Source organism: Eulemur rufifrons, chromosome 7 (genome assembly GCF_041146395.1).
Source record: "Eulemur rufifrons isolate Redbay chromosome 7, OSU_ERuf_1, whole genome shotgun sequence".
Lineage (NCBI taxonomy): Eukaryota > Metazoa > Chordata > Mammalia > Primates > Lemuridae > Eulemur > Eulemur rufifrons.
This window is the reverse complement of record NC_090989.1, coordinates 125033565-125136314: the sequence shown is the minus strand read 5'-3', so window position 1 is coordinate 125136314 and position 102750 is coordinate 125033565. Positions and strand designations below refer to the sequence as shown.

General features: G+C 47.2%; 1 protein-coding gene and 1 non-coding gene across 2 annotated transcripts; both read left to right on the top strand.

Annotated features, from left to right (window-relative positions):
- The first annotated feature begins 898 nt into the window (after window positions 1-898).
- Window positions 899-1005, top strand: LOC138388832 (U6 spliceosomal RNA). The gene has a single exon (XR_011234314.1). It is a non-coding gene; the product is annotated as a U6 spliceosomal RNA (small nuclear RNA).
- A 25170-nt stretch (window positions 1006-26175) lies between these two features.
- On the top strand, window positions 26176-100079 carry SH3BP5 (SH3 domain binding protein 5). The gene is made up of 9 exons (XM_069473263.1): window positions 26176-26444; window positions 28165-28227; window positions 55177-55305; window positions 86597-86761; window positions 93285-93415; window positions 96045-96087; window positions 96770-96989; window positions 98688-98948; window positions 99413-100079. Exons 1-9 carry the CDS (start codon window positions 26304-26306, stop codon window positions 99622-99624), a joined length of 1365 nt encoding a protein of 454 aa, XP_069329364.1. The 5' UTR covers window positions 26176-26303; the 3' UTR covers window positions 99625-100079.
- Window positions 100080-102750: the final 2671 nt, after the last annotated feature.

The following is a 102750-nucleotide window of genomic DNA, read 5'->3' as shown; positions in this document are numbered from 1 at the left end:
TCACGACATCCTGGGAAGTGGATATGAATGTTCATTTTTGTTGATGAGGATATTGAGGCTGGAAGAGGTTACACTGTCTGTACCGTATTGTACAGTCAGTTAATAGCAGAGCTAGGACTGAAACCAGCCCTGCTTGACTTAAAAATCCATGCTCTTTCCACTCCACCATAGTTAAAATGTAAAGAGGTAGATCAAACTCAAATAGAAGGAAAGACCTTGGGCACATGCTCAGGCCCACCTCAGGCAAAGAAGAGAAAGGTGTGCCCTGTAAGGACAAGAAGGAAGTCACACATCAGGGATGACAAAGTCTCAGAAACAATGAAAACAGTAACAAACACAAAGGAACATCATGGAAAAACCCTGCAAGCTCACTTCACAGAATGAGTCATCCCAAAAGACTTTGGAGAAAGATTAGAAAATGGATGGGTTCTGGAATAATCACTTATCTGAACTGTTTACTGGGAGGCAGAGTCTTGCCAGAGGCTGTGTTTATCATCCAGCTGCCTGGGGGAGGGAGGAGGGTTCTCCTGGGGCTTCTAGTTAAAGCCAACCAGATGGTGCCCTCGGCTCCAGGGTCAGGGAGAGGAGCCCTCCAGGTCCCTGCAGCTCAACCTGGGTACCTGTACATACGGGATTATTGGCAGGTCAGAGGGTAAAAGAAGCCACAAAAGAAAGAAGAAAGCTTTTTTAGCCATGTTCATTTTACTTAAAAATTATTTGAATAACAAGCATTAAGGTACTCTGGAAGAGACAGCCAGTTATACACAAAATTTTAAGATAAAAACAAGTCTTCAATTTTGGTGGGCCCTGCAGGCTTTGTTGCCAGACTCTTAAAAATCCATGCTGTTTGGCAGGAACTATTGAGATACTCCATGAGGGCCTCTCAAACTTATGTCTAGTGCTTGCTTTGGCAGCACATATACTAAAATTGGAACAATACAGAGAAGATTAGCATGGCCCCTGCACCAGGTTGACAAAAAACAAAACAAAACAAACAAAAAAAACACACAACTTATGTCTAATGAACTACTCACCCTCCATTGTCAAATCAATTTTAACCAACATCTACTGGACTCTAGTCCTGGGCGAGGTATTCTGCCAGGTCCTGTTTAAGATTAATTAGATATTGTTCATGCAGTAGGCCCTAATATGTGTGCATAATGACTATAATAGAATGTGTTAATAGTAGAGGCACATGGGAAAAGTTATGGGTGCTTGGAGGAGGGTGTCTAATTTTACCTGGGAGAGGGGCTATTAGAGAACTGTGCAAGGACGTTTCAGCGGAGAGAGAGGCATTCACTCATTCCAGGCAGACGCAGCATACTGCCTGCCCCACCCCAAACGTGAAGTGCAGGCACATGCAGGAAAGCAGGGCATTTACTATGACTTGCGGGTGGGGAACATGGGAGACGTGGGTCTAATAGCTCTACAGTTTGGGTTTCTGGAGCCAGCCAGGGATGTCTATCCTGAAAGCATCCAGCCATTTGGGTGGCTCAGCCCATTCCTGCCACCGTCTAATGACAGAGACTTGACCATTCCAACGTGAAAACACCCCCATAGGATGGATGTATATACAGTTGACCCTTAAGCCAGCAGTCCCCAACCTTTTTGGCACCGGGGACTGGTTTCATGGAAGACAATTTTTCCACCAAGGGGGTGAGGGGGTTGGGAGGTACAGGGGCGGAGCACAGGCTGTGACGCAAGACGCGGGGAGCCGCTGTAGATACAGATGAAGCTGTGCTCGCTGGCTCACCTCCTGCTGTGCGGGGGCGGAGGGGTGGGGGACCCTTCCTAAGTTTCATGACGGGTTGGGGACGGCGGCCGGGCGGATCTCAGGTGGTGATGCGCACCCGGTTCCTAATATAACAGGGACTGGACCGGTATCGGGCAGCCCGGGGTTTGGGGACCGCAGCCTTAAGCAACATAGGTTTGAGCTGGGCACGTTCATTTATATACGGACTATTTTTTACAACCAAAGCGTTGGGGCATTCCAACCCTGCGTATATGGAGGGCCAATTTTTTGTATAAGCGGGTTCCACAGGGCCTACTGCGGGAGTTTGGTATTTCTGGTGTACCGAGGGAGTCCTGGAACCAATCTCCCCCATATACGGAGGAATGACTATGTCGCACTTCTGGGTAGCATTTTAATAAGTGCATTTCAATATAAATGGTTTCCTCTGTAATCCTAGGTGCTTTCTCTTATGCACTTAAAAATATTATTCTGGGAAAGAATCCACGTATTAGGAAAGCCTTCACTGACCACCAAAGGGGTTCATTGCTCAAAGTCCTTAACCCATCTTCCTTCCATTTCCCGTCGCTCCACGTGGTAACTCCCACATCAAGCAGGCCGCTCTCGCTCTCGAACAGCTGTCTGTGCTCAGGGCTGTGCGGAGAATGCGGAACCGGCTGCCGGGGCTGGGATCCCGACCACCTCCCAGCTGCCTCCTCTGTAAAATGCGGGCAATAACACGTACTCACCTCCGGGACTGTTGTGAGAATGAGATTAGTTAATGTGTGTGAAGCCTTAGCCCGGCCGCCTCCAGAGCACAGGAGTAGGGAGGCGAGATGACCTCGGGTGAGACGACTGGAGAGCAGAGCCGCTGTCCTATGGCTCTCACTAGTGTGGTTTCTTCTCTCTGGGTCTTACTCAGACCCAGAAATGTCTGTTAAAAAGTAATAATAGGCCGGGCGCGGTGGCTCACGCCTGTAATCCTAGCACTCTGGGAGGCCGAGGCGGGTGGATCGCTCGAGGTCAGGAGTTCGAGACCAGCCTGAGCAAGAGCAAGACCTCGTCTCTACTAAAAATAGAAAGAAATTATCTGGCCAAGTAAAAATATATAGAGAAAAAATTAGCCGGGCATGGTGGCGCATGCCTGTAGTCCCAGCTACTCGGGAGGCTGAGGCAGGAGGATCGCTTGAGCCCAGGAGTCTGAGGTTGCTGTGAGCTAGGCTGATGCCACAGCACTCTAGCCCGGGCAACAGAGTGAGACTCTGTCTCAAAAAAAAAAAAAAAAAAAAAAAAGTAATAATAGAATCCTTTTAAAGTCTGTTGCTGTCTAAAATTTTGGTAAATGTCTCAGTTGGGTTCCCACAAACGTAGACCGTGAGGCAAAAAATCGGGGGCAAATGGTATATTTGGGAAGTGATCCCAGGAAGCAGGGCGAGGAGAGGGGAAGTGAGATGGGGAAGAGAATAAAGTAGGCTGATGAGCAGGTTACCTCTGAGGGCAAGAGGGTAACCACACGAAGGGTTGGCGCTCCATGTATGCAGGGTTGGAATGCTCCAATGCTTTGTTTGGTTGTGAAAAATCCTCACGTAAGTGAAGCTGTGGCGTTCAAACCTGTGTTATTTAAGGGTCCATCCTGCTGGGGACCCTCGGAGACCGTGGTGAGGAGGCTGGTGGATTGATTTGCCAGCTCCTATCCTTCATCTGTTGAGGTATGTCCTGGGGTGCTACTTCCCAGCACTTCTGTCCTGTTTGTGGGCTCAGGGCTGCTATGGCAGAAAAGCCCCCAGGCATGGAGACAAACGTGCCTGAAGGAGAAAGCTGGTGTGCACAGGAATTGTGTCCCAAAGCCACAGGTGCTCTGGGAGCGACATTGTCTGCTCCAGTGGGGATGGCTAAGTTAAACATAGCTGTCCTCATAAGCAAAAGAGACACAAAGCATTGGTTTGACTTTCTTTGACTAAAATTGTAACTGAGAGAGGTTTGGCCCCAGCCTGGGTCTTTCAACTTCTCCGTCCTGTCCACCCCACTGTGTCACGGTCTGATTTTTATGGGTGATTCCTTTAGCTACTTATGTGTGGTTTAGTCTTTAAGGGTGTGTTTGGGCTGGGCGAGGTGGCTCACGCCTGTAATCCTAGCACTCTGGGAGGCCAAGGCGGGTGGATGGCTCAAGGTCAGGAGTTCGAGACCAGCCTGAGCAAGAGCGAGACCCTATCTCTACTAAAAATAGAAAGAAATTATATGGACAGCTAAAAATATATATAGAAAAAATTAGCCGGGCATGGTGGTGCATGCCTGTAGTCCCAGCTACTCGGGAGGCTGAGGCAGGAGGATCCCTTGAGCGCAGGAGTTTGAGGTTGCTATGAGCTAGGCTGATGCCATGGCACTCACTCTAGCCTGGGCAACAGAGTGAGACTCTGTCTCAAAAAAAAAAAAAAAAAGGGTGTGTTTGTCAGAAATTCCAACTACCCACTCTTCAAAGCCCACGTATTATTATTATTATTATTATTATTTTTTTTTTTTGTTGAGACAGAGTCTCACTTTGTTGCCCAGGCTAGAGTGAGTGCCGTGGCGTCAGCTTAGCTCACAGCAACCTCAGACTCCTCGGCTTAAGCGATCCTACTGCCTCAGCCTCCCGAGTAGCTGGGACTACAGGCATGCGCCACTATGCCCGGCTAATTTTTTCTATATAGATTTTTAGTTGTCCATATAATGTCTTTCTATTTTTAGTAGAGACGGGGTCTCGCTCAGGCTGGTCTCGAACTCCTGACCTTGAGCAATCCACCTGCCTCGGCCTCCCAGAGTGCTAGGATTACAGGCGTGAGCCACCGCGCCCGGCCAACACGTATTATTATTATAAGTAAACTTTTCAGTGATTTGGGGAGCAGTCAGAAGATGTTCATTATTTTGGTAACTGCTTATTAGCAGGGAAAATTGAGTTTCTGAAATGTTTCTCTTTTGTTGTAGTCTGTTATTTAAACACACCCCATGACTTGTGATGCGAAATATTAGGACTGTGGGATGTTAGATTTCAGTATAAAATAGTGCTATAAGTTCATACTTAGTTAAATAAATGAATGACTGTCATGGTGTTAAATTCCATAAAAAGCAGTTCCATCTGTCAGTTTCCAGGTGAGAGAGTGTGGATGCTGAAGAACAAAGTTATCATCATCATTTTAAAAAGCACTGGATGGTAAAGAAAAAGAAATACAGAACACCGCATTTTTATCTACTATGTGAGCACAATGATATATACATTATGTGGGTTTATAGACAAGAACAGGAAGATAAAATGGGGAAATGAATATCCTTTTGCCAATGCAGTCAATTTTCTTTTAAAAACAAGAGGAAAGAGAGATCAGCTGTAGCCTTAAAACCAAATCCCAGCGCTTTCAATGTGCTTTTCATTAACATTGGCAACATTTCTAGGCTCAGACCAACTCACTGAGGAATTTCCCAAAATTTCCCACCACTCATTTTTGTTTTCTATAAAAGTAGGCCGAAATATCGGGACTGGCAAGAAGAGCACCGTGAACAAGAATGAACCTCAGAAACAGTACACCAAGAGAAGGACGCCAGACACAAAAGACCGTATTGTATGACCTCAGGTATGTGAAATTTCTAGAAAAGGCAAAGCTGTGGATACAGAAAGCAGATCAGTGGTCACCTGGTGGCTACTGGGAACAGGGATTGAGCATAAATGGCACAAGGAAAATCTAGGGGGTAATGGAATTGTCTTAAAACCAGAATGTGGTGTTGGTTGCACAACTGTGAAAATTTAGTAAAACTCATCAAATTGTGGAGTTTATGGTATGGAAATTATACAGTAAAGCTGTTTAAAAGAGATTGAGAGGGAGAGAGAGGAACACTGTGAATCGTGGGCTGCAGCCACCCCATTTCTGAAGTGGGAGGAAACATAAGAAAACTTCCAGTTACTGTGGCGTAGCGAAGTTCAAAGGGACTGGTGATTTCAGGGGGGTTTGGTAAGGTTCCAGCAGCCCCCACAAATAAACCTCCTCACACACTCTAAGAAAAAACTGTACTTGCCTTGTCAAGGCATCTCCAAGACGAGCCTCCTGACGTCCTTTCAACAGATTGCTTCCCTGAGCCCCTGCCAGTAGACAGGCGACAGCAGCACTGCCCAACAGAAATATGGTGGGAGCCACATACACACTTTTAAATTTTCTAGTAGGTGCATTACAAACATAAGAAACAGGTGAAATTAATTTTAAAAATATATTATCTCGGGGCTGGGCATGGTGGCTCACGCCTGTAATCCTAGCACTCTGGAAGGCCGAGGCGGCCAGATTGTTTGAGCTCAGGAGTTTGAGACCAGCCTGAGCAAGAGCAAGACCCCGTCTCTACTAAAAATAGAAAGAAATTATATGGACAGCTAAAAATATATATAGAAAAAATTAGCCGGGCATGGTGGTGCATGGCTGTAGTCCCAGCTACTCGGGAAGCTGAGGCAGGAGGATCGCTTGAGCCCAGGAGTTTGAGGTTGCTGTGAGCTAGGCTGATGCCACGGCACTCTAGCCCGGGCAACAGAGAGAGACTCTGTCTCAGAAAAATATATTATCTCAAACCTAATATGTTCAAAGTATTGTCATTTCAGTGTGTAATCAATATAACAATTATTGAGATGTTTTACATTCTATTTTTTATACTAAATCCCCCAAATCTAATAAGTATCTTCTAGCACATCTCAATTCTTACTACCTATATTTCAAATAGCCACAGGTGGCTGCTGTATTGGACAGTGCAGCCCTAGAGGTATCCTGCATTACTGATGATAATCTAGAGACTTCAAGATTATTTGTAAAGAGAGAATGGTTTTCATGCAGAGATCCAGTGATAATTTGAAAAAAACAAGAAAGGTATATGTTGATTTCTGTTCTATAAATGCACACTCATCTCTGTGATCTTCACTTTTTTTTAACAACTAATTTTCACATGACCCTGAGGAATTTTTTAATGTACTCAAGGAATTTCATTTTTAGGTCTTGGCAGTTAAATTACTATGGTCTGCTCACAGAGAAGGTGTTTGAAATTAACATAGCAAAAAGCAATTTTGAGACTAGCCCTTAAAGAAGAGAGGATTTTAACTAAGATTAAAGGTTATGTCCTTTATCAGGAAACTGCATCCTGTCCTCATAAAGGAACAGCTGTGCTAATCTACTGTAATAGAGCTATCTGATTATTATAATTATTGAACTAAAGCTACTAGCAGTAGCTAGTAGAAATTACAATGTCATAGATAAAGACCTACAGTTTGGGAGAATCTTGGGGTCTTGGGTGGGCTTTTTTGGTTTGGTTTGATTGTGGGTGGGATAGAGGTTGTCCAGTTTGGGATAACACAATCATTTGAAGTATCACCAGGATTCTTACTCTATAGCTTTTTGGTGAGTTCCCATCTGCTATCAATTGCAAGAGAATCTGATTTATCTTATTTATTTATTTATTTTTTGGAGACATGGTCTCTTTCTGCTCCCTAGGCTGGAGTGCAGTGGCATCATCATAGCTCACTGCAACCTCGAACACCTGGGCTCAAGTAATCCTCCTGCCTCAGCCTCCTGAGTAGCTGGGACTACAGGTGCACACCACCATGCCAAGCTAATTTTTCCATTTTTTGTAGAGATAAGGGTCTCACTTTGTTGCCCAGGCTGGTCTCGAACTCCTGGCCTCAAGCAATCCTCCTGCCTTGGCCTCCCAAAGTGCTAGGATTACAGGTGTGAGCCACTGTGCCCGGCCAAGAATCTGATTTATTCCACAAAGTATTTACTTTCCAATTTTTACAATTGTACTTGTAGCTGGCCACTCAGCTTTTTTGTGGAATTAAAATTGCTCTGCTGGAGCACAGAGGATATTTAGAGCAGTGAAACTGTTCTGTATGATACTCACAATGATGGATACATGTCATTAGACATTTGTCAAAACCCACAGAATGTACAAGATTGAACCCTAAGGTAAATTATGGACTTTGGGTAATAGTGATTGTTCAGTGTAGGCTCAGTGATTGTTACAAATGTACCACTCTAGTGCAGGACGTTGATAGTGGAAGAGGCTATGTATGTTTCGGGATGGGGGTATGTCTCTATACTTGAAACTCTCTGTACTTGGCACTCTCTATACTTTGCACTCAATTTGCTGTGAACCTAAAACTGCTCTATAAAATAAAGTTTATTAAGTTAAAAAAATCGCTCTGTGGCTGTAGCACCTGGAAAAATATTTCTTCCCTGGAAACACCATATCTCCTCTGCAGACCCACAAACCTAAGTAAGAAAGAAAGAAAGAAAAAAAAAAAAAACAGCCTCATAAAGTCAGCAGGAAGGAAGGCAGGTGATTGATTTCTCTGTTATTGTTGATTGTTCTTGGAAATCCCCCTTTGGTAATGGTGACCTTTTGTTTTAGTCTTCCTTTCCCTGGGTTAAAATTATGCCCTTGGGATGCAGGTGTCCTTACTGGGCCTGAATGCTTTTCTACCCTGTCTCCTCCTTATTTTCTTTTCCTTTCCTCCTGTACAAATAGATCCACAGTTGGGGGAAGTGTTACTATTAGATCCACTGGACTGTTAGGGGCATTGTTCCATGGCAGGCCCCCCACACAAATGTCCAAAAGGGATAGAAGCCCTTACCCGTGATCCCTAAAATGAGTCCAGACCACCTCCCACTTCACAGGTCTGTCTTGCTCCCTTTGTTCTCTGACTCTAACCTTGGCTCGGGTTTCCCAGGCCTTCATGATCTGCTTTGAACATTTGTCCCTGTCTCAACCCACAGCCTTTTCCATTCCCACATTCTGCCTCCAGCCCCCAGCACTAGGACTGCAGTAAGAAACATCTCCACACTACAATCAGCCAGGATACTCCCCCCCCCAGCCACCAATAGATCCTGGCCTGGATTAACAGTCAACTTGAAAGCTTAACTTGGTTACCAATGGTCAGTCTGAGTTCTCGCTTCTTCAGCTTGAAGAACAGCTCTTCTCAATAGTGGCAGGTTCCTTTTTCATTCTCGTTCAGCAAAGGAGCAACTCTATTTCTGAATGTTAAACTCTCAACATGTGCATTGATGCATATCTTAGTTTAAGTTCTGCCAAAGACAAAACCTCAGATAAAGACTCAGGTCTGGGTGCAGATAACCTTTTTGAGAGGGGAAGCTAGCAAGTAGGAGTGAGGGAGTAGGGAGAGTGAGAGGAGGAAAAGCCCAGGAAGGGCTATATTATTCCTCCGGTTACTGTTGGGGGCAGCCAGGGCTTGCTCTTGCTGGGGACCCTCTGAGGAATCATGTAGAATATACCCCAGAATTGTGCCCCTGAAGAACCAGAGGCGAGGGCCTTTTCCCACTGACTTTCCCCTCCTCTCATGGTTGCGGGTTGCCCTGGGGGTGTTAACACTCCCCTGCTCTTGGGCTGCTCTGTGTATGGGCCAAGTGAACTACTGAAGCTTCAGAAAAAACCCTGAGGTGGAAAAGTTGAAGGGATCTAGAGGTGCTTGAGGTGGGCACTGCCAGCATGCGTGGAGAACGTCCACTCTGGCCACAGCTGAAATCCCACACTGGCTGAGGGGACGTGGCAAAGAGCCCTGATGGCATCTGCTGCTATTCACAAATAGTAATTTAAAGCTGTTTTCCTCACCCACCTCAAAAAACAAAACCAAAACGTTTAACAATGGAAACAGCCCCATGACCTGATATAACTTCTGCTGCTGTTTTTCACATCAGGAAGACGGAACACCCAGAGACAGCAGCGTGCACGCGGTCAGGGCGGGGCCAGTGGAAAGAGCCCTTCCACTGGAGTTCCTCATCCTCATCTTCCAGCTCCTGCGTGTTCCTACGGTCAGTGAGTTTCACTAGCTAAAGTCAGACCAAAAAGACGGTCAGCCCAGCCCTGTTGTCACACTCTTCCTCAGAGTCTTTAAGGAAGTTGACCTAGAGGTGGATGGAGCTTGGAGATAAGAACTTTCCCCTCTTGTCTAACCTGAGGCTTTGAGAACATTCAAAGCCAAGCTGCAAAGTGGTCCAAATGGGATCACAGTTATTTCCACAGTAGGGCAATTCCTATGGTGATGTCTTCAAAGCTAGAGAAGACAAGGGTAGAAGTTCGTCCTCTTAGAAAGAACTCATTGGGAAGAACTCGTAGGGGCAACCAAAGCAAGTCTGGATGACTGCCAAGAGCTTGAGTCTGGACAGGGGAAATGTTGGGGGTCTTAGCAGGAAGCTCTTGGGGTGCCATTTACAGGAGACAGCTCACCATGTCAACAGATGACTTTGTAGGCTGGGCGCAGTGGCTCACGCCTGTAGTCCCAGCTACTCGGGAGGCTGAGGTGGAAGGATCACTTGAGCCCAGGAGTTCAAAGCTGCAATGAGGCAGCACTCACTCCAGCCTGGGTGAAACAGTGAGATCCTGTCTCTAAAATAAATAGATAAATAAATACATTTTTTAAAAAACACAAAAAATTGGCTTTCTAAAGCCTGTAACTCTTAAGGGTATTTGCTTTAAATTACGGTGCCAACTATAGGATTCCTGAAACATCAAGATTATTCTTAAAAACAATAGACAAACAACCCTGACTATGGGATAAGTTAACTTGGGAGATCTAGTACCTTTGTTAGTAGTTGGTGACATAGCTTGATCTTTTCAATGTGGACTGGATATACTCACAGACATTCATTATTCATCATAGCTACCATGTATAGTACTCAGAGTATGAACACAGACCTTGCCTACTTTGGCTAATTTAACACACAGCTGCAAAGTAGATCTATTATCACCAGCTGACAAATGAGGCGACTGTGGCTCACAGAGTTAAATGACTTACTCAGAGTCATGCAGCTTCATTAGTAGCAAAGCTGGGACTTTAAAATAGTTCATGGGCAAAGACAGAAATATGGCTCCTGTTATGATCACGTAGGTATCTTTCAATAGCTCCCAGGAAGGCAGGCAATCTAAGAGATCAGCGTGTGCCTCTATAAAATAGTACAGCTAATGGTTCAGCGCTTAGACTCTGGGGTCAGATAATCTCTTTTGAAGACCATCAGGGAGTGGAATTAGATACAAAATTGTCTTCATGTCTTCTTTACAGTCCATGCTTAAACATTATTTTTAATAGCAATAGATTCTCTGTGTTTGAGTATGAATTTTTTCGGCCTGGAAGTTTGTCATAAGAAACTAAATGTTTTCCAGAAACAAATAATAGAACATTAAAACAAAAATGATATCCTTTTACAAGATACATTTGTGTCCTGATCATGAAAATCTGCTTATGTTTTGGGTCACACATTTATATTGGGCAGCAAATTTTTGATGTTTGCATGAACAAGCTTCCTTCAAAAGTGTGGAAGGAAGAATTTGTGTGCACATGCAGCAGAAACGAAACTGTTGGCTTTAAGGGTTTGAAGGTCTCCTTACAATGTGGAGAAACCCATATGAAAATCTCCACTTGCCTCTCTGTGGCTAAACTAACTCTCTCTCTCTCTCTCTCTCTCTCTCAGCTATAGACAGGGATTTCTGTTACGTTCCGTCCAGTTTCCCACTGAGCCATTAGAAAGAAATTCCTCACTGGGATCCTAGACAAGCAATGGGCTGGTACATAGCAGGTGCTTCACAGAAGTAGTACTCCTCAGGATTGAAAGGGACTTCAAAGGCCACGAGCCTGCAGTGGACATCTGTGGCTTTGACCTTTTCATTTTATACCAAAACTTCTCAAAATAGGTCTCTCTCTATTTGCTGCATCCACTTGCCCACATCCCATGGTCCTCAAGCCCCTCTAATCAGAGTGTGGTCCCCTGCGCTGAAATGGCTCTGGTCAAGGTTTCATTTTTCTTTTTCTTTTAGAGCTAAGCAAATATGAATGAGGGTCAAGGTTTCAGAGACCTTGAGTCACCAAGTTTGGTGGTCGCTTCTCTGTCCACCTGTGCCTCCACCACCCAGCAGCGTCCGATGCAGTGGACCACTCCTTCCAGCTTGAAATATTCTTTTCAGAGCTTTCTCGGAATCACAGTCTCCCGGCTCCCTCCTGCTTCACCGGCCACTCCTTCTGCATCTCTTTTCACTGACTTTCTGCTGCTGGTGGCCTCTAATTCTCACAGGTGCTCTCCTCTCTCCACATCATTTCCCTGGAGATATCCCTTCCAGGCCTCTGGCTTCAAATACTATTATATCTCTTATATTTTCTGATGATTCTCAAACTTAGACCCTGAGGTCCCATCTCAAGTATTTAGCTGCTTACTTGTTTTTTTTCTTTTTTCCTGGATGCCTGACAAACATCTCAAAATTAGTATGTTCAAAACAGAACTCTTGGTGCTTCTTCTCCCAACAAGCTCACATTTCCCCCACCCCCCACAATCTTTGTCTTCTCAGTTAATGGGACCACCCTTCACCCAGTTGCTCAAGCCACACACTTAGGAGTCATCTTTGATTCTTCTTCTTTTCTCATCCCTGTGTCCAACAGCTCAGCAAGTCCTGTGGGCTCCTTCTCCTGACTGCGTATGCCAGATTCTTCCTCTTAGCTGTTTCCCCCTCTGTCCTCCCTCCTCTGGATTATTGTATGGCCTGCTACTGATTTCCCTGCTTTCATGCTTCTCCTCCTATAATCCATTCCCAGAGTGGATCTTTTAAAAATGTAGATCAGATAGTGTGGCTCACTCACTGGTTTAGAACCCCCCGCCCAGTGCCTTCCCATCACACTTAAAATAAAATTCAAATCCATAGACAAGACTTGCAAGTCACCCGATAACTTAGCCCAGGGATCATCAAAGTTTTCAGGAAACGTCCAGATAGTAAATACTTTAGAGTATGCGAGCCATATGGTCCCTGTTGCAAGCACTCAACTCTGCTGCTAAACTCGACCATAGCTAATACGGTAACCATGTGAATGTAGCTGTGTTCCAATAAGACTTTATTTACAAAAATAGGCAGTGGGCTGGGTTTGGCCTATGGGTCATAGATTCTGACCCATGATCCAGCCCCTCCCTGCCTTTCCGGTCCCACTCCACACCACTCTGCCTTCACTAGGCCGCGCCTTATCTGCCCCCGGCTGGGGTGGAGAGCCTCCCAGGATGGCTGCCACCAATGCCTTCCCTCCCTATACACTAATGTCACACCCTGGAATATGCTGGCCCGTGACGGCTTGTGGCAGAATTGGTGTTCTAGGATTTCTGAGCTGAGGCCATTAGAACATTGGCAGCTTTTGCTACCTGCTCTTGGAATCCCGCTATCATGCTGTAAGAAAGCCACGCAGAATGGCCACATGGAGGAGAACCGAGGAGCTCTGGGCCATAGCTCCCCCAGCCAGCAGCATCGACTGCCAGCCGTGTGACTAAGCAACCTTGCGTGTTCCAGCCTAGTCTGGTCTGCAGGTGACTGCAGCCAGCTAGCATCACATGGGACAGAAGAACTTTCTAGCTGAGTCTAGTCATCTCATAGAATTGTGAGAGATAAAATGCTTATTATTTTTAGCCATTAAGTTTTGGTGCTTTGTTTTATAGCAACAGATAACTGAAACACAGCTACCTTCTTTCTGTTCCTCAAATGTACCGAGCTCATTCCTCCATCAGCACCAGCTGCTCTCTCTGCTTGGAACACGTTTCCCCAGGTGTTCATTTGGCTGGTCCATTTCATCATTTGGGTCAACCTGTAGCACCTCAGTTTTCCATTGGAAAGTCACTCTTTCTGCTCATGTGGTTGAACCCCCTCTCTTTCCCCACCCCACCCTCATCTGGACTTCAGGATCAACTTATAATCCAGGGCAAGCCAAGCAGTAATTCTACACCACCCCCTTCCCCCACCGAGCCTCAGTTATTGATTCAAGGATGGGCATATGAGCCAAGTCAGTTCATTAAGAGTTAGTTCCAGGCTGGGTGTGGTGGTTCACGCCTGTAATCCGAGCACTCTGGGAGGCCGAGGTGGGAGGATCGCTTGAGGTCAGGAGTTTGAGACCATCCTCAGCTAGGATACCAGCTAAATGTCTTGCTTACACATAGAAGGGGCTCCTCATCGCTGGGTGCTCTTATCCATTCCTGAAGATAAGTGGAGCACTGTATTATTTAGGATCAGCTAAGCCACAGTAACAAATAGACCCAAAGGTTTCATGGCTCAACATGGTAAAATTTTATTTCTAGGACAGGTAACAAGAAATCAGGGTACTCAAGTTGGTGGGGGTGCTGTCCTCCACGCAGCCACTCTGCGATCTAGGTCCTTTCCATCTCTGGATCTGTTATTTTCCAAGGCTTCATTGTCATCTGTATCCAAAGAAGAGGAAAACATATAAAGGAGCCCATATGGGAAATGTTTGTGGGACAAGCAAAGTGGCATTTCACTGCCTCTTGCTTTGTCACAAAGCCACACCTAGCCAAATGGTAGGTAGGGAAATGCTGTTTAGTTAATTGCCTAAAGAAGAGGGGAATGGACTCGGTGGACAGCTTGTGGTCTCCACTATAGGCAGCTAAAGTCATCATGACACAAAATTAATTGCTAATAAACTGACCACACATCCCTTCCTTTCAAAACCAAGCTTCCACCCCTGCTCATTGTGTCAAGTCTTTGTCCATTATTCTTTCTATGGCTGTCAGGCTACAACAGTATAATGCAATGCAGATCACATAAAAATTAATGGCAAAGTGAAACTGACAGTCTTGCAACATAAGCAAGATTTCAAAAAGATTAGGAAAGCAATTTTGTGGAACTGCCCTAATCATTTGCAAAGCCAATGACGTATGAGGAAATGGCAGCACTAGATGAGAGAAAATTGATGAAGATAAGAACTAAAAAGATACTTCAAATGAGAATAATTTGAATATCAAAGAGGTAAGAGAGACACCTGGGAAAACTAACAAAGGCCTCAAATATTTTTGCCAAAATTATACTGTTTATGATTGTGCTGTGAAAGTCAAATCTGAATGGACAGATGTCATATTATATGATCATACAGCTTGACCAGAAAAAATGTGCAAACAAAAATTCCTTGATGGTTGATTGATTCATTTTTGTGATTACTGTTGGTATTTTAAGAATTAGCTGGCCGGGCGCAGTGGCTCACGCCTGTAATCCTAGCACTCTGGGAGGCCGAGGTGGGCGGATCGTTTGAGCTCAGGAGTTCGAGACCAGCCTGAGCAAGAGCGAGACCCCATCTCTACTAAAAATAGAAAGAAATTATATGGACAGCTAAAAATATATATAGAAAAAATTAGCCGGGCATGGTGGTGCATGCCTGTAGTCCCAGCTACTCAGGAGGCTGAGACAGGAGGATCGCTCGAGCTCAGGAGTTTGAGGTTGCTGTGAGCTAGGCTGATGCCACGGCACTCACTCTAGCCTGGGCAACAGAGTGAGACTCTGTCTCAAAAAAAAAAAAAAAAAAAAAAAGAATTAGCTGCTTGCAGTCCTCTTGCCTGGCTTTTCCTTCAAGGCTCAGTCTCTTAATGTTGGGATGCCCCAGAGCTTCATCCTGGTCCTCTTCCTTTCCACATCTCCCCTCTCCTAAGTGATTGCACTCAGTCCCTTGGCTTTAAATGTCACCTCCATGCAGCTGACTCTTTTTTCTTTTTCTTTTTTTTTTTTTTTTTTCTGAGACAGAGCTAGAGTTCATCAGAGTTCACTGTAACCTCAAACTCCAGGGCTCAAGGGAGCCTCTTGCCTCAGCCTCCCTAGGCGCTACGACGACAGGCATGCGCCCCTACGTCTGGCTGATTTTTCAATAGGTTATTAAATATGAAATTTCCAATTTCCTTAAGTACTAATTTTGACAGTTGATATCTCTGACAGTTCAGTCTAACACTTCTTGTTTTATTTTTATTTTTACATCCTTAGTCTTTCAAAACACACGTTGTGGCTTGTGACTATCTTTCAAATTTTTTTAGAGGAACTTTTGTGACACCGTGGATATGTCAAAAATTCATGTTATTTTCAAATATGAGTTCCATCTTGGAAACAATGCTGTGCAGACAGCTTGAAATATCAGTGAAGAGTTTGGGAAGGATGTGGCTAACGAATGCGCAGTACATGGATGGTTTGAGAAGTTCTGTTCTGGTGATTTGAATCTTGAAAATGAGCCACATGGGCCACCTGGGGCCAAGGTGGATAATGATGAGCTGAAAGCTGTAGTGGAAGTGAATCCATCTCAACCTATGTGTGAATTAGCAGCAAGGTTTGACGTTACTATTCCAACAATATTGGACCATTTGAAACAAATGGGCAAGGTAAAGAAGCTGGATAGATGGGTTCTGCATGAATTAAACAAGCACCAGAAGAGAAATCAACTCAGAGCTTGTCTTTCTTTGCTGTCACGACATAAAGATGAACCATTTCTACACTGTATTGTTACGTGTGATGAAAAATGAATTCTTTTTGACAATCACAAGCACAATGGCTGGAAAAAGTGCCGAAACACAGTCCAAAACTGAATATTCATCAAAAAAAGCTAATGGTGTCTGTTTGGTGGTCCAGCGCTGGTATCATCTGGTACAGCTTCATGAAACCTGGTCGATCTATACAGCGGATGTCTGCTGCAACCAGTTGGATGATATGATGAGGATGCTTGCAATTAAGCAGCTGAGATTGGTCAATAGGGGCAGGCCAATCCTTTTGCAAGACAATGTTCAACCACGTGTCACACAAACAACGCTGCTCAAACTACAGCAGCTGGACTTGGAAACTCGCTGTCATCCACTGTATTCACCAGTCTTCGTACCAACTGACTACCACTTCTTCCAGGCCTTGGACCACTTCTTACAAGGAGAAACATTCAATTCTCAAAAAGCTGTGGAAAATGCCTTTTGCGATTTCATCACCATTCACTCTCCAGGCTTCTTCGCTGCTGGCATAAAGAAGCTACCATTAAGATGGCAAAACAGTGTTGATAGTTTAGGTGCATACTTTGATTAATTATACTGCTTCTTGTTTGAGATAATAAGTTACATTTTTTATTCAAAATTGGACATTTCATATTTAATGACCTAATTTTTTTTTTTTTTTTTTAGAGACTGGTGTCTTGCTCTTGCTCAGGCTGGTCTCCAACTCCTGACCTCAAGCAATCCTCCCACTTTGGCCTCCCAGGTTCTAGGGAGGATTACAGGTGTGAGCCACTGTACCTGGCCAATAGTTTTTAAAATACAAGAAGAATAAACTTATAAGTTTCATTTTGCAGGGTAAAGTCCCAACAAAAATCTTTTTTTTTTTTTTTTTTTTGAGACAGAGTCTTGCTTTGTTGCTCGGGCTACAGTGAGTGCCGTGGTGTCAGCCTAGCTCACAGCAACTTCAAACTCCTGGGCTTAAGCAATCCTACTGCCTCAGCTTCCCAAGTAGCTGGGACTACAGGCATGCACCACCATGCCCAGCTAATTATTTTCTATATATATTTTTTGTTGGCCAGATAATTTCTTTCTATTTTTAGTAGAGATGGGGTTTCGCTCTTGCTCAGGCTGGTCTCAAACTCCTGACCTCGAGCGATCCACCCGCCTCGGCCTCCCAGAGTGCTAGGATTACAGGCGTGAGCCACCACGCCTGGCCCCACCAACAATCTTTTTGCACTATTTAATATGAAATTTTGGTTTCCTTTATAAGTGGATTTAAGTGGTCTTTCTTGGTACCAGTTATCTTTGAACAGTGAAGATCTCCTATCTTGCATATATCCTTCTTAGACTTTCTAGACTATTAAATCATGGAATAAGGAAATGAGAACAGTGCTGGCATGATTTGTTCTTGGTTAACCCAAGCTGGGTCACAATGATCTGTCATTTTTCTTCCAGGGGCACAGAAGTCCCCTCTCTCCTTTAAAATCCATGCTAAGGTGTGGTGTGGCTCATACTTATAATCCCAGAACTTTGGGAGGCAGAGGCAGGAGGATCACCTGAGGCCAGGAGTTTGAGACCAGCCTGGGCAACATAGCAAGACCCCACGTCTACCCAAAAAAATAAGAAAAATTAGCCAGGCATAGTGGTGCATGCCTGTAGTCCCAGCTACTCGGAAAGTTTGAGGTTGCAGTGAGCTATGATTGCACCACTGTACTGTAGCCTGGGCGACAGAGTGAGACTCTGTTACACTCATTGGCTTGCAGAGGATATAACCTTGTTCTTTTTAATGGAACACTTTTTCCATCTTCAGGATTTTAGTGCCATTCTAAATATCTGCTGGTCCTCTAAGACCACAGGTAAACATTGAAAGTCTCTTTCCTGGGTTCTCTAAGTGCTCTGGCGTGTTATTCATATGGGTCAAAAGACTTGAGTTTAATTCAATTTAGGACACATGAAGGTTCTCGTTGGTGGGGAGTGGCCACACAGCAAGACAATTTGGCAACACACTGATGTCACTGACTTGCTGAATTAAACAGATGCCTCTTTAATGTGGAGGCTCTGATGCCTTTCAAAGAACTGGCTTCTACAGCTTCTTAGAACCAGTCATTTGAGGTTGAAAAATATTGAAGCATTTATGGTTCACTTTAAAATTCTCTTCCACCTTGCCTTGTGCCATGATCTTTAGGGGTTTGTGGGAGGAGAAGAGAGTGGGGAGGAAGGCAGAGGGAGCCACTTCCCCTGGCCCCCTTACCACAGGGGTCTTTGGGGCTGAGGAGGGGTCGGGCATTGACCTGTGTGGGGCCTGCCAGGTGTAAGTAGTCTGCCAACAGGGCTCTGAGGTTAACGAGAGAGCACATGCCATTCTACAGGGGTCATCTACCCGTCACATCTCTTCCACACTCTTGCCAAGCAGAGACATCAGAATTTTCATGTTCTATCACCCAAGTTTTCACTGCTGGCTCAAGTTTATGAAGCTCTGTGCCAGCCAGACAGCACATGCCCCCAGGTCTTGATCCAGCCGGTAGCTCCCAGCTTGCAACCTCTGGCACATGGCCCCATGTAAAGATCACAGGTGGGGCAAGAGAGGATGCTGGCTATTTCTCCAGTCACTGATACCAGAGTGTTGGGTGAATGCAGACTCCTTCTTTCTTAGTCCAGAGTAGTTCCATTTTCAGGGGTTAACAAGCAGGTGCAAAGCATTTAAAAAAAAAAAAATTGGTGTTGCAGGGAATCTTCTTTGAAATGGCATTGAAGCTTGACAGAAAGAGCCTTAATTTCACAATGAGGAGCTCATGCGGCTGCCGCCTTGGGGCACAATATTCGTGGGGCCTATCTCCTCAAGTAGGAAGAGACTATGCGTTTGCCCTCTACATGTTTGGGACGCTCCCACTGGTCCCAGAAACAGTGCACGCAGCCTGGTCCGCAGGTGGTGAGTTATCTCACTTGATTGTTCAGTCAATTACAGATTGAACTCCTTGTTCTACTACTTACCCCCGTCACTACTGCACTTGACTAGTCAAAAACAAACAACAAAGAATGCATGCATTTAGTAGGTGCTCAAAAATGTATTGAATTAATGTTGCTGACGACTTTCAGCTTGCAAACTTCACTTTAAAAACATTAAAAAAATTCCTCTGTGTAAAATATCCGATTCCCTTTGGTTTAAGCCTTAGGGCAGAGGAGGAGAACAAAGACAAGGGAAACACCATGAATTAAAGTTTTATTACGTGCCAGTAATTCTATAAATATAATTTGATTTCACCTTCATAATGTCTCTGAGAGGGAGCTACTGGTCTTATGATCCTTATTTTACAGGTGAGGTTACTGAAGTTCAGCGAGAATAAACAGCTTGTCCAAAGTCAGCTCACGGGTGCTACAGCTGGAATTGGAACCCAGCTGTGTATATAATCCTTGCAACTGTGACTCTGAGCCACACTAAAAGAAGAGACTTTCACTGTGCCTCTGTTTCCGGGAGGCTCCCAAATGTCAGCAATAAAACCTGCATTGTCCTCAAGGATCGGATGACCTGTAATGCACTTGTTTAAGGCAGGCAAGTGTATTGAGGCAACAAGAAAGACCTTCCAAAGGGTTTGTTCAATATTTGGATAACCTGGATCCTTGTTTTCAAATACAACAGACAGTTGAGCTTTCAGAATTTTCCCTTTAAAATCAGTGTGTCCTAAAACAAATTTATTACGTTCCCAAGAAAGGAGAGGGGAAAAAGAAGCCATCAGAAGAGGCACCGTCAGCCTAACTGGTCTCCTTGTGTCTCCTCTGCACCCCCAGCTCCTCACGAGCCAGAGCCGTTCCGTGATCACTCAGTCAGAATCAAATCCCAATTCCTCCCCATGACTAAAGCGCCGACATGGTCTACCCACCTGCCGGTCTCTGATTGCACTGCCCTCGCCCTGTCCCTGGCTGTCTGCTCCACTCACCACACTGATCGTGTTCAGTCCAACGCCCCAGGCACAGTTCCGCCTCCAGACCTTTCACTTGCTGCTTCAGTGGCTGGGGTGCTCTTCCTCCAGAGGTACCTGCGTTTGCTGTCTCATTCCACTCCGGTCTTGGCACAAAAGCACTTGGCACTTGCCTTGTCAGAGAGGCCTTTGCTGTGACCACATTAGCGCCTCCACACCTTGTCACTCACTGTTCATTCCCCGCTTCAATTTTTTTTTCAACCTGTTGCCTGGGGCAACCCTGCTTCATTTTCGCCCTTTGCACCGATCGATCACCCCAGACGTATACATTTATCTGTTTATTATCCATTCCCCCTACTAGAATGTAAGTATCATGACTGTAGGGAGTTTAGTTTTCTTGTTCACAATGGTATCCCTGGCACCTGGTACAGTGTCTAAAACATGTTAAGTGCCTGGGAAATATCTGTCGGATGAATCAATGAACAAACATAAATGGCATCTCATTTTCTACAATCTACATGCCAGAGTTTTTAGCCTGCCATTCAAGGCCCTTGGGGACCTGCCCCAAATTATCCTTCAGGCTCTGCCCCCTGCTCCACCCACTCTCCACCTCCCTTCCCGGGGCCCAAGTCGAGATAATCCCCTCTGTGCTGTTTTGGCCAGTCCATCCCACCCACGATGCCTTTTGTTATTTTCCCTATGTGGGAAGCCCTTTCTTTCTTTGGTAAAATCTTATTCTCTTGTTTAAGGAAATGCTGTTTATTATTCAAGGCCCAGTGTGTCAGCCTGTCTATAAAATCATCCTGGCCCTTCCAGGCAGAACAGTGAGCAACATGGCCCTTTGCTGCTGCCAGGAGGGAAAATGCTGCTCCCTTAACCCATGTTACTGGCCAGCACTGGCCTCTGCCTCTCCATCTTTCTGCCCCAACCTCAGCATAAGTGCTCTGAAGTCACTGAGAAATCTCCCCATTTGTCCACTAAGAAATATTTCTTTCTTCATAAAAAAGGCCAAGGAACATTTTTAGACAATTGAAGACTCCCTCTGTTCACCCGAAGACAGGAGAGTGACATCCCATGAACATGGTAGGATTTTCTATGAGTGCTTATTAAATAAATCTAAATGTTCTCTCCACACCTACAGAAATAGAAACATCCCCAAGCATTCGCCAGTGCAACGGTGGACCAAGTAAGGAAAGAGTAGTCTCTGTTTGCTGGAGACCTGCTTGCTTTGACGCTCTGATAGGCCAGGCCTGGGCTGTAAATGCATGACATCAGTGAGGAGGTGGGTTACAGAAGGAGAGGTGGATTTTAATCCGATGAAAGAAATCAGGTAAGAACGCATTCTGGAGGAATATGTCAGCACAGACACAGCCTGCTAGATACTTTGCCTTCCTTTTTTTCCAAATTTCAGCCCATTGTTTTAAAAGGCAACTGGGACAGTACATAGGTTATGACTTCCTCCAAGGAAATTTACAACTTGTGATTTCCAAGGAAGATTTACAACTGAGGAAGTGGTGGGGCAGGGAACAAACACACATAGTGTCAACAGAAAAGAAACTGAACTCTGTAAAATAATTTTTTTTTTTACATTTTTTTTCTTTCTTTCTTTCTTTTTTTTTTTTTTTTTTGGAGACAGAGTCTCACTCTGTTGCCCGGGCTAGAGTGCCGTGGTGTCAGCCTAGCTCACAGCAACCTCAAACTCCTGGGCTCAAGCGATCCTTCTGCCTCAGCCTCCCGAGTAGCTGGGACTACAGGCGTGTACCACCACACTTGGCTAATTTTTCATTTTTCCTTCCCTTCCCTTTCCTTTTTCCTTTCCCTTCCCCTCCCCTCCCCTCCCCTCCCCTTCCCTTCCCTTTCCTTCTTTCGTAGAGACAGGGTCTTGATATTTTTCTTACCTTATTATTTTAAATTTACCTTGAAGTTCCATACATATGCTTTATCAGCGTTGGGACTAACAAAAATAATTCCATAAATAATTGTAAATACATCCTCCTTGTGAGAAATGGAAACGTTACTGAGAAACTGTTTCCTTTGACATCCCTCCCCCATCTCAGCCAATCCTGGGCCCCTCCCTGCCCCCTCTTCCCAGGATGTTTAGGAAAAACTCAAGCCATGCTTTTCCTCTGCTCTCACACCAACACAACAATCACCAGACAGAAGACTTCTGTGACCAAATGTGGTGGGGGGTGTCTCCTCACCAGCAAGCAAGCCATCAATTCTGCGGCAGATAGGAGCTGAGTGTCCTCCAATTCAATTCTGACGCTCTCTACTGAGAGAGAGTGTCAGCTCCCACAGGGTAAGGGCTCAGTCCCACAAGACTGCCACTCCCCTCAGGGACCAGTCTTGAGTCCAGGCCTCCAAAAGCTCTGACCGATTAGCTTCAAGTTGGGGTTCCCACGACTCCCTCTTTGGGTCTCATTAATTTGCTAAAGCGGCTCACAGAACTCAGGGACATACATCTACTGGTTTATTATAAAGAGTATTACAAAGGCTACAGATGAAGAGATACATAGGGTGAGGTATGGGGGAGGGGGTGTGGAGCTTCCGTGCCCTCCCCAGGTGTGCCACCTCAGGAACCTATACGTATTCAGTTATCCGGAAGCTCTTTGAACCCTGTCCTTTTGGGCTTTTATGGAGGTTTCATTACGTAGGCATGATTGATAAACCATTGGCCATTGGTGATCAACTTGACTTTCAGCCCTTTTCCTCTCCCCCAAAGTTGCAAGGTGGGGCTGAAAGTTCCAACCCTCTAATAATGCCTTTGTCTGTCTGGTGACCTGTCTCATCCTGTTACTGAAAGCTCTGTCGAATCAGAAGAACAAGGACAAGTGGTTTGAGGAGGAAGAAAAGAGATATTTTATTACTTTGCCAGCAAAAGGAGGAGGATGGAGACTCCTGTCTGAAATGCCATCGTCCTTATAACAAGCAGAAATACAGACCTTTTAAAGGAGGGGTTCTCATCTTTAGGCAATTGCTGTTCAATTATAGTTGATGATTCTGATCATCCCATCTCAGCTGAAGACCATCTCGTGACCTCCACCCAGTACCTCCCTTTACCAGGTCTGGTCTGTGTAACCATCTCTAGTTGCACAAATAACAAAAGACTTACCCTGTCCCCCCAACCAGGGGCCTGAGGCCAGGATGCAGGCTTTAGTTCCCAAAAGGAGTGCTAGATGTGTTAAAGAGACAGAAAAATATTTTTGCCTTTTTTTCCCCCCCAGACCATTCCCTCTGTTACAATCCCGAGGCTATCAGTTAATCATTAGGGTTCAAAAAGACACCATTTGGAAATTCCAAGGATTTTAGGAGTTGTATGCCTGAAACAGGGTGAAGACCAAGCCACTCTTTATTGGGTATGAATCCTTCCAGGCCTTTTGCTATGCATTTGTGTGCATATATATGTACCAATAAAAAACACATACAGTTGTCCATGGGTATCCCTGGAGGATTGGTTCCAGGACCCCATAATACCAATCCAAGATGCTCAAGTCCCTTATGCAAAACGGAGTAGTATTTGCATATAACCTACACACAACCTCTCTTATACTTTAAATCATCTTTAGATTACTTATAATACCTAATACAATGTAAATGATATGCAAATAATTGTTATACTATGTTGTTTATTTGCATTATTTGTTATTGTTGTATTTTTTTTCTTTTCCAAATTTTATTTTCAATCTGTGGTTGGTTGAATCCATAGATACAGAAGGCGACTGTATATAGTACTGATTGAAGTTTATTTATTTTTCTTATTTTGACTTTAGAAACTGTTGGGGCCAAGTGTCAAGGTTCACTGAAAAATCAACTCACAAAAGGCAGATTATTGGAATAAAGGAATACAAATTTATTAATATTTAAGGTGTATACATGGGAAGAATTGTAGAGTGATTGTCCACCCCCCAGTGGGGTTCATAAGCTTGTATGCCATCCTGGCAGAACAGGATGTGGGAAGAAGAAGAATTCTGTTCAAGGACAATAAAAGATTACTAGGGGCCAGACCCAGTGGTTCATGTCTGTAAATCCTAGCACTTTGGGAGGATGCGGCAGGAAGATCACTTGAAGCCAGAAGTTTGAGACCAGCCTGAACAAGAGTGAGACCCTGTCTCTTACAAAAGATAAAAAAATTAGCCAAGCATGGTGGCACGCACCTGTAGTCCCAGCTACTCGGTGGGCTAACGCAGGAGGATTACTTGAGCACAGGAATTTGAGGTTGAGGTGAGTTATGATGACACCACTGCACTCTAGCCTGGGAGACAGAGCAAGATCTTGCCTCAAAAAAGGAAAAACAAAAACAGAACAAAACAAAGCACTAGGGAGAATGAATGGATCCAGGAATAGACATGAACTTGTAAATAGTTCTCTTTAACAGTGAAAGGTACAGGCTTTAATAATGAGGATCTAAAAAACAAAATAAAAATAGTGAAAGGATCTGTCCAGGTGTGGTTACATTATTTGTCTCTTCAACTTCTTTAGGAAAGGCACTGGGTAGGGTAAGGCCAGAAAGATCTTGAGGCTTCTTCAGTTCACTATGTCAAAGCATCGTATTTTGGGGTATCAGTTTCTAAGCCCCAACAAAACACTATTGGGATTAATACTATAGCTGGCCCAGATCTTCTAAAAATGAGACAACAAAGTCTGAACTGATGTTCTAGAGCAGTTTGCTTATGTCCTATGGAGACATTTTGAATCACTCTATCACTTTTAGATCTAAGCTTAAACAGAAATGGATTTGGGGGTGTTTCATTTAGAATTGTGAGGATGGGGTTCTGCCAGCTGAAAAGCATTTACAGTCATGGTCACATTTCTCATTTTCAACCTCTGTCTCTGTTAATTCAGAGCTAGGATGAACCTGCCCAGTTATAGGCTCAATTCAAAGCCACAGGGAACATCGATGGCTCTTATGTCCCAAAGTGACCCTTATGGCCATCTTGTTCCTGCCTTCATCTATCACTGGAAAACCAAAAGCAACTATGTCTTTAGCAAGGAGCTTCAATATGCCTCTCACAGTTGCTGATTCACCCTTAATTTAAAGAACAATGAACAGGTGTGACCGTTTCAGAACCACACGTATAGTAGTTATCTGCACTACCTCTAGGAGAGAGGACAGATCTCCATTGACAATGGATCTCCGTGCCAGCAGGTATAGGACAGTACCTTGCCCAAGGAGTAACCCCCTACCTTAGCTACTGATAAGCAGGTTTTTCAAGGTGGCTTTGAGGATCGGTTCACAGAAAGAAGCTCCTTTCTCAAACAAGTTTATCTTCCAAACTCACAGAGCCCATGGGTCACACGTCTCTGCACAGAACATGTACACGTTGTACATTTTCTGCAGTACAGGAGACATTAGCAGTGCTCAGTAGCAATGTCCCCACCTGCTTTGCTAAGGTCATCTGACATCACAGTGGCCCTGATATCTCATAACAGCACAGACATGCCCCTTCGGTTTGGCCTTTTGCCATGTGTTTGCTAGGCAGACTCTGGCTTCCTACTTGTTTGTGAGCAGGAAACTCACTCGTTCCTAAATCCTCGGCCAGAGTGTGCCCATCAACAGGGTTACACTTGCCACCTACTTGAAAAGGCAGTGAACCCACTCGAATCCCCACTCAGTGGACTCTCCACGCTTCCTGGCTGTTCAGGTAGGAGCATCCCACCCCTCTGTGTTGGGTAGGAGCTCTGCCTGGCCGGGCCACAGCCTTTGGACAAGAAATCCATGCACGGCGCTCTCCTCTTCGTACTCGTGTCTATATGCGCATGCATTTTAGTTTCCTTTCTGGGGAAATCAACAAGTAGACGCAATTCCTAAGGTTTACCCAAGGCGAGACATGTGCTTTGGGTACAGAGGTTTCAGCGGGTCTTGGAACTGGTCCAGGGTCACTGAGTACAGGCTTCTAAAGGTGACCAGAGTGGAAATACCCCAAACTTTCCTTTCCTACACTCAATTTGCCTCAGCAGAGGAGGGAGGAAGAGAGAATGCTACCTCCAAAGTAGGGGGCCCGCGCTGGGTAGTTGTGATCCACTGGGGCTGCCAAGTTACAAAGGGGTGGGGACTCTCCTATTTCACCACCCTAGAGATTTTCAGGGAGCTGGGGTTTTGTGACGGAGACCTGGGTAATTGGGACTGGCCGAGGAATGGGCGGCCCAGGCGGCACGAGGGCGGAGCGGGCGCCGCTGCGCTGACGGCCGCGGCAGAAAGGGGGCGGCCGCGCCCATTTCCTCCGCTGGGTCGGAGGGATCCGCACCGGCGAGCGGCGCCTCCCGCGGTCTGCTGCGGCGGCTCTCCCAGCGTGCGGGCTGTGGCCGGGCGGCTCCGGCCGCGACCCCGCAGGGCCCACTGCGCGCTGTGCGTACAGGCTGCGGAGGGTTCCGGCTGTCCGCATGGACGCGGCGCCGAAGCGGAGCCCTTCCGAGGAGCCGGCCGAGCTCCTGCCGTCTGCCCGGGACTTGGAGGAGGAGGAGGAAGAAGAGGGGATGGAGCAGGGGCTGGAGGAAGAAGAAGAGGTGGACCCCCGGATCCAGGTAGGGCGCCCGGGGAGCGTCCTGTATCCCAGCTCCGCGAGGGCTGACGGGGAGGTCGGCATCTACACTCACACCTCGCAGCCCCCCGGTGCCTGTGGTCCGGAGGCTGGTGGCGAGGCGAGAGGGGCTGAATACCCCGTTTTACCGCTGCAGTGCCCGCGTGGATGCGGCCTGCCTATAATGCGGCGAACCCCGCGCAGACCCCAGGCAGGATGGGGGTTGCCGTAGGGTGCCCAGCGGTGCGGGCGGATGTGCAACAAAGAGAAAAAGGGGGCGGGGGCGCCATGCTGGCATCGGGGGTACCCCCGGCCGAACTCGCGGGGCCGCGGGCATCGCACAGCTTCCTGCTCTGGGAGGAGGGGCTGCCCGGCTCGCGTGGGCGCCGGGCACCGTGGGCGGGCGAGCCCGGCAGGGTGGGCGTTGCCCCTGCAGCGTGGGCTGGCACCGGTGCCCTGGGCTCGGAGCCCTCACCTGGCTTGAGTGCCCGGCCTGAGCGTCTTTCTCCTTCGATTCATTGTTAGCAAAATGAGCGGTTTATTGTCACCTGGCTCAACATTCCGCTTGACCTGAATTGGTTTAAAACCAGTTGGTTTTCCTTGTGAGGTCGGGTATGAACAGAAATCAGGGACAATTGATGTGCAAAGCTGACGTTTGGAGGCGGCGAGGGGATTGGCCTGGCTTTCTGTGCCTCCATTTCCGAGAGAGATGATTCAAAAACAATTTCCAAACCGAGATCTAGGAGTGACAGCTTAACCTCTTCACCCCGAAGCAAAAAGCACAGCAAATCCTTCTCCAAGACCCATTTTTCTACCCTTTCCATAAATCATTTTTTAAAAAATTGCTTTTAAGCATGCTCTGTAATTTCTGGAGCCCTAATTGGTTTTTCAGTGCGCAGATCAATTAAAACCTCACTTAACTCAGTGGTTGGGGTTTAAATGAATTGTTTTGGCAGATTAGCAAGATAAAGATCAGGTGGAAAAATCTTTGCATCAGGAATTCTGTTAATTAAAACCATCCGGTTGGACTACTATTAAATCTTGTGTTCTTGGTATGGAATTCTGTTAGCAAGATCCTTTGTTTGCAGAGTAAATATGAGTTAACTTCATGTTGAATACTTTTTACAAAATATCAGTTTGTAAATGGCTATCTAAAGGGTCAGGATTAAAGCTAGTTTTAAAAACCCAGCTAGGTACGTTGAATAATTGGCAGTTTGCAAAGAAAAGATTTTTTTCATCCCTTTATATAAAAAAATATTCAACCACCGATGAGTTAATACCAGAATTCTGCCTGTGACTTAGTGATTTCACTGGGTTTCCGCTTTCGGCTTGCCCTTGCTTATGTTCTTTTATTGTTTTCTCTGCAAAGTTCTTGCTTGAGGCAGGTGGTACTATTTTTATTGGGCCATTAAACCATTTTTAACAGGTGATTTTACCTAAAGGCACATACTTGGAATAAATATTTGCCCTTCTAAGAAAAGACAAATTCCAAATGTCCCTTAAGACATTGTTAAAAGGGACATCGTCAAGAAAAAGGTTTCAGAAGTTCTGACCTTTATTTGCTCTTATAGCCAAGCCTCAACTGTTTTCCTTGGGACTCAATCATGATTCTTCCGGTTTCCTACAAATTGGGCTTGAGGTAATTTTTCAGGTTATAGACTGAGGTATACTGGAAACAAAAGACAGATCTCTTACATCTTTTTTCTCCCTCTTTTCTTCCCTAGGGAGAACTGGAGAAGTTAAATCAATCCACAGATGATATCAACAGACGGGAGACTGAACTTGAGGTACTGAGAGTAGAGTCTCTGTTCTTGGTGACGTGGTGTCAGTCATACTGTCACTGAGCTGGTTCATTTTGTTTTAATAGCTAGAGGGTTGTTGCTGGAGTCCCCTCCTTGGGAGTTGAGCAACAGCACGCTGTCTGACAGAATAAAATACACCACTGAGCCCAACCTGTGGGCGGAACGCATGTGGATCCAATTTCACATGTTGTTTTTCATTATGGAAGCTCCATGGGGCCAAAACCAAGGACTGTGCAGAGCATTATGCAATTGATGCTCAAGCCCCATATCTTAACGTGTCTGTAAAAAAGCTGAAAAGACTGAGAGGAAAATTAGCTGAACTCTTTAATGGAGAATAGTGAATGAGCTCACAAAATCGCTTACATATTTTAGGGCAGTTCCTACCTTTTGTACTTGGAACTGTTGTGTTTCCTCAGATTTATACCATTTTTTTTTTTACTTTCCTGTTCTAATAACTCACCCTCTCTTCCGCTTCCCCTTCCCTGCTCATTTCCTTATTGTCTGCTGGTGTGTAGAATATAATTATCTTAATGGTAACGAAAAGATGTTTAGACTGGGAAGGGCTTTCCTGCTGGGAAAAATTTTGGGAGACTAGAACTTGACTTGAATTTCATGAGCATTTGCCAACCTAAGTGTAAACAAGTTAGCATTCTTTACAGCTATGAGTTAGTCCCCACCCCTTTTCAGGGGTGGTTGGTTTTACCGCCCACCAGCAAATTTGAACAATCCTTGTATATATCTTGGAGATAAGTGACTTGTCAGCTGAAGGAACTGCAGGGAGCTGTTGGGAAAATCTTGTTCTGTAGCAGGAGAAGTAACAAAATAGTAAAAGTCAATGGGAGGGACAAGAGACCTCTGGTCCCTAAGAGTGAGAAGGTGGGAGATAGCCTACCAGGATTCACCCGAAGCCTCGATTTCTGACTGCATGTGTAGGCCCTGGAGCTACCAAAGCTGGATGTAGCAATGTGGATGAAAAAGCTTTTTGTGCTGAGCTGTGTGAAGGCTAAGCCCCCCATTCCAGCTTTAGGTGTCCATGAACACTGGCTGCCCTTCTCCCCAAGTAAAATAAAATCTGTGTTTACTTCATTTTCTTTCACTTATGATAAATTGAGTCTCTTTGTGATGTGGGGCAATTGGAACCTCTCAGAATCTGATTTCTAATGCATTACACAACAAAACTTCTATCATCCCTACAGGGCTTTAGGATTTACAAAGTATTTTTTGCATGCTTTATCTCATTCCATCCTGTCACAGCAGCCTGGAGCTGTGCTGGCCCATATGGTAGCCGTGTGCAACATGTGGTTTTTGAATATTTATGGTTTTGGTGTTTTGTTTTTTTTTTTTGAGACAGAGTCTCACTCTGTTGCCCGGGCTAGAGTGAGTGCCGTGGCTTCAGCCTAGCTCACAGCAACCTCAAACTCCTGGGCTCAAGCGATCCTCCTGCCTCAGCCTCCCGAGTAGCTGGGACTACAGGCATGCACCACCATGCCCGGCTAATTTTTTGTATATATATATATTTTAGTTGTCCATATAATTTCTTTCTATTTTTAGTAGAGATGGGGTCTCACTCTTGCTCAGGCTGGTCTCGAACTCCTGACCTCGAGCGATCCACCCGCCTCGGCCTCCCAGAGTGCTAGGATTACAGGCGTGAGCCACCACGCCCGGCCTTTTTTTTTTTTTTTGACAAAGTCTCACTCTGTTGCCCGGGCTAGAGTGCCATGGTGTCAGCCTCGCTCACAGCAACCTCAGACTCCTGGGCTAACATGTGGTTTTTGAATTAAAAATTAAATAAGATTAAAAATTCAATTCCTCAGTCACAACAGCCACGTTTCAAGAGCTCAGTAGCCACTCTATTGGAGAGAGCAGAGAACACTTCCATTATGTTTCACACTTGGAGAGGGAGTGAAGGTGGGGACCACCTGCTCTCCAGGTGAGAACTCAGGCTCAGCAATTCATGGTTCCATGGCATGGCAGAGCCAGGGCTCCCATCCTAGACCCTGGCATTTTCCATATTACCTCCAGCTTGTATGTCTACCATCCCAAATATGAGTAGACAAGTAGACAAGTTGGAATTAGTCTTTTCCTTTGGAGGAAAAAAAAAACCCAAAAAGGATTGAGGCTGGGTGCAGTGGCTCACACATGTAATCCCAGCATTTTGGGAGGCTGAGGTAGGAGGATCGCTTGAGCCCAGGAATTCGAGGTTACAGTGAGCTATGATCACACCACTGCACTCCAGCCTGGGCAGCGGAGTGAGACCTCCATCTCTTAAAAAAATTTTTTTTTTTTTGAGACAGAGTCTCACTCTGTTGCCCAGGCTAGAGTGAGTGCCGTGGCGTCAGCCTAGCTCACAGCAACCTCAAACTCCTGAGCTCAAGCGATCCTCCTGTCTCAGCCTCCCGAGTAGCTGGGACTACAGGCATGTGCCACCATGCCCGGCTAATTTTTTCTATATATATTTTTAGCTGTCCATATAATTTCTTTCTATTTTTAGTAGAGATGGGGTCTCGCTCTTGCTCAGGCTGGTCTCGAACTCCTGAGCTCAAACGATCCGCCCACCTCGGCCTCCCAGAGTGCTAGGATTACAGGCGTGAGCCACCGTGCCCGGCCAAAAATTTTTTTTTTTAATTTATTTTATTTGTTTACCTACTATGTGCAGCCACTGTTCTGGGTCATGAACAAGGCATCCCCATGTCTTAGTCCTCATGACACTTACCTTCTGTGGGGGAAATTGGCTCATCTATTCAACTCTTTTTAGCCCTGATTTCTGAATCCCATTTCTGAATGCACTTAGGTATTTGTGTGTCACAGGAAGCCACCCGACAGGTGTTTCCTGTCTTGGTCTGGAGAGCATTTGGAGCTGTGTGTGAGGAGAGCTGGAGGGCGTGAAGGGGGTGGCCAGGGCTGGGCTAGGCTGGGCTGTTGGCTGGCCTTTTCATGGTATTATTATAACCAAGACTGACTCAGAGAAATATAATATGAGCTACATAAGTAATTAAAAACTCCCTACTAGACACATTGAAAACTAAGAAGAAATAACTGAAATTCATTTTAATATATTTGGTTTTAACCCAGAATATTCAAGAGAGTATAATTTCAACATAGATTCAATGTTTAAAAAATCATTAATGAGGTATTTTACATATATTTTTGTGCTAAGTCTTCAAGACACATTTCAGTTGGGAACGGGCGTGTTTTGAGTGCTCAGCTGCCACATGTGACACTGGGCAGCACAGGTTTAGGAGGCGTTTCCTGTCAAACTCACGGAGGAGCCCTGTGGGATTTCACCCTTGGTGCGGGCTCTCTGGACGCTTGTCCTGCTGCCGGAGTCTGGAGAGAGGGGACCACGTGTGTGCCTGTCCGTGGGCTGCATAGCTTTAGTCAAGCACTGGGCACCAGCTTCGTGTCAGGCACCCAGTCGGCCACTGCTGCATATATGCGGATGAACAAGACAAAGGCCTTGCCCTTGAGTTTACGTTTTAGTTGGGGTGAGAAGTGGGCAGTGATTACTGATTGTAATAACGACAGTAAGAGAGTGGTGTGACAGACACCGGGAGGGGCGTTGCTCGAGGACACCTGAGCAGGTGCCTGCAGAGGACAGATCTGTGGGCAAAGAGGAGCAGGGAGCCAGCAGGCGGAGGTGGCCCAGGGGGAGTGCTGAAGGATGTGGTCAGTGCTCCGCATTCGCCATAGTTGCATTCTGTAAAGCCGTAAACTCTGAATTAGCCAATGCTGAACCATTGCTCCTAGGGGAAAGACAGGGTTAGGTTCCTGCAAGCCTTTGGTCGCAACCCTTTTATCAACTCATCAATACATGACCTTGTTTATGTGTATTTCTATTTAAAGACACCTTGTTTAATATATTACTGATTCATTAACATTGAACGCATGGCCACTTACCTAAGACATTTTCTCCATATTCCACATTATGGCCTTTTTGCGCTCAGGAACACTAGACAGCACTTCAACACTACTCTTATGGACCATTTTTAACAGCAAAATCACCAAAAACCTCCACGAAAGTGTGAAAACTGTGGCACTAACTAGGCAATGAAAAGGATACTTGTTTATAGGATAAGCACTGAGACCGGGAGGCAGGGTGGTGGTTTGACCTCAGCTGGGAATGTGCACGTCAGGCGGCTGCAGCGTTCCGCTGCTCTGCGCGTGTCCGTGAATGGACCTGGGCGGGCCTCGAGTGTTGATTTTGGGGGTTACATGTAAATTTTAGCGGGCAAATTCACAAGTATGAAACTGACAAATGGGCTGGGCGCAGTGGCTCCCGCCTGTAATCCTAGCACTCTGGGAGGCCGAGGCAGGTGGATCGCTCGAGGTCAGGAGTTCGAGACCAGCCTGAGCAAGAGTGAGACCCCCGTCTCTACTAAAAATAGAAAGAAATGATCTGGCCAAATAAAAATATATATAGAAAAAATGAGCCGGGCATGGTGGCACATGCCTGTAGTCCCAGCTACTTGGGAGGCTGAGGCAGTAGGATTGCTTGAGCTCAGGAGTTTGAGGTTGCTGTGAGCTAGGCTGACGCCACGGCACTCACTCTAGCCTGGGCAACAGAGCGAGACTCTGTCTAAAAAAAAGAAAGAAACTGACAAATGATGAGGCCTGCCTTTCAGGGCCCCCAGGAGAGGGTATTTTGCTGTCCTCGTTTTCTTTCCCTTTGCGTTTTCATTGTGATCCGGGGTGTTCAGTGCCTCCCCTCATTTCGTCTGACTCCGGTTACACCGCATCGGTGACCAGGCCTGTGACAGCTGCTAATGTGCTCACAGAGCGTGGCGCAGTCGTCTGTGGGCAGCCGGGGCTGAGGCGCTGCTCCTGGGGTTCACTGTTAGTGTCCCAGTCTTTGTCTTGGCTGTTTAGATCTGAGGTCACAAGAAGACCTCGCTGCCAACGTCTGCCACGCGGTCGGTTGGATCACTGTCTTCCTGCAGCCCGGCTTTGCCTCTGACCTTATTGGAGCAGCACCGGGCGCCCTTTGCACTCCAGTTTGTGTCGGAGAGAGCCAGCCTTTTCACACTGTTGCAGGAACCTTTTAACCAGAGAGGCCTTGGATGTAAGCCTGTTGTTTCAAATTAAGAAAATAAATGTATTTTCCCACAGACACATTGATTATTCAGCTTTAATTATTAATTCTCTCAGTATTTACTGAGTACCTGTTATGTGCTGTGGACAGTTTTAGGTGATGGGGACAGAGCAGTGAAGGGAATGGACAGAAGTCCCTGCCCTCTTGATGCTTCCATTGTAGAGGGGGAAGAAGGGCGATAAACAGATAAGGTGCACGGTGGGTTACCTGGTGCCCTGTGCTAAGAAGGAAAACAAAGCTGGAAGCCGGGACTGGCTTGTGGGTGTTTGCAGGCGAGGGGAGGGAGGGGGAGGCAGCGTTAAATATCCTGGGTAGGGAAGCTGTGTCCGGCCGATTGGGGGAAGAACATTCCAGCCAGAAGGGACTGCAAGTGCTGAGGGGGGAGTGGGTCTGTCCTGGCTGAGCACCAGCAAGGGGTGTGTGTGTTGGGAGTGGGTGAGTAATGGGTAGAGGAGAAGGAGACACTTCAAAGACAAATGGATCATTCAGGTGTGAGACAACCCTGCCAGGTGAGGTAATAAAAGTCAATATGCTGATGTCATTAAAAATGCATACTGCATAGAGCTAACTTTATTCACATGTTAAACAGATGCCGGAAGGAGAATTTCTCAATCTAATCAGAGTCAAGATTTGTAGTCTTCCGTGCCTCCCTCTCTTTCTAACTGTGATATGTCATGTTTTCATCATTTCCCTTGCTTGCTTTGAAGGTCAGCTGTTCCAGAGCAGTGGGCCAAGGGAGGAGGAGGAAGGACACAGGGAGGCTTGGTTACGCCATACAGCTCCTCTGGCTCCCAGTCATCAAAAGCTGACTTTCAGCCTGCCCTTCTCCAGGGAGGCCAAAGCAGTTACTGTGTTTATGTTTCCCCTTACTGCTCGGGTGGGATGGGGCATGAAAAATCATTTGATTTGTGTTCCCCAAACTTGCATAAGACCTATGCCCAGAATCTGCCTTTTCCAGAAACCAGCAAACGTCTTCTCTTTAAAAGCGAAACAAAACAAAAACAATAAAACAGTTCTATTTTGAGCTTAGAAACCTGGAGGTGGGAGGGGGAAGGAAGGGGTGAACTAGAAGCAGCCTGGACTCTCTCTAATGAATTACTAGTGCATATTAGGAGAAGAGAAAACTTCCTTATTAAAGGACAGTGTTGCCGTGTCCTAACACTTTCTCTTTCAAGACCTGTGTGGGTGGGGTGCATAGCGATAAGGTCCTATAAGACTTAGTTGTGCTTTTGAAGGACAGGTGGACCAGGGGAAGTGAGGAATAACTGTTTCTTGAAGCTGGCACCAAATTCCAGGCCTGGTGGCAGGCTGCCTGGTCTTGGCTGGGATTGCCGCTGACCTCCTTGTACACAGGTGAGATCTGGTTAAAGTATTAGTGAACTGGAGGCCTTCATGCAGCAAATGCTTAGCACCTGCAGTGGGCTAAGTCCTGTGTGGGGCGGGACCACCAGACACACTTCCCTGCTCTGATGGGGCTTGCTGTCCCCTGGATTCAAGGGTGCGGTTGTAATGGAGTGAGAGAGATGCTGGGAGAGTCACGCAGGGCCTTGGAGAGCCCAGCCAAAGCTTTATTGGAATGCGGGTCATCAGAATTGAGACCTGGACACTCCAAATCATCTGAAGATAACATCCAGAGCAGCCTAAAAGTGGAGACGAAAGAGAGCTGGTATTAGACATCCACTGCAGCTTGATGAGCGTCATGGGGGCAGGCAGAGCATTATTGGTAGGACCTTTGGCGGTTGGCTAGTTGTTAAGATAAACACACTTGAGGCCTTTTCTGAGGACCTTCAGGGTGGCCCGAGCCAGGACTGCAGGGCAGCCACTGCCCCCACAGCTCTGACCTGGAGTTTGGCCGTCAGAATGGGGAGCTTAGGGCCTTATGCTTCAGTGGACCCCCACACTGTGCACCCACCGCTGGGGAAGTCGCTGAGTGAGGAATCCTCTGAAGCCTGCGGAGTGACTTAGCTATGGGGCAGCTGGCAGAGCCGGGCCTCTGGAGGCCTGGCTTTGAATCTCAGCTCACCACTTAATAATAGAGGGGACCTTCAGCAAGTTATTTAATCTCTGTCCCTCAATTTCCTCACAAAATGGAGTTGTGTCTCAGTGTTGGCTGTGAAATAACCAGAACCCAAAGCCCTGGGGAAGAGACAGGTGGAGAGAAGACAGTGGTCTTGGTATCTGGTGATGTGGGTTAAAATCGGAGGTCTGATGACGTTTAGGGTTACTTGGCACTTTGGAACCCTGTCTCATCTGTGAATTTGGGGGCCATGCTTCTTGTCCACATCCCTGGGTACTTGGAGGAGAGGAGGGGATGCTGTGAACAGAGCACTTTGAGAGCCGCACAGGCTGAGTGGACGAGAGGGCCCCCTGTGTGCTTGGCTGGCGCTGGGGACAGAAGGCTCCAGTGAGATATGTGCTGGGGCCAGGCCTGTCACGGGTCTGGGATGGCTCCTCCCCAGGTCCTGCCATGACCTTTTTTTCTTGTCAGAGGAACTGGCACTGGGCAAGGGGCCAGAGAGGGCCTGTACAGGCCAGGATTACAGCAGGATGGACTTTTCAGGCACTGGATCTGCAGGGCATTGCATTGGCCTGTTTGCAGGGATGTAGAAATTGGTTTGTTTCTTCCGGTGAGCCCTGCTTGGTTGGGGTGTGTCTTCTCCTGGGATTTGCCTGGCACCAAATAAGTGCTCAAGAGATGTTTGAGTAGATGAACAACAGCAGATTGCCCTGTAATAGCTGTGTGACCTTGGATGAACTACTTAATGTCCCTGGGCCTCAGTTTCCTCATCCTGATAATGGTGCATAGTAGGCCATCAGTAACTATTACTGCTGCTGTTATTGGAGTAGGGCAAGGTGAGGGCTGCATTGTGGCAGGTACTTGCAGGAAGGTTTTGTGTCCATCCTGGAATGTTCTTCCTACCAGATTTTGTCTCTTAACTGCCCTTTAGTCACAATGACAGCTAATAATAATGGTTACTATATGCCAGGCCCTGTCCTAAGCACTTTGTATATGTAAACTCATTGAATCTTCAGAACAATTTCGAGATATTATCACCTCCATTTTGCAGATAATAAAACTGAGGCATAAAGTGTACAAGTATCTTACTCTAGAACAGAGAGAACCTAGAAATTGCATTTGTCCCCAGGCTGTTCTTAGGCAGGGCTGACCTTGGTGACAGTTGTGAGACAGGTGAAACACAGCCTTGTGTTCTCTTTTTCCTACACAAAACCTGTTCACTTATGAAGGTGTTGGCTTGTGAATGCGTAAGATTCTGTCCTGCTTAGGGATGTTAGCATTTTAAGAGTGACCGTCCACATTAAAAAAGGATGATGCGTGGATATGGACAAAGGGCTCTGATCAATTTAGTGGAAAAAATTAGTTAATAAAACTATATAAAGCCATACATACAGTAAAAGAATATGTGCTTATGAGAGAGAAAAGGTCTTGAATAGAGTTATTCTTAGTGTGGTCTGAAGAATGTGAACTGCTTGTTACTAGTTAAGGTGATGTAAATACAGACATCAAGAGGAAGACTTAGATTTTTTTTTTTTTTTTTTTTTTTAGCAATTTGATGTTGCTGTGACATCCAAGTGACATTTCATTTTCCTAGTTTATTATTCTAAAGAAGTATTGATTCACAATGGGTTGGGGCGGGGGGTGGGGGGGAGATCACCATATAGTTTGAGAAACATGGCTCTAGAAAAATGCACACTCAGTTGTTACCAGTGGTTATGCTGCTAGTTGCTGAGAATGCTGGTGATTTTTATTTTTCATTTCTTGGTGTTTTTTCCTGCATTATTTACAATGACCATATTTTATAATTTTCACAGGCAAGGGATGGGGGTGGAGAATGAAGCCTATTATAAAAAGATGCCTTTATGTGCCAAAGAAATGAATTTGTTTGGAAGGAATTTTAGGAACTATGAAGGCTGGTGGGAAAAACTTTGGATTGGTAGTTCCTGCCTTAATTGAGATAAACCCTGATGTTAGTGGGTTTGCTTGGTGAATTACTATATTGTTAAGCATTATTTTTTGGTAATTCATGGAAGAATGAAAAGTATTTTAAAGGCATTTTGGGATTGTCTACAGCCAAGAAACCCTCATTTATATGCTCATTTATAAAATACAAAAAAATCACCAAGATAGAACAGTGGAAAATATTCCAAATATCAAGAATATTTAGATATTCAAACTTCGTTACTGTATGTGTTTGACTGTTAGCATCATTCCAAATGGATAAAGACTTGTGGGCACATGTAAGTTCTCTTGCACAACCTCACTCACTGTGGCCACATTAGCAAAGCGATATTGGTATGGGCTATTGGCCAGGACATAGAAATAGCTATTTAACGTTGAAATGGATGCTATTGCCTTAAAAAAAATTGGATGTGTCTTTCTTTGAAGCTATAAGGACCAATGAGAGAATACACAAATTTCCCTGGCTTTTCAGCTGGAACCTAGCATAGGATTACAGGCACTTGCTGTTGTAGTACAAGCTGACTTTTCTATAATCATGTGCCTGTATCCCCGGGTTTATTCAGGGTGCCTACCCTCTGACTCTGAGCTGTCCACAGGTGTCCTCACCTTAAAAGAAGACAGGCTATGAGGGTTGATGGATTTGTTGCTATCCTCATGGTTGATTAGAATCTTCACATCCGCAGGTTGACAGAGCTCTGGTCCCTGTGGACTGTAGCCTTTTAATATTGAGCTGTTCTTTTTCCTTCTCGGCATTTATTGTAGGGACTGTTAACGTAGTGGTGTGTGTGTTGGCTGCATGAATTAAACATCTCTTGAACCTCATCCCTTGGCAGGAAGCCCAGTCATCTTTGCCCAGCCCTCTTTGCGAGTTACTTAATCTGCCTTTTGCCACATAGATGTTTCCAACAGTAAAGACTATATTGCTTTTTTGCAGTGCATAATAATTTGCAAAGCAGCTCTTAGAGAGCGTGGCGAATCAGCCCCTTTCATTTCCTTAAAGGAAGATGGAAAAAATTTTGTTCTATTCTTGCCTGTTTTTTTTCCCTTTGCTGTGTTTTGCTGGATTATCTAAGAGATATTAATGTTTTCTCTGACAGAAAGAAACCGTTATTGAGGAGACAATGGGAGGAATATCCGCTGTTTATTATAACCACAGCCAAGCCCTCCTAATATAAACTCTTTTATTGTTTGGCATTAAACCCTCACCCAAAGCATGATGAATGGGGTTTGGTTGTCTTTGTCCAGCAAACCCTTTTGTTTCAAGCATGCAAAAGGATTCAGCTTTGTTTTGATAGATTTGAAGCCCACAGATTTAATGTTCTCTTACTTGGATTTTTGCTTTATTGGAAGAAAAGATGAAATGATGATAGTGTTTTTTTTTTTTTTTTTTTTTTTTTTGAGACATGGTTTCGCTTTGTCACCCTGGCTAGAGTGCAATGGCGTCATCATAGCTCTCTCTCTGCAACCTCAAACTCCTGGGCTGAAGCGATCCTCCTGCCTCAGCTTCCTGGGTAGCTGGGATTTCAGGCACGCGCCACCATGCCCGGCTAATTTTTCTATTTTTTGTAGAGATGCGGGTCTTGCTTTCACTCAGGCTGTTCTCAAACTCCTGGCCTCAAGCAATCCTCCTGCCTTGGCCTCCCGAAGCGCTAGGATTATGGACATGTGAACCCCAGTGCCTGGCCTTTATTGTTCTTGGTAACTGTTTCTACCTAACAAGTTACCCTATACCTTAATAGGGTAAAACAACTGTTTTTGTTTTGCCGATGATTTGTGAGTCAGGAATTTGGAGAGGAGTTGGAGAGGGCTTAGCTGTGCAGTCCTTGCTTGAGGGGTTTTGTGCGGTCAGATGTCAGCTGGGGCTGTGGTCATTTGAGGGCTCAACTTGACATCCAAGATGACCCACTCATGCGCCTGACAGTGGGTGTTGGCTGTTGGCTGGGAGCTCCGGTGGGGTTGTCAGAGCGCCTGCATGTGACCTTTCCCGTATGGTGGTCTCGGGTACTGACTTCCTTATGGTATCTGGCTTCCCCCAGAGTGAGCATCCCAAGATGACGAGGTAGAAGCTTTGTGGCTTTTTTGGATTGAGCCTTGGAACCTCCAAAGCAGCACTTCTGTCATATTTTATTGGTCTAGGCAGTCACAAGCCCACCCACAGTCAAATTACTCTTGACGGGATCATTGCCAGAGAATTTCGGGCCATGTTTGAAAACTCAGCCAGGCACAGTGGCTCGTGCCTATAGTCCCAGTGGCTCGTGCCTATAGTCCCAGCTACTCAGGAAGCTGAGGCAGGAGGATGGCTTGAGCCCAGGGCTTTGAGGTTGCCGTGAGCTATGATGACGCCACTGCACTGTAGCCTGGGCGACGGAGAGCAGTGTCTCAAAAACCAAACGAAACCCCCCTGCCATACTCGTGGTAATGTAAAGACAGTGACTTGTTTTGAGCCCTGTTGAAAACCTGCTTTTTTCCTCCCTTTCTTTACTGAAGGAGACTTCATAAACAACCAGATTTCAGTGTCTCCTCCAGGTGCTTTAATGGTTAACCAGCCACAAAGCAAGGACTCTGGTTCCTACTCCTGATGACCCCAAATCCAGCAACAATAACAGCATGCGGGAGCAGTTTTTAGCAGTGCTATGGGTCTTGTCATAAGGAATTCTTTGCCACTTTGCCCATTTCTTAAAAATTTTGTCTGAGAAAAAATTATGCCATGGCTTTAATGCCTGTTAGGAAAAAAACAGTGGAGCTTAGAGCCAGAGGTACAATAGTTCGGGAGATGCTTTATAAATTCATGGGGCAGGGATCTAAAGCCCCTTGGGCAACTCTAGTTAGACATGCTGCTTTCTTTCCCTGCCGCTGCTTTTGCTGGGTCTCCCCTGGGGAAGCACATGTAGAATCCTGCTATTGCATTCATTTGGTAGAAATTGGATCTACCCTTTCAGTTGGAACTTGTTAAAGAAAAACACACTTTTTTTCCCCCCTAAGAGACAGGGTCTGCTGTGACACCCAGGCTAGAGTGCAGTGGCGCGATCACAGCTCACTGCAACCTCAAACCCCTGGGCTCGAGTGATGCACCCCGCTCAGCCTCGCGAGGAGCTAGGACTACAGACGCGTGCATATGTCCACCTGATCTTTAAAACTTTTTTTGTGGTGACAGGTGCTTGTTAGGTTACCCAGCCTGTTGCCCAGGCTGGTCTCAAACTCCTGTCCTCAACCAATCCTCTCGCCTCTGCCCTTCCAAAGTGCTGGAATTATAGGAATAAACCACCCGCACCTGGCCTAGAAAACCATACTTTAATGTTCTGAAACTTGGGGTCAAAAAGCATAGGAAAACTTCCTTTGGAACTGATGGAAAGTTAGCTACACAGAGTGTGATGGTGGGAAGTGTGGGCTGTGGAGCTCAGGAGAGCAGGGTTTGAATTCTTCCTCTGCCTCTTAATAAGCTGTACAATCTTGGAGGGTTTGTAGTTTTTGTTTTTTTAGCTTTTCTGGGTTTTAATTTCCTTCTCTCTAAACTGTGAAGGACAATACCTATCTATCTAGGGCTGTTAAGGATTAAATAAAATGATATTTATAAAGTGCCTGGATTGGGACCTGACATACAATGTCCAACAAACGCCGGTCTTTTCCTCCCCACCCCTTGTCATTTATTGAATAACAGCACCTGCATAAAAACACTATTTAGTCAAAGCTTATTATATGCTAAGTAGTTCATACAGTTTATCCAGTTCATTCTCACTACAGCCCTTGAGGACCTTGATGAGGAAGGGAGGCATTGAACAATGAGATCACTCCTCCCAGGTCATATGGCCAGTGGAGGGTGGAGCCAGGATTTCAATCCAGGAATCTGAGGCTGGAGCCCGTGTACTTAAATAGTTTTGGGGTGTGAAGGATGCCTGTTCTGAGATCCCCACTGAGGCTGGTGAGATGAAAGAACACTGGTCTAGGACTTAGGGGACCAAGGTTTCAATCTTTGCCCCGATACTAATCAGGGATACATCTTTGGGAGAGGAACTTGACCTCCTGAGAGTTCAGTCACCTCATCTGTAAAATGGGAGCATCTGAGCTAAATGATGGGCAAAGTCTTTTCCAGCCCTGGTATTTTAAGACTCTGGTATTTCAATTTGAATGTAGTCACATGCTGAATAAATTATGATTCACCCTCAGTCTTGACTATAGGGGAAATACAAAAGCTCTGTAGTCAATCTGTGCTGTCATGGTCTTAACATTTTATTTGTGTTGCAACAATACTTGCCCATAGTTTTTGTTTTTTTTTAAGCTCCTGATAAGTTATAATGAAAAATGAAAGTCCTTTGCTTCACTCCTCTCCACCCCTAGTTCTACTCTGAGAAGCAACTACTTTTGACGTTTTTAGCTGTTTTTCTGGTTGTTTCTTCCGTGACCCTAAGGTTACAGCAGTGGACTTTGATTTTGGCTCTTTTGCACCCTGTGCCCTTTCTTCCCATTCCTGTGAGCTGCAGGCAGGAGGGAGGTTATCCAAAAGCCAGCAGAAGTCAGACAGCCAGCTCGCCCGGAATGTGTGCGTGGATGCATTTTGCCCACGGAGGCTGCGCTCACTGATCTCTAGAGCTTTCCAAGGCTGGGCCGTGAGCTCACCATTTTGCCCTGATTCTAAAACTTGTGCTAATTATAAAGTAGACCTTGTATTTAATATTTCATAATGCTGGGATGGTGGTTGAAACACCATCCCCAATAAATATGCACATCAATTGTATGATCTGTCCGAAATCTAATGATTGTGAATTTTTGAAAAAGTGTGTTTTGAAGTTGAGAACATATGTTAACCCTCTTGATGTGAACTTGGAAATAATCCTCTTGTGGTTGAATTCAGTAAAATGCTGCTGCTTTAGCAGTTCTGCCGCCTCTTACACAAAGAATCCTGTGGGTTTAAAAACATGTGTTTGGCCATGAATGAAAAAGCACGGGGTCCCTCCCCGTCAGTCTTTCTAGCTGTGCGTGCAGGGTGGTTGTTATGTGACTTCCGTCCCTCCTCCAGGGTCTCGTAGGGCTGACCCCTGTGCTGAAGGTTTAAAGTCTTTTCCTTTGTTTGTGGTGCTTTGTACCTTGGGCTGTTTTAAACATTGTTTTGTAATTTGTTCATTTTCATTCTGGCGGCTCTTGCCTGTGTAACATTGACAAAAAGATGAATTGAAAGCAAGTCTTTTCCAAATTGGATGACATTATTATATAAGATAACTGGCTCATATTATTAAAAAAAGAATCAGGGCCATGAAAGACAAAGATTGAAGAGCTATTCCAGATGAAAGGACATTAGAGAGAGAAGACAACTAAATGCAATGTGCAAATCATGGATCGAATCGTGGACTGGGAAAAAATTTTTTTCCTTTATTGTAAAAGAGATTAGTGGGACAGTTGATGCAATTTGAATAGAGTTGTGGATCAGATTAATAGCATTGTATCAGGTGGGTGGAGGTGAGGAATAAAAACTTAACCTGTGGGGACAGTGAACACTGTCCTGGTGACGGACACACTGAAAGCCCTGACTTCAGCATTATACAGTGTAGCCATGCAACAAATACATTTGTACCCCCTTAATATTTTGAAATTAAAAAAAACACATACAAAATAGTATTGTGTCAACGCTAATTTTCTGATTTTGATTATTGCACTCTGGTTATGTAAGTGGATGACCTTGTGTTCAGGAAATATGCACTGAATTATTTCAGGGTAAAGGGGCGTGATGTCTGCATCTTACCTTCATTTATTCCAAGTCAAATTATTTTACATTAAAAAGTTAAAGAGCCATTTCCCTATTCTCAGACCTGCCTACTGCCTTAACTTAGCCTCTAAATGGCACCCCTCCCTTTGGTCATGGAATCTTGTTGTGGGCCAGAGAGTCCAAGAAAGGCTGCGATGCCTGGAGATGGGACAGGAGATGCTCCCCTATTTGTTTGGAAGCACTTGGTAGTCAGATCAGAGTTCTAAACCAGGTGCCTCTGTCCAGGAGGGAAGAGGTTCTACTTAGGCTTAAAAAGGGTCCAAGACCCTTGTTAACATCAGAGGAGGGAAACTTGCAGGAGGAAACCACAATGAACCCATCTTTTCTTCCTTTCCTCCTCTGCTCTCAGTGGAGGGAACCTCTTGGTGGTTCAGAACCAGGACAGGCAGTGCGATGCCTCGGGAAGGGTTGGGGTTAGGAGGCAGCTTCTGGCCTTGTCACCGAAGCTGTCGAGTTGCATGAGGGCTGCCTGGGGTCTGGAGCTGGGCGATGCCCAAGCTGGGATTAGACCTTTCTGCACTTTTTCCCACAACCCCACTCAAAGAGCTTAAAAAGAGGATTTTCTGAAAGATTATAGGAGTCTTTCATGGAACTCGATGGGGGAAGTGTCACTGGGCCTTATACTTAGGGAGACCACACATGCCAGGTGGCCCCGACCGTCTGGGTGTGTACCTGTTGTCCCATCACAAGTATGAATAGTGCCCCACCCCTCTCTCACATGTGTCCTGTTTGGTTGATAGATCATATGACCGTGTTATTGTGGAACTAGAATCAGGAGCCCAGATCACCCCCCCACCCCCGCCGGGTTCTCTGCTTTCCCTTCTCTCTCTCTCTCTCTCTCTGTGTCTGTCTCCTCTGGCTTCCTCTGCTCTGATCCCTCGCAGAGGGTCTTGTGTTGGAAACATGACGGAAGGTCCCACTTGTTGTGTGGGGGACGTCCTCACAGAAGAAAGTAGCGCGTTTGGCGGACACTCCAGGAGGCCTCTACTACTGAAGTCAGGGCTTGAGGTGGGAAAAGAATAGGAGTCGGGGAGGGGAGTTAGGCCTGGTCCCCGATAGTGATCCCGAGATTTCCCCAATGTGAAGATCCTGTTTTTTTTTTTTTTTTTTTTTTTTTTTTTTTTTGACAGAGTCTCGCTCTGTTGCCTGGGCTAGAGTGCCGTGGCGTCAGCCTAGCTCACAGCAACCTCAAACTCCTGGGCTCAAGCAATCCTCCTGCCTCAGCCTCCCAAGTAGCTGGGATTACAGGCATGCGCCACCATGCCCGGCTAATTTTTTGTATATATTTTTAGTTGTCCAGCTAATTTCTTTCTATTTTTAGTAGATTCAGGGTCTCGCTCTTGCTCAGGCTGGTCTTGAACTCCTGAGCTCAAATGATCCTCCTGCCTCGGCCTCCCAGAGTGCTAGGATTACAGGCGTGAGCCACTGCGCCCAGCCTAGATCCTAGTATTTTCTTTCTTCCCTTTCCATTCGTGTTTCTGTCACTTCGGGGCTGTTTTAGCCAGGTCCTTCTAGTTGGGTGATACCCACTGATGTGGAATTGGGCCTTCACAGTGACCAGGAGGGCTGTGGCTGGCAGCAGCTGTGTGGTGGTCTTCACCCTCACCCCCTTCTCTCCACCTCTGCTCTCCCAGCTCCTGCACCCTCGTGCCTCGTCCTCTCTGGTTTTGGCTCCCTTGGCACCCTGCTCTACCCTGGCAGAGTCTTTGAGCTTCTGCCTCTGCCGTAGAATTATTTCTTTTTCCTTTTTTTTCCTGAAATAGGGTCTTGCTCTGTTGCCCAGGCTAGCATGCAGTGGCACGATCATAGCTCACTGTAGCCTCAGACACCTGGGCTCAGGTAATCCTCCTGGCCCAGCCTCCCCAGTGGCTGGGACTACACGCCGGTGCCACCACATCTGGCCATACTGCAGAATTCTTAAAGTAGAAGCAGATTGTTACGGTCCCCTTTTCACAGGGCTGTCAAAGCCCTTCCCTGTGGGAGCTGGGGCTGAGAAGAACTGGCTAGAGGCAGGGAAGGCCCAAGGAGCCTGGCAGCATCTGTCAAAGTGGAGAAAGGTCTGGGCCTTTCCAGTACGGTAGCCACTAGCTGCACGCAGCCATTTAAATTGTAATTATTAAACTGACTAAAATACAAAACTCAGTTGCACTAGCCACCTTTTGAGTGTTTATTTGGCTGCAGGGGGCTCTGACTTCTGTATTGGACAGATACAGAACATGTCCATCATTGCTGGAGAGCACTTGCTCCCTTTTCACCCAAGCACTTTGTAAAGTGGTTTCTTTGTGTGTTCTAGTAGCTTCCACAAGTGCTCTTAGAGAATAGATTGGATGGGTGAAAAGAAATCATGATTTGTAGTAAATTTAAGAACATTTCAGGTACCTGACTGCTGATTGGTAAGTCAGGATATGCCCAGTGGTGCCTTTTATCATCGAATGTGGAATGTTCCTGCTAACAAACCTTCCCATTATTCTAGGGCAGTGTTTCCCTAAGTCCAGTTATCCTCCTGCTGCTGTCGTCATTTTTTGCCATGCCCAGTACTGCATATACTGTTTGTTTCATATTGTCTTTTAAATCGATTCATGTTTTTGCTTCAGTTTGTTTGAAAAGGAAATGTCATGACTATAAATGGAAAACCGTCAAAGGAAAATACCTTTTTTAAAGCAAGCTTTTTTTTTTTTTTTTTTTTTGAGACAGAGTCTCACTCTGTTGCCCAGGCTAGAGTGAGTGCCGTGGCGTCAGCCTAGCTCACAGCAACCTCAAACTCCTGAGCTCAAGGGATCCTCCTGTCTCAGCCTCCCGAGTAGCTGGGACTACAGGCATGCACCACCATGCCCGGCTAATTTTTTCTATATATATTTTTAGCTGTCCATATAATTTCTTTCTATTTTTAGTAGAGATGGGGTCTCGCTCTTGCTCAGGCTGGTCTCGAACTCCTGAGCTCAAACGATCCGCCCACCTCGGCCTCCCAGAGTGCTAGGATTACAGGCGTGAGCCACCGCGCCCGGCCTAAAGCAAGCTTTTTATTAAAGAATATGCACATAGGAAGGGCCCACCTCATAAGAGTACAGTTTGTGACTTTCAGAGTAATGTTATATTGTTTCCAATGGATTTGTTTTCCTTATCAAATTCTCGCAGATTCCCTTTTCTGTAGAACTGTGGTCCCCAACCCCTGAGGCCTGTTAGGAATAGGAACTGTGGTCCCCAACCCCTGGGGCCTGTTAGGAATAGGAACTGTGGTCCCCAACCCCTGGGGCCTGTTAGGAATAGGAACTGTGGTCCCCAACCCCTGGGGCCTGTTAGGAATAGGAACCAGGTGCCTCCCTGCCCCCACAGCTCTCCCTCCCCCCAGCTCCACCTCTCTCCCCCCCACCCCCGCCTGTGGGAAAATTCTCTTCCATGAAACTTAGGGACTGGGCCACACAGTAGGTACGTAGAGCTCTGCCTCCCCCCCACAGCTCCACCTCCTTCCCCCCATGGAAAAATTGTCTTCCATGAAACTGGTCCCTGGTGCCAAAAAGGTTGGGGACCTCTGCTGTAGAAGGCTCCAAACTGGGTCGGCTCCTCCTTTCTTAAAAAGGAGATTATCAAATGCAAAGAGGTGCTGAAGACAGTGTGGTACCAAATGGAGACTTTGTCTGACAACGTCAGAAGGACTAAAAAGAGATACGAGGAGGAATAACTACTTCACTTTTATTGAAAATACACTGTTGTCTCTGGTTGGGGAGGGGTCTTTCCAGACAGGTCTGAAGGCGGCTGCCAAGCGGCAGACCTGGAACTTTCTGGCCGCAGGTCCCGTTTAGATTCTTAGTAATCACTGAGTGCCCCAGGGAGCTTTGTTTTTGTGGGTAACATCAACATTTGCCATGTAGAAGTTAAAACTGAGATGTTTTAAAGATCTGTATTAATTTATTAAAAATGACAAGCCTATTACATGTTAATATTGATAAAAAGTTTTATGAAAAAACAATTTTCCCAAAAAAATGTTTTAAGGAAAAAAGTAATTGTTTTTGCAAGTGTCTTCAATGTCTGGCTTAATAGAATAGCAGGATCCTCTCGCCTGCTTCTGCATTCCATCTCTTGCGATGTCACATGTGATGTCACATGTCACGTAGTCTCTGGGGAAACTCCACGGAACACTCGTGAGAGGATGAAGGTGAAAAAGGCAAATAAGTCTTTATGGAAATTATGAAAGTGGTTTCTACCTTGGAGGCTCCCTGAAAATGTCACAGCGATCAGCCGTTCCCTGCCAGGGGGTCCCCTAGACCATATTTTGAGAACCGCTGGTGAAGTGACAGGCACACTGGACTAAAAGACTACAGATGTGTGCTTCTGTCTGACACCTGACATTTACTTGCGATCAGGTCACCACTGGGCTGCAGGGTTCTTATCTGTAGATGGGACGGTAATCCCTGCAGAGCCTGCCGGACAGGGTTGTTGTGAGCCTCAGGTAACACCCGTGGAATCTCTCTCTGCAAACTGAAAGCCATTTATTTATAAATGGCATTAGGAAGGATCCTTTGAAGTATGATGTCATCTCTAATATGTAGGACAGTTATTTTTAAAAAACCACCGTCCCGTCTTTATCTCACTTGGTTCTGGGGACGCCTCTGTGAAGGGGAGAGGGAAAGGCTGTCATTCTCAGCTTGCGAGCAAGGTGATTGGGGTGTAGGTGAGCAGACTGGCCAGGAAACAGGGACTTGTCCCCAGTGTGGTGACACCGGCATGCTGTTTCTGAGGCACACTGGCTGGTTTGGTTTAGCTGAAGTTCTGATCTGATACAGGCTGCATTTTTGACACACTGACACATTCAAACAGGGAGACTGTGTCACCCTCAGCAGTTCTTTGCTTGAATAAATTACCCTCAGTCAGTCACCTAATGGATGAGACACAGTTCTCAGATCTGAAGATCTGAGGCCTGACTCAAACAGAAGCAACTGCTTTAGAATTCCTTTGAGTGCTGATCTGAAACATCAGTCGGCAAACAGCCCTGGATGGCTGGTTTTTCATGACTGGGAAAAGGTCTGCTCATTCTCCCAGGTGAGTTTGCACTTCTGAACTGTTCCCCTCCGTGGATCACCCTCTGTAGGGAACACCGTCAGCTTTCTCTCCTCCCTGGTCGTTTCCTGAAGCAACCCCCACCCATCTTGGAAGACTTTTTTTGCCTGTAATCGTAGGAGACAAAGAACCAGGATCAGGTCTTTTCTTGAACCAAGAAATAAGGCAAAAAGCACAAAGTTTGACTGTGGCAAGCGGGCTTTAAGACATATTTAAAGAAATGCTTTATAAAGGTTAGGTTGAATTAAATTCCAGACTGTGCTCCTTGTAAACAGGACTGTCTTGTCAGGGACAGAAGCCCTCCAGCAGTTAACTGTATTTAATTACAGTGCTTTGCCAAGGTCTGGAATGTGGATTGGCCCTCCCTTCCTATCTACGTTAATATGACTGTGCTAAGGTGTATCTTTCAATCTTCTGTTTTTTTTTCCCCTCAATTTATTTATTTTCTTTTTAAAATTTCAGAATATTATGGGGGTACAAACATTTTGGTTATATATATTGCCTTTGCATCGCCCAAGCCAGAGCTACAAGCATGCCCATCCCCTAGACAGTGCACTCCACAACTATTAGTTGTAAGTTTACCCATCCCCTCCACCCCCTTCCCACCTGCCCAGCACCAATGAATATTACTTCCGTGTGAGCACCTAAGTGTTGATCAGTTCATACCAATTTGATGGTGAGTACACGTGGTTCTTGTTTTTCCATTCTTGTGCTACTTCTCTTCGAAGAATGGGCTCTAGCTCCACCCAGGATAATATAAAAGGTGCTAGTTCACCATTGTTCTTTTATGGTTGAGTAGTATTCCATGGCATGTATATACCACATTTTATTAATCCACTCACATATTGATGGGCACTTGGGTCGTCTCCTGTGTTTTTTTCTTTTTTTCTTTTCTTTTTTTTTTTTTTGAGACAGAGTCTCACTCTGTTGCCCAGGCTAGAGTGCTGTGGTGTCAGCCTAGCTCACAGCAACCTCAAACTCCTGGGCTCAAACAATCCTTCTGCCTCAGCCTCCCGAGTAGCTGGGACTACAAGGCATGTGCCACTATGCCCAGCTAATTTTTTCTGTATATATATATATATATATATATATATATTTTTTTTTTTTTTTAGTTGTCCAGATAATTTCTTTCTATTTTTAGTAGAGACGGGGGTCTCACTCTTGCTCAGGTTGGTCTCGAACTCCTGACCTCGAACATCCTCCCGCCTCGGCCTCCCAGAGTGCTAGGATTACAGGCGTGAGCCACCGTGCCCGGCCTTCTTCTTTTTTTTTTTTTTTTATGGCTAATTCAATTGTAAGTGACAGCAATCTAATTCCAACCAGCTTGAAGAAAACAAAAAGCAGTGGTGATGGTGGGGCCTGTCTTAGCTCCCAGGAGGGGAGTACATGCACGACTGGGCTGTATGTAGGGTATTGCTGGATCCAGAGGCTTGGAGTGTCGTTGGGACCTCCTCCCTCCTTCCTGCTCTGACAGGCTCTCCTCTCAGTATGCCACGATGTTGGCTCTCTGCTCTAGGCTTTCAATCATTCTTTTAGCCATCTCAGTAGAAAAAAGTTCCTCTAACAGTTTCAGAAAAGTCCCAGAATGAAGTCTCATTGGTTATGATGGGTCATGGCCACTCAGCCCACCGGAACAATCACTGTGCTAGGAGTGTGCAGGTCTGATTGGCCAGGCCTGGGTCACACGACCGCTGGGGACCAGAGTTGCTCCACTAGGGACTGAGAGGTGGGGGCAAGGCCCGGGGAAAGCCAGGCTGTTAGCTTGGGCAGGCAGGAAAGGTTTTGGCTTGTGAGTGCCCCAGTACTTCTAGGGAATTGTTACTCAGGTAGCTATGATCCTCAGTGGCATGGTAAAAACTGGGTGGGCTTTTTCCTATGGGGAAAGACGGACTTTCTGTTTAGCCTTTAACACATCTTGGATGAACAGCTTGTTGCCAGTCACACATCATCCCTGGCAGCACAACCTCATTTCTAGAGGGAAATGCTCATGTTGAATCAAGTCTCTTGGGTTCAGTACCCTTTGGTGGTCACACATTTAATACTGTGCTGAACCTGCCCATCAGAATCACCGGAGGAGTCTTTAAAATTACTCTGCAGCTAGTAAGTAACAATTTTGTAAAAACCCAAATCTGATGAAGTCACTCCCCTGCTTATAAAAGTCCACCATGGTATTTTTACCACAATTAAAAACAAAAGCAGGGTACAGTATTGTGTATCTGTAGTTCTAGCTACTTGGGAGGCTGAAGTAGGAGGATCGTCTGAATCCAGGAGTTTGGGGTTCCAGCCTGGGTGACAGAGGGCAAGACCCTGTCTCTTTAAATTAAAAAAAAAAAAAAAAAAAAATATATATATATATATATATATATATATATGTATATACAGTATGTGTTGTATGGCTACTTCTTATTTTCCAGTTTGAGTTATCTGTTGACATCCTGTTATGGAAGATGAGATTTTTGTTTATTTCTTCCCTCTGTCCTTACCACTTACCTACTTTTTCCATCCCCTGCTTGCCCTCCCAACAATTATATTGTGGTCAGTATTTGGTGATTATGTTACTGCAGCTACACAAGTACTGTTGACAGTGGAACCATCTAGTAAACTATGATTACTTTTCCTTTTTGTGGTAGAATGCAATCTTCAATCATTTCTGACAAAGGGTGTGTGGGAATTAAAACCCACCATGTAAACCCAGGTTAAAAGGTTTGCTCATGAGATGTGATTTACGGCCAAAGGAAGAGAAATAGCAAAGAGAATAACAGAAGAATGGGAACAGAATCTCAGTGATGAAGCAGCACCAGCAAATCTGCAAAGAAAGAAATGAAACAAGAAATAATCCCCCCACCAGTCCCACCTTGGCTCCCCACAGCCCATGGGACGGATTTTAGTTCCTTTGTACAGCACACGAGGCTTCCTCACGCCAGCCCTCCTGCCTGTGCTGCCAGGCCCTGCTAGGGGCCCGGAATGCCCCTTCTTCCCTCTTTGGTGGAATCACCTTTCTTCAAGCCTGGGTTGGACAGTCCTTTCTTTGGTGGCCTTCCCAGCTGTGGGTCTGATGTGCAGTGTGTGTAGGTCTTAGTACTCATCACACGACATCCTACTTATTTACTGCTTGAGTTTAAATGGTGGCTCTGCCATTTCCCAGCTCAGGAGATAACCTGGCGCAAGTTATCTCCCTTCTCTATACCTCAGTTTCTTTCTTTGTAAAATGTGAATAGCAACAATAGCACTGACCTGTTAAGGCTGTTAGTAGATTGTGCAAATTGACGGTCTTAAAGCACTTACAGTAGTGCCTGCCACATGGTAAACGGTCACTCTGTGCTCTGCATCCCTCTTTCCCACAAAGGCAGAGGTGGGGCGTTGTTTTCACCAGTGCCCTGAAGAGCTCTTGGCAAGTCAGATGTCTCCAAGGGCTGGGCAGGGCACCTGAGTCAGTGAAGCAGGCAGGGTGGGATTTAGATACAGGGAGGGGACTGGAGGGGGCAATCCTGTCTAAGGGGGACCTTCTACTCCACTCCTACCTAATGGTTGCCAGCTAGGAGGAAAGCCCAGTGTTGTCATCATCTGACTTAAAAACAAAAAATTTTGAGAATTCCCCTCCCGTTTTTTTTTTTTTTTTTAATGTGAATTTTCTTCAATATTTACTATACAGCACACAGGCCGAATGCACTAAGCCTATTGGCCCGTTGGCCACTAGTTTGGGCCCAGGTCTCATTTAACAGAGCAGGCCTGGGCGGTGATGTGACCTGCCCTGGGTCACACGCTGACTGGTCTGGTCCTCAGATTTCCTCTGTGGTATGAATGTGGCCAGCACAGGTGCTGCCTGCTCACAGAGAGGTGACTGTGAGGATGCTGTCCTGTGCGTGAGCACATCCTGCAAAGCAGCTGCCTGCACAGCGTGACAGGCTACTGTGTGCATCGTGTTAGCTACCCTTGCCTCAAAACCCCCTGGGTGGTTTTTACTAAGGCCCACATTTCTCTTTTTATACCAGGAGGAAAAATTGTGTGCAAATTGAGCCCCAACTGTGTGCCCAGGAACCGTTAATGTGTTTTACTTTCGTATTTTCCTTTGAAATGGAAAGTAACAATTTTATAGGTAATACAAAGGGTTCACAGAAAAGTTACCCAATTAGGGCCCCATAAAAGAGATTTAGCCAATATTGAATCCGTATCTCTGATTAAAATCCTGGGGCTGGGCATGGTGGCTCATGCCTGTAATCCTAGCACTCTGGGAGGCTGAGGCAGGAGGATCGCTTGAGATCAGGAGTTCCAGACCAGCCTGAGCAAGAGCAAGACCCCATCTCTACTAAAAACAGAAAAATTATCCAGGTGTTGTGGCACGGGTGTGTAGTCCCAGCTACTCAGGAGGCTGAGACAGGAGGATTGCTTGAGCCCAGGAGTTTGAGGTTGCAGTGAGCTACGATGATGCCACTGTATTCTACCCAGGGTGACAGAGCGAGACTGTCTCAAAAAAAAAAAAAAAAGGCTGGGCGCGGTGGCTCACGCCTGTAATCCTAGCACTCTGGGAGGCCGAGGCGGGTAGATCGCTCGAGGTCAGGAGTTCGAGACCAGCCTGAGCAAGAGCGAGACCCCGTCTCTACTAAAAATAGAAAGAAATTATATGGACAACTAAAATATATATATACAAAAAAAAAATTAGCCGGGCATGGTGGCGCATGCCTGTAGTCCCAGCTACTCGGGAGGCTGAGGCAGTAGGATCGCTTAAGCCCAGGAGTTTGAGGTTGCTGTGAGCTAGACTGACGCCACGGCACTCACTCTAGCCCGGGCAACAGAGCGAGACTCTGTCTCAAAAAAAAAAAAAAAAAAAAAAAGAAGATCCTGGGTTTGACAACATGCTGCCTCCCACCTCCTGGAGGCTGGAGGCCAAGTCCTGCAGAAGCCCTGTGTGCTACCCCAGGGCGTCTGTGTCTGTGGCACTTCCCCTGGAGAACAAGGCTAGTCTTGTTCTCTGCCTTCAGGAGCTGTGGCAGGTGACTCCAGGCCTGGCCGATAAGGGAGAAGACAGAGAAAATCAGCGTGACACGGGAGTGGGGCAAAGGGGCCAAAGCCTGTGTGGGTGGTGGGCTTTGTGCTCAGGAGCTGGGCACTCCCATGGGAGGCAGAGGCCGTGTCCTCGTGTCCTAGAACACCCACAGCATTTTCAAACCCATCTGGCAAGCCCACGGCTCGAGATGATGGAGGGAATGAGTTAGAAGAACTGGTCAGAGCCTCCTTCACCCTCGTGAGAGCCCTCTAATTCCCTGTGTAGAAATTTGGTTTTCCAGAAGTTACGTGTGAGGCAGGCCCTTTCCGGCCAGTGGAGCACGTGTAGCGCCAGCAGGGCAGCCCCACAGCTCGTGATTGTGTGTTGTTCCTTGTCTGCTCAGCGTTCATTTCCCCTTTCTCAGACCCACGCCTCCCCGCACCCCTCCATCCGGTGGCTCTGTCGGGCAGATGCCGAGGGGGACGTGGCATCTGTGAGGGACCGACCTGCTTCCAACAATGTGTCCTCCTAGACCTGGGACTAAATTGTTTTCATTTTTGGCCCTCCTTGTGCCTCGTGCATCTGGTTGCCTTACTTTTACCACATGATTAAGCTTAGCACAGTCCCCCTACCTGTTCCTTCCTTTCAAACTCCTGCCAGGCCCAGGTAGCTGGTTGCCGTCTCCAGGGTGGCGGCCACCCGTATGTCCTGCGATTCTCCACGTTCCAGACCTCAGCGCCCTTCCGTTTGTGGCGAACACCGTGCTGCTCCCTGTCCCCTCGCAGCTGAGCGTGGGCTCTGCTGCTGCTTGGGGCTCGGCATTCGCTTTCCTGCCCTCAAGTTCCCATTCATGTTTCAGCCTTCTGTTTGGATATTATTCCTCTGGAAGTTTCTCCCTCTAACCTGGCCTGGCGAGGCTCTCTGCTGCTTGAGTTCCGTGGCACCTGTACCATTCCCACCCTGCCACCAGCTGTTCTAGAATGGGTGGTGACGCCTACCTCAGCCACCAGACTGGTCGTGCCCTGAAGGCAGGGCCGTGCGCAGGGCTCAGCACTGGGTCTGGCTTGTGGTACGTTTGCAGTGTTTAATGTTGACTGAATTACGTGGTTGTGGTCGAGGGCATCATGTAGACAGAAGCTGCCAGAGGTGACTGGACTGAACATTCTTCCCTGAGGACCTGGACAGACCTTTTTAATCTATACTGTGCTGTCCAGTATAGTAGTCACTAGCCACAGTACTTTTTTTTTTTTTTTTTTTTTTGAGACAGAGTCTCACTCTGTTGCCCAGGCTAGAGTGAGTGCCGTGGCGTCAGCTTAGCTCACAGCAACCTCAAACTCCTGAGCTCAAGCGATCCTCCTGCCTCAGCCTCCCGAGTAGCTGGGACTACAGGCATGCACCACCATGCCCGGCTAATTTTTTTCTATTTTTAGTTGTTTGGCTAATTTCTTTCTATTTATAGTAGAGATGGAGTCTCGCTCTTGCTCAGGCTGGTCTCGAACTCCTGACCTCGAGCAATCCTCCTGCCTTGGCCTCCCAGAGTGCTAGGATTACAGGTGTGAGCCACTGCGCCCGGCCTAAATTTTTGTTTTTTTAAGAGATGGAGTCTCATTATGTTGCCCAGGCTGGAGTACAGTGGCTGTTCACAGGCACCATCATAGTGCACCGCAGGCTTGAACTCTACTGGGTCAAGCGATTCTCCTGCCTCGCCTCTCAAAGTGCTAGGATTACGGGTGCGAGCCACTCCGCGTGGCTAGTTATTAACATTTAAATGTAAGTAATTAAAATTAAATTAACAACGCATTTCCTCAGTCACAGTAGCCAATTTCAAGTGCTCCACAGCCACATGTGGCTGGTGGCTGCCATCCTGGATAGTGCGGATCCTAGGACGTTTTCACCACGGCAGGAAGTTCTGGATGGTGCTGCTCTAGACGCTGTCTTGTGAAGGAGCCAATTTAGGGGTTTGTAGGTTGGGGAAAGTCCTTCCTTGGTATTTCTGGTTAGGTAAAGTTGGTGTCTGCAGGTTCCTTCTTATGCCTGAACTGTGTTTCCTTGATTTCCTCTGGCAACAGGACGCTCGTCAGAAGTTCCGCTCTGTTCTGGTTGAAGCAACGGTGAAGCTGGACGAACTGGTGAAGAAAATTGGCAAAGCCGTGGAAGACTCGAAGCCCTACTGGGAGGCTCGGAGGGTGGCGAGGCAGGTAAGGTAGCCTGTAGACGTCTCCCCTGCCTCCACCCACCACCCCGAGTTTTGGGGGTGCCTTTTGACGTCTGTATCTCCTGCAGGAGGTTAGCAGTTCGAGTCCTGTGCAGCTGTGACTTTGTGTGTAGCTGCATCTGAAGTCAGCCTCTTACTGCCACCCCTGACCCCACAATCAGCTTCATTCCAGCTCTCACACTTAGCAGGATGTGGGTGCTGGTGTTTGGATGACCCTGCAAGTGGGCGCCACCTGAGTGGGTGTCGGATGTGCTCCCCAGGCAGCTGGGTCCACTTACCGGGGGGACGTGTGCATGTGTGTTGAGAACATCAGGCGTGTTCCTCCTCCTCTCCTGACCATGGCCTGTCAGGCAGCAACAGGAAGACTCGCTCCCTCCCTCTCATTCTCCTCGCTGCTTTGGGAGTATTTGGCCTTTTGCTTCTCTTGAAACATTGATGCTTTGTCCCGAGAGCCCAAATAAGCAGCTGAGAAACCGAGACCAGAAAGGGGGTGGCGAAGGGGAGCTGTAGTCTGGTGATTGCTAGGGCTATGTGGAAATTGGCTCTGCTGCCAGAGCTGGTCGTCTTTTCATCGCCACTGATATGATGCAGTGTGATGCAATTTGCCGTGTGTGTCACCTCCAGCCTCTGATAGCCAGGCCCTGTGCACGATGGGTGCCTGCCGTGTGCTGGGCCTGGGGCCGGGTGCTTTTCTCATTCCTCTGCCTGCTTGGGCTTCCCAGTTGGGTGTCTCTTCAGCATGAATTGCCAACCTTATGCCGAGCTGAGAGCTCAGATTTCCCAAGAAGATCTAAGCAGTTGGTCCAAATTGTAGTTCACTAACAAATGACTGGGTGCTATTCCTGTTGTGTGTTTATAACGTGATGGAAGATGCTGCCTCCAAAAGTCTCTACTTGCAGGAAGATGTGTAGTGAGCAGCAACAACACACAAAAAGCCTTTGAGCACTTGCTGTGTTTCTGCATGGCATGTTGGGCCCTGTGGGGAAGGTAGTGGTAGGACGAGCCCTTTGAAAATTGAGGCCCAGAAATCTAGGAACATATTAAGTTCAGACACATAGAGGATGCGGGGCCAGGACTTAACTATTCCTCTTCTTTTCCCTGCCTCCATGCACCTCTCAGAGTTCTCAGAGGATCTGCTTGCTTCTTTGGCAGTTCTACTGAGATTCTATCTTTGTATTTGGCTTTTGCACTCTGAACTCGGAGCTGAGGTTCCTGGTTGGTCCCTGCTAGACTTGTTGCCTTTATTCCTAGATACAGAGGCTGCCTGAAACCCTTCTTCCTTTCCTGGCCTGGTGAACCGGGCTGTTCAACATTAAAGTTCCCATTAGGTGATGACGCTTGGTCTGCCCTGAGCAGCCACTCCCTCTTTCCACCTTCCCCGGGACCCCACCCAGGCCTCTAGTATTCCAGGGAGAAGAAATCCTTCTCTAAAAGGTGTTTTCCAATTCCCATGGGTTCCAGAACCTGCGGCATCTTTCTGCCAAAGTGTCCATGTTCCACCAATCTTTAAGATGCCCCCCAAGTTGGGGATGTGTCCTACCCACTGTAGCCCAAGGGGACTAGTGTTCTTGACCTAAAACTGAAGTATGAAGGGCTCAGGTTAGGTTGGAGGAGGAATTTCTGATAATTTAAACATTGGATAAATATTGAGGAAGACATGAAATCTTTTTCTGAAAGTCCTTAGCACTTGAATTTATCATTCTCTGATTCTTTTTAGCTCACAACTATCTACTAAAAACAGCCCTTGTGCCCATGCTGAAGAATGATTTTAAGAATGATCAGTTAAAGCATCCCCTTGGAATCACGGCAGTGGCTTCCCTACCTGAAGTTTCCCTGCCTGGTGCCCTGAGCTCAGGTTTTAGGGCAGAGATGGCTCAAGGAGGCTTTGTGTTCGAGGGCCCCTGTAGCTGGCCCTCTGATTCAGGTCACTCCTTTGGCCGTGCTGATGCTAAACATGCTCCCACCTCAGCTCTTTGAACTTGGCCTCTCCCTGTTTGGCGATGTTCTAAGTCTGGTATCTTCATGGCCTACTCCTTCATCTCCTTCAGGTTTCTGCTCAAATTTCCCTCTACCTGTGAGGCCTTCCCAGGCTGATATATTTAAAACGGGTGCCTCCTGGCCACCATCTCAGCTGCTACCAGCCCCAGTGCTTGACTTGCTTTTTCCCGTTCTACTTCTCCCCATCTGACTTGTTAGTTTACTTGTTTACAGTAAGTGAAGCTCCACAAGGACAGGGAGCTTTGTCTGTCTGGCTCACTGCCGTGCCTGCCGTGCCAGCATACGTAGGTGTTCACATACAGTGCAAATGAATAAACGGACAGACTAGTGAATGACGAGGCTGGGGAGCCACCAGTGAATGGGTCACATGTTCCTCCCCTGCCTTCTGACACCTCGAGCTTTTACTTTCCATCGCCCACAAGACTCACAACTTCTTTCCTGGTCGTGGCTAGGTAAGCAGAGGGGGAGGGACACGACTGGCAAATCCAGCTTCTCACTTGGCGGGTGTGTCCCCAGCTGGCTGTGACTCATCCTGGAGTACATTTCACACCACTCCCTTTTCTGGACCCTGAATCCTCTTTGCTGGGAAAAGAGGTAGGAGGGAGCTGACTGGGAGATTCCTGGTCTGCTGGGAAGCAGCATAGGGTGGCATCTCTCCTCCTTTTCCCTTCTCTTGGCCAGTGAGGATAATCGTCAGGACAGTAACCGAGTCCCTTGGGCAAGCGACTGAGTCCTCAGCTCTACTCAGGTGATGCCCAGGTCCTGGGGTGGCTGACTCACTCCCGATGGGCAGAGCCCAAGCTGGATGTTGAGAGCATCGCACCCGGCTTTATGCCTGCAAACCCTCTGCAACCCCCTTCCTTCTTACGAAGGAAGGACGAAGGGTAGAAAAGGTTAGCACGACCCCCACCCCCCAACCGCAAGAGATTTTCTGGATCCATAGCCAAGGAACTGGAAGAATGCTCACAAGCTGAGACCGGCACGGATGTCAGATTTCATTTCTGGGTGGTGGGTTGCCTGGGCTCTGGCCACATGGGTGAGCTTGTTTGTGTACAGTGATCCTCTGACCTTCCTGATGGTGAAGGGGGTGGTGTCCACCTCCAGCTGCTGCCAAGTGGGGCTTCCTGTTTTCTTCCACGGCTCTTATTCCCACCCCGTTTCCTTTTTATACTTACAACCCCTCTGACTATGTACAGCAAAGATGGTGCCTGAGCGATTCCTTCAGCTCAGTTCCTTCAAGGGTGTGTCATGAGGCACTGCGTCCTCAGAGCCCCCATGTCCTCATCTGTGAAACACTGATGGTCAAGGGAACAGCTCAGGCTACTCGTGGGGTTGGTCTTAGGACATAAATGAGATCACGCGTTTGACCGTGAAATCCCTGCATGAGCTTGAGCTTCCGTAAAGATTAGGACTGGGGCCAGGCGTGGTGGCTCACGCCTGTAATCCCAGCACTGTGGGAGGCTGAGGCAGGAGGATTGCCTGAGACCAGGAGTTTGAGACCAGCCTGGGCAATATAGAAAGATCCCATCTCTAAAAAAAAAAAAAAAAAAAAAAAGAATTAGCTGGGTGTGGTGATATGTGTCTGTGGTCCCAGCTGCTCGGGAGGCTGAGGCAAGAAGATCCCTGGAGTTCGAGGCCGCAGTGAGCTATGATGGGGCCATTGTACTCCAGCCTGGGTGACAGAGCCTGACCTTATCTCTGAAAAGATTAGGATTTACTGTAGAAAATATAGAAAATAGACAAAAAATAAGTTCTAATACCATCTCTTACTACTTGATGTATCCCTACTCTCTTTTTTTTAGAGAGGAGATCATAAGTATTAGATGTGTAGTCATGTGTCAGTGTGAATTTTCTGATTTTGATGGTTGCATTGTGATTATGTAGAAGATCCCATTTGTAGGAAATACCCCAAAAGTACTTGGGGTGATGAAGCATCAGGTCCTCACTCTCAAATGGTTGAGGACAAAAAGTTCTTTGTACTGTACTTCCTTTAACTTGGTGAATATTTTGAAATAAAAATACTTATGCTATTTGGAACAATAACAGTGGTGGTTTCATATGTCTGGAATGCTCATGTCCATCCATTCAGCATCTCAACTGAGAGCACTCACAGAGAGAAAGACTTCTCCTAAATCATGGTTTTCTGTGAAGAGCTTACAAAGATTTGTAATTGTCAGGCTGATAGAAATAGTATCTGTCCGTCAAAAAATTGCGTTGCCTCTATTGTTCCTGATGAGAACTCATTTTCCTACCCATGAGTCAGATCCGATCCTGTGATCTTGAAAATCAAGTCTAAATTCTGGCAAGAGGAAGTAGAATGTGATTTTTTTTCCTTCACTGGGCTGGGTTGGGGGCAGGGAACTGGCTTTGATTTGTTTGAGAGTTTTTGTCCTTGAGCCCGAGCTTGTTTTCAAGGCTGCTTTGACATATCTGCCAGCCCATCTGGCCTTCTGCGTGTGGTGGAGGAACAGTCTGACAAGGGGCGGAGCCCGTGTGGCTCAGTAAGGCTGAACAGCAGAGAGTTTTTTGCTTACTTTGCTCCCTGGGTCTAACTGGTCTAACAGTGGTCTTGGACCTGTGATTTTTATCACTGCCGGTAACAACCCTTGTTATTATTTTTTTGTTTTAGAAAAATTTGTGTTAAAATACACGTAACACAAAATTTACCATTTTAACCATTTTTAAGTATCCAGTTTAATGGCATTAAGCCATTCCTGTTCACAGTGTGAGTGCACATTCACACTGTTGCTCAGCCCTCGCTGCCATCCATCTTCAGGACGTTTTCATCTTCCCAAAGTGGAGCTCTGTACCTATTAAACAATAACTGCCCATCCTCCTGTTCCCTGCCCCTGGCAGCCACCATTCTACTTTTTAGTCTCATGAATTTGACTACTTTAAGATACCTCGTAAATATTAGGGAATCACATGGTATTTGAACTTTTGCGACTGGCTTATCTCACTTAGCATGATGTCCTCAACATTCATATGTGTTATAGCATGTGTCAGAATTTCTTTTCATTGTATATATATATTGTGCATATACACACACCCCGTATTTTGTTTATCCATCTGTGCACGTTGGGCAATGCTTGTTATTTTTAAATGGTAGGAATGTGTCAGAAGAGAGCAAAGGCCCGTGCAAACCTGAAGAGCAGCATAAATGCAAAACAGTGGGGGTTATTCAGTGCTGAAAGTTGCCTGTTTTGTGTTTATGGGGCCATGTAAGGCCACGTCCTACACTTAACCTTTAGAAAAGTAGGTGAGGAGGGAAACATTTGAACTTTGTAGAGTGACTTAGCTATAGGACAGCTGGCAAAGCTTGACCTTTGGAGCCAGACTGCCCAGCTTCAAATCCCAGCTCAGCACTTAGTAACTGTTAGTAGGGACTGTTAGCAGGTTAATCTCTGTGCCTTGGTTTTTTTAAATCTATAAAATGGATTTGTATATCAGTTAGCTTTTGCTACAAAACAAACCATCCCAAAACTTAGTGGCTTAAAATATTTATTTAGCTCATGATTTTGCTGGGCAGTTTTTCTGGTCTCAGGCTTAGCTGATCTCATGCAGATACAATCGGTTGGTGGGTCGGATGGCGGTTGGCTGATCTTGGATGGCCTTATCTGTCAAGCAGTTGATTGGTTGTCAGCTGGGGTGGCAGAGGTGACTGGGCCACATGTGCCTCTCAGCAGGCTAGCCTGGTCTTTTTCACAGGGTGCTGGGATTCCAGTAACAAAAAGGGCAAGCCCATTTCAAGCCTCTGCTCGTTTCATGTTCATTAACATTTTGTTGGCTTGCATAAGTCACATGGCCAGACCAAATTCAAGAGGTGGGAAAAAATAAACTCCACCTGCTAAGTATTATAGCCACTTTTATAATTTACCATAGTGATTGAGTTAGTACATAAAGGATTTGGATCAAAGAAATGTTATTCCAGATGTATTTTTCTATCAAATATTATATACCTGTGATCAATCTGCTACCTTTAAAAAAAAAACCAAAACAACAAAACACCACCACCAGCACAAAAAATACCTATGGGCAGAAGAGGAAACACAGCTCTGGTGGCTGGGAGGGGGGTATGTAAAATGTAGAGATCGTGCAGGTAGAAGAGTGACCCCAGGTAGGTTGAGTATCACTGAGTTGTTTGTGAGGACAAAATGTGCCAGAGGATCACAAATGATGAAGAGGGAGTGGCTGATTTGACCGATCAAAGCCACTCTAAGCCCAAGGGGTAATGTGGCCTGGGCCTTGAATGGACGGGGAATTGTGTTTCTAATGAAATGAAACAGGTCAAGTGCCTCAGATAATCTCTGAGTTCTTGTTAATCCTGAGGAGCAGAGACTGTAGTTTTCCTTTGTTGGGAAATTCTAGGTGTTGATTTCGTTTGCAGAAGACTCTAGGTGGAGAATGAGACACTGGTTCTGCAGTGGTGTTATATGAAGTCAAGGATATGTCAAATGTGGGTTATTACTTTCTGTACTTGCCCAGGGATTTTTTTTCTTATTTTCTTTCATTCAATAACTATTGACAAGGTACCCATTGTGTTTCAGGGCTGTTCCAGCCACTTGTGATATATCCAGGACGGAACAAAGTTCTGTCCATGTGGCTGACATTCCCCTTTTGGCATTCTTGTAAAAGTCTGTGGGATGGGATGTTTTGGACAAAAGAAGAATCTTTGTTACTGATCTGGATTGACGTATGTGTGTGTTTTCTCCGTTTGAGATACAGAGTGAGACTGTGGGAGGATTGCAGTGGGCGAGGGGATTGGCAAACAGAAGCATCTCTCTGAGTGTTTCCTGAGCGTCTCCGCTTTGTCTGCACTGGCCATGGTGGAGCATAAAGTGTGGTCTGTGTCCTCCAGCTGCCTTGTGTGTAACAGAAGCAGGGTGGTGCTGTGCTATGGCAGAGGCAAATACGGTTAATTATTATCTGCAGTAGTTCTATCCTATAAAGGTGCTGCAAACAGTGAATTGGCAAGTACCAAGGCATTGCTCCTAAAGGAAATAGAGGGTTAAGTTCCTGAGAGCCTCTGGTCACAGTATTTTTGTCAACTGATCAATATAAAACCTTGTTTTATGTGTGTTTCTGTTTAAAGGCCTTTTATTTAATATATATTTCTTACAAGTAATTTATGTGGTATTTCTTGAAAATAAAATATGAGCTGAGAAAGGTTGAACATTCTCCTGACTCATGGTAATGTGATGGCAAATCTTTCCGGCTCTCAGCCTCACAGCCACACTGTCCGCTCTGTTTTTTTATTTTTATTTATTTTTTTGAGACAGAGTCTCACTCTGTCACACTGGGTAGAGTGCAGTGGCATTATCACAGCTCACCACAACCTCAAACTCCTGGGCTCAAGCGATCCTCCTGCCTCAGCCTCCTGAGTAGCTGAGACTGCAGGTGTGCACCACCACACCTGGCCAATTTTTTTTATTTTTGGTAAAGGCTAATTTTTCCTATTTTTGGTAGAGACAGGGTCTCACTCTTGCTCAGACTGGTCTTGAACTCCTGACCTCAAGCGATCCTCTCGCCTCGGCCTCTCAGAGTGCTGGGATTACAGGCGTGAGCCACCGAGCCCAGCCTCGCTCTGCTTTTTTAATCTGTCATGATCTTTCAGGTGTTGGTGCCAGACGGAGTCCACGATTTCAGCTGCTTTTCTGTCTTTTCCATAGCTTCATCATGCATTGCAGATGTTACTTTGGCATTTACTGGAGTGAATGCATGTTCAGATTGGCAAATTTCCTTTTCCTTTTTCTGGATATATTCTTTTGTTGACTCATTAACACTGAACTCATGGCCAATAGCACTATAACTCCTGCCTGAAGCTCATCTAACACAGCCTTCTTGTGCTTAGGAGCACTAGAAAGCACTTCATCACTATACTTGGAGGCCAGTTTAAGCAGCAAAATCATCAAGAAAAAGCACAAAAATGTGAAAAACACGGCACTAAATAGACCGTGGAAAGGACACTTGTTTACAGTATGAGAAATGAAACAAGGCAGAGTAGTGCCTTGTTCAACCTCAGCTGGGAACACATGAGTTAGGCAACTTAAGTTTTGTCGCTGCTCTGTGCATATTAATGACGCTGAAAGCACCACAAGTATTGATTTTGGGGTTACATATAAAGTTTAGCAAGTAGGCAAATTTTTGCAGATATAGAATCTGAATAACCAGGACCGATTGTGTTTGCCAAGTAAAGAGCCAGGTGGGGGGCTCATTTGTTAGAGTTTAGAACGTGGCGCTGGTGTTGATGGCGTGGGGAAGAAGCCAGGGGAGTGAGTTCCCTGTGTGTGTGTGTGTGTGTGTGTGTGTGGGTGCTGCCCATCAGGAAAGCCCTGGGGGGAAGGCACATTTGAGTCTTGAAGCACAAGAAGGAGGCTGGGCAGAAAGGATGGAAGAGCAGAGACCTGAGGAGAGGTGAGCGTGGGTGTGAACACTGGTAAGGATGTCAGGGCCTTGGGAAGGCAGGCGTAGGGGACCTGAAGGGCCAGGTAGGGGAGAGGAATAGTGTGGCCAGGTGAAAGAGTGCCTTACAGCCTCAGCCTGGTCTCCAGACATGGTTGAGAAAGCTGCAAAGCAGCCATGGTGGGCTCTGGAATAGGTAGGGGACTTATGTTGGGTTTGAGAAGTTGATGCCCTTGCTTTAACAGCAGCACCATTTTTGAGCTCTCATGATGCATTAAGTACCATGCATGCTGCTTTGTGTGGGGAATATAGTGTGTCTTCCCCTTTTGTCCCCAAATTATAGACGAGAAAACTAGTCTTGGAGCCTGGGCCTTTGCATAAACCTTTCTGGTGTTGTGGCCTATTCTGAGAGAATATGAAGGGAGACTGTAACAGATTTAGTGGTTAATTAGCTGTCAAGATTGTGTCATAGGGAACGCCAGGGTTTTGAACTGAATAGCCAATAGGAAGTCGAGAGAGCGGGTATCTGGCTTTGGGAGAAGCTGGCAGATTCATGCTTCATAATGTTAAAGTTGAGTGGATTGGGTGCCTGGGTGGGAATGCCATGGGCTAGGATGCAGGGGAGGCTGGGAGTCGGCCGTACGGAGCTTACTGGAAGAGAGTGTGTGGAGAGAACTGAGAGGCCAAGGTTAAAGACGGAGGGGAGGAGGAAGAAGAGCGTAATTTTACCAGGCACTTTTCTAAGTGTTTTACATACACGAGGCAGTTACTTTTCTATTTTAAAATTTGCAGAAGAAGAAACTTAGGCTTAGAGAAGTTGATTTTTCCAAGGGGCTACCCACATCCCTGATTTATTGGGAATCTATTAGGTGCCTGGATCTGTGGTCATAGGTCTTTTATGTACATAATCTCATTTAAGCCTTAGAGCATAGTTACAAGGTGGTACTATTCATCATATGGGGGGGAAGTGAGGGGATAATAACGGGGGCATTGGGGAGTAAAATAACGTGCCCAGGCCATAGACCTTGTGAGAGGAGTGAAGATTTAAACCCGGGTCTACCTGGTTCTGACTGCTGCCTAGTGCTTGGCACATGGTAGGCATTTAGTGACGGTTTGCAAGCCTGAGTGACACCCTGGCATGTCTGAGGAGAATATGTCAGAGAAATGATCCACTTGTAGGACTAAAGGCGGATTTTGAGCTCATCTGTGCAGTTATTTCCCTGCGTGTCCCTGCCTTTTCTGGGCTGGGGTAACTGAGAGTCTGTCTTTTGTTCCAAGTAACCTGGGCCCTTGGAAACCTATTCCCCTCACGGCACTCTGTCCCAGCTCTCCGGGCCTTGAGCGTGCCTTAGTCATGCTTCCCTTCTTCCCGGTCACTTCCATTTCCGCAGAGCCACTCGCCTGCCAGGTGGCAGTTCTCACCATGGGACTTCGGGTGAGAAGGTCTGGCTCAGTGACGTCCGTCCCTGTGGCCCTGGTCACATTCACTCTGGGTGGCCACGGGCCAGTTCCTGGAAACTGCGTCATCCCTGCTGCCCAAGGCAAGGGCAGGCGGTGGGGTGATGGGGCACCTGCCCCCTAGCAGAGTTCCCTGTGATTTACAGCAGGAGCAGAGCATGGGCTCTTAACTCTCCCTCACCGGGAAGACTGCGTCCTGCCTTGTAATCTTGGCCGGGGACTCCGGGGCAGCAGCAGCTGCGTTTTGGAAGCCTAGAGTCTTGAATTAGGATGGCGTCCAGGGGAAGAAGAGTGGCAGCTTCTGACCCAGGTCAGAGGCTCCTGACCCAGAGTAGGAATTTGGGCTTCAGTCAGAAGGGCCACACCTCCTACATGGCTGGCTCTGCCTGAGGAGCCCCGGGCTGGGGCTGGAGCAGGGAGAGAGTTGCTGATCTTGAGGTTTTTGTCTTCCGGTGGTGCAATGGGCCATTGCATTCAACCCTTTCCTGCCTGGCAGATGGCAGGAAGCTGGCATGGGCACTGGTTGCAAGCGGCCTCAGCCAGGCAGCGTTAGGTTGGAGGAGCTGCCCTCTGTCACCTTGTCAGTTGGGAGGTTAGTCAGGGACCATTCCCTTTTCCCTGTTCCCTCTGCTTCTCACAGAGGCGTGGCTGACTCCCGGTCAGTGCTGCTGGGTGGGCGATGTGCTTTCTGAAGCTAACAGATGTGGTTTGCCACCACAGGATAGCGGTTGGAGGGAAAGCAGGGTGTGGACTTTCATACTGTGTCTGAAACTGTCATGCTCCTCTAGTGTTTCTTTTTCTTTTCAATTGCGCTCTGTTTTCAATAAAATTATTGTGTTGACACAGATAGCCCCCCTCTGTCCCCCTCTGTAAACCACAAGCATTCCTGGAAAGAGTGGCAGGGTGACTAATTTTTCAGTTGAAGAAAATCAGACTATAGGATGTATTTCTGCTACCAGTTTTGTCAACACCGGTAGCCCTTCTTATGTTGCCAGGCAACAAGGCTTGGGCCCTGGCCAAATGGCAACGTTCCTCCTTAACACTTTGGGCGTACCTTCTGTTCCCATGGGGATACCCCTGCTTTCCTGCCTTTTCCATGTCTCCTTCCCTACCCCTCCCAGTTGTGACCTCATACCTTTCCCCTTCCCTTCTATGAAAATCTACCCGTAAGAATCTGCTGAATTTATTTGTAGTGAGGAGTAAATGACTGATATGACTTAGATTTATGGTCTTCCTGGGCTTTCATGTAGTTCTGACTTAAGAACATTTCCATAGCTTGGGTTACTCTGCTTCCAACCTGGTGGGACTGCTGATTGCCAGCTTGGGGTTCATCACACTGCGGGAGCATCTTGCATGTGTGAGATGGAACTGTGCCCGTTACACTGAGAGAGAAATGCATAAAAGTCCAGGCCAGAGGCAGTTTTCATTTCTATGCAGTGGAATGTGCTTAAATGCCAAAAGTAAGGTTGGCAGATAGAATACAGGACACTCAGTTAAATTTGAATTTCAGTAATTAAGTATAAATTTGTCCCATGTCATATTTGGGATATAAGCTAAAAAATAAATTATTTGTTTAGGCTGAGTATGGTGGCTCACACTTGTAATCTCATTACTTTGGGAGCCCGAGGCAGGAGGATTGCTTGAGGCCAGGAATTCGTGACCAGCCTAGGCAACATAGTGAGACCGTGTTTCCAAAAAAAAAAAAAAAAAAAAAAAATCAGCCATGCATGGTGGTGCACGCCTGTAGATCCTCAGGAGACTGAGGCAAGAGGATCGCTTGAGCCCAGGAGTTTGAGGCTGCAGTGAGCTGTGATCACACCACTACACTCCAGCCTGGGTGACAGAGCAAGACCCTATCTCTTAAAAAAAAAAAGTTCAGATTTAACTAGGAGGCCTGTATTTTTACTTGCTAAATCTGGCAGCCCTACAAAAGAGGGAAGTTGTGGTATTGAGGCATCAGCCAGATGGAGAAAGTAGTTTTGGGGTCAGCCACGCTGTCCCAGCCCCTGAATCCATGGCACGTGGAGCTGTGGAGGGATTCTGGGCCCCCGTTTTGTCTTCCCTTAGTCTGCAGCCTTGAGCAGGCACAAGTGAAGGCGCGTGCAGGAGTGTTTTGTACACTAAAAAGCACTCGGTATGCTCACACTGCTGTTCCTGCTATGCCCCAGCTGGTGTTTCTAGGAAGAAACAAGGTTTCTAAGGTTGGGAGCTGTGTTTAAGACTTTTTCTGCCCCTCCACCCCCAAACCTCACTAGCTTGGCTGCTGAGAGCTGCTCAGTGCCAGACAGAATTCTGAAGGGCTTCATGAGAGGCCACATCAACTAGGTCTCTTCTGAAGAATCTTCTGGAATGCGGGTTCCTTAGCTGTTCCTTCCCTTGCCTTCTCCAGCCATTTCCTGGTTTCTGCCTCCTCCCAGCTTTCTCCCCTTCTCTGTGAGTGCCTTTACTAGTTAGCTTGATCATTTACTAGTTCATTAATTTTTCCATTTAAAACCGTCCTAGACACTGGCGCGCTCATGTTCTCATAGAGGAAACAGCGCCCCTTTGCTTCAGCGAAGGCAGCGGTGAGCTCTGGTGAGGAGGCCTCACTTTGTATGTTTTACTTTGAAGAAGTGGTTTAAGTGGAAGAAAAAGATGCCCTTTGCTCATTGATTTGTCATCAGCCACAAGTGTATTTCCCCAGCCCTTTGGCAAAGCACCATACTCCAGAGAAAGTGCTTGACCTTTTTTATTTCTGAAAGTGGTGGTATATCGAAATCTTCTAAGGTTTTCTTGCTCTTTGAATTTAAGTCTCTTGATGTCAGGGTAAGGCCAGCTTAGTGAAGGTTCTCTTTATACAGAGAAAGAAGACTGGGAGGTCTGTTTTCACGCTGACCTGGGCACTCAACCAAGGTGGTAGAAGCCATCTGTAATGGGCTCCTTTGAGAGCAGTTGCTGGAAGTGTAAGGCACTGTATTAGTTTGTGTAGGTTTTTCCTCTGCCTGGCTCCATACCAACACCCAAGGCCATAGGAGAGTATAGAGGTGAAGGTCTGCAGCCTGAAATTCTGAAATCTACATTGCCCTGTAAACAGAGTAATAGCCTCATCTCCTATCGATTCAGAATTGCATTTGGTTATAAGCAACGGAGCAGTCAAACAGTGGTCTAAGTGCACAAGGATTCCTTCTCTCACCTAACAGAAGACCTAAATTAGGCAGTCTGGGATGGATGCTGTGACTCTATGGTCATCCTAGACCTGTTTGCTGCTCTATCCTAGTATGTGAGTCCCATCCTCAAAGTCACTTCTTGGTCCAAGATGGCTCCAGAAGCTCCAGCCATCACATAAGCATTTCAGGACAGAAGGAGGAAAAGAGGAAGGGACATAGGTCCCTCCTATTTTAAAGAGTCTACTTGGTAGCTCAGACTCGGGTGGTGCAAAAGCAATTTATGTAACCAAAGTGTTTGTACTCCTGTAATACTCTGAAAAAAAGAAAATAAACAAACTCTATAATAGCAAGAAAATGAAATAAAAGGAATCCAGATTGGGGGAAAAAAAAAAAAATAAAGAATCTACTTGGAAGTTCCAGACAACACACTGCTTCCGTTCACTGCTAGAACCCACTCATAGTCACAGGTAGCTGCAAGAGAGGCTTGGCTTGGAGTCTTTTAGCTAGTTAGGAAGGGTTATTTCTGAGGATGAAGGGAACAATGCATATTGGGAAGCAGCTAACAGCCTCTACCATGTCTGTACTGTGGTTTATCCACTAAAAAGGCTCTGGGTTAGAAAGAGGGGTGGGGCATACATGTCCCACAGAGCAGGTACAGGACTTCTTAGAGCAGGGAAATGCAGTACCTGCCCGTATCTCTTGCTGCATCACTCCCTCCTCCCTTTATGGCATATGGAAAACTTCCTTTCCTTTCTCCGTTGTGTTGGAGATCTATGAGGAAATGCTGGCTTCCCGTACAAGTGTATGTGTCTGTGTGTGTTTTGTAAAGTCACAGAATTCATTCATACTTTCCTTTAACAGATACTAATTAAATGACTCATTTCTCATTGACACCTTTTTGGTACAAGTCTTCATGTCTTACCTGGACTACTGAAATAGCCTTTCAGCAGGTCTTCCTGCCATCTCATGGCTCCATTATCTTGCCGAAGTCAGTTCTGCTGGTAGTCCTGCGCAAAAACTTTAGCACAGGTAATGGTTACTTTTACGTGTCAAGTTGGCTGGGCCATGGTGCCCAGATGCATGGTCACTGGTTCTGAATGTTTCTTTGAGAGTGTTTTCAGGTAAGATTAACATATAAATCCGTGGACTTTGAGTACAGCAGATTGCCCTCCTCAGTGTGGGTGGGTTCCATCCATCAGCTGAAGGCCTGAATGGAACAAGAGAGTGACCTCCCCACCAAGAGAGAATTCTGCAGCAGGTGGCCTTTGGGCTTGTACTGCAAGGTCTGCTCTTTCCTGGGTCTGCAGCCTGCCTGGAAATTTTGAACCCTGCAGATTTTGAGCTTGCCATCTTGCATAATCACATGAGCCAGTCCCTTATACTAAATCTTATTCTCTCTGTGTACATCCTGTTGGTTCTGCTTCTCTGGAAAACGTTGGCTAATATAGTGCTTTTCTCCTCTCTCCGTGTCAAGCCCAGATCCAAGCACAGCACACGAGGCTTTTCCCGGTCTGGCCCAGCCCCTCTCTCCTCTCTGCAGCTGTACTTCTCTGTGTTGAGCTTCAGCGTCCGCCCTCCCTCAGCCCTGCCACCGCTCACGGTTGCCGGGTACATCGTGGTGGTGTGCTCACGATTTCCCAGTACATCATGAGATGTTCTGCATCATTACATATTCTGTTCTCTTTGTCTGTGACTTTTTCCTTCTCAGACTGACTAGCTCTGTGGTGCTCAAAACGGTAGCCATTAGCCACACATGGCTGCTTAAATGTAAATTGATTAAAAATTAAACTAAAAAGTCATTTCTTCCCTCTCACTAGCCACATTTCGAGTGCTCAGTAGCCACATGTGGCAGATGGCTACTGACAGTGCAAATAGAGGACATTTCTGTTATTGCAGAGAGTTCTGGACAGCAGTGCTTAGCTTTTACCCATTGCTGGATTAAAATAAAGGCACACGTCAATGTAACTTCTGTGAATCCCTCCTGTGTTCTCCATCCTGCGGTCCCCATCCCTTAGCTTCTTGTCAGCTCTGCTTCTTTGAGAATGTGATGAAAGTTATGGACGTCATCCTCTGAAAGCAGACATACGTGCATGGGTGTGTAAATGGTAAACATAACTTGGAAGTATTCATTAGCTCCCCTTAAATGTCACGTGTGTCCTGTGGGTTAATACCTACAAGCTAACGCCACATACTTATGACAGCCTACACGTCTATCATGCTCACTGTCTGCCTGCTCTAAGCACTTTATGCAGGTTAACACACTCATTCCTCCAAGCGCGTGAGCTAGGTTAGGTTCTGTTATTATCGGTGTTTTGCAAATGAGAAAACTGAGATACAGAGAAGTAATATGCTCAGGGGACAGAGGTAATGAGCGGCCTGGCCAGGATTTGACTGAGACATCTGGAGTCTGGATCTGTGTTCTTAATCTCTAAATCATAGGTTAAGAATCCCACCCTGGAACAGGAGTTCGAGAGCAGAAATTGCATCTTATCCTTTCTTCGTCTTAGTAATGCATGGTGCGTAGTAAAGATGAAGTGGATACTTGCTGTGAAGAGGGACGCTTGGAACTGAGAGTAACGAAGGTTTGAGACATACTTTTCTAAGCCCTGAGACATTTGGATTCTCCCACGTGGGCATCTTGTCCTTTTTCTTTCTCAGTTCCATTGGCTGTGGTTTGTTCCAACCCCTTAGAGCTAGGAGAATGCCTCTGAGTTCCTCAGACCTGCTCTGCTTGGTGCTACCAGGTGGAGAGAAGGGGATTTGCCGGGAGCCTTGGCTCACATGGAGAGGCCCTGCCACGCCAGCTTGTGCCAGCCTTGTCGCCCCAGGCAGGGGGCCCAGCTGCTGCCCTGGCCCTGTCACAAGGCCATTCCCATCTTTTCCACAGATCCCTAGGTGGCCTGAAGTGGTCTGGGCTCTGGTGGCCAGAGGGGACCCTGGAGGTGTGTGCTCTTGTGCCCCGATGCTCTTTCCGACAGCCTGCGCTGGCCAGGGCCCGCTGGCTGCAGCCGTGCTGCCTGTCTTTGCACTTGCATCAGAACAGATCCCTCTGCTTTTTCATGTGCTGTGCTAACTCTTGTTTATATTAATCCCTCATGTTATCTTTGTCCCCCTGACCTTGAATTCTTTTGGAGATCTTCTTGCAGGTGGTAGTTAAAATTAAGCCAAGTTATGCTGACCCAGAGCAAAGTACTGTCGGAGGTGGGGATTTGATGTTTCAGTGAATCAGTTGCTCCTTTAGCTGTGCTTATGTGTGCCAGGCAACAGATAGTGCCAAGATGACCCAGGGAAGTCGGTGACTTGGAGGAGGCGGGAGGAGGGAGCCAGTGTCCCCTGGCTGCTGAAGGGCTTGGAATAGCACCTATTTCTAAGTTCAAATTCTCTGCCATCCTGGTGGTGGTGACGGTGGTGGGGGTGGGTGGGGGTGGTGGTGGTGGGGTCACAGTGCCTTCAAGGAGTTTGTAACCTTGTTGAGACGACCAAGTGAATAGTAAGATAATTCAAAAGATGTGTCGGCCAGTATGTTCATGGTGTTGAGCAGTTTTCATATTGATTTTTCACATATGCTATCTTATGATGGCTGCTAAAAGAAGACAGAAACTTGGGCCTGTGAATTCAGAGAGGGCAAAATTTTACCCAGGCATGAATTTCCTGAAGACCCATTGGGATCTGGGTTATGTATCGTTCCGCTTGGAAAAGGTGAGGTAGAGTAGAGGGAGAGTTGTGTAGATCTTGAGAATGGCATGCACACCAACTATTTAGTGTGTACAGTTTGGACCATATTTAGGTGGATTTTTACATTGCCATAAATGGCCATTTCCAAGAATAAATGCACCCGGAGAGTCATTTGTCTAATTGTGTGAGCCACAGGAGAAGAAGAAAAACACAAATGTATTAAAATAATTGACCACAAGGGACTTGTTTACAGATTATCATTTTTACCTTGCTGGGTACCTTAATTAGAAAAATATTTCTTAAATCTTTGCAATGTGGTAGCCACTATGCTAGATTGTGGGAATTAAAAAATTCAGTAACACAGTTTTGGCTCCCGTAAGTCTTCCCAGGTCACTGGGGTGGCGCTGCTGTAATGAGATCATGGAAGTTGCATGTACTATGCATAAGGCAGAGGGCTGCGGGTTACTGGACTCTTCTGCTGTAGCACCTCGACTCTGAGGGTCCTGGGCCTGGGGGACCGGCCAGGCATCTCGTCATCCAGCGTGTGTCGGTGTCCCTGGGTCTGAGTTCGCCACTGTTCCTGCTCTCTCCTTTCTTCACACACCCTTATGGGCCTCTCCCAGGCTTGCAGGCCAGGAATAGAAAGCTCTGAGCTTTTGAGTTAGAGTGAGTTGGTGTCACTTTGTCTAGAATGGGTGTGCCCTCTGCTTCTGTCAAGGACAGCCCCTGGGGAGTGAGGCCAAGTGGTGTGTGAGGTGCTGCTGGCGGGAGACCAGTCCTGGCCGATATAGCCGGTTAGGACATCCCAGCCTGCAGGGAGGGGCCGTTGATGGACACTCCCTTCCATCATTTCTTTTGGGTATTGCTCGTCAGAGGCACAGAGAATGTTAATGGCTTTGAGTCCATTTATGTCAAGTGTGTTGGAAAGCAGTCTGTGGTGGAGGCAGAGCACAGGATTAGCTCATGAGAGTTTGGCATGTGGCGTGTCCAGCTGAGCGGGCAGGTGGTGAGGACGGATGGACGCTCTGGCCTGTTTCCAGCTGCCTCTTTTCTCTGAATCCAGAGAGTGAGCCTCCCTGTGCCGAGCTTAATGATATCCCTTAATGACTGGTTATCTTCAAAACCTTAGATTAGTATAGTAGTCTGAATGTGATGTGAAGGAGTTTGGGGTCCTTGTTCTGGGAATGGTGGGTGGCTCAGGAACCACAGACGATCAGTCGTCTTATGTCAGCAGAGCATTCAAAACAGCACACAGGAGCTGGAACGTAGGCCTTCTAGACCAGGGTTGGGGGGTAGAGATGGAGAATAACAAAAGTACCTGGGAGAATGGCTTTGGAGGGACGTGTGTTCGTCTCTGTGCTGAGAGTCGTGGGCGATGAGGTATAAACTGCAGTTCCTGCTCTCACAAATGCTGTTCTGCAGACTCTCGTGGGCTCGGCTGCTGTCGGGCAGTGAGGCTATCTTTGAATGAGTTCTCTGTCAAGTGCTGGGAAATTCAGGCTCAGTGGGAGTTCGAAAAAGAGGGAAACCAGTAAGCCTACGAGAGCAGAACCCTTCACCCTGAGGAAGGGGTGGAAGGAGACAAGAATCTTTTTATAACCCATGAAAAGTCAAAAGGAAGACAGTGTTATTCAACAAAGGAGTCTGGGATGTTGCAGTAGAGTAAGAATTCAGAGGATGGAACATCCTGAGATGGGTTTTAAAGGGCGTGTGTTCCTGGCAGAGGGAATGGCGTGTTAAAGAGCCGGGAGTGAATGGCTGGGTCTCACGGGGTGGGTGGGAGTGAGAACCTGTGCTGTGGCCCGATTTTGTGGGGGGTAAAGGTTAGGCAGGGGAGTGACACCATCAGATATGCACTTCAGAAAGATTACCAGGTATCCTAAATGCCTTTGTGCACAACTAAGTTTATATCACGTGGAGTTTAAATTGGCCGTGTGAGATCGGAAGCTAGGAGAGCAGTTAGAAGGCTTTAAAAATGACCTAGGTAGGAACTTATGCCAGATGTATCTGCGGAGGTTTCCTTAGGGCCCATCTGTCCCTTGGTTCAGAGCTGGGGGTGGGGAAGGGTTGGACAGGGCTAGTCAGGCCTTTGGATACTCTTGGCCACAGAGCGTGGCAAAGTGGGTGTGCAGATGGCGGCGTGGAGAGAATGTATCAAACTGAGGGTGGCCCGGTTGGTTCTCTGGTTTCTCATCAGGATCTAGACAGTCAGTCTGGTAGGTTTCACCACTGGAGAAGAAGAAGAATACGGGGTCCCATGTTTGTGCTTTTCCTCTCCAGGTCATGGAGTTGGAGGTCCTGGGTTTGAGTCCCAGTCTTTGTTCTTTCCAGCTGTGTGGCTTTGGGCCAGTGCTTTAAGCTGTTTCTTTGGGTGTAAAATGGGTCCACCAATGCTCATCAGCATGGCTGTAGGCTGGACTCCATGGGTTCACACCTGGCACAGAGTAGGGATTTAATAAACAACCTTGTCCCGGCTTTTTTTTTTTTTTTTTTTTTGTCCAACTTGTCACTGACTTGAGTGTCCTAATTCATTTCATCCTCCCTGTGTCAGGGCAGTGGAAGAAAAGTGCAGGGAGGGGGAGGGCTTATTGAGGTGCCTGCAGTTTGGTTTTGGCACTTGTTGAAAGTGCTTTGTCGAGATGATGTGCTTTGTCTTTGTAAGTGGGTGTATTTTTGTTCCTGTGCTGTCTCTGCCAGGGACAGAGAAAAAGCTAAGGGCTTTAAATCGTAGCAGAAGAGACTCAGATCAGAGATGAGGACTTCCGGACAGCTGGAGTGGTTGGTGCAGCCACTAACAAGCTGTTAGGGGCCAGTGTCGGGCCCCAAATATTTTGATGCATCTTAAAGATTGCATGTGGGCAAGATGGGCTTTGAGGGGCTGGGAGCGGCTCCTGTCTTGCAAACTTGTCTCATTGGGTCAACACTTTGACTCTTTATCTCCCCTCACTGCCAATCTTATAGGAATTTCTTTTTTAGGTTTGTTTTACTTAAAATTTTACCTTTAGTGAGGATGACCTTTGACAAATATTTTTGATCTTCCTATTTTCTTTTTTAAAATTAAAAAAAATAAATATAGAGGGTAGGGGTCTCAGTATGTTGCCGAGGCTGGTCTTGAACTCCTGGCCTCCTGCAATCCTCCCAACTCAGCCTCTCAAAGTGCTGGGAGCCAGTGACCTGGGCCTGGTTTCCCTATTCTTTTAGTGAATAACTATTTTTTTTTTTGAGTTTTGTGATTATGTGGCAGGTGGATAACTGCAAGAATGATAACTGATGAACAATAGGCTTCAAGAAAGATTTCTTTACAACTCTTTGTTATGGAATTTCTCAAGCATGCACGAAAGTAGAGAGAATAATCAGAGAGCCCTGGGTACCCATTATCAGCATCAACAATTGATAACCTCTCCCTCGGGTGGTTTTCTTGATTATTTTAAAGCTATTCACAGATATCATATTGCTTTACCCCTAAATATTTACATATTTTTCTCAAACAGATAAGAACCTCTAAAAGATCACATTTTTACATCTATCAAAATTAATAGTTCGTTAATATTATCTAGTATCCACTCCTTTTTCAAATTTCCCCAGCTGTTTTAAAAATGTTTTCTTGTGACTGGTTTAAAGCATTTGAGTAGAAACAGCTGTTTTTGATTCAATAACTATGTGGTCCTCCTTTTTTCCCCTCAAAATATGTTATTGGTCAACCCAGTGACATAGTTTTAAAGAAAGAACCACGTGGCAGATAAATAGCAAAGCAATAGCTGATTAAGAAATGTATAAAGAAGCAATTTTGTAAACATTTTATTACGGAAAATTTGCAAACATGTACAACAATAAAGATAGCAAAAGCAAAATATCTCAGTGGCTAAGCAGCCTGCTGGCTCACTGTTTGCACATGTTTAAGGCAGACACTGCCTTACAGACGGTTCCTTGTGAGTCCCTGCTGTGATTAGGTATTTTCAGAACTGTAACTAAGGCTCCCTGGGAGTTAACAAAGGCCTTGGAGTTCTAATCTGAGAAGTTTAGTGACTTGTTCAAGGTTGTAGACCCAAGACAATGGTTATTGTTGGTGCCAGGAATATATCCTGCTCCTCCCAGTTCTCTCGACACAGACCGCTGTGTTATAGTGGCCCAGTTGTCCTGGTCAATCAATACCAGTTTTGTGCAAGGCATCGGAATGTTTCTTTTGTTGGCATTGTCATATGTTAAGAGCTGGGGTCCCTGGGGATTGGGGAGCTACAGGGGACCTGTTTGTCCATGTGATGCTGGTGGAACCATGTCTCTGGAAAGCAGTCCCTGGAAGTGTTGACAGCTCTGCTCGCGGTCACCAGGTGGAGAGGGCAGTGCCGACATAGGCAGAACCAGGAGAGGGAGCAACCAGCCACCTGGCTCTTCAGTGGGAAAGAGAGGAAGGAGAGAGGCAGGAGTCGGGATCAGAGCTTCGCCAAGGGCATCTGATGCCATCAGGTCCTTGACTCCCCAGCTGTGGCTGAGGGGAGGCGATGCTCTTTCCTGTCTGGCATCCTAGTTCTTTATACACCCACCTCTCCGCGCCTATGCTCCGTCCTCGTCAGGAACCAGCAGCTACTCGTTAGCTGCAAAGGTTTGTCAAGAGGCGTAACTACCGAGCATGTGCGTTTCCCAGGTGCAGGATTCCAGCTCTCCCTTGCCCTGTGGCACAAAGCAGCACTCAGCTCCCTCAAGTGTTGGGCGATGGCCAGGCCACCTTTCGTGGCTGGTCTGCATCATGCATCCCAGTGGAAGGATGGGATGGCTGCCCTGGGTGAGTGTGTGTGTCTAGGTGAGGCTGATGCATTGTGGGTGTGGGGGCGAAGGCAGCGATGGAAGACACGTGTGAATGGACATGCAGGGAGGAAGGCACAGCCCTGCTGAACTTGGAAACCCACCAGAGTGGAGGAACTCTCCAAGTGTGCACACATTGAGGACTTTAGAGATGGGGCACATGGCATGTCTGTTGCGGGGCAGAGAGAGTGCGGGCATGTGATGGTGGGGTGTGGCCGGTGGGGAAGGCGGCCTGGATTGGGGTTGGTGGAATGCCCAGGCTTGTCCCTTCAAGCAGACCAGTTTACTCATTAGGCTTATTGAATTTTCATCTACAAAATGAAACAGTTGGTCCACATTGCCTCCATCTCCTTGCATTGCAAGACCCCATGATTTGATCCTGTGGGCCAGGAGTCTAGGTTTGGTGGTGGCGCCCTGGGGTGCTGTCCACCCCCAGCTCAGGCTGCTGCCCCGTGCCTGGCCCTCGGCTCCTGCCCGTCGGTAGGTCTGTAGCCGGTGGTGGAACGCTGCCCCAGCCCAGGCAGCGCGAGTGCGAGAGCGGGAGGAAGCTGGAGGAGGAACGTGGGTGCACCCTTCTGGCGAGGGTGGGCGGGAGGAGGCTCAGCATCTGTTGTGTCCCTGCAGCAACAGGAAGGATTTGATTGGGATGCGCTGTTCCTGAAGGCCCTGCTGTGTGTAGCTGGCAGGCCTGTAAGCTGCCAGTAACTATGAAGAGGACAAAAGTGTGGGGAGGGGTCACAGAAACCAGCTGGCTGAGCGGCCTTGACACGCTGATTTGGGCTAAGCAGTGTGCTGTGCCCTGGAGAAGCACCAGGCCTGTGTCCCCCTCCTGCCAGCAGCTTTTAGATGAATCAGGGAGATTCTGTGGGGCCACATGTGGTGCCAGCCTCAGGCAGAGGGACAAGTTCGGCATGAGCGGAAGGGGCAGCCCTCTGGGGGTTTGGGTGTGCGTGCTGTGTCTGGAGGTGCATTGCAGGTAGGTGTGTAGCACAGAAGGTGACGAAGGTGGGCTCCGTTCTTGTTGAACCTCCCCCAGTGTCCCCAACTGAAGCCCTTGAATCAGACTCGCGCCTGATTAGTCCGAGGCCCTGGGTGACCTTGCACAGTGGGGATTGTCCTGCCGGACGCTGGGTCAGAAATTTCAAATATATACAAGGTGGAGAGGATGGTATAACAGTCTCGTGTGTTCATGACCCAGCTTCCACAGTGACCAGCCCCTGGGCGGTTGTATCTCACCCCTGCCCTCACTCACCCGCCTCACTCCCAGCTGTACGACTGTATTGTGAAGCCAGTAATGGCTTTTTAAAATTTTTATTTTTAAGTAGCTTATCTTTAACCTCAGGACAAAGCAAAACTGTTTGACCTTGACTTTTCTAACCCCCTGAGGCTCTTTTGACACTATTGGGACATATTAAAGAGCTGGGTGGGCCATCCAGAGATACAGCAGCGGGCCCTACTTGTATTGTACACCTTCTTGCAGTTTTCTCATCTTTCTCTAAGTACACACCATGTACATTTACAATAAACGTTGTTGGGAGAAATAACACAATATCACACTGACAGTGGCTCAGACTGTACACGGTAACCTTTGGAGAAGAGTGAGAAATGATGTCCGGTATGTTTGACAAATTCTTAGATGTTTTAAAAAACTGATGCAGGCCAGGCGCGGTGGCTCACACCTGTCATCCTAACACTCTGGGAGGCTGAGGCGGGTGGATCACTCGAGGTCAGGATTTCGAGACCAGCCTGAGCAAGAGCGAGACCCCATCTCTACTAAACATAGAAAGAAATTAGCCAAACAACTAAAAATAGAAAAAATTAGCTGGGCATGGTGGCGCATGCCTGTAGTCCCAACTACCCGGGAGGCTGAGGCAGGAGGATTGCTGGAGCCCAGGAGTTTGAGGTTGCTGTGAGCTAGGCTGATGCCACGGCACTCTAGCCCAGGCAACAGAGTGAGACTCTGTCTCAAAAAAACAAAAACAACAACAACAACAAAAACCGATCCAGAAAAGTTGAGTTGGATAGAAATAATGAAAAACTCCGTGGCACAAGCTGCAGTTAGCAAAGGTTGATGTGGATGAAACTGTTCAATGGATCAAGTCTGTTGATTGGAAATAGAAAGGAACTGATCTCCTGAAAATAATTTTGACCAAATAAAAACAAAAAATTAGAAACATGATATGAAAAATAATCAAGGAACTAAACGGGCTTAATGGAATTCTCTCTACAAAATGCTTTCAAATGAAAATTTATCTATTCTGGGATAATGTGGATTAAAATATATCCAAAACATCCGCAGGGGCAAAGTGGTGTTATCAAACTGGCTGGTACTTGTCTCTGGCCAGTGTTGAATTAACCTCATTTCGGAGTGTGAGCGGAGTGCTAGGACCGGGCATCTTTGCAAGGGAGAGGCCCAGGCAGCCTGTCCACCGCTGATCCCCCACAGAGGATGGGCAGAAAACCACAGCTTTAATGAAGCCGAGACGGACACTTTTTGCTGTGCACTTGGGTGTTGGTCCTGGCCGTCTCTCCCTCACTGACACCCACGGGGTGATGGCCATGCTTTCAGAGGCTGTCTGTCCTCCCCGTTGGGTTGGAAAGGAATCCAAGACTTTGCTTCATGAGCTTCCAGCTGGGGGATGGGCTCTTTCCAGCAGCACCTACTACACTTGCTGTGGAGAGGCAAGGACAAAACTGTACCAAGTTAAAAAGGACAGGCGGGTTCCTGGCCAGTGGTTGCCCCTGTCCAGCCAGGACCTCGGCCAGCCCTTGAGGGGCTGGGATCCGTCCCCGAGGCTTCCCTTCTCCAGGGCTCTGCGGCCCCTTGCTGCCTGCAGGCCAGTCGCTGACTTCCTGGAGCAGCCTCTCCTCCCCTGGCTGGTGTCTTTCCAGCCCTCTCTAGAAGAAAGTGGGGGACACTCCCCCTCCCAATCCACGTCCCGGCATCTGGGGGTTCCAGGAGCCTCTTACTGCTCCATCCTTGCTGTGATCAAGTGCTGGGGGTGTGTGCACATTGGGCCACTTGTTCCTAAGTAACCCCAGGGAGTCCGTTTGGGTTTCAGGGAAGCTGGGGAGCAGGTGGAGGGAGGGCCAGCCCTCTAGTGGGTGCGTGCTTTTGAAAGATGGAGAAATGTTGACTGCCTAGTGCTTCCTGTCTCTCATCCCTCCTCCTGGCTCCCCTGTGAGTGGGATCCACATGGTTCCTCAGAGCAGGCAAGGAAGTACAGTAGGGTGTAGAAGCTGAGCTCAGAGAGGCACAGGGCGTTAGGGACCAGCTTCTCTAGACTTGCTGTGTGTGCACACACATCGCCCTGGTCGTGGACCAGCTTGGCTCTCATGGCAGTGGGCCTTCCTCCCGGCTCCTCACTCATGCCCTCTGCAAACCTCCCCACCCATCCTGATCCGTGTGGCAGTGACCACCGTGGCCTGGGCTAGTGGCCTGGGTTAGCGTGAAGTAGGGCCGGGCTTAGCTTGCCTGGGGCTTCTTTGCCAGGAGTTTGCAGCCCTGGCAGGTGGCATTTAATAGAAGTTTGGAATGAAGGCTCTGGGCCAGGCTTGAATCTTGACTCCATCCTTGGTAGCACTGCAAGTTACTTAACTTTCTGAGCCTCGGTCTCCTTTATAAAGTAGGGATGATAATTGGACTGACTGCCTAGGGTTATTTTGAGATTTAAATGAGGTAGTGGACTCAGAACACCTTATATATAGACATTATCTGGCACAGAATAAATGCTAAAATAATAACTGCTATGATTGTTTTCTTCTTTGTAATCATCTGTATCCAGACTTTGGATTTGCTGGGAGTTGGGTACTAGATTAGTCCTACGGGTGCTCTCCCTGACTGGGAGCCACCACCTGCTGGAGGGTGGCGTTGGGCACCCTCCTCCTCTCCCGTTCCTGGCGCTAACCGGCTGGCGTGTCAGAGCTGCACGAGGCGTCAGGACAAGAGCCGCAGGCGGGAGGTGGCAGTCCCGGGTACTTCTGAGTTCCCATCTTGTCCTTGGTGCCTTAGCAGTTCTTGCCACGTGTTGCTGACAGGCAGACTGTCCAGTTGTCCGGTGATTACGTTAATGCCAGAGTCACCCTGGGGGGCGGCCACTGCAGGGTAGAGCAGAAATAGCCCCAAACTCCGGTTTTCTGGCTCTGGCAGGCCACTAAATGGCTGTGTGACATCACCTATTGGGGGCCCTTCTTTGAAAAATGAGGGGCTCGAACTGGGTGATCTTGAAACTTCCTTCTACCTTGTTCCTTTGCAAATGTCCAGATGCTCTTGTTCCGTCCTGAGAGCAGCTGTGGGCTCGAGTGGGCGTCGAGTCAGAGCGGCATGACTGCAGCCTCTCTGCCCGCCCCCGATTGCCACCGACACTTTGTGGAACACCCACGCGCTTCTGCGTGCTTCACAGTCACAGCTGCCACCGGCCAGTGTCTAATGAAGGTCATTTATCAAATTCATTCATGAGCAGCCTCTTAAAATTCTCTCCGTGGGGCTATTTCCATGAAAGCTGTTAGTGTCCATGAGTCATGAAGATATTTAAAACTTTTCCTGTCTTGCATCTTACACCAAACTAACATTTTCCACATCGGTACTGTTGCAAGCAGGGCCTCGCCTCTTCTGTTTGCTTGTTGGGTTTCTCCATTGTGAGTGAAGCACCGCGTGACCTGTGCATGTTATGGAGCCTGTGAGCATGGCGCCCTTATTCAAATAATGCATTCATACTCGGGCCTGGGTCCTATGTTAGGATTTGAAGGTAAATGTTATCAGTGGTGCCAAAGATTTCTAGGTGTCGTCTTTCCTATGATGGTGAGAACCAGGTAGCTGGCGCTCTCTGGGATTGCTGAATTGGGTTCTGACTTTGGAGGTCACATGTCCTGTGATGACACTGGGAAACAATCTTGGCACTAAACTCTTCCTAGATAGGTGTGCAAACTCTTTGGTGCCTCCTGCATCTGCATGGCCTAGCGTGATACCTGGCACCCTCCTCCTTTTTTTTCTTTTTAGACAGAGTCTCACTCTGTTGCCCAGACTAGAGTGCCATGGCGTCAGCCTAGCTCACAGCAACCTCAAACTCCTGGGCTCAAGTGATCCTACTGCCTCAGCCTCCCGAGTAGCTGGGACTACAGGCATGCGCCACCATGCCCGCCTAATTTTTTCTATATATATTTTTAGTTGTCCAGCTAATTTCTTTCTATTTTTAGTAGAGACGGGGTCTCGCTCTGGCTCAGGCTGGTCTTGAACTCCTGAGCTCAAACAATCCACCCGCCTCAGCCTCCCAGAGTGCTAGGCACCCTCCTCGTTTGAGGAATCTGACAAATTGCTTTCTCCCCTCCCTACGTTCCCATTGCACTTTCCACCTCATCACTTGCCATGGTCTGTCTTGTATTAGAGTTTGTAAGGGATGCGTCTGTCTTCCCTTGTTTAGGTGTGGGCGCCCTCCCTGCCAGAGCTTAGCCTCCAGGAAGTATTATACTTCATAATTGTTGAAGGGACTATATCCTGCTAGTGAGGGTACAATAGGATGCTCCCTTTCCTCGTGTACTCCTGCCTGGTCCTTCCTCGTATATGTAGCTTTGGAAAATGTTTTATGAAATGTGATCTCTAGCATGTAGCTCAAAACTTGTAGCCTCCACCCATTATCCAGTTCCAAAGCTGCTTCCACATTTTTAGGCATTTGGTACATCACCCCACTTCTTGCTACCAGTATCTGTTCTTAGTCTACCCAGACTGCTCTATCAAAATACCATAGAATGGGTGGCTGCAACAGCAGATGGTCATTTCTCACAGTTCTGGAGGCTAGGAAGTCCAAGATCAAGGTGCCGGCAGGTTCATGTCTGCTGAGGATTCTCCTCCTGCTTTTGGACAGCTGCCTTCTCACTGTGTGCTCACATGGTCTGTCCTTGGTGCGTGTGAATGGAGAGGGGGAGAGACCTTACAAGGTCACAGATCCCCTTGTGAGGGTCCCACCCTGGGACTTCATCTAACCCTAATTCCCAAAGACCCCACCTCCTAATGCAGTCGCGTTGGGGGTTAGGGCTTCAATATGTAAATTTTGGGGGGATATAAACATTCAGTCCATAACAGGAGCCCTCCTGGACGTCTCACTCCGTGTCCATTTACCTCTCATTAGCTGGCGCTCAGTAACAAGGGCACTAGCTGTGGTGAGGGCGGGGGATAGGGTGTTTAGCGGACACCTTGCTTCAGCCTGAGACCAAAACAGACGGCGAGAATAGGTGGTGGGTGCAGGACAGGTGCGCAACACCTGCTTGAGTGAATGAATATGTAGATGAACGATGGAGAGATGACATCTGGTGTCCGTGGGTTAAGTGTGGAGTGAACACTCACACTAGTTGGACCTGTGATATGACAAGGCAAGCATGTTTCTGACGCCACTGTACAGGAGAGAAGGAATCTTGTGGAAACTTCAGAAACTCACCAGGACTTTGATGGAGAGCCTGTTCTTCTCAAAGGCTACTTGCGATGGGCTTCCTCTTTCCCCTCTTTGCAGAGATCTGGTTCCCTCATTTGGAACTCATCAGATGCGTGGTTGAGGGTGTGAAGAGTCGCTGGGCCCGTGGTACCCCAGCCACCTTCCAGACAGTCCTCATGAGAGCATCTTTTCGTGAAGAAAGAATAGGTCCATAATTCAAGCAGGGAGACCTGGGGGAAGAGAGTTTACACTTAAATGTCAACACATTGAAATACTAAGATTTCTTAAAAACAAATACAAATCCTATTCTGGATGCTAGGACCCTGTGGGATTCATTATTGTCCCCTGGAGTTGGTCTGAAGCGTGGAGGTAGAAGCGGCTTCCCGTGGGAGGAGGGTGAGGCAACTTTAGAGTAGCAGGTCCCGTGCCGCCACCCTTTCCCTGTACCTGCCTGGGCAGGTGGACCGGAGCGTTGTCCTCGCGGGAAGGAACCACAGATGCGCTACAGGCACGGGGTGGGGAGGGCTGAGTTGTGCTGAGGGTACGTTGTACTGTCGCCTTCCTTCTGTCAAGCAAGTAAATGACTGATATCATAATCAGCGGAGGTTCATTAAGCCAAGATTGTGAGGATCCACCTAGGAAAAACACGAACCACAGACGAGCTGTGGGTGTTCTTCCGAAAGGGAAGTTGGAACCTTCAGCGTATTAAAGGCAGGCAGAGATACAGAGAGAAGGAACAGGGGAGGCGGGCAGAGGATGAGGCAAAGTGGTTACATTCTCAGGAGGCTCAAGAAATCTACAGTTGATATAAAATCAGGGAGTCAAGGAAGCATCAGTTATGTAGATGTTCTGGGGTAGGTGGAAGAATGTCTGATTCTGTCTTGTCTCCGGTTCTGTTAGCTGAAAGATAAACTTGTAATTTATCCTCAGTGTGGAATGGGGTAGGCGTTAGTTTTAGGTGCCAGATGTAGGTACAGTCTGCGTGTCCTTGCTTAGGGGTGGTTAGCCAGGAATTTCCATAATGAATGATCTGTGGGGCCAGCTCTTCACAGGGGCCTGAGGCTTCTACCTTCTCTTTTGCATCAGGAGTTGGGCAGGGGTGGCCCCGAGACACTGATTTTCTTTTTGTACTTCTCAGTGATTTGGTGGTCAGCTCTGCAGAGGACAGGCGTCCCTGTCCTCACTGGTGTAGCTGAGCCACACCTGAATGGACCAGGGCCATGGGGTGGGTGGCAGCGGGCAGGTCCCCGGGCCACTTTGGTTGGAGGTTTGGCCTGGTATTCATTCAAGGCTTCCATTCTTGATTCCTTTTTAAACATTTGATCCAAGGCTTTGTCAAATTTCCTGTAGGTACTGTGTTTCCTAATGTCTTCAGGGTCACAAATACTCCTGACCCACCAGCACCCTGCGTTTCCCAGTCAGCCCTGTCCTCAGTCCTCAGTTCACGATCGTCCTCCTTCAAGAAGCCTTCCTTGGTCCTCGCTACTGGAAATAGTTTCCCTCCCCACTGTGGCACTTTCATATACAGCACTGTGTCACAGACTCCTGAATGTCCTCTCCACGCCCACGTCAGCTCCACGATCAGATGGTCATCTCCCGGAGGGCTGGGTCTGGGCCTGATACACAGTACATGGTCACTGAGTGGTGGTGGCCACAGGGTCTCAAAGCTGTTCTTTGCTCTGGGGGCAGGTGTGCTCTAAGTTCCTGATTTTTTTTTCCCCCTCCCTATTAACCTTCTTTAAAAAGCATCCTTAGCCCTGTGGTTTCTGAAGACTTCCTCTAAGTCACGTGAGAATTGCTGTGCGGAAGGGTGGGGTCCCTGTTGTTCCCCTCTCCCTCTGAGTCCCAGGGGCTGCCCCAGGGGTATCCCACCAGGGCTCTGCAACTGAGGTCGGGATCTGGCTGACCACACGTGGGCAGGTGGCATGGCTCTTGGTCAGCCAGATCCCTAAGTCCGCTTTTGGCAGTGGCTGGTTTGTGCTCTGGGGGGAACATTCAAGGTGAGCCTGTAGAGAGTGCTGACCCTAGTGTGTTGTTGCCAATTTCTTTCTTTTTTTTCTTTTTGAGACAGGTCTCACTCTGTAGCCCAGGCTGGAGTGCAGTGGCATCATCACAGCTCACTGCAACCTCAAACTCCGGGGCTCAAGTGATCCTCCTGCCTGAGTAGCTGGAACTGCAGGCGCATGCCACCACTCCCGGCTAATTTTTCTATTTGTTATAGAGGCGGGGTCTCACTGAGTGGGTCAGGCTGTCTCAAACTCTTGGCCTCAAGTGATCCTCCTGCCTTCCAAAGTGCTAGGATTACAGGCATGGGCCACCGCGCCCAGCCTCGTTGCCAGTTTCTGGTGCGGTCACACAGTTGCAGCCGTATGGCGCACTCTTGGGGTGGGCGTGGGGTCTGCTGTCCACAAGAAACGAATATGAGTCATCTACAGAATTTTTCTAATAGTCACGGTAAAAAAGTAAAAACACAGGTGCAATTAATTTTAATATATTTTATTTAAACCAGTATATCTAAAATGTCATTTCATTATGTAATCGATATAAAAATTATTTATATTTGACTTTTTTTTGTACTAAGTCTTTAAAATTAGGGGTATTTTACACTCTATTTGGATTAGTCGCATTTGAAATGCTCAGTAGCCACACGTGGCTGGTGGCAGCTCCAGACATGTGATCAGCTAAATTTATATGTTGATTCTCCTGCTTGACGCTCCTTGGGAGCAGGGACTGTTATAACCAGGTCCCTCCCTTTGCCTGCCTGGTGCCATGCTTGGCCCGTGGTTGGTGTCAGTGCCTGTGATTGAGCGGAGGACTGTCTGGCAGACTGACAGTGCTGGGCTGGGACTCGCATTGCCTGGAGTCTGGTCACAGCTCTGCTCCTAACCAGCTTTGTGGTCTTGAGGAAGGCTCTGGACTCCCAGCCTCAGTTTCCTTTCTGGAAGAGGAAGCTGTTGGACCCTCGGGGCCCTTTCTGGTTCTGACATGCCAGGAATTGAACCACAGATGTGGGCAGGGAAGGTGTCAGGACCACTTTCTCCACCTTGGCCTTGGTAGGGAGCCAGGGCTTCTGAGAAAGGCCATGTGACATCCCCGTCCCATGAGGGGCTGGTGTGGCGTCTGATTCTGACTGAGGGTGGACATGTTTATCTAACCCGCTGGGTCCCGGACCGGGAGGGTTGTTCGCTCTCTGATCCGATGCCCCATCTGGCATTTACAAGGACCTGCAGGGGCCAGGCCTCTTCTGAGAGTGGAGAGACAGACATGAGCATGTCCCAGGCCTTGGAATGCTCATTGTTTGAAAGGTAGCATGGGCCACGGGCAGCTCCTGCCATTTCCTGAGGCCTCACGAGGGATCTTTCTCTTGCAGGCTCAGCTGGAAGCTCAGAAAGCCACTCAGGACTTCCAGAGGGCCACAGAGGTGCTCCGTGCTGCCAAGGAGACCATCTCCCTGGCCGAGCAGCGGCTGCTGGAGGATGACAAGCGGCAGTTCGACTCAGCCTGGCAGGAGATGCTGAATCACGCCACTCAGAGGGTATGAGTCATGGCCAGGTGTGCGTGCGTTGAGGGAGTGTCTGTGTCTGTGTACACGCGTGGGTGGTGGCTCCCCTCCAGCAGAGGTAACAGACTTGATTCCCAGGTAGGTTGCCTCAAAACACTCTGAAAGTCACAGGTTGTCATCTGCATATGGTCTTTTGGCCGGGCCTGGTACTAAGCCATGCTCGGGGATGACAGTCACACAGTGACAGGTAGAGCTGCTTGGCATCAGCAGCTCCCACCGAGGGCCTGGACAGAGGGGTGATGCGGGGCTGGGCCTGCAAGGGGTCTTGGCGTCGACTCCCTCGAGAGTCTGCCTGTGGGCTGAAATAGAAAATTTAAGAGTTAATGCTGGTAGCATCTTCCTTTTCAATGTCACCTGTCACAGTGGCTCACGTCCTAGGCGATGTCATAATTAAAGATGACCTTGTGCTTCCTTAAATAGAAAGCCTGACACACAAATGACTTCGAGTCAAATCTGTGTTGACTTTATACCACCTCTCCCTGAAACCTGGGCTGTATGGCCTTGAGCCTCCTGCCCCCTAGTGGGTGTGTGGACTGGGAACAGCTTTTCTGGGTCATCGCGTGAGAAATGGAAGGGGAAATTGGAAATCTCGGAAATTTACAAGCCAAAGCTTGGTAGGAAAAGGACAAAAAAATGTAGGTGCTTTTTCTAAGACAAAAGGAAAGGTGAAGCCACCCCTCCTTTTTGCCCTCCCTCCACCCCAGCTAGAGATCCTTATCAGCCTATAAGAAATCATTTCAAAAATCATTTAATCTGTTCTTTGAAGATGAACAAAACATGTTTCTGCTTTGGATATCTTTTTTTTTTTTATTTATTTTTTTTTTTTTGAGACAGAGTTTCACTCTGGTGCCCGGGCTAGAGTGCCGTGGCGTCAGTCTAGCTCACAGCAACCTCAAACTCCTGGGCTCAAGCGATCCTTCTGCCTCAGTCTCTCAAGTAGCTGGGACTGACTACAGGCACGTGCCACCATGCCCGGCTAATTTTTCTCTATATATTTTAGCTGTCCATATAATTTCTTTCTATTTTTAGTGGAGACGGGGTCTCGCTCTTGCTCGGGCTGGTTTCAAACTCCTGAGCTCAAATAATCCGCCCGCTTCGGCCTCCCAGAGTGCTAGGATTATAGGCATGAGCCACCACGCCCGGCCTGGGTATCCTTTTTTTAAGTCCTGGAGCCTCAGTGGATGGTGGGTGGCCTCTCAAGGAGTAGTGTCCCCAGGAGCTTCACGTCGCACAACTAAGGGCACCATTCACACAACAGTCTTTGGGAATAGCGCCTTTTGGAGTTGTGCAGTGCACAACCTGTGGGGCTGTACAAGATGGCTCTGGGCTCCTGAGGTCATGTAGGACTTCACAGGGCCTGGGAAGGTCAGCTGATATGTGCCCTCTCTGGACACTGAAAGGAAGAGCCCAGATATTTGGTTTTCTTGATCATGGGGGTAACTTCTGTAGATTAGCCAGGTATTCTGGGTTACAGGCCAGGATTTCCACCTTGGGGCTGACATTGCTCTTCCCAGATTCCTTCACAGTAGCATAGGTTGGAAATGCTTCTCATTGAACTGATGAGTTCAAAACTGACACCAGCAAGAGACAAAGCCTGTGGCAAAGCTTTCCTCTCACGTCCCTGTATCATTCAGAAACTCAGACTATAGGTGCCCTCTGAATGTGGATGACACAGAATGTAGTTCTTCCTCTGGGACAGACACTCATGTATTTGGCTTTGAAACAGCATCAGGTAGCTGGGAACTCTCTGCATTGAGCATTCCCCCCAGTGGGGCTCATGCTGACCACTCGCAAAGCCTACATGTTCAAAGCCTGGCACGTTCAGCTTGCTGACAGCTGCTTGATGAAGGGCCTAATGCCCCTGCCTTGTCTGGCTTCTGCATACTCTAGGAAGCTTGTTTCTTTAGGAGAAGGGAGCCTCATCTTCCTCCTCTTCCAAAGAAAGTGTTACCTGTGGTTTGGGCCATACGGTCCCTCTAGGCACAGTGGAAGAACACTGGTGTCCCCACCTTACTTGCCCGAGGACATCTATGTGGCCGCCCCCCCCCCCTTTTTCCAGTAGACTTCCTGTGGGGTTGGGCAGCCACCTTTGGAGCCATGCCTGAAGCCAGTAATACTAGGAGAGGTCAGGAGTCCTGGTGTGCTCCGTTAGGCCACACGTAATAGCTCAGACAGGGACGAGGGAGCGGTTCTCTGCGCGGTGCTGGGGTTGAGGAGGGCTCTGGCAAACACGCACAGCGAGAGGCAGAGCTGCCACGCCTGCAGTCGAGTGGCCTCCTGAGGGCACAGAGCCCGGGTCCCTGCTGCTCACCAGGGGGAAGATGTTGGCCTTTTATCCTCAGGGAGAGGAGGGCTGGCATCCTGGGAGGGAGGAGCGGCTTTTCTGATGGCTGCTGAAAGAGCTCAGACGGGGGAAGCGGGTAACTGGACTTGGAAGAGGAGGGCACCGAGTGCTTGTGAGCTGGCAGCAGGTGGCCGCCGGAGAGGACAGGGCGTGGAGTCAGCCCCTCCTCCTGCTCCTGCGGTGGATGTGAGCTGGGAAGGCAGGTGTGGAGCTGCTCAGGCAGCCCCCTTGATGTTGGGGGGATCATGCCACCCCGCTTCCCCACGGGGGCGAGAAGCACCTTGTTGGGGCCCACTGGCCCAGGGGTGCAGTAAGAATCAGCAAGGAGCTGATCAAGGCCCTGAGTGACACTGGAAGGCAGTGACACTGCCTTCCCTGGGCAGAGGAGGGCCCTGATCTTAGTTCTGTGGTGTTGGGAAGAAATGTCGCGAGTGTACTGAGGGTGGAAAGCCGGGGGATGTGTGCTGGGTGGGTCGGGTCATTCTTCTGGCGTGGGACCCAGCGAGGAGGCTGTGCTCAGCCAGGCTGGCACACCCGTTGAGTACCCAGCGGTACTCAGGCAGGAAGGTGCTAGTGGTTTGGTATTTCCTATGGGCTGTCATGAGCAGGAGCCGGGACTGAGCCCATGCTCCCTGGGCCTTCAGGACCTGGCCTCTCTGGGGTTCCTGGAGGGGGGGTGGTTCCAGTCTGCCACTCCTGTCCCTGTGCCACCTTACTCCTCCCTTGCCCTCCCCCTCCCCCCCCCCCACCATGCCTGATTCTAGGCTGCAAGTGGAAGAGCTCCTTGGTCACCTAGGAGACGTCACCAAGGCCAAATGCTTGGTGGCCTTCTCCCTTGAGGCGGGAAGCTGAATATATGTGTGTGTGTGTGTGTGTGTGTGTGTGTGTGTGAAGGGGTCTCTTCCAAGAGCTGGAGGTTGTATGTGCATGTGAGGAGGAGATTGGGGTAGGATATGGTGACATGGCCTGATATGGGTAAAGCAGGGCTAAGTGATGTACTGGCCACCGCCTCAGTCTTTGCCAAGTGCATGGAGCTTTTGCAGTGTTTTGTTTTAGAAAGCCTTTGCAGCCTAGGGGCCAAGGTAGAATATGAGGGCCCGAGTGCAGCTGGTGAGAACCCTGTTTCTTGCAGAGGACTGACTCTTTCTATATAGGCGCCTCAAATTACAGCTTTTAGGAATCAGAATCTATTTAAAATGCATTCAGGCAACTTTTTTTTTTTAAAGACAGAATCTCACTCTGTTGCCCGGGCTAGAGTGCCGTGGCATCAGCCTAGCTCACAGCAACCTCAAACTCCTGGGCTCAAGCAATCCTTCTGTCTCAGCCTCTTGGGTAGCTGGGACTACAGGCATGTGCCACCATGCCTGGCTAATTTTTTCTATTTTTAGTTGTTTGGCTAATTTCTTTCTATTTTATAGTAGAGATGGGGTCTCGCTCTTGCTCAGGCTGGTCTTGAATTCTTGAGCTCAAGCGATCCTCCCGCCTTGGCCTCCGAGAGTGCTAGGATCACAGGCGTGACTCACCGCGTCCAGCCAGGCAACTTCTTAAATGTGAACCTTGCATTGGATCCGTTTTTAATGGGACAAATCACCCCCAATATGTTGTCTTTGTCTGTCTGATAAGCTTGGGGTTTCGAGTTTTCATAAAGGTAACACCAGTAAATCCTTAAAGCTTAAGATTTAAGACAAGACCGAGGAGTTACTTCTGTTCCCCCAAATGTGAAGCATGGGATATTTTTTGGTGCATTTTGTTTCCTTGTGAAATGATAGAAGCAAAGAGAAAGGATTCCCCCACCCTTTGGTCTTGCTCGAGAAGTCATTTTAGTCATGTCACCTCATGCCCGCTGAGCTCTGTTCCCTCCTAGTTTTCTTCTCTTTGTTTTTATTCTGTTTTAAAAACTAACCCAAGCATTGACGCCTTTGTTAAACTTCTTAACAGTATATAACTGTGATACAAATATAAGATGTTCTTGTGTCAAAGATTTTATTTAACTCATTAAGGAGGGAACCAATAAGATGTCATAATAATTCTTGAGAATACTGCATTCTCAAAGGAATTAAAAAAAACACATACTCGTAGAAAATCAGGAATGCTGAAATGAATATATAAACAAATGCAAAGTTGGTCATTATAGAGCAGTCAGTAATCAATTATGTCTCTACCAGGACATAATTCACTTTCATTTCTCTGGGTAAGAATCATTTGCATTATCAGTTTTCTACAACTTACAGGGTTGTAAAATAGCCCCAAGACAAAGTCAGATATAACCTAGAAGGGTGACCTAGACAGGACACCTTATAATTTTTATGCCCATCTCAAAGTCTTTCATAATTTTTCCTGACACCTTTACAAATCCTTATTTGTAATAAATGAGTAAACTGTCCTACAGCTGACTGTGGCCATTGTCTGGAGAAAACGGTAGATGTTGGCAACCTCTTTCTGTGGGCTTCGCCTTTAACCTTGAGTGAAGGGCACAGTTGTACTTCCCTAAAATTGTCCTGCTGGAGATCCAGAGTGTCGATCGATGACCGTGGGCCCTCGGGGCTCCTCTCTGGTGCTCCTCAGGTAAAACAGAATGGTCCTTTAGCCTAACCTCGCTCCTGTCTTTCTCGTTCATTTTATGATGCTGTGTGAGTTGCAGGTGGAAGATGTGGAAGGAAATTGCAAACTGCTTATGTGGCCTGAGCGATATTTATTGCCTTTCTCTTTCCTCACAGCAGCCCTTGTTCTCATGCCTGCCTTTGGGTAAGCAAGGCGAGAACTAGCATTGCCCAAGTCTCTGGAAATGCCTTTGAGCTGCTTTGTTTCTGGCCATTGAGGGCCCTTGATTTTGGTTTTTAAACTCATTTTTATCAACAGGCTTAACAAAATATTCCCACCAGAACTCTGACTAGTCTCCGGGTAATGAATTTTTGTGATCCTCAAAACCGGAATGACTTTTCTTGGGAAGAGATGGGGTTTTGTTCTGTCTCCCAGGCTGGAGTGCAGTGGTGCAATCATAGCTCACTGCAGCCTCGAACTCTTGGGCTCAAGTGATCCTCCTGCCTCACTCAGCCTGCTGAGTAGCTGGGACTACAGGCTCCGCACCACCATGCCTGGCTAATTCTTCTTCTTCTTTTTTTTAAGAGATGAAGTCTCCCTATGTTGCCCAGGCTGGTCTTGAACCTTTGGCTTCAAGTGATCCTCCCACCTCAGACTTCCAAGTTGCTCGGATTACAGACATGAACCACTGCCCCGGGCTATGAATGACTGAGTTGTGACTGGGTTTTAATTTAATTGTCTAAATGTAAAGTTTGACTCTTCTGGATCCTGGATTCTTGTGTGTCCAGACAGCTAATTTAGGATATTTGGGAAAGGACCAAACAGCTGAAATCAGGATTGCCTTGTTGGCTTGATTGTTGTCATGCCTGGCGTTGCTAGTTCTCAGTTTTGGTATTCTTCCAGTTCCTTGATGTCTCTTAAGTTCCCAGTGGTGCTCTCTGGCTGTTTGCCTGCGCGTCGGGCCCTTGCTCCAAGAAGGGAGCAGGAGGACCTGAGGTGGCTTCCTAGAGCCAGGGGGCCTGAACAGAAGAAAGTAACATTGGTTGAATCAGAAAATATTACAGATTTTTCCATTTTCTGTCCCAGTCATTGCCAGAGCCAATTTTAATCTTTTCTGTCTGACAAGGGTTTTTCAAAATAGATAAATAGGGCAGGGCATAGTGGCTCACGCCTGTAATCCTAGCACTGTGGGAGGCCAAGGTGGGAGGATGGCTTGAAGTCTGGAGTTCGAGACCAGACTGAGCAACAGCAAGATCCCATCTCTATTAAAAATAGAAAAATTACCTACCTGGTGTTTTGTTGCGTGCCTGTAGTTCCAGCTATATGGGAGACTGAGGCAGGAGGATCCCTTGAACCCAGGAGTTTGAGGTTGCAGTGAGCTATGATGACACCACTGCACTCTACCCAGGGCAACAGAGCGAGACTCTGTCTTGTAACAAAAAAAGAAAAATAAAATAGATCAACAGGAAAAAATAATACCATTTTATTAGGAAGTTAGTTTATTCTTAGTCTGCCCACTGATTTCCTTAAAAAATATTTTCTAAAAAAATGATATAAGTAGTACCCCCCAACCAGGAGCTGTTCTGGGCTGATCTCTGCTATTGTTTGAAGGTCATGGAGGCGGAGCAGACCAAGACAAGGAGCGAGCTGGTGCACAAGGAGACAGCGGCCAGGTACAATGCTGCCATGGGCCGCATGCGACAGCTGGAGAAGAAACTCAAGAGAGCCATCAACAAGTCCAAGTAAGTCTGGGCGCAGCCCTGCCTGGGCCAGTGTGGTCACCCTCCTCTGCCGCATCTTCTCCACCTTTCCTGTGTCGTACACTTAAGCATCAGCGTGGGCAAGCCTTTTACGTAGACCCTGGGGCCTCACCGGAGCCCTCTGCCCAGGTTCTCTAACCTCCCCAGGGGCAGAGGATGGTGAGGAGTCGGCTGTTTCAGATATGACTGACTTGGGAGATTAAGAAGCAGGAATTTCAAAAGCAAACTGTTTTTTTTTTTTTTTTTTGAGACAGTCTTTCTCAGTCACCATAGGTAGAGTGCTGTGGCGTCATGGTAGCTCACAGCAACCTCAACTCCTGGGCTCAAGCGATCCTCCTGCCTCAGCCTCCCGAGTAGCTGGGATTACAGGCATGTGCCACCACGCCTGGCTAATTTTTTGTTTCTATTTTTAGTTGACCAGCTCATTTTTTCTACTTTTGGTAGAGACGGGAGTCTCGCTCTTGCTCAGGCTGGTCCCAAATTCCTGAGCCCAAGTGATCCTCCTGCCTCGGCCTCCCAGAGTGCCAGCATTACAGGCGTGAGCCACCGTGCCCGGCCAAAAGCAAACTGTTAAATGGCCCATTGGCTGGGATCTGGGAAACTCAGGTTGTACCCTTGGCTCTGTGGCTGACAGAGCCTTGTTCCTCAGTTTACCTGTCAGCATAGGGGAGATGAGCTGTGGTCACAGGACACATGTTCCCTGTGGATCAAGAGCTGATGAAATGCTACAAGACTGGTTTTAATAGTTTTTTTTCAATCTTTTCTCACTGTCACCCTATATATTTTTACATAATAATGATGCTGGTGGGCAAACACAACTGTGTCTCTTGGGGATAAGTCCCCTGTTTCATTCCCAGTTGCTGGCCTCGAAGCAAAAGGAATAGGACTTGGGATGGCCTAGACCCAACAGCCAAAGACAGACTCAGAGCAGAATGTGTGTTCAGGGCTACTGAATGCCTGTCCTTGGGGCAGTGGGCGCCAGCCCCGGCTGGTGAGCTGGAAGCTTGGCAGATGGCCAGTGCTGCTCCAGGTCAGGGGAAGGTGCCAGTGCAGTGGGAAAGAGGACCTGCAAAGAATTTCATCCTCCTATGGTCTGTACTACCCTGGCACTTTCCCCTGGGCTTGTCTTCTCTTCTTACCTGCTCCCTTCCACATACATGTGTACGCACACATGCAGAATAACATCTGATCATTTGCTACTGCACTTAATTGGTGCATTTTTGTTTTGACTTGGTTTTTGGTGTGTGTGTCAGGGCTGACCTGTTCAAAGCTAATTATAGATAGATGTGTATATGGCAACTTTTTTGATGGGGGGAGGAGGGGAGGGTTGCTGTAGGACCTGTGTCTGCCCTGGGCAAGCACAGCATCAGCTGTATGGCAATACCCGAGGAAGCTGGACTCTTTTGGTATCAATGTGGTGGGTCTTTTCTCAAAAGTCCCCAACCCTCCTGCACACATATCACACACATTGCTTGTGAATTAACCCGTGTAAGAAAATGAATCCTGTGACTGTACTCTGCCAACCTTTTCATACTCAAGAAGAGTGTAGGGACAGATCCCAAAGTGGGTGGCTCCTGACTGCCTACAGGATAAAATGTAAATCTGTGCATTCCATGGACTGGCTTCCAGACCTCCTCCCTGCCCACCCCACCTCTCTGACCCTCACTTTGGTCACACTCTGCTTCCTGCTCTCCGTCCTTGGCGTGGGTGCTCATGTTCCTTATGCCTGGACACTTTCCCTGTGCTCTCCCATGCCCAGTCTCTCTCTCCACACCCTGAGCAGACTGGCTGCTCCTTTTGGTCACAAGAGCCTGCACACCCCATTCTTTCCCCACATCTCAGATCTTCCATACGCATCAATGGCGGTCCCTCAGTGTCCTTGTCATCCATCTGGATCCTCAAGATGCGGAATTCAGGAGCTTTATGGCGGGTGGACAGCTCAAGAATAAAGCATTGGATTACTCCTAATGCTCAGAAACCCAAGTTCCTACAGAGAACCAGGGTCTTCTGGCTGACCCAGAACCCAGGGCACTGGCAGTATGTTGGCATTTCTTGTCCTCTCTCTTGCCCATGATGTGGCTGGGTCTGCCAACAATCTAATGCCTCCAGTCCTGGACAAGGTCCAGGAGGACCAAGCTGAGACCCCCTCATGGTGGCCCTGCGGAGCTCAGTGAGGGGAATGGTGTTGCTCTTCCCAGTTGACTGCAGCAGAGGAGAGGGGTTTGATCCCCTTCTCCAGCCCTCGTCGGAAAGCAGACCCGGCCGCCTTCATTACTGGGCACACCCTGTGTGGCCCAGAGCAGCCTCCCCAGAGAGGAAAGCGAATGAGGGTACAGTGTCCCCAGGATACGTGTGTGCATGTGTGGGTTCCCGTGCCTGGAGATAGGCCTCTTGTCAGCAGAGCCCTGGGTGACTCAGCTGCTCTGTTTGGTGTCTGTTTCAGTCAGGCCCCAGAGCTGGGAGCATCGCCTTCACCTCATGTCCTCCGTAGAGTTTATTAAATCCTGGAAGGATGACCTGGCCAGCTGTGGCTAATGCCTCTGATTCATCTTGTGGAGTTTGTTGGTCATTGTATCATGTTACTCATGGCTTTCCTTCCTGTCTTTTGCAGGCCTTATTTTGAACTCAAGGCAAAGTACTACGTGCAGCTTGAGGTATGTGTGGCCTGAGCTCCACTTTTCTGTGGTAGCAGATTTTCAAATGGCCCATTTGCTACAAGGGGACAGTGGAGAGATACATTCTTTACTGAGTTTTCAGACTTTAAAATGGTCTTGGCTGGGTCTTCAGTGGTCTCTGAGCCTAATGCTGCCATTCGGCTTTTGTATTGTACTAGTCCAGTGATCTCAGCCTGCTCCTGGGACCAGCAGCATCTGCATTACCTGGAAAACTTGATAGAAATCCAAATTCCAAGGCCCCATCCTAGACCTACTCACAAGCTCTGGGGTTAAAATCCAGCAAACTGAGTTTTAACAAGCACTCCAGGGGATTCTGATGCAAGCTGAAGTTTGAAAACCACTGTACTGGGGACCAAGTGGCTAGACTGTGGGACTTTGAGGTGTTTGCCCATTTTTGTTTCCTAATGGGGTTTATTGCACCAGTGAGTTTCTGGATATTACCGCTATCCATTCACCAGACATACAACCAGCCACTACCACCACCCCCGAGCTCCCATCCAGAATGGATAGTGGTGCTAAGAGTAATCAGTTCCTCAGTCATGGCTTGGGAAATTCTTTGAAGCAGAATCATGGGCAGAAAACGTACCTGAACCTAGCATTCAAAAAGCATTTCAAGGCCAGCAGGGGCAGTGTTCACTTATGTGTCTCCTGTTCTGACCAGCAACTGAAGAAGACCGTGGATGACCTGCAGGCCAAACTGACCCTGGCAAAAGGCGAGTACAAGACGGCCCTGAAGAACCTGGAGATGATCTCGGATGAGATCCATGAGCGGCGGCGCTCCAGTGCCATGGGACCTCGGGGCTGCGGCGTTGGGGCCGAGGGCAGTAGCACGTCTGTGGAGGACCTGTCAGGGAGCAAGCCTGAGCCGGATACCGTTTCTGGTGAGCTGGGGGTTCCGTGGACAAGTGGATCATGCAGCTTGTGCGATCTGCTTCCAGGGCTGTCTTGTCCCAGTGTCCCCACCCTCTGGCCTTCACTGAAGGGTCTCAGAGTTAGGCAGGCCTGAGGGCTATTTCTGGTGACTTCCTATGTTTTATGGAACACTGAGTTCATCAAAGTCAGGATTCTGTGGTCAAATAATTTTGGAAATGTTACACTTTGACCCCTGAGAGTCAAAGGTACATATGGGAACGTTCAAGGCGCTGAGAAGAGTTATCCAAGAATAGGGACTTTGCAATCAGATTGATTCAAATCCAGCCTTTCACCTCATTACTAGTACATGGAGTGGGCAAGGTCTTAACTTCATATTTCAGTTTTTTTTTCACCTGTAAAATGGTAGTACCTACCATATACTATCTCTTTTGTAGAGTGGTGGTTAGGATTATATGAAACCCAGTAAGCAGTCAGCAAATGGTGGCTCTCACTGGTGTCTGACCACAGAGACCTTTTTTCCCAGGGCCCCCACCCCATGGAAAACTGATAAGAGGTTTGGCTTTTGTTATGTTAATCAAGAAAGCCCCTACAACACTATCCTTGCATATTTCCTTTTCCTTTTCTGTGGAATAATCCCTGTTGGCTCTTTCCCAGGCTCCTTCCTCAATTCTTTAATTCCATCCAGTGTTTAGGTGCCAGGTCCAAGGAAAAGGAAACTATAAGCAACAACCATGTGTGAATTACTTTACTATGTATCATCTCATAAACCCTGTGTGGACAGGATCGTGCAGCTCAGAGATGAGTAACTTGACCAAGGACACACAGCAAGTAGTGGAGTTAGGATCTGAATTCTGTCCCCAACATTACAGAACTTATCATTTGTAACAATCCTCTATGGAATGCGCTATAAGGCTGTTTTTAAAGATGAGGGAGGAGGAAAGGGGAGCAGGAAAGATCTAATAAGACGTGGGACTGTGTGCAGGCTGAGGGAAAATCACTAAAGGCTGAAGAGGTTTTGAAACCTTGGGAATATCAGGTCCACAAAATAAGGCACAAGCTACAGACCATTGTAAAGGACTTTTGATCTTTTGCAGCAAATCGTGGTCTAGGTAGGGTTTTGAGTGTGTTTTATGAGATCAGAAGCTACTTGGAAGGTAACAAAGGTCCCAACAGATACTGCCAACAGCAGGGCAGTTTCTTCCAGCAGCTTTTGCTTCTATTGCCTTGGCAGAAAGCAGCCCATCCGTCTGACTGGCTTTGTTTGGGATACAGTACAGAGCGGCCAGCACTGTTTCCTGTGCATGTGTCAGGCGAACGTGATAACCACTACACTACAGAAACCTTCCTGTGCTTATGTGAATCTGTTGGGGGGAATGAGATGAAGACTTCCTGATCTATGGCTGATTTCTTCTTCATCTTTAGGCAGCGCCTAGTGACACTGACTTCTAGGCAGGGGTTGAAAGGTTATTTTAACGCACGAAATATCCATCGGGTCCAGCTACCAGCTGCTTCCCTTCAAGCTGCTTTAGAGAGTGGACCTTCAGGCTTGGGACATCACATTCCTTTATCAGGTGCCCACAATGGCAGAAATTCTGCAGTCCCCATGCTGTGTCCAGGTGTCTGACAGCAGCAAGCACTTTTGGAGGTGTCTGAGGATCGAGGTTAACTGTCAGACCCCATGTGACTGGTGTTCTCTCTCATCCTAGTGGCTTCGGAGGCCTTTGAAGATGACAACTGTAGCAACTTTGTGTCTGAAGATGACTCAGAAACCCAGTCTGTGTCCAGCTTTAGTTCAGGACCAACGAGCCCGTCTGAGATGCCTGACCAGTTCCCTGCAGTTGTGAGGCCTGGCAGCCTGGATCTGCCCAGCCCTGTATCCCTGTCCGAGTTTGGGATGATATTCCCAGTGTTGGGCCCTCGAAGTGAATGCAGTGGGGCCTCCTCTCCCGAATGTGAGGTAGAACGAGGTGAGTTGCAGTCCTTTCACCCTGTTCCAGATGACACACTGCTTTTGCAGCTTGATCTTTCTACTGTTCTATACCTTTGTGAGGTCTCCGTGCCCCCAGAGCTGCATTACTCGGTCCCTGTATGTGCTATTGGTGTTAATCACTGAGGCTGTTTACAGCTGCTCTTCTGGGGGCTCCTGGCTCTACTCAGCTTCTCTAAAGTTGGAGCTTAATTCCTGTCTCTCTCATCAGAACAGACCCCTTGGCAAACACATACTAGAGAGTTTTGTCTCCCATGTCTAAAGATAAGGACTATATAAAACACCATAAGGAATGAAAGCAATGGGCAATTAATTATGTGCTGGAGAACCCTCTCAGCTATGCATGGTGGGCAACCCTGGGAATTCTAAAGGGCTGAGTTGGCTTGGGCCCAAGTGACTCTGAATTGTCAACACTCACTTTTGATAATCTTTGTATTTCTATAGGAGACAGGGCAGAAGGGGCAGAGAATAAAACGAGCGACAAAGCCAACAACAACCGAGGTCTCAGCAACGGCAGCGGCGGCCGCAGTAAGAGCCAAAGCAGCATTTCCCCTGAGGGCCAGGCCTTGGAGAACCGGATGAAGCAGCTTTCCCTCCAGTGCTCAAAGGGAAGAGACAGGATTATTGCTGACATTAAAATGGTGCAGATTGGGTGATCCATCCAGGGCCCTGGCCACATGCATATCAATATTTATACATGAAACTGGAGAACATTGTGCCAATAATCATTTACTATATGCCAAATCTTAAGCGTTTACTATAAACTGCACTAAAGAGGTTTCAGTGACCTTGAGAGCTGAAGATTTTTCTTCTGGGTAAGAGCTCTTAGGCTGGTTTGTTTTCAGAGCAGAGGAGTTGTTGCAGGTGGACGGTGACCAGGTCCACAGCCTTTATGGAACATTGTGTGTAACGGCGTTGTGGAAGCAATAACTAGTTCCTGTGAAAGAACCGGAGCCAGGAAGAGGGCTGGGAAGCTAAGCCAAGGTGGGGGCAACAGCTTGCTTCTCTTTCCCTTTTCTCATCCTCAATTTGGGGAAAATGGAGCTGTTTTCTCCATTATATCCCAGGGTATCTTAATGAAATAAAAAATGGTCACACACACACACACACACACACAAAACAAAAGCTTAAGTATTCAGAGCACACCTTTTCGAAGGCTTAAAGAAAAAAAAATCCAAGAACACAATTCATTTTCATCACCTCTGGTGTTCAGAGGGGCTTTTAGAAAGTGTTATGCTGGGACACCCATTTTCTAGAAAGGTTACCATGAACTGCACTTTTTGGGGTGGGAAAGGTGAATGCTGGTGTAGGGATGGGGGTGGGGGAATGAGGGTAGCAGGGAAATATCATAGAAGGGAATTTGTGGCTGTGGGAAAGAAGGTTCTGTAGCATAAACCTTACCCTGCCAGCCAAGGGGATTTATTCTATGAGAAGTGCATGTGAAGAACGGTTGCAATTATTATTAGATTGACAAAGTGTTAATTTCTGTGTAGGTTGTAACTTTAAAAATAAATGAAATTATTTAAGGTTATGCTGCACTAGTATTCCTTAGAGGAAACAGTTCCTTAAAGCTAGGAAAGGGAGTAGGCATGTGCTGGCAAAGGCTGTTAAATAGAAGCAATGGAGTCTGTTATGCTAATAGTGTTAAGACTACTTTTCTTTAATGTTTTCATGGTTATGCATATTTAGAACATTGTATTTTATTTGTCCTGTTTTGTTAAGAAAATTTAGCATTTCTAAAAGAAAAAAACCAACCCCCTCCCACTTATAATTGTTCCGTCACAGCTTGTATATTTAAGTCATTTGTAAATCTCTTCATACAGTAGTAATTTTTTTGACTGATTGATACAGTATCCTAATCACAAGATTATTTTGTACTTGTCTTAATACCTTGAGTGTAATAAAAACGGCTTAAGAAAACTTCCTGTGACTTCAAATAAGAAATCCCACTGTTGCTTAATGTCCCATTCAAGGCAACCCTCTTGCTGTAAGGAAGAGCATGGAGTGCAGCGGTCACATGTTCTCATTTTCAATTAAGGTCCTGAATCCTAATAATTTAAGCCCCAATTACCAAGGTTTGGATTAGAATTCTACTTTTGCTGCTACTGAAGCTGGGCAATGAGGAGACACAGGGGTGGGGAAATACCGATAAGGTAGCCAGCTGGAGGAGTGGTTCTCAACCTCAGCTGCCCATTGCAGTCTCCTAGGGAGCTTGGCTTCCTGTCTGGCCTCATCCCCAGAGACTGACTGCATGGATGCTCCGCCACTGGACTTTTAAAAGCTCCCCAGCTGATGCAAATATGCATTCATGATTGAGAATCAGACGACATATTGGATGCTTTCTCTCATGGACCTGTTAATCTGTGCATTTCATATTAAAGCATGCTGTGGGAAAAAGTACATGGTTGGCCAATCATGAGGATTAGAATAGTTCCAGAAAAGATAACCCTTTGCAATATCAAATACAGATGTTTTACCTAGTAGTATTTCATCTAGAAAAGTTAAATTCCTTTTACTATGTTTAAAAATAATTCTACTAGTCACCTTCAGGATCCATTCAGTTCTCTTAAGATCCCCCTATCCACCATGACCTCTACCTCTAGTAAAGACACTGAGACTTTCTTGACTTACTGTTAGCAAAACTCCCCGCAACTGAGGCTTTTTTCCCCCCTCTTAGAAAAACATGACCTGGCAAACATCCCAAACTGGGATGGTTTAAAGTTCTTACACAGTTAAACGTTTAGAATCTGTGTGGTGAATTTCTGGCTCAAATAAGTTTATTACTTACAGTGTTGTACATTACATTTGACTTTCATAAATGGAAGCCACAAAAGAACATTTCATTAATGACTAAAAATTTATCTCTAAGCACTTCCTGCAGAGAATGAAAGTGGGATGGAATTTTTTAACACTGGGCTTTCCTTCCCTTGTATTTTCCTTTTTTTGTTGCACTTAATGTTTATCAGAGCACCTTCCCCAAGTACCAAAACATGAGTATTCTCATAAATCCTTATGGAGCAGCTGAATCCAACCAGGTCTCCACCAAACCTGGGCCTACAAAAACATTCCCTCTGGGGTCCAAAATGGAGGAAACCCGAACTCAGGAGAAATGAAGGGCAGGGGTGGAGAGAAATAAAGTCTCTGAGATCTTTGTCCTAAAAGCGGGAGGTCTTGGATCCAGAGGAGCTTACCAGAGTTTCTTCCAAGCGAGGTCAGGGAGATAACTGAGCTATCAATGGCCTCACACAGACGTTAGTGTATGGACCTCCAATCATGCTGGGGAAAACGGAGCTGGGGCAGGGTGTCTCCCTGGGTCCCTTAACAGTCGCCATTTGTTAACTAAAAAAAAATTAACAAAGTTTATACTTTGGAAAAAGGAGAGCTTTATTTCTCACAAAGGGTAGCAGCCTGCTGGGCAGCCATTCCAACAGGTTGGGAGCGAAGCCCTGGCCAGAAGCCAGGCACACCTGCTTCCTTCCTTGTCTTTGAAAAAAGACAAAGCCCTAGACAACCAAGATATAGTGCTGTATCCTTATTTAGGCATTAGAACTTTATAGTCTCCTTTCCTGTCTCAATCCCCTTTTCCCATCATCCTACCACTTGCTTGTTTCCTACCCAGAAAGGGACTGCAAACCACTTTTTGTTCTTTCTTTTCAAATTTCTAGGTTAAAGTAATCCCCTACCCCTGTTCCTGTCACTGCAGCCTTCTTACTTTATCTCTGCTACATCTGACATTTTACTCTCCTGGGAATTCCCTGTCCACTTGGCTTCTTCACTTTCCT

Bases quoted from the DNA above. Each gene is read 5' to 3' on its own strand.
- SH3BP5 (XM_069473263.1), top strand. From the start codon at position 26,304: ATGGACGCGGCGCCGAAGCGGAGCCCTTCCGAGGAGCCGGCCGAGCTC. The intron at 96,088-96,769 runs GTATGTGTGGCC...TGTTCTGACCAG, and splicing joins AGTACTACGTGCAGCTTGAG to CAACTGAAGAAGACCGTGGA. The intron at 96,990-98,687 runs GTGAGCTGGGGG...CTCTCATCCTAG, and splicing joins TGAGCCGGATACCGTTTCTG to TGGCTTCGGAGGCCTTTGAA.